Source organism: Muscardinus avellanarius, assembly GCF_963383645.1.
Source record: "Muscardinus avellanarius genome assembly, chromosome: 8".
NCBI lineage: Eukaryota > Metazoa > Chordata > Mammalia > Rodentia > Gliridae > Muscardinus > Muscardinus avellanarius.
In genome coordinates this window covers 1046621-1190799 of record NC_137794.1, presented here as the reverse complement: position 1 = coordinate 1190799, position 144179 = coordinate 1046621, and positions in this window count along the sequence as shown.

Sequence of the window (144179 nt, the reverse complement as noted above, 5' to 3'; positions counted from 1 at the left end):
AGCATCATGCCGGCTCTCTCGGCTGACTTCCCTCTGCTGTCACAGGCCACAGGACTGGCTCCAAATGACCCCAATTGGTCCTGCCTCACCCCTGTGTCCACTTACTGGCTGCCCCTGGGGCCTGGCCTCTGTGCAGCTCGTGGGAGGAGGGCTGCCCAGGGACCCGGAAGAAAGTGAGCGGGGTCTCACTGTGTCCCTGGGAGATACCTGCCTCTAAGTACCTTGAGCCAGAAGAGACTCGCGTGGCCACAGCTCCATCCCTCCCGACTTGACCCTGAGGGAGGCTGGCGGGTGCAGCCTCGACACGCGTTTAAATGACCGAGTGTCACAGGGAACACGGGGCCACTGCATCTGCCGCGGCAGCCCACGCCAAGAGAGGGATGGATGAGCTGCCCAGGGGAGTGGGTGCTGCAGGCTGTGAGCTGGTCCCCAGGGCAGAGGCAAGGCGGGGCGAAGGGCACAACCTTCCTGGGTGGGGGCACGGGGGCCATCTTCGTCATTTACCCGTGGGTCTGACCTTTTCCGGAGTCAGGTCTCAGCCCCCGTGCCTTTGCTTAAGGACAGTGCCGCTGCTGGCTGCTTCAGGGATTCCTCTGGAGGAGAAGAGGCACCGTCTATAATGGATGAGCCCATTTTCTGTGCAAATCAGGCAGGAGCCGGCACAGATTAGCCCTGGTAATGGAGTGAAAGTCGGGCTCATTTGTTTGCAGGATTATTAGGGGCTCGGAGTCTTTCCTGCAGCTCTGTCTGTCAGGAGCAGAGCAGGGGAGGCAGGCGGCAGGAGCAGGAGAAGGCTCTCTTGGTTAAGGATGCGCGTTGCAAGTGTTGGGTCCGGGTTCATTCTTTATGCAAAAATGTCCATGAGCAGGCATGGATTTTTAGGAAGGAGTCAGGAGTGTGGACCCCTTGTTGCAGAGCTGAGAGAAGTCTTGGCCTAGTGGTGCCAGGGCTCTGTGTCTTCCTGCCTCCTGGCCCACCTAGGAGCCAGTTCTGGCCCTAACCACCCCACCTCCCTGCCGCTGCCCTGGTGGCTGGGGATGGGGGCCTCTGCCTCTCTCTCAGTATGAACCAGTAGTTTCTTGTTTCAAATGTCCCTATTCCTGGATTCTCGCATTAAGGTCACAAGAGAACCATGGTCTCCCACTAATCCAGCCTGGACCCTCTAAAGGAGTCACCAGGAAGAAATGCTCATGGGCCAGAGCCCATCACTGTCGCCTGGAGCTCTCCGTGATCACTGCTTCTCCACCTGGCCAGCCTCAGAGCACTGTGACTCCAGGGAGAATAGTTCCCAATAAGCCGGGCTTGGGGTACACGCCTGCAACCCCAGTACTTGGGAGGCCGAGACAAGAGGATCACAGGCTCGAGGCTGTTGTGCGGTAACTTACTGAGAGTGTTTAAAAATAAAATAAAATAGGGCTTGGGGTGTAGCTCAGGGGTAGAAAGCCCCTGCATTCTATCCCCACCGCCAACACCCTTTAAAGGAAAAAAAAATAATTCTTCTCAATTAAGTCAAACATACTTTCATTTCTGCCCAGCTTGGGACAGTTAAACAAGGGTTTATTATAAGGTTAGGAGAACAATAGGAAAAAACACAGGGGTGAGGGTCACCGGCCGAGCGGCCTCCTGGGGCTCCCGTCCTCCTGGGCCCCAGCCCCTCTGTCTCCCGCTGCCTGCTGCCTGGCTGTACTGGTTTGTAGCGCCCAGAGCTCCTGCCTGCAGCAAGCCCTCTCTGGCTGAAATCTAGGAGGATGAGGGCTGGAGAGATGTGCGCCTCCTCAGGCTGCCTAGGAACCAGCTGCCTGTTGCTGTCTGGGGCCCTGACTCTTCTAGAGAAGTCTCAAAAGGAGAGATTTTACCCCTAGTCCATGGAGGTGTGGTCCCAAGAGGCCCAGAGACCTCCAGACTGAACGCAGCAAGACCAAGCAGCTGTGTAAGTGCGGGGCCAGGCCAGGGCTCGGGGATGACCACGCCCAGCTCCTGCCCCAGACCCAGGCCTGCCCCCAGGATGCATCGTCTGGCTCCCCCACCTTCCCCTTCCAGCCCCCTGTCCTGATGGACAGTCTTGCTCCCCCGCTGGGCCCAGGCTTCCTCTCCAAGAGCCCCAACCCACACACAAGTTGTAATAGGAGAAAGCTGTTCCGTGTTTCCAGAACGTTTTGTAGGAATGTGCATGACATCCAGGTCTAGCCTCACGCAGACACACCTTCTGGGCTTGGTATGGACTTGCAAGTTTCTCATCGCTAGCCAGGCCCCGAGAAGGTCCAGATGTCCCATACTTTGAAGCAGCCTCCCTTGTCACAGCACAGGGGCTCTGGCCCCTGCTGCTCCATTCTGGGACAGTCTGGGTTCCAGGTGAGCGCCTGCTGTCTTCACTGGGGAAGTTTCCCTTCGCTTAGACTCTTCCATGGCTCCCAGCGTCTACTTAGATAAAGTCCACAGGGCTTTGCTTTCACTAGGAGCCTGGCCTACTCATTCAGAACCCGCCCCACGCCCCTTCTCTCCCCACAGTACATCTGCTTGGTGAACTCCGACCTGTCCTGTCATGTGTGGCTCAACATGGGGCCCTCCCTGGGTGGGCTGCTCCTCCGTGTCCCCAGCACCCCAGACTCCCCTGTCTCCCCCACAGGACTTCTCACGCCCTTTGGTTATACCTCCTCTACAAGCTAGACTCCCATGGTGGCCGTGGGGCCTCGGGGTGGGGTGTGTTTTCATACATCTTTGCCTCTCCAGTGGCCGCCCAGTAGGGAACACCCAGAAGACAAGATGTGAACTAGCAAGGAGCGGGCTGAGACGCAGCTCAAGCCGTGCCCAGGAAAGCTCGCGGAGCTGCGGGGTGGGGGAAGAATTCGTGTTCCCCAGGAACCCAGCTCCTTACGGTGACAGCCACGTCCCCTGGTGGGCCCCCCTTCACCAGAATACCTTTTTTTTTTTCGCTCCTCAAATACTAAAACAGAAAGCGTGGAGGAGGGCCACGTGCGGAAGCCCACCAGATGACTTTACTCAGTCTCTCTGAGCCAGGCGTCCCTGGGGAGGTCAGGGCCCACTCTCCGCTCCTCCCACTCACCAGCTGGCTACTTGGAGATCTGAAAGTCTAATTATACAGCCAGAGGGAGGCTGAATATGGGGGACACTCCTGCTTGGGCACTTTAGTCCCCTCATTTCTTGTAGGATCAGGGTCCTTCCCAGAGAGCAAGCTCGGACTCCCCATGAAGGACAAACCACACCCGAGACAGCCATGCAGCCAAGAGATTTATTCAAGTGGCAGGGGTCGAGAAGAAAAGCAGTAAGAGAGAGAAAGGAAGAGAGAGAGAGAGAGAGAGAGAGAGAGAGAGAGAGAGAGAGAGAGAGAGAGAGAGAGAGAGAGAGAGAGAGAGAGAGAGAGAGAGAGAGAGAGCGCGCACAGGAAAGAGGGAGGACCCCAGATACCAGCTTGTTTTGGGGCTAGGACTTCAACATACAATTTTGGGTTGGGGGTAGGTGAGCAGTAGGCGCAATTCAGTTCACAGAAAGAACAACGATTTGTAGGAATAAATGAGTGAACCTAAAACTTCTCACTAGAATAATAAGGCAAGCCCCTGTGTTTGCATAGTGTCACAATCCTCATAAGAGGCACGAGTGTATGGTGGCTGAGGGGGTTTTCAGTCACAGCGGAGGCACCGAAGATCTGAAAACTTAGTACTGTTTTATGGCAAACGGCTACAATGCATCTTTTTCTAGGAAAAATAATATATTAGGAGAACTACCCAATGGATGGCAGTAAAACGTCTTAAGGAGAAATTCCTTTTTTTTTCCATCAATGAGAGCAACGTACAAATCCAATGAACCCTTCTGCTGGGTCTCCTTTTGATATTCTATCTCAGGATACTCTATGGTTATGTGCTCTGGGCCCTTTCATTGGTGAGGAATCCGAGATTAAGATTAAGGTAACCGAGGGAGGAAGCGAGGAATGAGTGCCAGTGACACCAGCCCCAGACGAGCTACTTCCCACTGTGTCCCGCCACGTAGACCGCCTGGCTCCATCCTGTCCCATGAGCATGTGTCTGTCAGCTGACTTCCACCCGCTGCTCAGTTTCCCTGGAGACTGCAGTATCTCCTGGCCACAAGAGTGAGCTGCCCAGGAAGGCGTGGTGCCCAGGGCCACATTTCCAACCCCAACTCACCTTGGTGGTCCAGACAGAAAAAGAGGAGGCCCTTTTGGAACTTGGGAGTTCCCTGTTTTGGAATTCGAGCAGTGGGGTGAGGGAACGGGAAGCCCAGAACAGGCTCTCAAGTGTGATGTCACTAAAGCACAAGGATAAATAAATAAAGGCTTCTACTTCAAACCTAGGTAAGGAAGCCTCAGATTCCCTGGTCACATGACACAGGCCTGCCCAATCAGATTATTCCCCTAGTCCTGGTCACATGATGCAGGCCTGCCCAATCAGATTATTCCCCTAGTCCTGGTCACATGACACAGGTCTACCCAATCAGATTATTCCCCTAGTCCTGGTCACATGACACAGGCCTGCCCAATCAGATTATTCCCCTAGTCCTGGTCACATGATGCAGGCCTGGCCAAGCATTTTCCAATATGAGCTCAGAAGAGAGAGTCCTTTCCCTCCTGGGCACAAAGTTTCCAAATAGAGATAAGTTGGAGCTGGTCACTCATCAGTTTCTTCATAACTGTCCACTGCTCTGCCCACATGTGAAGGGAAATGGGCACTTACACAGAGCACAGCTGGGGAGTCAGGGCAGGAGGGTAGAGCTGCTGACCCCGCGGCTCTGGTCCCACGGATTCCTGAGACCAGCTTCCTTGCAGCCTTCAGCATTACTTGGGTTAATGAAACAATACATTTCTCATTGTGTATGAGCTACCTTCAGTTGGATTTCTGTCACTTTGCTATGATAGTTTTGACAAATATATTCTACAGGAAAGGCCCAGTCCAAAGCCCCCCCCCCCTTTTCTCCAGCTATACTGATTTTTCTGTTCTCTTTGTACCCCAAATCCTGAGGTGTGCTCTCTCCTCTGAAGTGAAAGGCAGCTGTGCGCCCAGCCCTGGAGCGGGCTCTGGGTGCGTGGAAGGCGGCTGATGGCTGGCTCCTGACCTGGAGCCTCGCAGCGTCACCGAACGGTTCTCATAATTGCTCTTGGATTTATGACCCGCTCCTTGGCATGGTATTGACAATCGGAAGATGTGCTAGAGCCTCTCCAGGTCATCTATTTAACATGGCCTCAGTTAATGCAAGGAAGAAACAATGTTCGGTTTTTAAGTGCACCAACAGCAGCCACATTTTTTTTTTTTTTATTCAGCAATATGCCCAGAGACCTAAGTGGTCTCTCTGGCCTGGGCTGGGAGCGGATCTGTGGACTGCAGGAGGGTCAGCCCCGCTGCCTGCTGCCTTCCTAGGTGGTCTCTGAGAGCTAGAGCTGGGCTGCAAGCAAGTCTAAGCAGGAGCAGGTGGGCAGGGCAGTGAGGACGGGGAGACCGCTGACTCTGGCAGTAAGGCCCATACAGGACTGAGCAGGGAGGGAGAGAGAGGTGAGTTCTATGCATGTCTGCTCTGGCCCTAAGGGACACTCTGGTGGTGACTATGCCAGCCGCCTGGTGTGCATGCTGCAGAAGACACCTGGCCCCACCTGTGGCTAATTGCCCCTCTTGGTCCAATTCCTTCCCTCTCTCTGGATCCATGCCCTTTGCCATATGGCTTTGCTTTCTGCTCCCACCTGCCAAGAGGATGTGCTCCGCCGTACGAGCCTTGCTGTGTGTACCATACAAGAAGGCTTCCCAACGCTTCCCTGAACCTCTGTTTTCACAGGAGAACATGTCCAGACCAGCCTGTCGGAGGATAAGAGACAGTGGAGCAGAGCCAGGTTGCCCCATCCTCCAAGCCGAGGCTAGCCCATCACCGCCAACATCCACCCACCTCCAAGCATGCGAGCAAATCTAGCAACTGAGGCCAGAGGACGTCCCAGCAGAGCGCCGTGCCGCCCCACCCCACCCCAACACCCAGCCCCCCGGCCCAACACTGAAATGCTGACGGGCCACAGCCAGTGTGTTTGGTGTGGTTTATTAGGACGCACCACTGTAGCAATGGCTGGAAAGTACACCAGCTTCAACGCAGCAGTTAGATCGACAAACCCCACATGTGCAGGTCAAGGAGGCAGGAAGAAGGCTGATGGCGAGAGAGCCCAGAGCGCAGATAGTTCAAGGGAAGGGTTACGTGGAGGATGACGTCTTAGGCTCTGCAGGAACTAAGGCAGGTGTCGAGCTATACCTCCTGCTCTATTTTTTATTCCTTATTTTGAAACAGGGTCTCACTAAGTCGCAGAGGGTCTCAAAAAGTAGCTGAGGCTTTCCTCGAACCGCGATCTTTAGGTCTCAGCCTCCCGAATGCTGGGATGACAAGCGTGTGCCACCACGCCCGGCTAGGAACATCTTTTGTGAAGAAGATAAACTTCACTTATCGTTTGCTTCTGCTATGATGTTGAAAGCTACTAAGTAGTTTAGGGAAAGAACTTTCGTTGTTAGTCTTAGAATCTTTACATATAGCCTAAAATCTGTGTGAAAAGCTCCAGCCGTTCACATTAGTGGGGTCCAGAGAGCATGGAGCCAGGGCCCAGATAGCTGGAAGCAAGGCCCAGAGAGCTTGGAGCCGAGGCCCGGAGGCTGAGGAGCACGGGCACAGAGTGTGGAGCCCAGGCCTGGAAAGCTTGGAGCCCATGTGAGGAGAGTATGGCGCTCAGGCCTGGAGAGCTTGGACTCTGGGCCCAAAAAGCAAAGAGCCTGGGCCCAAAGAGCTTGGAGCCCTGGGCACAGAAAGTGTGGAGCCCAGGCCCGGAGAGCATTGGTGAGGTCACATTGGGGGGGTCCCAAGCAACGGTGGAGCAAAATGCAAGTCTCTTGTGGGGAGCACACCTCGAACGCACACCGAGAAGCATCCTTCAATTAAAATAGTGAAGAAGCCGGGCGTGGGGCACACATTTGTAATTCCAGCATTTGGGAGGCTGAGACAGGAGGATCGCGGTTCGCAGACAGCCTCAGCTACTCAGTGAGGCCCTCTGCAATCCAGTGAGACCCTGTTTCAAAATAAAGAATAAAAAATAGGACTGGGGGTATAGCTCAGAGGTAGAATGCCCCTCCCCCCTTTTTGCGGTCCTGGGGATGGAACCCAAGTACCACACACACAGTGAAGAATCTGAGCTCACAGCCCAAAACTCCCCAAGCCCACAGAGAAACAAACCTCCATGCATAGGAGTCATAAGAAAAAAACAAGCTTAAGGGTCATTTAATGGCAAATAGAAATATTATAACTATGGGGCACCCAGTGCATTAGTCAGGGTTCACTGGGAGACATAACAAATTTATACGGAATTATTGGGAATTGGCTCATAGCTCACAAGGGCCAAGAATTGCCACAAAGTACCCTGAAATCTGGAGAGCTGGCATGGCGGGGTAATTCAGCCCACTTGGTCCCAAGCGGATGAACCTGAGGGAAAGGGAGAAGGAAGGGGCTCTGGGGGCGTCCCGGAGACCACAGGCCCGAGTACCAGGACCCGCAGTGTCTAAGGGCAGAAGATTGAGGCCCGGCCCAGAGAAAGTTTGCCTTTCTGCCAAATAGAGCAAAAGCTCTATGTGGGCCCTCAATGAACTGGCTGCTGCCACCCACAATGGCGAGGGTGGATCTTCTTTACTTAGTGTGATTCAAATGTTAATCTCTTCCGGAAACACCCTCATAGACACACTCGGGAAAAGTGTGTTACCAGCTATCTGAGCATCCTTCAGCCCAGACGAGGTGACACATAAAATCAGCCATCACGCCCAGTGTAGAGAGTTGTATGTTTAATATGTTTAATGAATTAAGAGGAGGCTGAAAACGTGGCAGATCTATGCAGAGCAATCAAAATTGACTGGATCATTTTCAACAGAACTAAATATAACTCCCAAAAGTGAAGGAAAAAAAGTGAAGTTAAAAACTCAATAGAAGGAAGAAATGGCAGGTTTAGACGTTACGGAAGCAAGAATTTGTGACCTAAAAACAGACTGGAGTTGCCCCACTTCCTGGAACGCTGGTTCCTCCACCTTAGGAGGGGGATGTGGGAGGGGCTGTGCCAGGACGGAGGCAGTGGGCTGCAGGCCAGTGTCCCTTACCCACGTAAGGTGGGCGAAGGGAAAGCCACGGCCGCCCTTCAACATTCTCGACGAGCAAGCAGCAGGAGAGAGAAGCTGGGACGGCCTGGCCCTGCGGACAGGACCCAGCAGTTCAACAGACGGCACCAGAGAAGACCACCCAGAGCGGCAAAATATCCCGAAAAACGCACATGGCAGGTGTTTTGAGTATCGATTGCTGTGCGAAGACCAGCCCCAAATCTAAGGCCTCTGAACAACACTGACCATTATTTTGCTCAGAAATCTGTAATCTGGGAGAGCTTCATGGGGACAGATTTCTCTTCCTCCCATAGTATGGTATAGCTGGAGGGCTCCAGATAGCATAGCTGGTGGCTGGAGAGTGGCATTTTCTTTTTCTTTCTTTCTTTTCTTTCTTTCTATTTTTTGCAGTACTGGGAATGGAACCCAGGGGCATTCTAACTCTGAGCGACACTCCCAGCCCTATTTTTTATTCTTTATTTTGAAACAAGGTCTCACTAAGTCGTGGAGGGCTTTACTACGTAGCCGAGGCTGGCTGTGAACTTGTGTTCCTCCTGTCTCAGCCTCCCGAGTAATGGGATTACAAGCGTGCACCACCACGCCCGGCTCTGAAGCGTGCTTTTAAAGTGGCTCCTGGCTGGCCAGTTGGCCCTGGCCATCACTAGGAACCTCGATCTGATCCTCTAGGGGTTATTTTGGCTTCCTCGAAACATGGTGGCCGGTCCCCCAGAGAGAAGGGCAGCAGTGATGGTGCTTGACCCCCAGCCTCGGAAGCTGCACGGTGTTACTTCAGCCGTATCCTGCTGGGAGAGGTGGGGCCAGAAATCTACCTAGATTTAGGGACGAGAGGGAGTGGGAAGGTTCTAGAGACGTTCTCGAGCCTGTCTGGAAATGCCATCTGCTGCGGGTGATGCCACCCATGGTCATGCGATGGAGACCTGGGCAGGTGGCCACTCAAACTGCCCCTGCCAGGCCAGGACTGAGCGGCATGGCCGAGCTGGAAGTCAGGTCTTTAGCACGTGATGTGCGCAGGGCAGTTAAGTGGCACAGGGCAGACTATGGCACTGGGTTGCCCGGACTTAAATCCTGGCTCTGCCTACTAGTGATTAGTAGCTTATGACCTTGGGCAAGAAACCTAGCCCCCCCTGCCTCAGTCTCCCCATCTGTTAAGTGGGATAAAACAGTACCTCCCTCACAATGTTACTGGATGGTGGTTTCCTCAGATTTTGTCTTCCCAGAAGATTTTATTTCAGAGATGCAGATAGCACGAGAGATTTATTTGTGAAAGAGTGGACAGTTTTAAGAGAGGAGTCCATGTTAGAAGGGAAGGAATATGGTCTGGAGAGAGAGCCACGGCGCGTTCTGTTCCGGAGTGGAAGCCTTCTCCCTCTTGTATCTGGGGGCTGGCACTGCTATTTTGTTCCATAGCTTAGTGCATCTGGGCTGTTACTGCTGTATTGAAAACCTTTCCATCGGTGTGTAAGGAGACCGTGGGCTTGGTACGTACTCTGTACTCTGTGCCTGACGAGAGCTGCACAGCTCCTGGGCCGGTGGTACGTGGCTCCTTTTAGACTCGGGAAGGTAGTCCTGAGGAGGTGGTCTATGGTTGTCACCCCCGTGGCGTGAGCCTGACTCTTACAAGTGCTCACATCTGCTGCCCGCCTCACAGTAGAGCTGGTGTGAGGATTCAGAATGGCGTCTGGCTCGTGGGAAGGGGCCGTGAGGGAAGTTAGTTCTGTGAATAAGTAGTTTCACAGAAAAGAACCCGTCGCCAAACAGGGGACCGTGTTGCCAAATGGATGTATCAGGGCCCAGGAGTGGACCCCTCTCCCTGGGCATGAAGCCCCGTCTTCCCGCGCCCTGTCAGCCCGGGTCCTGGACCGTTGTCCATGGCAGCAGGCTGAGCCCCCCCCCCCGGGATGAAGGGGCCACAGGGGCCTGGGGAGGCAGGGCCTGGCGTGGATCTTTGCGAGGCAGGGACAGTGTCCTTGGACTGGGCGCGTTGCCCCACCGTCCTGGCCTGGGGGTCCTGCCGGCTCAGATGCAGCAGCGAGTAGCTCAAGCACTATAAAATCTCCTGCAATGCTGTTCCAGCAGTACAGAGTGAGGAGTCCTGAGGCTACTTAGAACAACTGCTTTCTCCTTACTGAGCAGCCATACACAGCATTTAATTAAAACTGCAGGGACATCCCAAGAATGTGGAGGGTGGGGTGCCATTTATCTGTCAGAGCTGGGGCACCCCTCAGATCCTGGTGCAGCCAGCCCCACACCCCACGCCCCACGGTCATCTCTCCCCATGCGGATTCTGCACCTGCCTGCGGGTCCCAGATGAGCCGTCAAAGGCGTCGACACCTGGGGGAGAGAGATTTGTGGGCAGAATCAGGCAAATGACTGGGCCTCAGTTTCCCCCGTGAGCGATGATGAGGGGGGTTCTTCCCTAGCAGAGCTGCCATGAAGGTCCGATGAGTTAGCTGTTCACCCCCCACCCATGGGTGTTACAGTCGGAGTGATTGAGACGGACTCGGGCGCTCTGAGTGTCAAGCATCACTTTCTGAGCTATGACCTACAGGATGCTCTTTGGAGAAGGGGCACCAACGGCAGAGAAGCTGGGAGATGATGTACTCCTCCACAAACAGGATGGTCAGGGTGGGCAGTTAAAGCCTCTAGGAAGTCCTGCTGTGTCTAAACCCGGCGTTCTCTAAACTTTTCTTGCTGTGGAAACTCCTCTGTTTCACATAGACTTTTCTTTGTTTTATCCGTCAGCATCTTAGAGACAGTCTTTAGAAAACACTGGGCGGGCAAATCACAGCACAAAGTTGCCTAAGTAACTCTTAAGTTACTTCTCATCAGCAAAGTGGGGGTGACTGATACCCAGCTTCCAAGCGGCTGAGGCTTGGGGGTAATGTACGTCAACCCCTACAGGGTGGGCGGTATGTACTGGGTAGTGGGATGCAGGCAGAGATACAGCTGCAGAGACTGGCACTGCCGGGTGCAGGCCCAACGGGCGAGCACCGAGGCACGGCTGCCACAAGGGGCAAGTCTGAGCTGGGCGGAACCAGGGGCGATGAGTCCTTGGGGTCCTAGGTCTGGAAGGGGGATGCGTGTCCTTGCGAGGGCTGGGAGAACTACTGGGCATGGAGCGGGTAACGGAGTCACTTCTGAACACCAGGCATCCTTGGCTCCCAAGAACCCACCAGCAAGTTAAATACCAACCTGCCCGCATGGAGCTGATAGTATCAAAAACAACAAGTGGGGCTGGGTGCGAGTCTGTCTCACTCTGAACTACCCCGTGATGTGAGACTACAATGTACCAATAAAAGTATATAGAAATAAAAACAAACTCATAATATATTGGACGATGGTAAACCCTATAAAAAATTAAGCAGTCAAGCGATCGTGAAGGGTGGTCAGGAAAGCCCCTGTGAGGAGTGGAAGGAGGAAGCGAGGACAAACTCGTTGACCACCACCATAGCGCCATTAGCGATGACATCATCGTCTCTACCCCGCCCTCACCCACTGGGGTCTACTCCTCAGGACCTGCTTTCCCAAGGTACAGTTTCAAGAATGACCACAGGGGGGAGCAGCGACTCTAACCCGTCCAGGGGCTGGGCATTCATTCCAGAACCCAGAAGGCTGCTCCAAAGCCCCCATCCCTAGACTCCCGTGGAACTTGACAGCCACCTTGGCCCTGAGGGGGCAAGAAGGGGCCCAAGGAACTTCTAGGGACCCCTGGTAGGGGAGGAGTGGCAGGGCCATGAGTCCAGGATCCACGGCTCCTGGGCTGGGTTTGGCATGGCCACCAGGAGAGAAATTCCAGGCCTGCCCTCTCTTGAGGCTGGGGACTTAGAGACATCCTTCTGCCTCTCGCTGTGGGAGAGTGTAACAGTTTGGGATGTCGCCGTGGGTTCTTGTTCTTAGCTAGTTTAGCAAGATAGCCAGAACTGCACGGCTGCAAGCTTAAGCCAAGCTTTACTATTACTAAGGTAGGAAGAAGGGACAGACAGTCAAGCACCACGTCAGAGGGGCGCAGTGGGGCGCCTTAAAGTAAGACACGGAGGCCTCTGAGCACTTGACATTCTCATAATAATCCATCATCTCCTTCCTCCCGTCCTGCTGAGCCAATGGTCCCCTTTTCCACCCAGGCAGGTGCAGGCCCGCCAGCCATCTCTGCTGGGTGAGCCTGTTCTGTTGGCCTCCTTTGCCACCCTCACAGGGACACACAGGTCTGACAGCGCTGGTCAAAATGTGTTACTTGGTTAGCAGGGTCAGGGGCGCCAGGGTAGAAGCCTGCTTTGTCTTTGGTTTTATTCTTAAAGTTTAAAGCATGCATTGTCCACCTGTGTCCACATGTGTCCTTGGTGATTTCTCAGTTGTTTTTTTTTAATCTCTGACTGCTAGAAATTACTTGCTATGTTGGAAACTTGTTTGATAATAAAGAAAAAAAGATACAGGAATATACTCTTTTAAAGTGTAGAGGTTTGGGGAGCTATAACTATTACTTATAACCCGATATTAGCAATTAATATCAGGCTAATATAGCTTGCCTTTTATCTTTTAACTTTAGTCTAAACTGTTGTGAGAGTCTATGTAATTCTTTTTCTAAGCGTAGGGGTCCGTGTTTTAACATTCAGCGTGCAGCTGGGCTAACAGCCAACTTTGAGCTGACCGAGGTCAACCCTGGCTGCAGCCCTTGGCTGACAGCTTACGGCCAGAGAAAGGATTTTATTGTTTTGCCTCAGTATGAAAACTTGTTCTTATTAGCAATCAATACAAGCTCAGTCCACACCAAGATGTGATGGCTGAGTCTGCTTGTGCAGCCAGACTGGAGCTGGTAACAGCTTTAGCACACGGCTTGTGGCTGGTCCCTGCACAGGGGCTGTCTCCTCCCTGATACACTCCAACAGGGACTTGACTTCCAGTTTTCCTGGTCTTTTGCTCCCCAGGGGCCTTGACTAGCTGCTGCAGGTCTCTGAGGACCCCCAGGGAGGGAGGCCAGAGTCTCCTGGGCCAAGTTCTTACTTTCATTTGGGAGAAAAAAAAAAAAAAAAAACGCCACATCTAGCTGGGCCTGGTGGGCACGCTCGTAATCCCAGCATTCGGGAGGCTGAGACCTGGAGGACCGCGGTTCACGGACAGCCTCAGCTACTTAGTGAGGCCCTCTGCAACTCAGTGAGACCAGGTTTCAAAATAAAGAATAAAAAATAGGGCAGGGGGTGTGGCTCGGAGGTCAAATGCCCCTGGGTTCCATCCCTAGACCCGCAAAAAAAAAAAAAAAAAAAAAAGAAACAAAAAAAGTCACGTGCCACGGCCCTGTGATTTCACCAGGCTGCCAGCGCGCGGCTGACCATGGAGGGCGAATCCAGCTGCCCTGGCTTTCCTTCTCTGCGAGTGAGCCTGGGGAAATCGGCTGGCAGCCCCCATGATGCTTCTCACAGCCTGGCAGCTGATCCCCAGTGGAGGGCGAGTGCTTCCCCGTGGTGTAGGGGCCGGGCAGCCTGCCTATCTCGGCTTACTTACAGAGGGTCCTGTTTGGTGCACCCCTCTTTCTTTTATTTCATATGAGTGTTCTCAAATAGAATACCTGAAAATATCCTCATAACAGTCAGGCAGGAAGGCAGCAGTATTTAAAGTCAAATGTCTTTACCAGCCCTCAGTGTTCACTCCCCAACATACAATACGATATCCTGGGCTGCCACAGTGGCAGTCTGGTATTTATCTGTCCAGATTGGAGTATATAAAAATATATGTACATATAATTCTTATGTATTTTATGTATTTACTATGAAACAGTTTTATGTAATTATATACATACTCTAATTTACTTATTTTGTGGTACTAGGGATTGAACCCAGGGGCATGCTACCTCTAAACTATGACCCTAGCCCTATTTATATTTATGTATTTATTGTACTGGGGACTGAACCCATGGGCATGCTACCTCTAAGCAGCACTCCCATCACTATTTATTTGTTTTGAAACAGGGTCTCTCTAGGTTGTTGAGAGTCTCACCTAGTTGCTGAGGCTGGCCCCGAACCTGTGATCCTCCTCCCAAGAACTGGGATTCCAGGCGCGGGCCACCACTCTCAGGCGTCGCTATTTTCAAACAGGGTCTTGCCAAGTCGGGGGTGGCATCTTCAGTAACTGCAGGTTTCTAAGCTCAGGGTTTGGCATCAGGTGGCCCTGGTGCCTGGCTGGCCCTCCTGGCCTCCCTCATCCTCTCTGCTGGAGACCTGCACATCCCTCCCTCCCAGACCCCCGCCCCAGCTCCTGGGACAGGTCCAGCCCATGCCTGGTGATGTAAATCAAGTTATATGTTGCTACTGTGGCTCCTTCACGCGATCTTGGCACAACTGAGTAGCCGTGACCGAGACCATCCGGCCTACAAACCCAAAATATTTACACTGGGCCCTTTACAAAGTGTCCAGCCCTGCTCTCTGTGGTCAGCTGTCACGTGCTTCTAAGGGGGAAGAAGTCACCTGTGGCTCTCCTGCCCTTGACCTCAGGACCCATCAGTGCCTGCTCCTGGAGAAGCAGCAGGTGGCCGGACCCCTACCTCCTGGCCATCAGAGGGCCCCAAGTCTTGGGCACGCTGCCCTGAGACCCACTGCTGGGCAGGAGCTTCCTCTGCCTGATGATACCTGATGCCAGACACCAGCCACATCGACCTGCCCGGTGGGAGTGGATAATCCCTCACGCGTGATCTGGAACACTGCATGGATCTCAAACGTCAGAATCCCAAAGGGTCCCCTTCCCTAGGATCTAAAAATGCCGGAAGTCTACAATCTCCCAGCCACTGTCACGAAAGGTTAAGATCCTGAATACCGAAATCCTGAAAGCCAAAACCAAAACAAAACAAAGTAACTTTCACTGAAGAAAAACGAAGGCACAGGGTTGGAGGCAGGACCTGGGGAGGCGCCGGGGCACCCTCGGTTGTGCGCAGGATTTGGAATCGACTTGGGTCAACAAACTCCTAGAAACCTGGTACTGCACGACTCTTGACTTTGGTGTGACTGAGGGTGCTTCAGAGAAGGCTGGTGAGACTCTTGGTGGACCAGCTCGGCGAGATCTGTGACGTAGAGGAGACAGGACGGGCTGCGCTCACCCCGGACCGCTCACCTTGTATTCACAATGCAAGGCTTCACGTCTAGTTCACGACTGGCAGCCAGTCGACACGCTGATGCCCACCTCTGCGCTCTCCGCACGACCTAGCGTCTTCGCTGATGCACTCTTCAGACGTCCCGTTTTCTTCTTACTCTTTAAAGTTCTTTTTTTACGTTTTGGTTTTTCCTTCCAATATTTCAAATTCCAGCATTTTTTATAAATCGCCGTGCTATGGTCCCGTGCATGTCATGTTGGTGTCAGTTCGCTACCTGTGGTATCGATGGCATACGGACGTTTAGGGCGCTCTATTGTATGCGCTATTTCTCCTTGCAGATTTGACTTGGCAGTAGTGCATTATTACAAGGGCGACTGTGTGTGAGCTCTGTGCACGTACGTAGGAACACTGAGCCTCCCCAGTCGACAGAGCCGTCCGTGCCCATCTACATTTGCAAAAGATGAAATTTCTTGAGATTGCAGTTGCTTGGACAGCTGCTTATGTGGTGGTAACCAATCCTGGCTTTGATGGATTCTTCCCAAAGACCTGGGGTGTCCGTCAAAGGGCTTTGGGTGCCCACGGGCCTCGGGCAGGGACACGCGGTTCCCACGCCACCCACAGTGTTACCGTTTGCTTTTTGTTCCCTTCCTGTTTTGTTTTTGTTTTGTTTTGGTTTTGGTGGTACTGGGGGTGGAACCCAGGGGCTTTCTACCTCTGGGCTATACTCCCAGACCTATTTTATACTTTATTTGGAAACAGGGTCTCACTAAGTAGCTGAGAGCCTCACTCAGTAGCTGAGGCTGGCTTCGAACCCGTGCGATCCTCCTGCCTCAGCCTCCCAAGCGCGGGGATGACACACATGCGCCACCACGCCCGCTGTGCTATTTATTTATGAATACTGTTTGCTGCTCCCAGCACTCATACCCATGAGACGGTCAGTATCCTCAAGTGTCTATGCCTGCAAATACTATGACATGACTACTTGTTTATTGGTGGTCATGTTTATATATGTTCCTCAATAAACCCCTCTTTGAAAATATAAATCTCCTTTAAAGAATCTTTTCAATCATATTTTCCGAGATTATACTTTTGATATTGTGACTTTTCAGAATTTTAGGCATCTTTGAGAATATCAGCATTCACTATGTTGGCACTGGAGAATGCCTTTCAGAATCATGACCCCGACCCCGTCCCGTGTTCCCATAGCTGTGCCTACCACCCCCGTGCCGCTACTCCCAGATTGGCGTCCCCAGCCCTGGCTCCTCCACTGGGCTCTGCTCCTGGCAGAGAAGTTCCCACCTGCCCTCGTTGCCTGGATGCTCAGATGCAGTTTGTCTCAGCGCAGAAATCTGAGTTCCCCAACACAAACCTGAAGTCATCCCAAGTTTCCCCTCTCCTTCCCTGCTCACTTGCTTCCTTTCTTTTCTTCCTTCCTTCCTTCCTTTTTTTTTTTTTTTCCCCCAGTACTGGGGATGGAACCTAGGGGCATTCTACTTCCAAGATACACACCAAGCCCTATTTTTAATTTTAAATTTTTTGCAGTACTGGGGATGGACCAGGGGCATTCTACCTCCGAGCTACACCCCAGCCCTGTTTTTTATTCTCTATTTTGAAACAGGGTCTCACTGAGTTGCAGAGGCCTCACTAAGCAGCCGAGGCTGTCCTCAAAGTGTGATCCTCCTCTCAGTCTTCCAAACGCTGGGATTACAAGCGGCCCCCACGCCCGGCTCCCGCTCACTTTCTGGAGGGTCAAAAGCGCTCTGTAGGCGCGTCGTCCAGCACAGGGTGTGCGCATGACCACTGGGCACTTGGCACGGGGCAGTGTGACCACGGGCTGCATTACCCACTCTAGTTCACTGTAATTAATCTCAGTATAAAATGCCACATGTGTCCACCACACTGGATGTTGCTTGGCTCTAAAGCAAACTCCCCCGGGAAGGTGCGGGCCTGGCCGTTCGTCTCGTGGCCCTGGGCTTTCCCTCCCTCTTGGCCCCACTTTCCCGGCTTAGGGCTCCCCTTCTCCCCCGCATCTTTCTCGCACCCCAGCCGGTCCTTCCAGAGGCCCCTCTCCACACTCTTGGCATGCGTACCTCCCCTCCCGGCCAACTTCGCTTTCGCTGCAAATCAGCCTCGATAATCTGCCATCTGGTCCCATCTAGCAGAGAGCACAGCAGGAGCCAGGTGGATTCTGGCCGGAGGTGGCTGGGTAACCAGGCAAGCCAGAGATACTCTATCATGCCCGAAACTGGAGCGGGTCTCGCACTGCGCCCGTGCCAGGGATCTGTGCCAGGCATCTGAGCGGGCCACTGGTCACAGAGGAGCAGGGGGCCGGGAGGGTGCAGAGGGCCGGGAGCTGGTGGCAGCTGCCTGGAGCGGGCAGCAGATGGATGGATCCCGGCAGCAAAGAGGAGCCTCTGGGCAGCATTTGAGAGCACTCTGCTGGCCGCCTTAGGGCCTTGGTGCCCTCCCGGCAGCTGCAGAAAGGGTCTGGTGGAGAAGCAGGAGTGGTGAGTCTGGCGCCAGCCACCCAACCCACACTAGGGCACCATCACAGCCTCCACCACAGGCGAGGGCGGACCACGGGGCCAGGAGCACAGAGAGGACATTGAAGTACATTTTAGAAATAAGTAGACCAGCGAGGACTGAGCCAAAAAAAAACCCCTGAGCTCGGGGCCCAGTCCAACTTCCCACTCCAGCGGTGCATGGGACAAGCCGGTGGCCTTCAGCTAGACGGGAGGGGTCACGGTGGACCAGAAATGTTTAGAAATGCGACAGGCACTTGGGTTTTCGCAGTGACCTGGAGCTGTGCCGGGATGGAGCGAGGGTTCGTCCACGTGAATGCCCCGCCACAGCGCCCTCACCTGCTGAATGCTCCTCCCCAAAGGCTCCTAGGTGGCCGCTGACAGTCTCCACCCAGAGGCTGCTGCTCTTGGCCGGGTCAGTCACTTCCGGCTAAACTGGCCACAGCTGCTTGTCTGAGCCCGAGGCCTTTCTCTGGCCACGGCTGCCAGAATACTGGCAAATGCATGGCCCTGGGACTGGCAGGCCCCACCTTGTAACTGGTGGGACTGGCTGTATGAGTGCCCAGCAACTTCCGGGCACCGCAGGGTGATCCAGAATGTATTTCTCAGGTCTCACAAAGATCCCAGCCGGGTTCGGTTTCAGCTGCCCTCATGGACGATCCCGCAGCCTGCCTCGGTCCCCCGGCAGCCCCCTTTGCAATCCTGATGCACCCCCTGAGCTGCTCAGAGGGGCTGGGAAGACAAGTACTGCTCTCAGGACTCAGGCCCCGCAGGTTGGAGAGAGACTGAACTGAACTGCACCACGCAGGGAGAGAGGTGCATCCCGCTGTGCAGATGGCCACCGGCTTCTCAGCAGCCCAAGCAGGATGGTAGCTGCAGGAGCCATGGGGTCCAGCTGTCCTACCGACTCTCCTCTGGTCACCAGCGAAATCATCCAGTGTCCAGAGGAGGGAAACCGAGACTCCGCTCTTTGTGCCTGGGGCTGTCTCTGATGGAATCCAGCAGAGTGGAGCTATAGTCCTAGGGATGGAGCTGAGGGCACCACGCACAGGGCTCCGTCACGATTCTTTAGTCGCTCTTACTGAGCGCCCAGCGTGCAGAGCACAGCGCCCGATGGTAAGGAAGCCAGGGCGCCCTTCCCTAGTAGAGTTCCTGGTCCAGATGGGAGACAGCCAGGGAGCAGAGTGGGGCAGTCTGCGGGAGGTGCCACTCCACGCCCAGCATCAGTAACGTTTCACAGACTCTATACGTTTGTTCTCTGTAGCAATCAGGGGGACGGGACCATGGTTCCCAACCAAGGGCAAGGAAACTGGTCTCCAGGAAGCAAAACCAGCCTTCTGGGTGGGTCTCCGTGCTGCCCAGAACACTTGGAATAAATAAAAACAAAATGCACGCAGGCCACGTCCAGGCCTGCCCATGTGCCAGGACGCAGGTCAGACGGGAGTCTGCTCCTCCCTGGGCAGCGAGTCATGGGGGGAGGAGTGCTGCTGAGCAGGAGGGGAGGGAGGAGAACTCAGGACCGCGGCTGTCCTGGGTCCTTCCTCTACGGAGACAGTTTCCTGAGGCTTCCGGGGAGGAGTTCTGAAAGCAGTGCCTTCTTTTCACATGATGCTCTTTTCCCATGTCCCATTTGTATCTCCAACACTCAACCAACACCAGAGTCGGTGAACAGTGGGCTGATTCGGAGCAGACGTGTGTGTCCACATTCACCGCCCCCTCCGCGGTTTCCCCAGCACACCGCTGGGCTCAGGTGACATCTTCATAAGACACGAGGCCTGCCCCTGGCGTTTGTACCCTTCTCCTGGCCAACAAGAGACCCACAGCTTACCTCAGGACTGCAATTTCTAATTAGCCTCTGCTCCAGGAAGAGTGTAGTGGTACACAGAGGCCAAGAGTTCATTCCACCAGCTTGGCTGGGTTGGGCCGGGCTGGTGGGCCCCTCGGGCCTCCTTGAAGAGGCTGTGCAAGTAGAAAACAGGACTGGAGCCAGGTGCGGTGCTCATACTGTAACCCGGTACTTGGAGGCCGAGACACGAGGATCACAGGTTCCAGGCCAGCCTCAACAACTTAGCAAGACTCTTGGCTATTTAGAGAGACACAGTTTCAAAATAAATAATTAAAAGGGCTGGGGGTATAGCTCAGACATAGAATGCCCCTGAATTCAATCTCTAGTAAGAAAAAGAAAAGAAAGAGGGAGGAAGGGAGGCAGGCAGGTTAGAAAGGAGCCCGGGCTCTCATTCGAGCCTCTTATTAGCTAACTTGGACACGGCGTGTCCTCTTTCTGGGCCTCGGTGTCCTCCCTGATAAAAGGAGGGTTTGAAGATTTCTCCCATCTCTCATTCCAGGGAGACCACACAGAGATTACAGGCAGGGGCCCAGATACGTAAAACCCGTTGCGTGCCAGGGGTTTTGCCAATGGTCTACTTTTGCACCACAGCCCTGCTATACAACGGTTTCCTCCTGTTTTATAGACAAGTGCGCCAGGCAGGGCTGGGAGAGGTTACACCACCCACCTAATGCCTAAGCCTCAGCAGTGACAGCGGTCGCTCCTTCCTGGAAACAGGACCCTGCATGGTCGCCTCTGGCCGGTGGGAGAGGGAGTGTCTTTGTCCTCTCCCTCAAACTGGCTCAAGGGGTCGCCAAGAGTGAATGTGGGTTGGCAGGTGAGATTGGGTGTGTCTGTGTGCGTGTGCGCACGTATGCGTGTGTTTAGGTGTTTGTGTGTGTGCATTCGTGTTTGTGAACGCTGTCTGTGACTGCGTGTGCACACATGGCTGGCAATAATGAACTCAGAGTCCTCTCTCTTTCCAGTATGTATCTGTGTGTGAGCACAGGAATGTGTGTGAATGTGTGCTTGCTTGTGTGGGGGTGCACACGTGTGTATCTCCTTGATGCCCAGGTGGGTTCCCTTGAGACACCCTGGTGACAGACTCCTGTCCACGGCTCAGCTCTCATCTTGCAGTCTCTCTTCCTTCCTTCCTTCCTTCTCCCTCCCTCCCTCCCTCCCTCTTTCCTTCCCTCCCTCCCTCCCTCCTTTCTTCCTGTCTTTAGGCAGAACCACCTGAATTGGTTTTCTTTTGCAAGGAAAACAAAGCCTGCCTTTTCCAAACTCCGAATGCTTTTACCTGCTGGAAAATCTATAACAATTAACCAGATCTGCCGGGAAAGCAGACCCAGGACCCGCGGAGATGCTCTAGCAGAGGCGGGATGTTCTCTGGCGCTGGTTAAAAATTCAAAAGGAGCATCGGCATATGATATGAGGCGCAGTCTTTTACTAAAGAGATTTAATGGCCCACAATTCAATTTGAACTGAAAGAATCCCCCTGATGACTTCTTATAAAGTCTTCCCTAGCCCCGAGTCGATATCTATGGGGCTGGCGAGGAGCAGGGATCGATTAGCTGTCTCCGCCGATGAGCATACAAGCCAAGGAGGTTGGAGGGGCTTGTGCGTGCCATGACACCGGCACCTAATGAAACCGGCCCGGTCGACTGGCTGCGGTGCCATGCGGGCCAGGACAAAGGAGGGGAGATGCAGGACCCGACTGCTAGCCAAATCTTCTGGGCATCCACGGGGCAAATGAACCAGGGTCCGCTCTCCTCCGAGGGGTACCTTAGCAGGGGGCCCAGAGGTCAAGTTCTCCATCATTTCAAACCAGAAGATCTCAGGGCTGTGAGACTTGATCCTAGAAGACTTGACATTTGATTATTATCTCGCCAGTTTGGTTTGCAGCAGGAGAGAGAGAGAGAGAGAGAGAGAGAGAGAGAGAGAGAGAGAGAGAGAAAGAGATCATGAAGACTGCCCGTGACCCTGACCCACAACTTGACTGCTCAAGGATGTGATGAGGGTCTCGAAGAAATGATTTCTGGGCCCCTAAGAAAGTCCGCACAATAAAGCCCGTGCATGAAAACACATGCCCTGTCCAAAAGACCCCGCTCAGAGCCTCTGAACACTTGCTCCTCCTCACACAGTTCTCCTGAGCTCCCTGAGGGTATCCTTTAAGACTTACATAGGCAGCTACCGAGACAACGGTGAGAGCTGATAGCTGCCGGGAGCTAAGGCAAGGACACTAAAGCCAGAGAGGAGAGCGCTCAAGTCTGGAGCCCTCTGAGAGAACACAAAGGCAGGGGTTGCTGAGCCCCCGGGCCGGGCCGTCGCCTCTGGCTGCCATGACAAGCCGCCGCAGCCCACGGCTCCAAGGACCGGGGAGGCTGGACACCAGCTGGCTTGGCTTCTGGCTGTTTTCTCACATGGTGTTTATTCTTTGGGTGCAGGCATGCACACGAAGCCCTGGCCTCTCTTTTTATGAGGACCAGAAATTATATTAGGTCCGAGCTCACCCTACTGACCTCACGGAGTCTTAATTACCTCCTTAAACACCCATCCCCTAAAGTGGCCACGCTGCGGGGTTAGGGCTTTCCCAGAAGTATTTGAGGTGACCCAGTTCAGCCCACAACAGTCTCGGGGCCTGCAGCCGCCCACAGGGAGCCGCCGATGCCCGTGTTACCAAGAGCGGCTCTTAAATAGGTGTAGTCGCCTTCCTTTAGGATGGAGGGACATAAGGGATGTGTTTTATGAAGATTCTTTTTAAAAGGAAGAGATTGTTTAACAAAATGTTGGTTTTTAGGAGGGAGAGACCCAATTACTTAAAAAGAATGTCACTCAGCCAGGCGTGGTGGCGCATGCTTGTAATCCCAGCATTGGGGAGGCTGAGACGGGAGGATCCAAGTTTGTGGCCAGCCTCAGCTTAGTGAGGCCTTTTGCAACGCTGTTAGACCCTGTTTCAAAATAAAGAATAAAAAATAGGGCTGGGGGTATAGCTCAGAGGTTGAATGCCCCTGGGTTCCATCCCCAGTACCGCAAAAAAAAAAAAAAAAAAAAAAAAGGCGCTCATGTGAAACGGTTCTTTTTAAACTCTCTGTATTAGGGTCCTGCCAGAGCTGTGGAGAGATGTCAGCCTCAAGTAAGAGTCCCTTGAGGCAAGATCATACAGGGGTTTGCAAAGGTGAGAACAGATTGGGGTACGGGCCAGGATGGTGGGGGCTGCACCCCTCAGCCCTCCTCAGCAGAGTCTGTAGAAAGCTCCGTCCAAGGAGATCCCTGGGCTGGCCAGTAAGAACTGGAATCTCAGCCCTCAGGAGGCAGCTCCAGCACAGAGAGCCCTGGGGAAGGGAGCTGGAGGCAGCCACCTAGCACTCTGCCCTCCCACAGTCCCCTGCAGGGCCTTCCCTGCTGAGTGCATCAGACACCAGAAGTCAGAAGCCCTGGGTTAAGGGTGTGGCTCCAGGCCCCAGGGTCCTGGTTGGTGTCCCGGAAGAATGCCCAGCTGCTCCTCCTTTCCCAAGGTGCCCCGGGCCCTGCCGCAGGTCCCCTTGAGCGCCCAGGGTGCTGGGTGCAGGCTCTGAGACCAGCTCTACCCTGCCCCCAGCGTCCCCCTCCCAGCTCTGGCCCTGTTGGAGTCTGAGGTTTTCTTACAGAGGAGAAGGCACCTGAAGTGCTTCCCCAGCTCTAACCTGCCGTGTCCCCCCATCACTCACTCACACACATACACACACACACACACACACACACACACACACACACACACACACACACACCTGTCTTCAAAGAGAAGAGAAACTCCTTTCACACCAGAAAGTGTTTTCTAAGGCCAGCATGGTGGTGCACGCTTGCTTGCAATCCCAGCATTCGGGAGGGCCTTAGCTACTTAGGGAGACCCTGTTTCAAAAATAAAGAAGAAAAAATTAGGGCTAGGGGTGTCACTCAGAGGAAGAATACCCCTGGGTTCCATCCCCAATACCACACACAAAAAAGTGTTTTCTGGTAGAGCCCATCCTGGATTCAGGCTCTGCCCAACACCGAGCCTCCTGAGCTGCTGCAGGCGCCTCCCCACACCTGGGTGATGGATCTGCACCACCCGCTCTAATTAGCACCTCCCTGCTCTGATTAGGCTTCCAAGGAAAGCTTGCCAAATACCATTAATTATGGATGTGATCTTAAATGATTCGCTGGAACGAGTTTTCCTTGATGTGCCCCTTTCAATTCCCACTAAGTCTCTGTCACTTCCAAGAATAGATCCTTGCAAGCCTCAAACAGTGGAAGTTTGTTATGTTCAAGAAAAGGTAAACTGAAAAGCACTCCCCTCCCCCTGGTGTTGGTGCTGATGAGGAAACAGCGGACAGAGGGGAGGAGGGTGGGTTTTCCTCCGCCTCCTCGGTGTGGGGGTCTTGGCGCACCTCGACCCCTGTTCATTTCGGCCGGACCCTACATGATGTCTCAGGCCAGTTCCCCAGGAGTCAGGAGTGCATCCAGAGAGACACGCACGATTACAACAGGAAATGGACTACCGAGTGGGGTTGCGCAATACATGCAGATTCTTGGGCCCTGCGAGGTCTTCTGGTGTTTGCCAAAGTAAGAGGACCGCTGGCCCGGGGTTTCTGATCTTCAGTAACTGTTTTGGCAGGGGGTCTTTACCCTGGGGAAATCTTGCAACTATCAAGGACCCTCCCAGCTTGCCTCTGGGTCTCCAGGAAACAGCCAGGGCCTCCTTGTTATAAGCCAGTAACATCAGAAGAGTCAGAGCTGATTAAAATCCCCCACCAGGCGGCTCAAAATGTGCACCCCGCACACCCAGGCTCCGAGAGCACCCCGAGCGGAGCAGAGGAGGGCGAGGAGCTCCCAAGAGCAAGGCCAGGCCCGTGGGCCGGCCTCCTCCTACCAACTCACCCTCTCCAGCTGGGCCTCATTTTCTCAAAGGCAACCCCAGAGCCAGGCTCCCTGCCCCGCCCACCCATCCCCTCTCCTTCCTCACCCAACGGGCAGGAAAAGCAGGATCAGAAAGGCCGCTGGCCTGCCCATCTTTGGGTGCATGAACCAGTCTCTGTTTTCCCTTTCAACTCACTGTCTAATTCTGGGGCAGACCCATGGCGTCAGGGCTGAGGGAGGGAAGAAGGGTTCCGGCCTCCTCCTCCCATGCCCACCCACCTGGCCTCAGATGCTGGAAACCCCACCATCAATGCAGAACTCCTGTCCCCCTCACCTACGTAGGCACACACACTTCGTTTATTTATTTATGCATCCATCCAATATTTATTTACCGAGCACATTCTGGCTCTGGTATGGTGCAAGGGATTGAAGATGTTTGCAATAGCAGCGACCTGAAAAACGTATCTCAGGCCTTGGCAGGCGAAGCTGGGCCCGCATGGCCTCACCAGAGCTTCCCAGCGCTGGCGGGGAGGCCGTGGAGGCCGCAGAGGCTGTGACTTTGGGAGAGAAAGTGAGTCAGGGCGCTTGAGAAGGGCCTGCCTGCCTAATTTAGCATGTCAATCGAGCAGTTATGTGTCTTAGGGACTTCTCTAGGGACTCAGGAGAGGCAGCGGGAGTCTGACCTACCAATTACAGGGCTGCGGGGGCAGGGTCATTCGGAAGTATTGTAGAGGCGTCGCTGTGTTGGGGCAGAGCTATGGCTTAGCACGCTGACGAGTTGTGTACCTGTCCTGGGATGTCCTCAGACCAACTTTTGGGGAACCATGAGGTTTTCCCCTAAAAGAATATGTCTGACTCAGCTGACTGTCCTTCGCCCAGAGTCAACAAGGTTTGGGGCCATGGAAAGTTCAAAGTAAAAGGTCTGAGAGAAGCTCGGGTGGTGATGGCACGAGGGATTGATTGGCCTGGAGCTGTATAAATAGGACGAGAGAGATAAACCCGGGATCGGCCAGTAGAGATATCGACCCGGGAGTGGACTGGCGATCCTTCCATGATAGAATTAAATATTCTTTGAACCAAATTCTTAGAATTGAATTCTTTCACCCTCACGCCTCTCTTCGGAGCCCGTACTTTTGCCGGCTGGCTCCGGAGCACCAACTGTAACCTTGGGGAAGCCACTTCCTCTTGAAGCATCCACACACATTGTCCTGGGGGAGGGCTTCTCTGAAAGCGGGAACTGTTATCCCTGCTCCGGCGGTGAGGACCCACGAGAGAGCAGTCCTGGGGAGCTGTAAACACTTATGCCACAGAAGGGATTCAGCACCTGTCATGTGCAGCACAGTTCAGCCACTGGGGACCCATGAATACGGGGACAGAAATCCATGCCCTCAGGGAGCTTCCCATCGGAGGCGATGGACAAACACGTTGTATGCCCATGGGTGCTGAGGACATTGGAGGAAAGGAAATGGATGTGGGGACTGGCAAGTGTGGAGCAGCCACGGCGATTCTTACACCAAACAGCCGGAGAAGCTCTTGTAACCAACGGCAGAGTGATACCTGAACAGGAGCTGGTAGACTTGGGGAGCTAGGCAGTGTTCTGGGGTGGAAGCTGCCAGGCAGAGGACCCCACTTGCCAAGGCCCTGCTGTGATCTGGATCTAAAATGGCTCATGTTAAGTCTTGGTCCGAAGCCAGGTAGTGCCACAGGCTTGTGATCCCAGCACTTGGGAGGCTGAGACCAGAGGATCACAGATTCAAAGCCAGCCTCAGCTACTTAGTGAGGCCCTCCACAACGTAGACCCTGTTTCAAAATAAAGAATACAAAATCGGGCTGAGGGTCTAGCTCAGTGGTAGTATCCCCCGGGTTCCACCCCTGAGGGTGCTGTTGAGAGGAGGCAGGGATGGCAAGAGGGCCTTGGCGGAGCCAGCAGGTCCCAGGGGCTGCGCTGGAGGATGTGCTGTCCCTGGCCGCTCCCTTCCTCTCTTCGTCGGCTGTGAAGTGAGCAATTTTGTATCCTGCGCCTTTCAGCTATGATGTTCTGCCTCATCGATGAGAAAAAAAGCCATGACTTCCTCCCTTTTTAGTATTTGGGGTTGAACCCACAGGCATTCTTCCTCCAGCCCGATTTTATTTCTTATTTGGGAGCAAGGTCTCTCTAGGTTTCTGAGAGCCTCACTAAGTTGCTGAGGCTGGCTTCGAACCCGCGCTCCTCCTGTCTCAGCCTCCAAGCACTGGGATCACAGGCGTGCGCCATCTTGCCGGGCTCACTTCCTGCCTCTTTAGCTCCGTGCCCTTCGCTGGCGAGTGTGCAGTGGGGGTGTTACCTGTCGGGTTGCTAGTGAGCTTCTCGTCTCTGCATTGGATGACATCGTGTTGCAGCTTGAAATCACGGGACTTAGCAGGACTCCCAGCTCCGCCTCTCTCCGGGGGCCCCATACTTCTCTGGGGGCTGCCTCTCCTGCACTGTTGCCTCTTGGGTCTCCACTTCCCTAGTGGACAGCAGCCTATTCCTGTTCCCACAATTCCTTTCAGGAGCCAATCTAAGTTCCTTCGAGTGCCCAGCCCTGAGCTCACAGCCCCGAGAGGTAGGGAGAACAAGGAAGATGGACAGCTGTGGCCTTGGAAGGTGCTCTAAGCCACCCTGTCAGGTCCCCTTGGTCAGCATCCTTGTCTCGTGGGATGGGGGCTCTAAAGCGCAGAGAGTGAGGGTGATTCATCAGAAGCTGCCCAGGCAGTGAGTCACAGCGTCAAAGTGAGAGCAGGCCACCGTCTCCAGACCGCAAAGCAGATCTTAGCGAGGAGAGATGAGGCTTTATCGCTGGGGAGCTTCTGCTGGGCCTTGGAGATAGACAGCATTAAGCAGGCACAGAGGAGGTCAGAGGAGGATGTTCCAGGCCGGGATTAGAAATGCAAAGGTCAGGAGGGTGGGAGACTGGGGCGATCAAGGAGGGGCAGGGTGTCCCAACTCTGCTGCTTTCTTTCCCAACCTCACCAGCCCTGGAGAAATCCGTCTGTGGGTGCTTCGAAACGATGACTTCCCAAAAATAATTTCCATTCCGCTTTGGTCTGCCTGGTAGTCCTTTGTTCAGCGATCCACACTTCACTCAGGGTGGTGGTGGAATAAATTAGTTTCCTGAGCGAGCGCAGAGTCTGGAATGGCGTGTGGGGGCTGCGGCGGGAGACCTGGCTGGCTGCAGCTCCCCGCTCCCGGGCCTGCCTCGAGCAAGGCCAGCCTGGCAGCGTGGGCGGCAGAGGGGCTGGTTGCCCTGTAGACTCCGCTGTCCTGGTCACTGTCCTGGGATTAATGGGCCAGTGGACGTCTCTGGGTCACCTGTTACGGTATCGGTATCAAGCATCCTTTATGAGAGTCTATGCAGCAAGCCCTCCCAGAATGACAAATGGCTCATTCTCGATTCTAAGGAGAGATGACCCTCTCTGTTGGAGGATTTTTCGCTCTCCAAGATAAGCTTGTTTGCTTCTGCTTATCTGCATCCAGGACCTGTGCAACCTAACCGTGGACCTCGGGAAGCACGTCCTGCCTTTCCTGGGGATCCCTGCACTGGGTGTCGACAACAGAAAGGCCCCAGTGGACATTCCCATTGAGGTCAGGAGTGATCGTTCTTCCTGGAAAAATGCCCTTGGACAGATGAGGAACTACTTTTGTTTGCCTAGAATCTTAAAGCGAAGACTGCTGTTAGAAGTAGCTCAAGGACTCCAGTGTTTCTAGCAGGTGAGAGATCTTGAGAGCACTCACTCACCCTTCTGGTGAGAAACACAGCACTCAGGAAGGGGGAGCCATGTTTAAGAGACAAGTGGACTCAGGTCTGTGCATGTCTGAGCACCGCAGGAGGGATTGTGTCAGGAGCCCCACCTCCCCGCCTGGATACGTGGCGAAAACCCGGGATGCAGGTCCTGGAGGCTGTCTCCACCAGCATCTCCACAGCCATCATCTAAAGAAGGACCACATAGCTTAAAGGAAAGGAGATTTATTTTCTTAGTTCCAGACTCAGTCCAGACTCAGGGCCCGGTGGCGGCACAGAGGAAGAGCGTGTGGACCGTGTGTACATCATAGAGGCCGGGAGCAAGACGGCGAGCAGGGGGAGGAGGAACCGTATTTACCATCTCCAGGGTCACATTCCCCAAGGACCACCTCCCCCGCCACACCCCGCCTGCCCACTGGGTACCACCCGGGTAAATTAATCACAATGGACTTATCTGCTGCTGGGATTACAACCCTCGTGACTCCACTATAACAACCCTGAGTATTAACTAATGAGCTCTTTAGGGGACATTTTATAGCTAACTAACAGAGGCTGAATGTGGAGGGGTGACCTGGGGGCGAGCCTTGCACACCTGTAGTTATTGGGAGTTATTGGTTCTGGCTCGAAGAGACCAAATTGGAGCCCCTAACTCAATTTATTTTCTCTTCCCTCTGGGTGACGGGCAGTCAGAGGTAAAGTCAGCATTCAGCTGGTGACAGATATCCCAGGTTCCTGACACTCTTTTTCTTGGCAGCTCTTTTTTGATTCTTACTAGATTTTGCTAAGAAAGGAATGAAGGTATCGGGTGTGGCAGTGCATACCCGCCATCCCAGTACTCGGGAGACTGAGATAGGAGGATCACAGGTCTGAGGCCAGCCTCAGCAATTTAGTGAGACCCTGTTGCAAAATCAAAGGCTATAGCTTGGGGCTATAATGTCCTTGGGTTTAATCTGCAGCAACACACACACACCCCACACATGAATGGAGGTGATATATACACCAAATACGTGTGTCTCCAGATCAACCTCGACCTCCAGCTGTGACAGAGGGAAAGACAGATGCCTGGGATGGAGCCCTGGGAGCAGCACAGAGGCCTCCACGCCCCATGCTGGGCTGGCTCCCTCACCTGGAAGCCCTTGCCCCCGCACTCGCTCACACGGTACCTCTAGGAGCCCAAACACTTCTGGCTTCTCCCCAGTTTTCAGGCTCCGTACCTCCAAGTCCACCTGTCTGTCCACCTGTCCTGCCCTCTGCCCCTCCTCCCTCCCTCCGTCTGTCTATCCTGCTCCATTGCCTTAACACACATTAAGCCAGGTCTGGGTAAGGAGTCGGCTCCGCCTCCCTGGCTAGCAGGTAAGTTCGAGGGCTGCTGAGGGAGCGGGGGGACGTCAGAGGCACAGAGACCACGGGCTTTGTGGCCAGGCTGTCCGAGTTCAGAATCCCAGCTCTGCCATCAATAGCCACGTGGCCTCAGTAGGAGATGAACGACCCCAGGTCAATGCGTGTTTGGGAATCACAGGAGAAATGATAAAAATGAGTGAATCATTGCTCTACTAGCTAAGCGCCAGCCGCCCTACCGGAGCGCAGGGTTCTGGGCCAGTCATTCGGGCTGGACAGGCTGGTTGGAGCTCTTCCTCCAGATCACGTGATGATGTTCAGCCGGTCCCGAGGGTCCCAGATGATTTGAAGCCCCCTGGATGAAACGGCCAAAGTCTGGGTCCAGCGGGGGCTGTCAACCAGAATGCTCCTGGTGGCTTCCCTGGCTAGCCAGACCGCTTGCGTGGTGTCCCCGGATTCCCAAAGAGGGAGAGCAGGGCGCGACGTAGACGCTGACAGTCTTGAAGCCCCATCTGGAGGCTCAGCATACTCCCACCGCCCCACTGGTGAGAGCCACGCAGGCCCCGCAGATTCAAGGGGAGGAACACGGGGCCCAGCTCTCCGGGGAACTCTCTCGAAGCCGCCACAGGTTCCCGAAGGCAGTAGCCGGTACAGGAGAAGTAGATAGAGCGGCAACCCTGGAGAGAAGCCCGCGGCTTCATGATACGTGCACACACTCGTGTCTCGAGGGTGATTACTACGAACACAGCCCAGCCGTGCCAGGGCAGTGGGGCAGGTTGTGGACAGGCCAAAGAAAGTGCCCAGAGATGGCATGGGAAACATACTGGCTTGCTGGGGAATGCTCCTGTTGGCTCCACCAGGAGCTCAGGTGACAGGTGGTGCAGCACCCCTGTCCCTCACGGTACTGAGCCACAGTACTGACCCACACAGCACTGACCCTCAGTGCACAGCTGAGTGGATCTGCACAGGGCTGCCTGCCCGGCTCCCCCTCCCAGTGCCCGCAGCCTAATTGGAAAAGGCCATTTCAACATCTTAGCAGAAAATGAAGTTTTTCTTTCTCTGATGTCGTGATTTGACTGGGAGTTAGCAAAGCATCGGTGGAATCCTAAATGTCTACTTAAAAAAAAAAAAAAGAAACCCAAGCCTTCGTCTGGGCCTGGCACCGGGCTCTGCGCTCGCTTTGTGGAGAGAGATAAAACGCTCTCGTGCGTGTCCTCCCGCCTGTGAACAGGCTGGTTAAATATCTCTGGTAATGGCCTCCCTGTGCCAAGGGTGTTATCCCTTCCTGGTAACAGTCTCTGGCTTGAAATGGCTTCCATGGGGATGGGCCACAAGGAGGGGAGGCCCCGGAAGGCTGGAGGCTACGCTGGGCCTTCCCAGCCACCTGCCTAAGCCTCACCGAGCAGAGGGTGATGCTGAGTCTTACCCTCCTTTCCGTGGGAAAACCTGGAGCCCAGAAAGGTTAAGGAAATGGCCACAGGCCCACAGCATGGGCCAGATCTACAGCACCCACGCCAGCGCTTCAGGCAACTGTGCCCTTAACTCGGCCACCTGCCTGCCCTTCCCCTGCACCCCAGCAAGAGTCCTGGGCCATTAAGGCCTCTGCACCAAGAAGGCACAGTGGCCCTGTGTGAGCCAGGTAGAGAGGCGGGGGAGGAAAGGGTATTTAGACGTCCTAGAGGGAGGGAGGGAAAAGCAAGCAGCCCAGTGTCAGTGGTACCTCTGTCCTGAGAAACGCTAATTCCAGCCGGATGTGGGGGCGCACGCTTGTAATCCCCGCGCTTGGGAGGCTGAGACAGGAGGATTGCAGGTTCACGGCCAGCCTCAGCTACTTAGTGAGGCCCTCTGCAACTCAGTGAGACCCTGTTTCAAAATAAAGAATAGAAGCCACGTGTGGTGGTGCACACTGAAGTCCCAGCATTCGGGAGGCTGAGACAGGAGGATCGCGGTTCTCAACCAGTCTCAGCTACTAATTAGTGAGGTTGCAACTCAGTGAGACCCTGTTTCAAAATAAAGACTAAGAAATAGGGCTGGGGGTGTATCTCGGAGGTAGAATGTCCCTGAATTCCATCTTCAGTACTGCAAAAAAAAAAAAAATGTATAAAAAAATAGGGCTGGGGCATAGCTGGGAGGTAGAATGCCCCTGGGTTCCATCTCCAGCACACACACACACACACACACACACACACACACACACACACACACACTCTCTAGAACAATCATATGTGAACAGATAAGGGCCTGAGTCTCAGGTAAAGTGGCCAGTCTGGACTCACCCAGTAGGTTAGAGGAGGGACAAGTGTCTCATTCTTGATACCAACCCCTGCACCACACAGCCCAGTCCAGGATCTGATCCCCCTTTGGGACTGGCAGGGGGCAGTACAGGGAGGTTTGCCCTCAAACACCCCAGAGAAGGGCTCCGTGGTCCCTCTTCCCAGCCTGGGGATGACTCCACCGGCCCCGCTGGAGCTCTGTCCGTGGGGTCTTGTCTTCCAGTCGCCCCACAGCCACCTCCCGAAACGAGAAGGTGCTGATAATTACACTTCCGCCCTCTGCAGCCCGCAATGAATCATTGTGATTAATCTGGAATGCTCAAACAACACAGGGTTTAATTGGTCGCCACGCCTTTCTCCTGATTGAGATGGGGGTTTGCAGCCAGCGTTACTGGGGGAGGGGGGTGCTGCCAGGTGCAGCTCCTGTTCAGTAATCTGCATGCATCTGGGGTGCAAAGGCTAAGGTGGGGGGGCTGTGTGTGGAGGGGCAAGAGTCAGAGTCCTGGGTTGTTTTTATTTATTATTATTATTATTTTTTTGCAGTACTGGGGATTGAACCCACAGGCATTCTACCTCTGAGCTACACCCCCAGCCCTATTTTTTATTGGTTATTTGGAAACAGGGCCTCACTAAGTAGCTGAGGCTGGCCGTAAACCTGCGATCCTCCTGCCTCAGCCCCCTAGTACTGGGATTACAAGTGTGCGCCACCACGCCCGGCTCCTCCTGGGTCTGTTAACCTGGACTCACGCTGAGTGAAACAGCACCTCAGGGGTTGGCTCTGGGCCCTGCTCTGTTTCTGGACTGGATGTGATAGAATGGGGGGGGAGGGTGCCCTTCTTTCCTTGCCCCGAGGGCTGGTTTGTGTCCATGCAGGTTTGTCCTAGACCACCCAGCCCCTAAAAGATCCGAGGGGGGGCATATCAGACTATAAGGGGAGAAAAACTCTTTACTCGTCCAGCAGATGGGTACAAATTAGACTGCCACACCGCAGACGAGCAGGAGAAGAACAAACACGTGTATGGATCTGTGAATCCAGCCTGCACCTGGGAGACAGAAATCAGCGGTCAGTTCTCGGGGTGGTCAGAACCTGGGCTAGTAGAGCATCTTAGCAAGTACTCCTTCCCCTTTCACAGGGGAAGGGGAACTTTGGGCCGCTGGGGTGGCCGACTGTGGGAAGGCGAGTCGGCGACAGGGGCGGGTTAGGGAGGCCTGCTTGCGGATTCCTGCCGGTGCCTTCTTGCGGATACAGTGCGAAGCTCTCGCTTCCTCACTCCTTAGTGAGGCCCTGTTTCTATCCTTCTCTCTCTGGTCCTGGAAGTGTGGTTAGAGGCGCCATCACGGGGAACTTATGACACAGAGTCACAAGGGAAGGGCTGTTTTTCAACTCGGAATTGTCGGGGTCTTTGGCTTATGTGACAGGAACAAATTTTAGCACATGCCAACCCAAGATGTGGAGGTTTATTTAGGAAAGTAGGAAATGCACACTCGGGAGAATGCGGGCCACTTCGGGGGGGGGCACCTCTGGGCTTTCAGGAGGGGTGGGCAGGAAGAGGTGCACCAGGCTTACCTCAATCCACTGGTCCCAAGGCAGTTTCTGGGAATCTGGTTATTTTTAGGGTCCTCCGGCTGATGGACGTCTCCACTATCTGATCAAAAGATAAACTGGAGAGTCCCCTAAATTATAGGTTCCTCAAGAGAGCATATCTGTCTTGTTAACAGTGCACAGGGCAATTATAGTCTCTTTCCGTTAACTCTAGGACCTACAGATTACCCAGGAATTGAGAGAGACAGGCCTGGGAAGGAGAACTGGCTTGGGGGAGTAAAAGTTGAGGTGCTTTAGCACCAGGTTCTTCTATTAAAGTTTTATTTTACTTTTCCTTCCGTTCCTGTCTCCTTTCTACTTATTTCTTTCTTCTCTTCTGCATCAGCAAGGGAAAGGCAGAGAGCGGAGCCAGCGGGTGCCTTCAGCTCGGAATGGTCCTGTGACCTGCACGTTCCTGCAATCCCCATACTTGGGAGGCTGAGTCTGCAGGATCACAGGTTCAACATCGGCATGTGGTAACTTAGTGACATCCTGTCATAAAATAAAAAAATAAAAAGGGTTGGGAAGGTAACTCAGAGGTAGAATGCCCCTGGGTTCAGTCCCTAGTGCCACAGAAAATAAAAAGAAAACAATAAAGAGGTCCTCGTGACAGAGTGGCCACTTGGTAGAGGCCTTTTCTGAACCCCTTCAAGCCTTGCACTCACATCTCTCCCAGAGGATTTATCATCCCCGCCCATAACACTGCGATGTGACCACTGCGGATTCATTTCACGGGGAACGGGCGTTGGTGGAGGAGGGGTCTCCTAATTGCATCAGGTGCGGTCCATTCTGTTGCCAATGACAGACCACTCGCTTGGCCTTTGCCCAGGTTCCTGCAGAAGAAAGGAAGAATTTCTGGAGAAGTTCCCAGGAAGCAGCTCACATCTCGCTGACCCAGATTCAATGATGGGTCCCCAGGCCCAGGTGATAGCTGACCGAGTCCCCTCAGAGCCGACCCTGGGGTCCAGCTGAAGGTCACTGCACCCCAACATCAATGAGGAAGGAGCACATGTCAAAGGGAAGTCTGCTGCTGCTGGCCAGAGGGCAGTGGGGCTGCTGGACAGCCTTTCAGGAAAGCACCAGCAGGCACGCACTCACCCACTGGGAACCAGCTGCCCCTGGCAGCGTCACCCACCATTACAGAGCATGGGAGTCACACGCTGCGGCCCTTGGGTGGAAGCACATGCTTCTGGAGATAGTTTTCTGGGAGCTTAGTTACGCTCATGTCTTTGCATATTGCCCAATGCTGCTTCCACGGACCATAGCAGAGCTGAGCTATTGAGATGGAAGCCCTCATGACATATAATTGTAAGCTATTTACTCTTCAGCCCTTCAGAGAAAGAGTCTGCCAGCCCTTGACATAGACTGTCGGAGCTGGAAGAGGAACCGGACAATACGACCCAGGCCTTTCCTCGCCCAGGTAGACGTCATCCCTGAGCGCACAGCCTGGACCCAGGGGAGGAGGGAGCTGGCTTGCTCTTGAGGCTGGGTGGGGGTTAGAATGCTTACATTCTTTTGTGAGCCAACATCTTAGCTGCCAGGGTTACTCGGGGTGGTTGAGGCCCTGAACTGGGGTTGGGACGTGGCTGAGGGTGTCCAGGAGAGGACAGCGGGCCCCACAGGCACCAAGGGCAGTACTCATCTTTGCTGCCTTCCCCAGAGGGAGTTAGGCCTGGAGCTGGTTAAAATAGGGGGTTTGGCTTCAGTCTCTGAGGCTAGCAGGGTCAGGGCATTCCTGACATCCCAGACCTGACTTTCCAGGTAAGAGATAGCTTCCCCCAGCCCTGACCCCACCAAGCCCACCATGTTACCTTCCTGCGGTGGCCCAGGACAGGGAGCAGCGTTGGCATCCTGCAGCGTGCGCAGGGCAGCCCAAGGGTCTTGTGGCCAGGCCTCTACCCTGCTATGGAATTCCCTGCAACCGCGATCCGCCAGCAAGGCAGGGGCCTTCCGCAATGGTTAGCTTAATTGGTTAGCTTATGCTAAGCACCCACAGAGCCAGGTGCCCTTCCAGCCCTTGACCTGATTCATTTCCTCTGTTTTTCTTAAAATTTTTGGTGCATTGTAGTCATACATCTTGATGGAGTACAAGATGGTGGAGATATACATGCACACATATCGCCCAATCGGCCCTTCCTCAATTCCCACCCGTTCCCTCCCCCTCCCTCCTTCTCATGTTTAGCTTAGTGGCTGACTTTGATGTTTGTGAATGTACAACCTGTACAGTAGGGACTTCACTTCTTCTCCCCTCTCGTCCCCAGTTAAGTCACCGTATTTACTCATCTATAGGATCTCCTTCTTCGTCTAGAGTTCCTCCTGTTACCCATTTTCTCTCTACCTTCTGCATATTAAGGAAAGCATCAATTTCTTATTTTTGTGACTGACTAGTCTCACTTAGCATAATGTCCTCCAGTTCCATCCATTTCCCTGTAAATGGTGTAATCGTGTTTTTCTTTATGGCTGAGTAAAATTCCATGGTGTACATATCCCATAATTTTGTAATCCATTCATCTATTGGCTGGTTCCATAGTTTGGCAGTGGCGAATTGTGCAGCTCTGAACACAGATACACAGATAGGCATGCAATAGTTTGGTAGTTTGGTCTCCATTCTTTTGGGTAGATACCCAGAAGTGGTATTGCTAGATCATATGGTAGGTTTGTTCCCATTCTTCTGAGGATCCTCCATACCGTTTTCTAAAGTGGTTGCACCGATCTGCAGTCCCACCAACAATGTATTAGAGTTCCCAATTCTCCACATCCTTGCCAGCATCTGTTGTTTGTGTTTGAATGAGTGCCATTCTAGTTGGGGTGAGGTGAAATCTCAGGGTAGTACTAAGAGGAAGATTCATCTCCTCTTCAGCACCACCTCTCGGGCAAGTATGTACCGAAGCCCTGGAAAACAAATATGAAGACTAGAGAGGTCAGTAACTGACCCCAGGTTGCAGCCTATGGCAGTTGGGGCCTCTGGGAAGTAGATGTTAAAACTCACTGGGTTTTAATGAAAGTATGCCTGTGGGAAATAGAAAGGGGCAGGGACTGGGATGGGCAGGGAGTGCCTTGGACCGCTGGACAGCTAGGACAGCTTGGCCAGCACCATGGGGTTCCAGGACAAAGAATGTCCATTCAAGGTCTGGTCTGGGCAGATGTGGCCAGGCCCCTGTACCTGCCATACTCTCATTAGCTGAAGTTAACCAGTCGACCAGGAGGAACTGGCCCAGACTCCAGAGCTGAGGTGTACCCTGAACATTGCCCTTCCTACAGGCCAATAGCAAACCTCCCCTAGAATTCACACCACACCTCCACGAGCACCTTGCCGCTAACTACTGACCCAGGACCCAAACTCCAGCCATCTGGGCCACATGGCAGTGTACTAGTAGCTCTCTGCTTCACCCCTTGGTGGCTGTAGGGACTATGAGGAGCAGAGTCAGAGCTAGTGTTGAGTGTCTTGGATCTGTGGCCACCACCAACTATGTCTTTGGGCAAGCCACTCCATCCATCCACCCATCCATCCATCCATCCATCCGTCCATTCTTCATTCATTCACTGAAACACTGAGCAAGCCCCTGCAGGATGTCGACTGCTATGATAAACTCTGAGAATAAAATGCAGGCCAAGTCCTCCGGAGCCTCCCCATGGGGATGGAGGACCACAGTGGCCTGCAGCAATACAATGATGAAGAGGTGGAGGTCCTTCGGGTCACGATGGAGTGCAGAGATGTGAGTGTTACCACGGACTCAACTTCATCTGAAAATGGAACTGACTAGACGCAACGTTCTCAGGGTCCCCTTTCTACTCCATAAAGTCAGCTGTGGGTAAGTTTGGGTAACCACAGGGTTTGCTCCAGCAGGTCAGGAATCTTGGATGAAGGTGCAGCCCCACCAGAAGCAAGCTGGGCCAAGCGAGTGCAGACGCAGGCACACCAGCCCCATCCCGCTCCATCTCTGAGCGGCCTCCCCCGAGGGCATGCAGCGAGTGGTCCTCCTTGGGTGGGGTAGACCCTAGGCAGGTCCTTCATCTTTGTCTTCATCCAGACACCGTGGATGGTTCAGGAGGCCAGGCTGAGGGCCAGGCCAGCAGGGCAGGAACCATCTGTTGAACAATAGACATCCATCAGTTGAGTCCTACAGGAGTCAGCAAACTCATTTAAAAAGCCAATCGCCAGGAGTCCGTTTCCTCATCCTTTTGCCATGTCCAGACCTATGCCTGTGAAGAGGTCCCTTACCTTGCACCAAATTATTGCCAGGAAAATCTACGGCCAATTAAACAAGCAAAGACTCCTCCTGTACCTTTTGCTTTTTCTCTCTTAAATAAGCTCTGGCTTGACCTGCAGGAGAAGACACCGGACGCTCCTGTCCTCATCCCACTAAGCATTTCCCCATGGCACAGACTCCAGGGCTTCGTTATTAAATCAGCAAAGCCCAAATGCTCCCAAGATAAACTCCTGAGATGTGATAATAGCAATTACCTTGGAGAATTCCAGTTGGTGCAAATCACAGGAGAAACAGCAGCAGCAGCAAGCAGGCAGGCTACAATAACCCAGCAGGTAATTTGCTGGTTTATCACCCAGATGCTAAGACGTAATACAGTGGGGCCCGGTGGCCACTGGAAGAGCCTGGGAAGTGGAAAATCCTTTTCTTTGCCTTATCCAGGGAAAGACTCTGAGCATCCCTGGGCTGTAGGTCCTTCCTCTCCCCATCTCTAGCCATTCTGGGTTGGTATAAAACAAGACAGAGGCAGCCCTTTGAGTCTGTGGGGTTCATATCCATGGGTCCACCCAACTGCAGGTTGACAATACTCAGAAAACAATTTCATCTGCTCTGGTCATTAGACAGGTTTTATTTTTCTTATTATTCTCTAAACAATACAGAACAATAACTATTTACATAACATTTGCTGAGGTTCCCGGGCAATGGTCTGAAACCTCTTTGGGTTCATGTCCCCTCCAAAATAATTGTATTAATTTATATGTCTCATATACATAAGACTGAGAGCCAGGGTATTAAGAAATAGAAGAAAAAGTGTTAATAGAGATGAAAATAAAAATTAATAGCACTTACATTTTCTCTCTCCCTTCACAGGCATCACCTCCTTTTGACCCTGTCTCCCCCTGGTCCTCCCCATGCCCTGCTAGCCTGGTCAGCAAAGCTGGCTCTCAGGTGGAGAGCCCTTAGGGTTGGGGGAGACCTCAAGGCATCCGAGTTGGGCAGTTTTTTCAGCAGCTGCGAGGGCATCTTGGAGGAGGAGGGATGCATCTGGCTCTGGGGCTCGGAGGTCTCCACCCCGCCATTTGGCTGGGCTGCTGTGGCCCCGAGGTGAGGCCCACTGTCAGGGTGCAGACGGTGGTGGAGCCAGGCTGCTGCTCTTGTGCTCGGAAGGCCGGGACAAGATGAAGTCCCAAGGAGCTGCCCCTAGGATCTACTCCCTCAGCTATCTCCCACTCCTACTGTTCTCTGACAAGCCCACCCGTCCATGAGTTAACCCACCTGCGACATCAGATCCCTGGCGACCCAAACTCTGCTGCCCTGGGGACCGAGCCCTCACTTGGGCGCTCCAGACCAGCTCTGGCGGCTTCCCTCTCTCCCCCACAATCCCTCGTGGTTCCTGTGCCCCAGAGCTGTGGGTGAGCTCGCCCAGTGTGAGCTGTGGTCCTGCAGCCCCACACACTGCGTGCTTTGCCCTCCGCAGTAGGAGGCTTGGCCGCTTCCTTCTCCAATGCCAGCCGTAGCCAGGACGCTGTGACCCAGGGCTGCTGATGGAGTGGTGTGTCCGATTTCTAGTGACACGCTCCCTCTGGTGTCAGATGAGGGGGTTGGACTGAGCGATTGCTGGGTTCCCTTCCATAAAGCTTGGCAGCATTTCACTTGGGCGAGAGAGTGAGCTGCCGCCCTCCAGAGGGGCAGGGAGAGGAAAGCAGATTAGTGAGCTCGGGCTCCTACTCTACCAGCAAGGCTGGGGTCGCCCAGGGTCCCCCAGGGAAGGGCAGCCTGCCTCGGCTGGGACCCTTCACGTAAGATCCATGGTCATTGATCTGGGGTCTAGTCCACTATTTTTTTTTTTTTTTTTTTTTTTGCGGAACTGGGGACAGGACCCAGGGGCCTTCTACCTTCTAGCTACACCCCCTGCCCTATTTTTTTTACTCTTTATTTTGAAACCGGGTCTCACTGAGTTGCAAAGAGCCTCACTAAGTAGCTGAGGCTGGCCGCAAACCGCGATCCTCCTGTCTCAGCCTCCCGGATGCTGGGATGACAAGCGTGCGCCACCACGCTCAGCCTCCATTATTTCTTTGCATAACTTTTGCATACCATCTCTTTGTGATCCCTGTCGAGCTGCCTGGGGATTGTCTGAAATGTGTGTTTCCTTTTTCCCCTTCCCATTAGGGTCACTTAAAAGTTTCAGTTGTTAGGTGGGGCAGGATAGGCACAGAAGAATAGAAAGTGTTCTTCAAACCTTTCAGGGGCACACAAGCGTGTGTGCATGTGTGTATACATGTGTGCATGTGTGTGCATGTGTATGTGCGTGCATGTGTGTGTATACATGTGTGCGTGTGTGCATGTGTGTGTGTGTGCTGGAGCAGCAGAGATCTACTACCACCTCTCTGCAGAAAGATGTAGGGAATCAACAAATGTGGTAGACACGGCTGCTGGAGAGGAGCAGCAACCTCTCACTGGGGAACAGTCCAGGAAGAACCCCCCACCTCCTTCCTTCGTCTTGTCTCCTGCAGCAGCTCACCTGCAGCCAGGATCCCCCAAAACTGGAGTGCAAGGGACCACAGGTAGAGTGTCTGACAGCAGTGCACGCCAAGGGAAGAGGGATGAGTTTTGGCACAGCAAGATGTAAAATTCATTTCTTACTATAGATGGCAATTAAATGCACAACCCTACATGCGCACGCATGCCAAGAGCCCTGGTCCGTGGGGCCTGGGTGGCATCTGGAGCCAGTGTGGGCCGAGCGAGGCTTGAACCATGGCTCTGCCACCTGCCAGCTCTGTGACCCTGCACAGACTCCCGAGCCCCTCTGAGCCTTCGCCTGCACCATGGAAGGAGATAGTATGCCAACTGGAGGTTTATGCTGGGGATTAGAGGTAGTCATTGAGGATGTCTGGCAACCAGGGGTGCTCAGTAGGGGCCGCTTTAATTGGGCTCTAAGTGTTAAGACAGGAGTTACTTGGTGAGGACGGGCAGGCCCTTCTGTCCCGGCTTGGCCGGAGCCTGCCGGTCTGCATGTCATGACACACGCTTCCCGGCGCATGCTCCCTGATGCATCCCCATGAAGGAGCCTGCACTTCTCTTTCCATCCTCTCTGGCGACTTTGTCCCTTCTGGAGGTAATTATCGATGGAATGGTTTATAAATTACAAGGACTTTATTGCACCTGGAGAAAGTGCAGGCCAGTTGTCAGTGGACATTACTGAGAAATTAAGTGGGAGGGGGCTTCGTGCCAGGGAAGGGGCCGGAGCCAGATGGGAAATAGCCTGTGCAGGAGCCTGAGGTCAGCAGATGCTTCTCACGGGCTGCGGCACTTCTGGAGGCAAGGAGCCTGCTCCGGCTCAGAGGAAGCTCAGCCAGGCGGCTTCCTCTGCACCTGCGGAGGATTAGAAGCTGTGGATGCCATGATGGCTGCCTGCGGGAAGACACTGGTAATTATGCCCGCCTGGCCTTGGAGCAGGCAGGAGGAAGGCTGGGCCCGGGCTCCTTCGCATTACAATCAGTGACTTCTCTCCTTTTGTTCCAGAGCCTGTGGTCTCTGGTGCTTTGCCAGGACACTAGGGTGGCTCAGCGGTCCCCCATACCTGCAGTACCAGTGCCAGCTGGGAAAGGCTCGCAGGACTGGGTTTCTCGGGCTGGGCTCACATTCAGGTTTTCCAGTCTCCAGCTGGATGGCCCCCAGCCAGAAATCTCACCTCTCTGCACCTCGGTCCCTTTAATTAAAGGGAGACGGGACTTGGCCGAGATGAAGCCATCACACAGGCTGGCGGCCACCCCTTCGGCATCTGCAGCAACGCCTTCACCCCGTCCCCATGGCTCTCAGCATCCTATCTCCCCATGTGGCAGGAGGAACCCTGGAGCTGGGTGGCCACATCTCACACCCGTTCATGATGGAGTTTCCACCTGTGCAGTTTCAAACAGGATTTGGGGGAGGTTAGAGGCGTCTTACACCTCCCCAAAATAAACAGAACCAGGTCTCTGGGAAGCTTGAGTGAGGGCAAACCGAGGTGGGCTAAGTGTTTATGATGCTTTTATGTGGCCCTGGGGAGTCTGGGGATGCCTGTTATTCTGGATCTGAGTTCCCTAAAAATACGAAGAGTGTCAAACCTCACCGACCACGGGAAGTCCGTTGCAAAATGGAAGAGGCTCACACGCAGGAGGCTGGACGGGAGGGTGGAGATAGGCATGCATGCTGTGCAGTTCCATCCGTAGTAAGGACACAGCCAGACACAGCTGCTGTGAGTCCTGAGAAGCATCGCCCTTGGGGCCGATGGCTGGGAAGAGGACTCGGAGGGGTCTGGGTGTGGATGGCGCGAGTGTATTCAGATACGGATCGATCAGGCTACGTAGCCATATCTATTCATTAAGCTACACACACATATAATGTGCGTGTGTGTATGTATTGACAATTTCAGAATAAAGCTGAATAAAGGTGGTTGGTTGGTAGAAGCTTCTCAGTCCGCTGAAGTCAGGTCAACACTTACTGCTGATGGCTGGCGCCCACAGCTGATCACCTGTGACTCAGGTCTTCTGCGGACTGCTGGGGGCGCCTCCCTCAGAGCCGCTCTGTGAGGCAGGGCGGTATCCCACTTTTACATATGGGACCGCTGATCCTTAGCGAGGTGTGTCTGTGCCCTCCCCAGCCCACCCCCCACAGCATGGGATCTGGCATGCACAGTACACAGCGTGCACCATGCATCCCAACCTGTTTGTCCCCCTCTGATTCCTCAGACACTCGGTGGCAGCGCCCGAGGGCACTTGATTGCCCCGCATCGCCACATCTACGGCCTTCTGCCTTCGGGCTGGCCTTCCGGCTGGCCTCCAAGATACACAAACATGGCTATCTGGCATGCTCCGGGGATGAAGAGAGACGGGGCTGCTCCACAGGAGGAGGCCTGGGCGAGACGTTAACTAGGTTGTGCGGGGGGAGGGATGCCCCGACCCGGCGCCTGGGCTCTGGCCGGTCCTCTGTGGTGGCCTTTCTCACCTCATTGCATTTCTTGTCACAACAAGTAGCCCCAGTCCTGGCCCGTTCGCCCCAGTCGGTGTTTCCATGTTCCTGCCTCAAAGGCTGCTTCTTGGGGGAGACTGCAGTGGGCGCCCTCAAGGCTCCTGGAGTATGTCACCTTCTTCTGATTCCAGAATCTCTTTACACGCCAGGGACATGGCTTTCCAGCCCTGGGGGACCCAGTCTCCCTGCATGTGTTACACGTGGTCAACAGTCAATGAATAATGAATTATTGTAACAGAAACTTGAGACAATTTATGCCCTAGCATTGACTAGGTCCAAAACATAAAGGGAAAACTCACTGTAAATTACGTCCTGGGACTGGCAAACAACAACACAGGCGTCTTCCCCGGAGACCTCCACAGCAATTCCTTTAAATTAATAAACCCAGCTCTCCTTGGTGCCTAACTGGCTTATTTATGTGGCTTGGCACTGGCCACAATATCCGAGCAAGGGGACAGAACAATCTTAAGTTCCTTCTTTGCAGAGAGAGGGGGGGGGAGAGGGAGGGAGGGAGAGGTCTTGGAGGCACTGACTGTGCTGCCTGACTTTTACTTGGCTGAATGTAGGAAGGGGAAAAAATTAAATCCAACCCAACAAATAGATTGCTTCTGAGCCTACGGGCTGCCAAATAACCAAATTGGCTGTATTTTCCACTTTTCAGTTGATTCTTTCGCCTTTTCTGGGTCCAGACCTAAAACCTTGACACAGACTGAGCTTTCTTAAAATGTCCTGGCAGAGCTCAATACCAGGAAACATGACAGGCCCCTCTGCAGAGACCCTTGGTGCTCAGGGCTGACATTTTGACATACTTAACAAAATAAGAGGCACAGCCCTGAGCCTCTGATGTTCCCACCTAGTTTCTGGGTCTTGGAGTGGTTAGTGTAGGGAGAATCAGAAAGAGAGGTGTTTTGGTTTGGGTCTGAAATGTCCCCCAAAGTCTCAGGTGTTGAAGGCTTGGTTCCCAGCTGGTGGCGTGAGTAGGAAGCGGTGGGGAGTTTAGGGGGCTGAGGAAGCCCGTCAGTGGGGAGGGAGCACACTAGTGGGGCCCTTCCCCCCTCTGTCTGCTTCCGGGGCACTGTGAGGTGAGTTGCTTTGTTTTACCACCATATTCTGCTCAAAGCAATGAGGCTGGCCAACATGAACCAAACCCTCTGGAAGGCAAGAGAAACCTTTGCTTCTTTAAGTGGTTTCTCTCGGGTATTTTGATATAGCAATGAAAAGCTATCACAAGAGGCGGAACAGAGTGCTTGGTGTACAGGAATTGGGGCATCAGCCTTTGCTAATGGGGATGGAATCCATAGTTCAACAGTCCAGATGAGTAAATATCAGGTTTTCCTTCTTCTGCTAGTATCTGAACTGCTGGGTCCAGATGCTGAAGAAGGGGAAAGATTCTGATCTGCTTTCTTTGTGGGTTATTTCTGTTCTCATCTCTGCAGCCGTATTCTTAGATAACCCTCACCTGTCTGTTTTAGTTAGCTTCTCACCGCTGTGGCCAAGATCCCTGACAGAAAATTTAGAGGAGGAAAGGTTTATTTGGTTCTTGGTTTCAGATGTTTCATCCATGGTCAGCCACCGCCAAAGCAGAAACATCACAGTGCAGGGCATGATGGGGAAAGGTGCTTGGAGCAGCCCGGAAGCAGAGAGAGGAAGGGGCCAGGGACAGATATAGCCACGAAGGCCTCACGCTCCATCCCAGTGACCTCCTTCTCTAGCCTAGCCGTGGCTCACTGACCTACAGTTACCACCCAGTACATTCATTCAAATTATACACCCATAAGTGCATTTATCTACCAGTGAGAGGAGGTCCTGACTCGGTTATTTCACCAGTGAACGGTTTTACATGGTCCATACATGAGCTTTGCCAAGGGACATTCTATATTCAAACTATAATATTCAAACCCACCCAGCTCCCATCGAGCGTGGTCCATTTCTCCCAGCTGAGTGCCCAGGGTCAGTGTCCAGCTCATAAGGCTGCCCTCGCTTCACACACCAAGCACAAGATGCAAGGTGCCCAGGCCACCCACACTAGCATCCCACTGCCTACAAATTTGGGGCTCCCAAGACCCTCTCCAGTTCAAAACCTCAGTAAAACAACTCATAGAACTCAAAATATATTAACCATGGCGGTTTTCTTAGGGTACAAGTGAAGACCAGTTAAAAGAAGACACCTTAGGCTTTGGCGCAGTGCGGGAGCTCCCACGGATGAGTCATCTACACTCTCGGGATGTCTAACCCTCCTGGCACGGGTATTTACCTCCAGCCTCGGAAGTGTGTCTGAACCTCACACAGGCTGTGCTGTTGACCGTGATCATGTGCCTGAACTCCAGGAGGCTGGGAGGACATACTCAGCCCTCCAGAGGATCCTGGGGCCCGTCAATTTGAAGAACCGTGGGCCTGGGAGAGAATGGCTGTCCCCTGTATAGTGGGTCCTCGGCCCCCGCCTAAGGAAACAGGTCCGCTGTGGGTTCTTCCTCAGGTCGAATCAATCTCTGTAGGAAAGATGTGTCATTTTTAGACAAAGATAACCTCTTCAGCCCGTACGCCCCAGCTTGAGAGCCCCCGCTCGCCAAAACTAACTGAGCACAGACTGCCCATGTGCAGGGGAAGGTGTCTGTGCACCTGTCTTGTACGTGGGGTGTGCAGGGAAGTGGGGCTGCCCTAACATTTCCCAGGGCACCCTCGTACCTTCTTCCATCTTTCACTGGGAACCTGAATTGCAACGGGAGGGTGTGGTATCTCAAAGGCTCAGCAGTGGGTGGTGTAGGAGAAGAATCCCTGACTTCCTAAAGCACATGATGTACTTAAACAAACATATTGAGGTCAATCACTAAGCCAAGCATGGGAAGGAGGGATGGGGAAGGGATGGATGGGGATTGGGTAGGGCTAATTGGGTGATGTGTGCATGTATGTCCAGGAGCCCCAGTACCACCAAAAATATGTATATATTGTTTATTTGTTTTGTTCTTCTTCCTGAGTTTTTATTTTTATTTTTTGCAGGTCTGGGGATGGAACCCAGGGGGATTTGACCTCCAAGCTACAACCCCTGCCCTATTTTTTATTCTTTATTTTGAAACAGGGTCTCACTAAGTTGTGGAGGGCCTAAGTAGCTGAGGCTGTCTGCGAACCGCGATCCTCTGGTCTCAGCCTCCTGAATGCTGGGATTACAAGCGTGCACCGCCACGCCCGGCTCTGAGTTTTAAATATTGCAGCCTAGCAAGTCCATCCTCATCCCAGTCTTAACCACGATCGCTGAGGTTTTTGTGATGCAGAACATCAAAACCAGGGTGAAGAGTACAGCGAAGGGAGCAGCCAGGCTTCCCCAGAAGGCCTGGACACCTGGGCAGGTGCTCAGTGTCAGTGCCCTGAGAGACACTGTCAGTCTCCCTGCCCGAGTCCTCAGAGAACGAATGATACCATACATCATTCATTCACTGGCTCCCGACTGGTTCTTGGAAGCAGATATCAGACACCAATGGAATGCTGCTCAGTTCCCGGGTGGGGAAGGCAGCTCATCAACAGACGAAGCCTAAGTGCTGCTCACAGGACTGTTCAGAGCCCTGGGGAGCCGCCATCACTTGACGTGATCTGAGAGGACAGACCCCACAGCAGGATTCACGCTCCACCCAAGGGAGAGTTCGTCAACCGCGGGTCATCTGCCAAGTCGGCCTCACTAGCCTGCAGGTGTGGCCATGGTGAGAGGTGAGCGGGACCCACTCTCCTCATGTCTTCCAGTCACTTAAGTGACACACGGGGGGCTCTTCACCTCCACCCTCAAATCGCCGAGGCTCGGTCGGGTGGAAACAATTAATGAAACAATTCCCATGTAACTAGAGGGCTTAATTGATTAAAAAGCTGGAATTTTTTTCCAATGTCTTTTCTCTTGTGTTGTTGAGATTTTCCCCCTTTTTTGGGTGGAGAGGTTCAGCAAATAAATAAATAAATAAAGTCATGGTATGCTGTGCAGGGCTGTACATCCCCATTGGACAGATGGGGAACTGAGGCCCGCAGAGGGCCAGGAACTTGCTCAGGGTGCCAGTCTTGAAAGAGAACATACCCCCTTTTCTCTGGCTGCAAAGAGACATGGGCCGCTCTCTTCAGGAAGAAATTAATTAACAGCGGCAAATGTCTGCAGTGGCCATGAGCGGTTCTGAGAACCGGCACTTGGTCTGCCATAGGAGCTGGGGTCTCTGCTTTCTGGCCCTCCCTGCTCTCTGCTCTGGAAAGAGTGAGACAGGAGCACCTGGGGTTCCACTGTATGGCTGGATAGGGTGGCATTCAGAAATGGCTGCCATTTGCCCAAGGGCCATGTACTAAGCACATTGCCCTGCCAGAGCCTGCTCTGGAGCCAGGGCGTTTTCTGCCCACCCTGGGCTCTGTGGCTCAGCCATGCAGAGGTCCTTCCCCCAACACCGGCCAGAGGGCGTCATCTCCCCGCGGGCTGGGCACCGACACTTCTCTCTAGGACCAGCCAATCTCTGTCGAATGTCCCCAGTTCCCCCTCCCGGCACTACATAACCTCTCTTTGAAATCTTCTGCTAGAAGTTCTTATAACTGCCTTGCCTTGTTAGACACCCCACTCCGCCCCATGTCAGGGACGGTGTCTTTCGTCCTTGGTAGCTCCTGTGCCTGGGTTGGGGAGACTTTGCCTCCCCTGAGCCTGGGACCCTGTAATTACCCACGTTGCGCCTGGGTCTGTATTTAAAGGAAGGCCCTGTAGCCTTGGGCCAGGGGCTTGCGACCCAGTGTGAAGGGGGTTGGTCGGGGCCGGGAGCAAAGGAGCAAAGTCAGTGCGCTGGGCCTTCAGGACCACGCTCACCTACGCGAGCCTCAGCTCCAGCATGGCGCTCCCAGAAGACCGCGGGCCCCGCACTCGAAACCTGGATCTCTGTGGAATTTCGTCCTCATTTGCACTGACTGCATCTTTTAGAGAGGGACCAGGGAATGAAATTGCACAAATTATGAAGGCGTGTGTGCAAATACGTAACGACGAGCGCCACTATCGTGTGTCATCATAATGAGGGAAGAGAGGCACCTTGCCAGTGAGTTCAAACAAGACACGAGCCGGGCCTTGCGAGGCACCCGAGGGCTGAGCTTCTCTGGGGTACGAGGCTGCGAAGGCCCCAGAGAAGAGCAGGCTTGGCTTGGGGGCCGGCCGGGGATGGGGAGACAGGGCTCTGCTGTCTTGCGGGGAAGCCGGGCCGGCCTGGATTTCTGTTTCCTGCAGCCCAGTCCTGTCCCACATGCTCTCTCTGGCCTCTGTCTGCTTGGAGTCTCTACCCCTCTCCACTCTTCCCTGCCTCCTGGGTAAAGGAGGAAAGACCCATGAAGCCCACGCTTCCCACGGCTCCACTGCTCATCTACGGTGTCTTTTCAGCGAATCTCCGTGTTTTCAATTACCTTCTAACACACCTCCAGGGAGCCCAGCCAAGCGGGAGGATTAGTAGAATAATGAGTTTAAATTATTTAGGCTCTTTCCCCCCTGACTTTATTCTGTGGCAATATTGAATCTAATCCCGGTCCAGATGCACTGGATGATACACGACAGGTTATGGCTAATAACCGATCTCGCTTTCAAATTAATATGCAAATTCCCCCTCTGCGCTGAGGAATGAAAGCCGTGGGTTAAGAAAAGCAGGCACCAGAGGATGGGGTGGGGAGGAGCCGGAAGGAGGGCGGACCCAGCAGGGAGGAGCCTCGTGGGAGGGTGGCGGCTACATTGCCTCCTGGAGCCAATTCTGAATTTTTACACGAGAGTCAGGGAAGAGGATATGTGGTCATATGGCACGTCTTTGATGTGCAGAGTCCCCAGGCGTACGACTGTCTCCCTCTGCAGGGTGGCTGCAGGATTTTTGAGCATCAGAGCTGGGGAAAAATCCAGCTCCATTTTACAGATAAGGAAGGGGGCTTCAGGGGCCTGGCGTGTTGGAAGCCAGGGTCACGCACCAGCATACTGGGGTGCCGCGCCTGCTGGCCATCTGTCTTCTCCACGGGCAGTATCAGGGGAGAGGGGGGTCCTCCCCTTCACTCCCGCTTCTGACAGGCCATCCTCTTTGGCTCAAGAAGCGAGCCCTCTACTGTGTGGGGTTCTCCATAGGCCCAGAGTGCTGACCGCTGCTGATGGCCCCTGGTGGGCCGCCCAGCCCATCAGTGAAGCCATGAATGTGTGGCTCTGCGGCGCATCCATCTTGGCGCTAAGCCCTAGAGACAGGCTTTTGTAAGTTAATCATTAACTTTGCATGCCAAGTGGGGAAACTGAGTCCCCAGGAAGTGCAGTAACCTGCCCAGCAGCAGAAACTCTAGAGGCAGGAGGGTCCTGGGCTCCTCCCTGCTCTGTCTGGCTCTCGCTCCGTCTTCCAGGCTAGCCTCTGCGTTCAGCCAGGCGCCCATGGGTGTGGAAGCCAGCCTGTCTGGGAGCAGCTCACAGGAAGATGAGTACGTTTCCCTGGCAAGGTGCAACTCCGAGGTGGGAGGGGCTCCCGCCAGAGATGGCCCAGGGCTGGTGCAGGGGGAGCCGGCCTCTGGATGGGAGCCCTGTTGGCACGGAGACTGACCCCGCCTTGCTCCTTTAGGCAAGCTGGTCTCCGCAGGAGCCTGGCTCTGCTAATCACTTCCTCTTATGTTGGTTTCTTTAATGCCGTTTACACTCTTGTCCGTTCCCTTTTCTGGGCTGTGGTCTTCGCTGCCATTACAGCTGCTTCTTGGATGGGGTGTGTGTGTGTGTGGGGGGGGTCCCTGGGGTGGACGGCAGCCCGGGTAGCAGTGGCTCAGGGAACAGATTGCCAGGGGAAGGCGGGAGGATGGACTGGGTGGGTTTGTGGCTGAGCTGCCCGACGCGATAGCAACCAGCCATATGTGTCTACTTCCACTTCCATTTACATTAATTAGAATTTATTGCGATGAAAGCTTGAGTTCCTCAGCCACGTGCGGGTGCTGGACAGGCGCACGTGGCTGCCGGCTGTCATTAGCCCAGGCAGAGCATTTCAAACATCACCATGGCTGGCTGGGCGGCACCCCTCCCCTCGCAGAGCGCCGTGTGGGTCCTGAGCATCTGATCCCGGTTGGTTCTCAGGAGAGTCTTCCTGGCCCTCCACACTCACATCCGCCTGCAACACCAGGTTCAGGGCTCTGCCTGGGATGACGCTGGGCGCCCGGCACCGAGTGCCTAAATCCAGGCAGGGCAGGGGGAGATCCTGCGTCTTCATCAGAGTCGGCCATCTGTATTCCAGTGCAATTCCATTCCATGCCATGGGCCACTAAAAGCACAAATTCTTCCCTTTGTCGTCTTACAACCAACCCTGGGAGTGGAGGGTGCCTTGACTCCCGGGAGTTCATCAGAAGGAAAACAGCCTAGCAAAGATAAGGGGTGTTGGCCAAGGCCCCCCCACCATTTTGATTTCCAAAGAGCAGGAAACCATGCAGAGAAAAGGAGCACCGAGGAGAGTGGGGCAGGAGGGAGGCCCTGATGCCACAAGGACCTGGCCAGGCCACGGGCAGCTGCGGGAGAGCAGCAAAGGCGTGGGTGCTGTGGGCACCACCTGCAAGGCCGAGGGCAGAGGCATGGGAGGAAGCCCAGCCATGCCTGCCAGTGCATGCGTGCGTCTAGCTGGCAGCCTGAGAGCTGAGCCCTGGGGAGCTGGGTGGCGAGGGCAGGCTGCTGAGACACTCCCAGTAGAAGGGCGTCGTCTGGACAGCTAAGTTAGTCTCCAGGAAGTCTATTTTATTGTAAGTTATGTAACAAGGTGATTATCAATTGTGCCCCCACTCCCAAATTGAGTATTTTCCTTTTTTTTTTTTTTGGTAGGGACATAAGCAGGACGTCTTTGACACTGTGACCCAGTGCCCACACTCTTAGGAATGGAAATGGTAATTTCTCAAAAAAGTACTTGCAGGAAGACGCAGGTTCACGCTCTCTTCTCTTGCCTCCTCGTGTCTGGTTTTTCTTCCCTTTCCCTTTGTTCCATTTCATTAAAACAAAAACAAAAACAAAAAAAGGTCTGGGTGTGGTGGTGCACGTTTGTAACCCCAGCATTCTGGAGGCAGAGACCAGAGGATCACAGTTCGCGGACAGCCTCAGCTACTTAGTGAGGCCCTTGGAAACTCAGTGAAACCCTATTTCAAATAAATAAATAAAAAGACTAAAAATTAGGACTGGGGGTATAGATCGGAGGTAGAATGTCTCTGGGTTTCATCCCCCATACCACAAAAAAAAAAGCTGATCACAACACGGATCCTGCTTCTCACTAACAGGCCTCAGCCTGCAGGTTAAAAGGCACGATCCTGATGGCTGTGTACGGACCTTTGCGGCCCTCCCTTCTGCCCATGCTGCTGGGCGGGCCGTGTCCTGCTCACACTCGTGGCACGGAACACCAGCCCAGGGTCTGTGGAGGTTTCCTCAAAGCACCACAGAGAAAAATATAGCTCATCGCTTTTGCTCCTCAGACACAGTGATGCGCTGATGTTTAGCCCAGATTCTGACTTTGACGGCAGAATCTCTGATCCGGATGTGGAGACAGTCATCGAAGCCCGCGGATGTGTGCCTGGCACTCCAAAGGCATGTTTGCAGGCTCCTCTCATGTATTATTTGCCAGTCCTATGGGGTCAATGCCATTAGCCCTTCTCTGCAGAGGAAGGACACCGAGCTTGGAGATGTAAACCCTCCAGGGCCGTGCAGTGATGGATGGAGCCAGGTTTTAAACCCAGGTCCAAAGCCTCAGCTCTGTTGTCTTGGGAACAGTCGATTGTTGGAGAGTTGTACGCCAGTTTTATTCTAGATACCTAAATTTTAAGTGCCTTGTGTTTTCTCTCTCTCTCTCTCTCTCTCTCTCTCACACACACACACACACACACACACACACACACACACACACACAGAGCATGAAATTATGGAGCCAAATCTGCATCTAAATTACTGCCCAACTGGTGATGGGATGCTCCCCCAGGCACTTAGAATCCAGCCACACTGAGTCAATATGCAGCTCTGAGAGGAAGAGGGGGAGGTGCTAGAAGACGGGCCGCCCCATGGGATGCACACGCCCTGGCGGCCCTTCTGGTGCAGGAGGGCTACGGTGTGGGCGCTTGCCGGAGCCAGCCGGCAAGGGTACGGGTTCTGAAGAGAGGCGTGAGGACGAAGAATTTTTAATTTTAACGTGGGGGAGCCGCCAGCCTACTATCTCTACTGGCCGACCCCTGTTTCTGGGTCAATATTTCCAACTGGTCGACGACTATGCCTGGGTCAGTATTCTCTATAGCGCCGACGCTCCTGGCCGACGCCTACTTCTGGGTCAATCTCATCTTTATTGCGCCGACGCCGGGTTTGTTTTTCCAGAGGTATTTATACACAGCCACAGGTCAATCAATATCCTCGTCCTACCACCACCAGAATACAATACAGACCAATACAAACACATATATCACAGGTAGGTTAATCGGTACCCTCGTGTCATCACCATCTGATCCTCTCCCCAAACCTTGTTGACTCTGGGTGAAGGACCGTCAGCTGAGTCAGAGACACTAATCTAGGGGAAAGCCTTACTGGCTCCCCACAGGCGCTGGGGGTCGGCTTCCTCGCCCTCCACGTTGCCTTCCTTCTAGGGTGTCCTCTTCCTGCAGCGCCAAGGCTGACACTCTAAAATGCCATTCCTCGGACTTCATCCAAGCTGCTACGCGGCATGCAGATTAAGATCTCCAATCAGATGCTCGACAGGAGCAGCAGTGGGGTGGAGGCCGCTCGCCGCTGCTTGGGGAGGACTACAGAGCGGCTTGTCCTTTCCCTGCAGCAGCAGCCCAGCCTCCGCCCTTCCGTCCTAGGGTGCGGAGAAGCCCTTGTGTCTGGCACAAAGCCCTTGCACGACTCCTTCACCAGCCTTCAGAGCAGAGTGATGCAGACAGGTTCAGGGCACGGCCGCAGGACTGGGCTCCTAGTTCTGGGTTCCTGAGCTCCAAATCACGGGGATGCCGTGGTCTGAGCAGCTCTACTGACGGTCCAGTTCCAGGTGTGCCAAGGCTTCCCTGGACCCTGCCTGAAGCCCATATGTCTTCAGTCCCTTTACACGTAAAATACCCAGAGTTAGCTAAGTGTTGGGTCTTCATTGTCTTTAATCCCTTTTCAGTTAAAATACCCAGAGTTGCTTTCCACTGTTTACATGGAAACTCCCGATACATTTCCTTCACTCCTCCAGTTCTAACCCTCTTCTCCACACGTCCAGTAAGGAAACTCCCTCTCCAGCCAGGACTTCTGTTCTATTTTCAGGAGCTGAGGCTTGGACCAAACACCTACTCAATTAATTGCTTTAGTTCCTTGACTTACAAATTTATGAGCACCGATTATTCACTAATAGTGATGTGTTGATTGATTTTGTCAATCAGTCCTGTTCAGCACTGGGCAAACCTCCAATACTTAAACAGGTATTCTCTCTCCTTCTGGAAAGTTCTGAGATCCAGAAGGGTTTCTTTGAAGGCCAGTTCCCTTGTCTTCAAGTCTAATATCCAGCTTTTTGCCCTAGAGATTGTGGTGTGATACCTCAGTCAGTGGGACCATCTGAGTCCTCAGAAGCCAATGGCAGACCCCCACTTCAATGACGACTTTCCCGGGAGTGTTGCGAGTCACTTGGCTGTCCTCAGGACGGGTACAGACAGCAGGGGCCAGGTGGTTGGATTCTGTGTCCAGACTGGTCCTGAGTGGGTGTGTGTGGCTGCCGTGGGGTAGTGCCATTCACACTGGTATCCTGATCTAACCATGGGGAGAGCTTATCAAGCCTGGCAGCCAGCACCAAAGAGATGAAGAGACTGGCCCTGGGTCACAACCTGAGGAGGAAGAGGACAGCCAGCCGCCCAGAACTCCAGGCCCCAGAGCAGTGCTCCTCCCGCCCAGTACAACAAGTACCCTTTATTCAGGAAAGCAGGAAACACACATCTCCTGGAGGCTGGCATCGGGGGCGTGGCTGTTATGGAGGAAATCTGGTGTATACGCTCCCTGGTGGACTGTCTCTGCTTCTACTTTAGGCAATGAGTTGTACCCACCAGGCCCTTATATACAGCAAAACAGATGGCACCCTCAAATCGAGCCACTTGGGAGATTTTAATAAAGAGGCTATATTAGGCAGGGCTCTCCAGAGAAACAGCCAGTGGGATGTGTGTAGATTGATAGAGGGGACTTATCATGGGAATTGGCTGGCATGGTCGGGGATGCTGAGAAGCCCCACAATCTGCTGTCTACAGCTGGAGACAGGAGTGCTGGTGTGTAATTCAGTCAGAGCACGAAGGCTGGAGAACCAGGAGTTCTGCTGTCTGGGGCGGGAGAAGATGGATGTCTCAGCCCAAGAAGAGCGTGAGAGGGAATTCACCCTTCCTTTGTCTTTTGGGCCCATTCAGGCCCTCAATGGATCGGACAGTGGTTGCCCCCCCATTGCTGAGGATGGATTTTCTTTACTGGGTCTGCCAATTCAAATGTTAATTGCTTCCAGAATCACTCTTTCAGACACACCCAGATATAATTTTAACCAGCTATCGCATCCCTTAGCCCAGATAAGCTGACATATAGCAGGAACCATCACAGGCACAGGTTGTGGCATGGAGTGGGCAGTGCTAAGTGATTGCTTGGCGAGGAGGAGGGGGAGGGGACCCCGTTTTCTCTCTGTATGAAGGATTGAGAGAAGGGAGTGGTCCTTGGGTCTCAGACAGACATGGTTGGAATGACCATGTCTGTCTTCCATTGGGGAATGTGGCAAGCCTACAGCAACATCACCGAGGAAGTTGGGGATAAATACTCCAAGGCTTCTCTTCCTACTCTCTAGATCCCTGCTAGTGCCTCCAACAGCTGGATCTCCAGAGTGAGGAGCAAGGAGTGAGCCCATGGACACAGAAAGCAGAAGGTCACCGAGGGGGTGCCTTGGGTCCAGCTTCTTGGGCACCGGGCAGGGTGGGTGCTGGATCTGGAAGACAAAGTTTTATCTAGTCTAAGGGGAACCTTGGGGGAGGGAGAGAGCCAGTTACCCAGAGCCTCTGCGTGCCAGCTGGGTGGGAAGGTAGGCAGCGGGCTCAGAAAACCGGCCCTGCCCTGCCCAGTTAGGAACCTTATTCCCCTGTGGAGACAGCCTTCAGAGAGAAGTTCTTCCCCAAGGACCCGCAGAGAGGTTGAACGGCTCAAGGGCATCTAAAACTGTGTTTTCACCTCCCTGCGCTTCAGTCAACAGAGAGCCCCCAGTGGTGTAAAGAAAAAGGCGTTAAGAGACTGGGATGAACGAGGAGGACCTATGATCCCAAAGGCCCTCTAGGGAGGGGCCACCGAGTGAGCCCCCTGGGGTATTCCTGAAGCCCAGGGCCAGGGAGGCGCCTGCCCATCCCCTACAGGACTGTGAGATGAGCAGGAGTGTGTTCAGCCACTGGCATCTGGAGCGTCCAGGGCACCGACCGTGGAAAGCAGAGATAAGGTAGCAGAAATGTCACCTCTCCCACGGGATGTGCACCAGGTGACGCACTGAATGGCTTCTCTCCTCGTGGCTATTTCCAGGGTCCTCTGGGATTGCTGGCCACTTCTCTCCTCTGTTCTTGGGACTGGCCTCCCACTGCCCTCTTAACAGACTGCCTCCTTCCTGTCTCATGCCAAATAGAATCTCCTTTCTCCCTGGGCACCTCACCCGCCTCTTCAACTTGTCAAAATGGACTTGTCACAGACAATGTGCCAGTCCAGACCCTCTAAAATGCAGACACCATTTTAAATGTGGGATTAAATGTGCAAGGATTTTATTAGGGGAAATGCCTGGGAGCAGAAATGAGCTGGGAGTCAGGAGAAACTACAAGCCATCAGACCACAAATAAAGACTGAGCCCAAATGGAGGGTGGAGAGAAGGCTGGTGGAAATATCCCGGGCCACCATGCAACCTGAAGAAGGTCCAAGAACGCTGCTGGGGAGGTTTCCAGGCAGCCTCCTGGCAGAGGTGTCTGAGCCTCCCGGGAAACAGCCCACCTTGGCGTCTCACCGCTCTCGGTCCCTGGTTGGAGAGCCTGCTGAAAGTGAGGCTTTGGTACAAGAATGATAAAAGATTTCAAAGCAGACAGCTCTCTGTGCTTGAAGGTCTTCAAGATACATCCCCAGGGCTGCCCCAGCCTCCATTTCTGCTTACCCTACCGTCCACCGTGGCACGTCTTCACTGCCTGTCTATTCAGTGCGGAGGACCGCCTCTCATCCTGACCAAGGTGCTCCTGTTTTCCCTCCACTTCTGCCTCCTCTGTGGTGGGTTTAGTTTGTTGGCTTTCTGAGCTGCTGCTTCCACTTTCTCATCGGCTTACCCAGCTCATCTTGTTGGATCCAGTCTTTCCTGGAAACCTCGCAGTTCTTTCTTGAGTTTCCTGTCCATCCTAACAATACCTACTTCACAAGTGCTGGGCAGACCCTCGAGAGATAAACTGCCTTCGTAGTTAGTGTAAACGACTCTGGGCTCAACCTTTGCTTCTGAAGGGACCCTGGATCCTGGAGATGCAGACATTATGGCATTTGGCCGCTGTGGGTGAGACTATGTCTAGCTGGAGCTTTAATCTCTCCCAACAAGTAGAGCCTTAAAAGGACAGAGGATGGTTAACAGAGACCCTCCTGTTTATCACTAGCAGTGACAGTCACAGTTATGAGTGGGGCTGAGAAAGGTTGCATTCTATACTCTGTGTTCGTTGATTTCTATTTTGCATATTGCTTGCCAGTGTAAATTTTGTGTTATACCTGTGCATGTGTCTTTTTCCCCTTAGAATATTGTAGAATAAAGAGTCCTGCTAAAACAGTGTCCAACTCCTTCAATGAAATATTCCAGTCCTTCCCAGAATTCCAAGCATAAGCATGAATGTGGCTTCAGAGATCACCTGGTCCCGTGTTTCCCACGCCTGGCTTCACGTTAGAATCACATAGAAGATTTTAATACTGAGGCACAGGCCCTATCCCAGGTCCTATAAGTGGTTCGGTAAGGCCCAGGAATTCGTATTTTTAAATAGCTGCAATCAGAATTGGGGACAATTGATTTGGTTCAAGCTTAATTTCACAGAAAAACTGAAATGTATTGAAGAACATGGGGCCTGGGATCACCTAACTGGTATTTGCCACATGGAGCTCTGAACACAAGGATCTCAACCACCCATTCTGTTCTCTTTCTCATAGGATAGTTGATTGCCCTCGTCCCATGAAGAGTTGGGCGACTCTAAGAGGGCTATCTCATTAGGCAGGGGGCTGAGATGAGAGTCTTAGGCTGAGGGGAGCCAAGACTGGGGCTAGTAATCCAGGGACCAAGGACCCAGGTGAAGAGAAGCAAGTGAGACCTTTCATGTGAAACACACACTGTAAACTTCGGCCTCACAACCGTGCCAGCCTCTTCTGTGAAATGTGCGATCACAGCTGTGAGCCAGCACTTGGTCATCATGTTGTAGATTTGTAGTTATGTAAAAAATAGGGCTGTCACTCAAGAGGCTTCACTCAACCGGACTCTCCAGAGCCTCCATCTGACTGGGGCCACGCTGTCTTTCCCTTCTGTAGCTAGGTTTGTGTCTGCTACTCAGTTCATACATGCACAGGTAGTGCAGATTTTAAAAAATTATAAAAAGCCTAAAAGGAATAAAACAAAAAGAGTTGGATCTAAGTGTAAGATGGCACATAGTTGGGAGTAACACATAAGAGCTTATTTCATTATTTTCTTAAGAATGAAGAGCCACACTGGTTTGGGACAATCTCTGCAAGCAAAGTAGACCGATGGATTTATCTGAAGTTTTGGAGTCAGGGGCTATTTGGGGATCGTGCTGGTTTTAGAGATGGCAGTAGGCTGCTGTCAGCCTCGGAAGCATGCTTACTTACATGAGACTTTACTAGCATGAGTTGGCTGCTGGCTGACCAACCCTCAGAAGAGATCATCAGTGGACTGGGTTTTTAGAAGTGTATTCAAGGAAGCAAGTTATCATTGGTGGATTAGACTGAGTCAGGTTGTCAATGATTGATCAAACATTTAAAACTGGCTAATAAAAAATTACTCTTTTTTTCTAGAAGAAGAGGCTACATTTTTATTTTATTCTTAGTTAATGGCTCAAAATGATTAGTAAAAGGAGTTATGTTTCCAGATTGAAAAGATCAACCCAGATGCCTGCATAATCAATCTAAATAGATCCAAGGTGGGAGATATTATTGCAAACTTTCAGAATATAGGCTAAGGCAAAAAAAAAAAGTTCCAAAAGCTTCCATGAAGAATACAAATCACAGAATATCAGGGATCAGAATGCCTGTTGACATTTCATTAAGCAATCATAAAACCCCTGAAGGAAAATATCTTCAACATGGACTTCTATGCCCAGCCAAACTATCACTCATAAGTAAGGGCAGGATAAAGCATCCTTAAGTATGCATCCTCTCAAAACACTTATTTACCCTGTACAATTTCTCAGTAATATCCTTGGTGGACGTGCTCTGTCAAAAGAAGAGAAAAAAAAAAAAACAAGAAGAGGTGAATAAAATATATGAGAAAGAAAAAAATCCATCCTTGGAAAGAAACACGTAAGATAAAGGAAGACCCAGACCGCAACTGCACAGCAGCCACTGCGTGTGGACGTGCGTCACTCATGAGATGTGCAAGACGTGTGTGAGCATCCCAGCTGCCTCCCTTCTTTTTGATCTACAGATGGAATTTTCTGGCGGGCTTAAGCCAAGCTCTCACCTGCCACAGATTGTGCTCCCGGTGCTCCCTGGCCGCAGACCATCATCAGAGATTGTTCAGTGCAGTTTCTCCTAACGACTTTCATCTCGCAGGGCCACAGTGCACCTGCTTCTCAGTTTAGGGGTTCGTGCATGGGTGGTAAAAAGTAAAACTAAAGGATAAGCAAAACAATATAACTTTTATCTCAGGGTGTAAGGAATAGGCAACTGGGAAGTGATGTGTATGTGTGTGGGGTGGGGGGCTTCTCAGGTATCGCTGTCCCTCAGCACCTGCAGAGAATTGGTTCCAGGACCTTCTCTGGATATAAAAATCTTTAGATGTTCAAGTCCCTTATATAAAATAGTATGATCTTTCCATACAAGTAGAGAGCATTCTCTCGTATACTTTAAATCACCTCTAGGTTACTTATAACACCAATGCATTGTAAATAGCTATTATACTGTGCTATTTAAAGAATAATGACAAGAAAAAAGTCTCTGCATGTCACTACAGACACAAGTTTTCCCAAATATGTTCAATGCACCATTGGTTGAAATCTACAGAGACAAGATCCATAGATGCAGAGGGCCAATTTTACTGGTATTTCTTGACATTAAATACTCATGATTCTTTAAACCACAACTAGGTTTTCATAACTTGTGTACATATGATGCATTTCATAAACTTAAGAAATCTTTATCATCTGATATAAGTATATCAGCAGAGATACTTATTTATGAAGGTAGATTATTTTCAACACTAAAAGATGCTCAGTGAAAATTCCCAATGGTTAAGATGGATGGCTTCTCTGTTATCTTCTTGCTACAGAAGAGATAGGTTTTTTAAATAAATGAATTTATTTCTGACTGTTTTGAAGCCCACACATGATACAACCCTTTGCAATTTTGTTATCTTCCTTTTTAATGGTGGAACTGGTATCCATTTACACATTCTCATTCATTCTCTCTCTCTCTCTCTCTCTCTCTCATCATATACACAACAGGACTTCCTAATAACTTATACTTAATAAATTATACTGGATAGGGCGGCAGAGTCTCTTACCATTCACATGTGCCTGGAAGTCCCTTTGGGTAGCTGATTCCAAATGGGATCAGGAGGAGGAAGCGAAGGGTGCGCTCAGTGTGAGTGTGTGTTTTCCTGGAGCTGAGAGGATGTGCCCCACTTGAGCACAACTTTCACTGTGATTTGAAGACGCCTGGCAGTCACCAGTGACAAGGCTAGTCCTCACTCAAAACTTCAGCCATCTTGGCAGAAAAATCAGGCCCCAGCTTGTCCACACTGAGAAATGTGCCAGATGCAAAAAGCAGGGACTCTACTAGGATCCATTCGTTATCTTAATGATTCAACAAGAACTATTATTTCTACTTAAAGTCCTTCCTTTTGTTTTCCCAGGTTTCGGTTCCAGTGTTCTCTTGCTAGTTTTGCTTTGTTTTATCCACACGTACACATATTACTGACTTTCAGTGAAAACTGATTATCCTCATGTGAAAATGTGTGGCTTTAATGAGACTTTGATAATAACCAGCCCACCAAGAAGAAGCAGAGATATTTGACACCTCATATGGTCATCTGTTTTGAATGAAAAATGATGCCACTAAATATGGGTTCTTATTGGCAAAAATAAAACTAAACAAGAAAAGATACTAAATTATGTTAGATTCTCTTGTCTTGCTTTATGTATTAAAGTTCAGTTATAGCATTAAAATTTAGGGGGATAATTTTATACCAAGATTATGAACCAATTACATGTGTCAGGTAGAATTTTTTAATGGGTTAAAACACTCAGATCACATTCAAGTTGGAGTTCTTCTTTGCTTTTAATTTTTAACAATAAACACCAGTATGTACTATACTTTTACCTGCTTAAGAAAAACAATTTTCTTTTTGGTGGTGGGGGGCACTTCTGGTAACCTTGGAAAGCTAAGAAGTTTATTTTTAATATTGTGACAGGAAGCAGTAAATTGAGTTCTGTATTGGTTATTTTTACAGTTAAAAAGTTTTCAAAATTAAAAACTGAAAAAGTTAAAAACCTCTCAAAATTAACGCGTTTTTAGTTATTGGTCAGTTTTGAAGCCTGAATTTAACTCCATTGAAACGGTAGGCATCTTGTTTTACACGTGTATTAAAGACAAATTTATTCAAATGAGTTATTTAGCACCCCCCTCCCAAGGAAAAGCGAAAGCAGATGTACTTCCACCGACCCTCAGGGCATGCACCTTGTTTAACCTGTGCCTCCCAAATCACATGGGTTTCTCAGGTAGCCAGCTCTAGCCTGAACCACACATACTAGAAAATACAGATCCTCAAAGACCAGTCACATAGTACAGAGCCACCACAGCCCACCCCTTAAGGCCTTGGCATCCACACGCCTCTCACTCGCTCTCCCTTTCTTTACCAATCGCAAACACACTCGCACATTTATAACATCTTGGGGATGAGCCTCTGGTCTGACTTGTGAATCACAGTGGTGCTTGCAGCCTCAAGAAGCTAGCGTCAGCTCTGAGTCTATTAATCCCCGAGAAGTCTGATTACTCCCCTACCCCAGGGCAGAGTCACATTGACCGTGTGCCTTGGACTGACAGTTTCCTTCTTACCACTGAAAACCTGGCCACTAATGTCTTTAAATTAGTCAAATGCTGGGCTCAGCGATATATGCTTATAATCCCAGTAATTGGAAGGCTGAGACATGAGAATCATAGGTTGGCAGTCTCAGGAATGTTGTGAAACTCTCAGTAACCTATCAGGACCCTGATTCAAAGAAAAAATAAAAAGGACTAGGGAATAGCTTGGAGGTAGAATGTACCTAGGTTTGATCCTCAGTACCATATTAAAAAAAAAAAAAAAAGAAAGAGCTGGGTATGGGGGCACATGCTTGTAATCCCAGTACTTGGGAGGCTGAGTCAAGAGGATTGCAGGTTCAAGGCCAGCCTCAACTACTTAGTGAGGTGCTCAACAATTTAGTGAGACCCTGTTTCCAAATAAAAAATAAAATAGGTTTGGGGATATAGCCCAGAGGTAGAAGGCCTCTGGGTTCCATCCTCGGTACCACATAAAAAGAAAGAAAAAAAGAAAGGAAATCTAGTCAAATCAGAGAACCAATCACAGTCGAGTCAGAACCAATGCAGAGAACCCATCCGTGGTCTCCATTTCCTGGAATCACTTCTGCTATCAAGTTGTGTGTCAGAGATACACTAGGTGTGCCACAGAACACGAGTGATCTGGTTTGAACGCACCTCCAGAATCTGTTGAAATGTCACGACTGTGAGGCTTTGGGAGGTGCCTAGGCCATGGGGCCTCTAACACGTGGATTCTCGCCCTTCTTATGGAGTGGCTAATCACAGGGAGTGGGTTAGTAATGAGAAGAATGAGCTGGGTCCCCTGCTGTCCCGCACACTCACTCCCCTGAAGGGACAGTGGGGTGCTGTCCACCACAGGATGACGCAGTGGATCAGCCCTCTGCAGAAGGGGTCCCTCAACTGTGGTCTTTCCATTCTCCCAATAACCTGTCATTGTTTATGATCTTCCCAGTCCGTAGCATAAGGTTGCAGCAGTAGAATATGGACTAAGACAATAGGGTTTGAGGGATGTGGCATCAGGTGGGAGAGGGGAAAAGTCTAACAGGTGTTTACTGTGCCTAGTCTGAGCCTCAGTCACAGGGCAAGTGTGGGAAAGAGAAGGCGATAAAGCAGGGACCCCAGAGTGGCCGGAGCCCAGAGAGGAAGAAGCTCAAAGCCTGTCTCGGGCTCTCTCCATCAATGGCGTGGGGAGAACGTGGTCCTCTCACTGTGAGCCGACACTCACATCTGGTCTGGGACGTTGCGGAAGCTGCAGGGAGAGGTTTCACCAGAGACGGAGGAGCTGATGGCCCTGCTCTGCCCGTCCCAGTGAAGGACGTCCACAGAATAGAGGGGAGAAAACAAAAGTGTGAGCCACAACAGAGCCTCAACCTCTTCCTTTACGAGGGGAGCAGGACAAGGGCCTCGCTTCTCCCTTTCAAATTCTTCTGGAAATTTCTCTTGAGGCTCTGACCAAAAACATACAGGGAAGGGAATTCTGGGAAATGCATTTCCACTTACTCAAATCCACACACAATCAGGCCACTGCAATATCTCAGGCAGCCAGAAATCCAGGTGCCAAGGGGGAGAGAGGAGACGCAGCGTGGCACCCTGGGTGGCCACTAGACACGAGTGTCTCTGTGAGCCCCTCGAAACGAGCCCAGCCTGTCCCCGCCGCCACCGGAGAGCACACCCTGAGCCGAGTCCTCACCACCCACCCCCATCGCTGGCTTCTCTCCGCTGGCCTCCGCTGCCCCAGGGCACTGGCCCATCTGCTGACGACCTGCTTTTTACTCCATCTTCTCCTTCTGTCCCCCAGGTATTGACCTCAGGCCTCCCTGCAGGACCTAACAGATGGCCAGTTCCTGGAGCATCGTGGACTCTACCGGAACAGGTGCACTGTTCATCACCTTCATCCTGGAGGGGACGGTGGTAGATACTCAGTCATGCAGGTGAGCAGTGGCGGTGGCGTGGCTGAGCGGAAGTCACCTGGCCTGAGGCGTTCGCCTGGGTCAGCGGAATGAATCACGTCCCCTCGAAGCTGCTCAAAGTCCTGCGAGCAAGAGCCCCGCTGTGGGTCGTGGGTGAAGAACACAGGCACTGGAGATGGACTGTGCAAACAGCCCAGCCCCCTCCCTGGGGCTTGACTGGCTTTGCTCACTGTCAGTAATTATACCATAAGCTTGCTTTCATTGGCTGTGTTTAATTGATAGTATGAGTGCCTTAGATGATTTTCCCACCTAAATTCCCTCCAGGTAGCACTTTCTTCTCTTCTCTCTTGATCTCTTACTTTGTGGAATCTGGGTATCAACCTGATGTGTTTTATCAGGTCTTCTTGCATTTTGGATGGTAAATATTTCCGATTATATTTACGAAATATATTTCCCCTTTTCGGTTGCTGTCCTTCTGCTGTTTATTTTATTGCTTTTTATTGTACAAAGTCCTTGGTTTTATGAATTTCAACACATCCATCTTGTTCTGACGATGGCCTCCATTTTTAATATTCATAAATTTCCTCCCAGAGTGAAGATAAATATTTGGTTCTGTTTTTTTCTAGATAATTTTTATGGATTGGATATTTATATTTATCTTTGCTCTGTTGGCATCTGTAGACAGTAATACTAAAGAGTCTGGGCTTTGGTGTAAAAAGATATGAGTTCAAATTCTATTTTTTCTCTTCACCTCCCATGTGACCTTGGAAAGAAATAATTTGCCTTCTCTAGAACTATTTTCTCAGATTAGCCCACCAGATTACATTTTCTCTCTTAATTTTTTGTTTTGTTTTATACTAGGGATTGAACCCAGGGGCATTCTACCTCTGAGCTACCTCCCCCACCACACACACAGTGCTTTTATTTTAATTTTGTTTTGAAACAGGGTCTAAGTTAATGAGGGTCTTGCTAAATTGCTGAAGCTGGCCTCGAACCTGCAATTGCCCTGCCTTAATTACCGGGACTATAGGCATGAGCCACTGCACCCAGCTTCTTAAATATTTTTAAGAATAAAATGTGACACAAAAGAAATGCATAAAACCTACATGCACACCTTATTGTCTTTTCTAAATTTCTTCATCAGCATCCATTCTTCCAGTTGTATTCCACTCAAAGGTGTTTCATGGAATTTTAAATCAAATAGCATTAAATCTCACACTTAGATTCTCCAAATGCAATGGGGGTGCCACTGGCTCAGGGAATACAGCAGGAATAGGTGTTTGAAGAATGTCCAATTATGACAGCAGCCAGGGATGAGTCTGATCACTGGGAGGACTCAAGACGGGGTGCCTCGAAATGAACAAGCAGAAAAAATAAGCCAAGACTTGGGACTTGAAACTCGGTGGCTGGGAGTCAGGACCAGACAGAGGTGGAGATTTGTTGTTGTTGTTGTTATTGTTGTTGTTGTTGTTGTTGTTAAAAGAGCACAGCAGAAAGCTGACAACATTGGTGGCCACGTCCACAATCCCAGGCACCAAGGAGGCTCTTGGAGGCACCAAGGAACAGACGCCGATAGGTGTGAAGGCTGGGGAATGGCAGGTGCGCTCTTACCCCACTGCCTGTGGGATTCCTCACCGCGAAGTCTCTCTCCTCAGTCACTAATGTCCTTTTGCCATTAAATATTTAAAATAGTGTCTGAATAAATCCCTTACGGCTCACGTTGATAGTCACAATTTTTTATTACTATAAGTGGGTTCTTGTTTTCACTTGATTTCCAGCGTGCGGCTGGTGTGTGTAACAATGCAATTGATTTTGGACGCTGCATCTTCTACTCCATAACTCGAGATTTCATTTATTTCCTCTAATAATTTCTTGGTTGATTTCTTTTGATTTTCTAGGTTACCAATAAAAAGGGATATTTGCTTTCTTTTCCTTCATATATTTATATCATGTTGTCTTCCTTCTCCAGCATATATTGTAAGCTATTCTGAAATAATAGTATTAAATAGACATTGTAAAGAGGGCATCTTTATTTTGTTACCATTTTGTGTTGGCTTTTAAAGAAATGAGTCTAACATTTCTCTAACATGTATAATGTGCCTTTCAAGCCTAACCTCAATAAGTGTAAGTTGAAATGAGACTAAATAATAGATTTTAGCCGAGCGTGGTGGCGCACGCTTGTAATCCCTGTGCTTGGGAGGCTGATCCAGGGGGACTGCACAGGTTCAAAGCCAGCCTCAGCTACTTGGTGAGGCTCTCAGCAAATTAGTGAGACCCTGTTTCCAAATAAATTATAGAATAGAGCTGGGGTGTAGCCCGGAGGTAGAAAGCCCCTGGGTTCCACCCCCCATGACCACAAATAAAATAAGTAATTTAAAGAAAGATCTGCCTGTCTAATCATAAAGAATCATAGTCAGGCGTGGTAGCACACGCTTGTAATCCCAACATTTGGGAGGCCGAGAGGAGGTTCGTGGTTTGAGGACAGCCTCAGCTACTTAGTGGGGCCCTTTGCAACTCAGTGAGACCCTGTTTCAAAAATAAAGAATAAAAATAGGGCTGAGGGTGTAGCTTGGAGGTAGAATGCCCCTGGGTTCCATCCCCAGTACTGCAAAAAGTAAAAAATAAAAAATAAAAGAATTGTATACAAAATGAATTTCTCAATTTGAAGATATTTCTTGGGCACATATTAAGATAACATAATGACAGGCTTTTAATTTTTGTTTGATAGCCCTGATCTCTATGATTAAAACTGGCTAAGGTTTAATAAGCAATTCTCTTAAGGACTTATTTTATGTTTTATTTGGAATGTTTAAATCTCTTTTTCCAAAGTGAATTGATTTGGTTTGTCATCATGGTTGGTATCTATCAGCTTTGAGAATTAGCCTATATTTGTTTCAAAAATATTTTTTCTAAAATTCTATATTTTTTGTATTCTCAAAGGCTACATAAAACTCAAGTATTCTTGATTTTTTTTAAAGTTAAGAAGACCACCCCGGGAATTCATTTAGAGTAGGTTCTTTGTGTGATATAAATCTTTAATAACAGTGCTTATCATTTCTTATTTGGTTATTAGTCTAGTCGTGCTCTTTTTCCTTTCACATTAGTTCTTGGAATTTTAAAATATGTATGAGGGATTATATGCTTCCAGTTAGATATAAACTTTATTACCATGTAACAGAGAATAATTCTCCACTAAGTTATAATAAATACCAAAGGAAAATATTTCCATTCTCATTTACTGACTTTATTAATCATATTGTTGTTTATGGTTTTTTTTGCAGAGCCAAGAAAAATGTTATATTGGTCTGGCTTCTGAACTTAATAATATGCCTGAGGCAGTCTACTTTATAAAGAAAAGAGGTCTATTTTGCCTCATCTAAAGTCAAGGGGCTTCTGATTGGCAGAGTTCCAAGGTAGCACGGGGCATCACACAGTGAGATTCAGGGAGCATGCTTGTGTATATGAGTTTCTCTTTTGATCTTTTTCTTATAGACGCACCAGTATTCAGTCTGGGAACCTAGACATCACCGTAACCACCGTAACCATAGTATGTAATCCTCACTAGCTCCCAAAGGCTCCACCTTCACTCGTGTAGACAGGTGACATGTTCGCCCTTAATATCGCACGATGGGGATTAAGTTCAATACATGAAGTCCTGGAGGACACACCTGAACCTCTGAAGTAGCGTCAAGCTTGCTGTCGGCACTCAGCAATGTGTCCAGCCGAGCGCAGTAAAGGGCGCCCCTTTCTGCGTGGCATATCAAGTTAGTTTGCCAAATTCTTCCTCCTCTACCTCACTCCTATTCATCTTGTTATCTTGGGAGTCTGAACAACTTTATGAAATAATATATATTGTCATGATTTATAGATTGCCTACTCTAAAAATAAAAGATTGAATGATTCAGAAGCATAAAGCATCATAATAGTAAAGAGAAAATTTATGTGTGGCAAAATGGATGTATTGAGCACTGATAGATCATGGGTTAGATATTTGGGATGGAATGGTAAAAAAAAAAACACCATTTACATCTTGCAGACTCCCCTGCTGTGTCCATTTCACTGATGCTTATTTTCTGTGTTTGCTGCCCGAGCGCCGCCCTCTCCGGCTCTTCTGGAGCCTCTGTACTTCCTCCTCCTCTTCGTTGTTAAGTGTGTGCCCTTGGTCCTCCCTGCTTCTTGCCAACGTCTTCTCACGTGGACACAGTCTCCTCCTGGCTGCGCTGGCCAGCAGGGGCCAGGGCCTCTGGCTTGCTGTGCTTTCTAGAACTTTCTTCCAAAGTAACACCTTTGCCTCGCGATCTGGGAGAGGCCTAGATTCATTTGAATACTTCCACGTCTATTATGATCTTTCTTTTCTTCTTGTCCACTTTAAAAACCTTGCCTTTGACTTCCAATATTTAAAAAGATGAATAAATTGATCTGGTTTCTGGGGTGAGAGGCGCTTCTGTGAACAAGTCCCTGCTTAAACACACCCCCTGGGGCCACTTTTCCTTCCACGGTACTTTTGCTCGAAGATTATTTCTAATGGGTGTTAGGTATTGACTTTTCTCTGCTTTTCCTGGAAACACATACATTCACAGAGAAGCTGTCTTGATCCCTAGTCCAGTTTCATGCATTTCTCTTTATTATTCATTGAACAGGAAGGTGTGGGTGCCTGCTATTGCACCGATTCCCAGGAGAGCCAGGTTCTGTAACCTGACTGCTCGTACCCCTTTAAAACTCAGCTGGTGAAGCCTAATCATCAATACAAGGGCAGCAGGGCCCCATGAATGGGATTCACACCCTAACAACAGAGCCGCAGAGAGCTGCCTGCCCTTCCTACCGTGGCAAGAAGGTACCATCTATGAACCAGAGGGTAGGCTTCTCTGCCCAGCACACCTGCAGGGCCATCATCTTGGACTTCCCAGCCTCCAAAACCGGGACAAGAGAATGTCTATTCTTCATGAGCCATACAGGTCATGGCATTTGGTCAGAGCAGCCAGAATGGGCTCCCACTGCTTACTAGAGACACGCTGGAGTCGGATCCAGCATACGGTGCGTTTCCAAGTCAGGTTGCTGGAGGGTTGGTTCAGGGTGAGGATATGAGGCACGGGAGAGGGAGGGGAGGTAACCACAGGACACAGGGCACAACTGTGTTTTCCAGAGTCTAGAGAATGAAGTCTGACGCCCGGGGTCAGCAAGGCAGTCCCTGGAACTGAGAAGGCCAAGACTGAAGCTGAGCTTAGTGATGCGTCCATGGTGTGTGGAGAGCTGCTCCTTCGAGGGCTGACACCAGATCACACAGAGGCTGGGGAAGTCGGACGGGGAGCCAGACGTTTGTGTCCTCCAGCGCATACACCAAAATGTGAACCCTGCTGTGGCGATGTTGGGTGGCAAGGAGGTCACAGGATGGTGCCTTCTGGAATGGGTTGGGTGCTCTCCACCACATGGGGACACAAGGCGAGGGAGACAGCTTCTGAACCAGGAAGCGGTCTCCACCCTGCACCTGATCTCGGCCTTCTCAGCCTTCAGAATGGTGAGAAACAAATGCTTTTATGTCACACATGTGGTCCGTGGTGTGGTTTGTTGTAGTGGTCAGAACTAAGACAGGCAAGAAAGGACTACAGAGTCAATGAGCTACAGAGTCAATGTGGCTGTTAAGAGCCACAACACCCACTTCCCCCACCTCCCGTACAGCCCCCAGTGCCCGACGTGTGTGTGTGTGTGTGTGTGTGTGTGTGTGTGTGTGTGCATCCTTGCAGCTATAATCTAAAAGACTGACCATGTAACTTAGAGAACAGAAGACTGATTTTCTTACAGTTTCAGACTCAGTTCATGTGCAGCCAGGGACTGTGGGTTTCAGGTCATGGCGACAAGAGGCGGAGAGGAAGAGCACACGAACCATGCGTACATCATGGAGGTGGAAGCAGGATAGCAGGCAGGGAGGAGAAACCGTGTATACCATCCCCAAGGCTGTACCCTAGGGACCACCTCCACCTCAACACCCAGCCTGCCTACTAGGTACCACCCAGGTAAAGCCGTCACAATGGAGTCATTTGAGCATGACTCCCACTATATCAACCCTGAATATTAATATGTGAGCTCTTTAGGGGACATTATTAAATCAAAACTGTAACAGTGTCTGACACTGACCTCAGGGGCAACCTAACTGTCACGGGACGCACTGAAGGCATCCCTAGCATCCAGGGCAGCACTGAAGGTGGAGTGGATGATACTTGCCAGGGCCCATTATAGGAACTGAGCTAAGGAGTGAAGCCACAGGGTTGAAAGGCTTTGGCTGGCAAAGAGCTCACACTTCACAATGCATTAGGGCCATACAGGAGGACACCAGCCATTATGACACAGCACCATGTTGTGATCACTGAGATGGGCTTCAAGTGTCAACATGGGCGAGTGTGTACGAGCATCTGTGCATGCACGCTCGTGTACTCGCACAGAAAGAACTACTTATAAACTAATTTTGAATGGAGGGAGTGGAGAGGATGGTGAGGGAGGAAAGGCTAATTAATGAATGGAACACTTGCACCGACGTACGCACATATATGAATTACCAGTGCCAATCTCAAGCTCATGTGTGGGGGAAAAGTGGGGATGGGCAGGAGCCAGGGTGAAGTTCACCAAGTACTGTGTGCGTGTATGTCACCACTCTGAATGACACTGCACCCATAAGTAGATTATGTGTATAATAAAATAAAAATTTGAAAACAAGACATTTTAAAATGTTTTTTCTTAAGCCTACATTCCACCATAACCCTTATTATTCTATTTACAAATCTAGCAAATTTTAAATAAGAGAAGTCACTTTCCATGGAGTTTTTGAGTAAGGTTTCATTCAGTCAAGTAGAGTACACCTAATTTTCTCTGAAGAAGCGGTGCAGTTCACACACGTGGGTAAATTTACTAAAATATTAAACTGTATTTATAATTTTAATATTTTATTTTCTTTAAATTAAGGCCTTCAAATGCATAGTAGGGAACACATTGGACTCTAACAAGAAACTTTTTCTAAGTATTTAAACAGCTAGGACAAATTGATTCATTTATAAGTATCAAGCTAACACTAACATCTTTAGTAAACCTAGTCAAGTGATTTTACAACTTTCAACTTTAATATACCAGGCCTAAAATCAATTATGAGTTTGAAACTGGTTTCTTAAACAAATACACCACAAGAAGAAGCTTTTAGAAATATGGACCGGCAACCTGTGGGTTAAAAAACTGAAGGAAGAACTCACAACTATGTAGAGATCTCATTTGCTTCTCTATTCACACACACACACACTTCATGGTATGCATGAGACTCCAGAAATTTAACACTGAGCAGCCAGTAGATGTTATGAAGGAAATCATTGCATCCCTCATTGCTGACTATGCCGTTATAATGGAGGACTTGCTTGCAAATTAAGTGGGAGGGGAGACGCAGATGTGGACAGGAATCGCCCAGACCTCATGTGGTCCACGGGCAGTCAGGTTGGGGCAGGAAGCATCTGGCTGCGGGAAGGGCCCCTGGGTGCGTGGCAGGCACAGCTGGTGCCCCTGTATGTCCGATCCTCTGAGCTCTCTGTTCTGCCACGATGCCCTGAGGATCTGTAGCCATGGCTTCTTAGACGCCAGGACCAAGATAGATTACAGTCTCTGAAGTCTCCCTGTCCATGAGCAAATAAAGCCTTCTTCCTCTAAGCGTCACACTGCCCAGCTTTGGGCTCACAGAGCAAGAACGTTGCCCCAAACAGGGAAGGTTTGTCCAGGAGCTGGTGATTGTTAAAGCTGGGTAATGGGTCTATGAAAACTGATACAATGTGCCATAATTCTTTGTCTTTGTTTGGAATTCTGCACGATACACACATTTCAAAAAATTCAGTGGAAATGTCCCCCTGTATCTCTGTCCTAGGCTGGCTTCTCCCACAAACTGCACGGCAGAGGTGGGCTCACCTGGAGGCCAGGAGGCTAGCCTCATGCGCCCTATGTTGCTCGGCAACTGGCCGAGGTCTGGGAGGTGGGTAGGGAAAGCAGCCTCCTCTGGTCAAGGTCCTCCCGTCTGGCCAGCCTCCGGCGAACAGAGGTGGGGACTGGGGAGCAGACAAGTGATCTCAGGAGCTTAGAGTCCACCAGCCCCTTCGACATGATTCAGATTAAGGACTGAACCTGGTCAAAAGACACCAGGTCCCTGAGACTCAATTCTAACCAGTCACGAAAGAGCAGATAGAGAAGGAACCTCAGTATGGTATGAAAGCTCACTTCCAAGAACATGTAGGGTCACTTCCACTCCATGGTCCCCATACCGTGTGGGAGGAGCGGTCTTTGTCTTTCCACCTTTCCATAACTTAAAACAAGCAAGCATTCATCTCTCTCTACTCTTCCTTAGTCCTTAGGTCCATCAAAATCTACTGGACAAGAACCCAGCGAGACGTGACTCCCCACATCACTGGGACTCCTGACAGACCGCCTCCCGGGAGGCCAAGAGTCGCCGCCCAAGGTTCACCCCATCTGTTGACGTCTTCCACCCCCAGAAACGCTCCCCAGCTGGGGGGACCTCATGCTTGGCGCGAACCCCCCAGCTGGTCATTTTACTTACCCAGGGGGTTGTGCGGCAGCACTTTCCCACCTAGATCAAGAATCCGGGAGAGTAACAAAAAGGTGATATGTTATAGGACCCAACAGCAAAGCGATGGGACAAAGCCAGGCGGGCGGGGCATGCCTGTCATCCTGGCACTTGGGAAGCTGAGACAGAAGGACCACAGATTCAAGAACAGCAACGTAGGGAAATGCTCAGCCACTGAGCAAGCCCCTGTCTCAAAATAATAAAAGGGCTGGGGGCATAGCTCAGAGGTAGAATGGCCCTAAGTTCAATTCCCAGCGCGCGCGCGCACACAGTGTTCTGTTCAGAGGAATGCTTTAAACCCTACAGCCCAACTCTTCGTCTCTCCCTAGGCTCCTTCCGCTCTCAGACAAGGAGAAAGCTAGCCCACAACGGGATTTCTCTGAGGGGTGGTTTGGTCTCCGGGCTCTTCTAATGAGTCCCCCAAATATGTATCAGGCACCATGTTGCAGGGAAAATAAAGAAGCTGCCCTGGCCCCAGGGCACCTGTGAGGACCTGCAGGCCAACATGGCCCGGACCTTTGGGAGCACGCCAGGGTGTGGGAGGGAGGAAGGGCCTCAGGGTGAACCAGGAAGGCCCACTGCTCTTTGTCCTGGCCTCAGGAGCTAGAGATATGTGCTGGTGTGAGCCCAGGCTCGCTCTGAGCACTGAGCAGGCTCAGTGCCACTGGCTGACTCGGGCACCTGAGTAGTTTCATCCTCTATGCCCCTCCCCAGTTGCCCACAATCTGCCTTGCCTCTGCCAAGAAGCACGTGTGGATGGAAGGCAGGGGCAGGGCGCCGCACTGTGATGCAGAGATTCACACCTGCCCATGCTGGAGGCAGGTGTGCTAGCAAGGACAACGAGCCTCCACATGGGGCCTGGTCTCTCCTCACCCCTTCCCTGGGCCCACACGGGTCCCTGGTCTCTCCTCACCCCTTCCCTGGGCCCACACGGGTCCCTGGTCTCTCCTCTCCCCTTCTCCGGGCTCACACAGGGTCCCTGGTCTCTCTTCACCCCTTCCCTGGGCCCACACGGGGGCCTGGTCTCTCCTCGCTCCTTCCCTGGCCCACATGGGTCTCTGGTCTCTCTTCACCCCTTCCCTGGGCTCACACAGGAGCCCTGATCTCTTTTCACTTCTTCCCTGGGCCCACATGGGTCCCTGGTCTCTCTTCACCCCTTCCCTGGGCCCACACGGGGGCCTGGTCTCTCCTTGCCCCTTCCCCAGGCCCACACGGGGGCCTGGTCTCTGCGCCCCTTCCCTGGGCCCACACGGGGGCCTGGTCTCTCTGCGTCCCTTCCCTGGCCCTCTGCAGCACAGCCTGTGCACAGCTGCCGGGTGGCTCCAGCCCAGACACCTCTATCAGCTGCAGACATGGGACGGCCTGCTCTTGGCACCGATTCCGCTGCTCAAACAAGCTGGCCACTAACCACGCAGGAAACAGGTCCAGGAGGCCCCGCTGAAGTCTCCTTGGTCCAGCCTGCTGCTGTCTTCTCTGGAATCAGGTTTCCTTTCAGAGGCCGCGGCCCTCCCACTCTGCTCCCTTCGGCCCCTCTGTGTGGTGGGTCTTCTGTCTTTCAGGACGCAAACTGCTGGGGTCAGGAGGAGCTTGCGATGCCAGGCAGCTACAGGAAGGTGTGAGAGGAGGTGGTCCCGCTTCGCCTGCCCTTGCTCTGTGTTCAGGCCTGGACTCTCAGCCTGGCCCCCTGGCTCCGGGCCCTCTTCTCACCCTAGGGCAGAGCCCCGTCTCTTGTCTGCCTGGCTATGAGGAAGCCTACCACAGTGGGCTCTGCTCCGAGTCCTGCCCTCACATCCATCTGGCCCCTCAGGGTTACTCTCTCACTGTCCCCAGAGGAACGCCTGTTAGACGACTTCTTCCCAGGTCCCGCCTTACCCCAACCTCACATGCCATTCTCTTAACAGCTCCCTCTCTGAATCACATCAAGGTTTCTGACGTTTCCTGAATTCTTTTACAAGGTTTAAAAAGTCAAGGTCCCTGGCTCCTAGCAGAAGGCAAACTCCAGGGGAGATTCCTGGAGGGACTGTCTACCAAGGTGTGTGGGGGGCTGGGGGATACGGAGGTCCTGGCGCTAGCAAGTGTAGGGTGCTATTACCTCCCCTGGCCCAGCGGAGCCCAGGGGTAGTATGGCCGGCCGGCAGGCTGGAGCTGTGGGGAGAGGGCTGGCCCAGAAGCCTCAGCATCCAACCTCCAGCCACAGTGACATGGAGCAGTTGAGTAGTAGCCTGCTGGCGGCTGCCACTCACTGGGCCCAGGGAGAGCCCGAGGGCAACAGTCTAGGGCAGAGAGTGGGTCTGGGGACCCCAGGAAAGGATGCCGGCGGTGCCTTGGCCTCCGGCCCCCTGGAGTGTGGGGTGCTCTCCCTGACTGTTCATTTGGTCTTTTCTGTGGACTGACCATGGAAGCTTGACCGAGGCCTCAGGACATAGATAAGACACCAGTTTTGCTTTCTGAGCGGAGCACATAGCCCATAGCTGTTTTCTCGCCATCATGGGGCGGGGCTTTGGTTGCTGCAGGCTTTGCTAAATGAAGGGTAGCAGGAAAAATTAGCTTACAAACTCAGCCCGGCTCCTCACCACCAGCAGAGGCAGGCCAGCACTCGGCTCCCTCCGCGCGTTTTCATGTTAATTCATTTACTCTTCCCAGCAACCTCATAATTATTTGCATATCCTGCAGAAGACAAGGACGCAGCTCAGAGGGCGTCTTTGTTCACAACCACAGAGCCAGCTCCAGAGCCAAAGGCCGATGCTCTGCGCTGCAGCACCATCTGCGGCTTGGAGCCGGCCTTGCTCTCTCTACCTTACCCCACAGAGGCTGTGCCGGGCCGCACTCTGTGACTGACGCCCTTTCTTGTGCTCAGATGCTGCATGGGACATGCAATCCACTTTAGTTAGCTTTTTTTGTGATGGTAATAAAAATACCTGACGAGCAAAGCAGAGGAGGAAAAGTTTATAGGTTTCCAGCTTTAGAGGGTCGGTCCACGGCTGGCCAGCTCCAAGGCAAAGCCTGCAGGGACCCCCTCCTCCAGACACGTTCTGCCTCTGAACCTCGCCGCATTGGGGACCATATGCTTTCAACAAACATATGGGCTTTTGGGGGGACATTCTAATCCCAAAACACAGTACACACTAACAGAAGGTTTCCACCATGTGGCCCCAAAGACCGCAGATCTTTGCACCCTGGTTTTGCAGATAAGGCAAGGCAGTTCCAAGAGATCCAGCAGGCAGCCTGAGGCCTGGTGTCTAGCGAGCGGCAGACGCAGGGTTTGAACCCCGGATCCTGCACTCCTTTCCAGGCCGCTGGGCCTCCCGCTGGCGGGAGTGCAGCTCTTCCACTGAGGTGAGCAAAGCTTTCTAAGCAATCCTTAGTTGATTCCTTTCGTCTCCACCTGCTGCGTGGTTCCTATATGGGTAGTCTCCAGCGGGCTGTCTTATGGAAGATGAAACCATAGAACACCCCAAAGAAGAAAGGCCAGGAAGGGGTTCTGAAGAGTCCCAGACAATCAAGGCTACCACCCTCCTCCTTTGCCGTCTGCCAGATTCTTCTCCACTATCCTGGATACATAAAAGTTCTCGCAGGAGGCCTGGTGCTCCGCGGAGCCGCCCCAGGGCTGCACACACAGCTGGCTTTCAAAGCCTCTGACATTCTCTGCCTCGTGGGCAAATAAAAACAAGATGTAGCTGCTAAAACAGGTCTGTTTCGCATTTCATTTTACCTGAGACGATGGAAGACGTCAAAGAGATGTTCTGAGGTCACGTTTCCCTGGAGGTTTTGCACAATCTCAGGCACCTGACCCAAGCACCTCTAGCGGCCTTCTGTTTACCGGAGGGTCCCCACTTTCTTCCCCATGTCTGATCCAGAGCACCTATAAATACCTGGCTACATGTTTCTGCACACTGCACTATCTTTACCACATGCCAAAGACAACAGACCACAGCAGACGAATGATCAGCTTGCCAACTCCCTGAGCCTCGGCCTGGCCCCTAGACACCCTTTTCTAGTCACACCCTCGAGTCGGGAGCGAGGTGCTGTGATAAAACCAGAAGGGAACCATTCATTCACACTGTGCCGGCTTTCAATTTTTCTGAGGTTTCTACACAATCATCTTTTATGAGCTATAGTAAAACCACATGTTTATACAGTCTCCCTCCCTAAGTCCCAAACATTTTAGCAACATTATCTGATGTAACACCTGGGGTTTGAGAAACAGAGTCTGAACAGCCCCACTCACTTATGCAAACAGTTTTGAATTTTCCAGATGTATCCATTTCCCTTCAAGTTAGCAAAAAGCTTATCTGGAAGATAGCTCCTCTCCCTGCCCACCACCCCCAATCCCTTCCCTCCACCTGCAAGTAATATTTGCATCTAAAAATGAATTTCTGCCTTGGCAGTAACATGGAAGTAATTTTTCTGATTTGTTTTGCAATTGCTGATGAATATCTTTATCTCCATCTCTGTTGTGGAGCAGCAGGTATTGCCTAAAATTAAATCGCGAAGCTGCTGCTTTTCTTCTTCTGCAGGTTCAGTCCTGGGACCCACTTTAACTCTTCTGTGACTTCTACAGTGTGTTCTCCTAGGCCTGCTCAGCTGCCCGGCCCCTTTACTCTCTACAAAGGGCCTCTGCATCTCCTCTCTTTCCGTTTTCTATTACGATCATCCTACTCCGACTTAGAAATTCACGGATGGGCAGTCTCCTCTGGCCCCACCAGCCTCCTGCTTCTACTCCCTCGCACACTACGGCCACATAAATCTCCTCTGGATGCTCTGCAGCTGTGCACGGCTCCCACAAAATACCACTATTGCTGGGGCTGAGGACCTAAAGCCAAGCTGCCTGGCTTTGCAAACCCTGTGACTGGATCACAGCCACACCATTCACTTTCACAGCGGGAGGGAGGCTCCAGCAGGCTACTGGAGCAGAATTCAAAGCCGCCATTTTTTTTTTTAAAAGCCATCTAGTTCTTTCAGAAGGAATTTGCCAGCCTCTCATGGATGGAGTAGAGCCTGGGCTCCTTAGCCCAGTCTGCAGTCTCTGTACAGCCTGGCTTCCCAGGGCCTCTCCTGCCTGGTTTCTGCGCACACCCTCACAGCCCTAGATGGCTGGCAGCCTCCCTGGGACCCATAGCAGCCTATCTCACTCGGGAGGACTTAACCCTCCAGGTGCTTCTTCCTGGGTCTAGACTTCTCTCCTGGATACCCAAGTTCCCAGCAAGCCTCCGACACTCAGAATCTAGCTGAAGGCAAGACCTTCAGGGCTGCCGCTTCTTAACCACCCCCTCCGCTCCCTCTCTCTGGTCCTCACCTCCGCTCCCTCTCTCCGGCCCTCAGTGAGTGGACGGCTTTCATCTGTGTGCCTTGCCGGGCCTTCTCTGAGGACTGTCAAACAGCTCTGCATCTACCCGTGTTTCTTCCTCTTTAGAACGCATGCTAGGTCTCAATGGTTTCGTCTTCCCAAAGCCCAGTATTGTGTCTGGAATACTGTTAAGTGCAGAAGTCCAGAATATGCACCCAGACGTTCCTCTTTGGCATAGAGACTATCTTGAGCTAGTTGAGAAATGGAAGATAGAACAGAAACTGAAGACAAAGTCAAAGTTACCACTGTGTAAGAGAAGTTCACATTTATATAAAAAGAAATCTCCATTTGCAAGGGTATCTCCCTCTCTCCCCAGAAGAGAAGGAGTTGAAGCCACAGTCTTGTTAGTGGGAAGGTCTGCACTCCCGGCTGGGTCACGTCCGAGACTTGTTCAGGGAGCCTTTCCAGCATCCAGGTCACGCCCCCCAACACCCTTCCTTCTTTCTTTCCCTGGAATCCTACGCCACCCCTTTGGGGTTTCCTGGTAGCTCTGGGTGTCTCCTGTGTACAAGAGGTATGCATTGTAATCAGCTTCCTGTTGTCTTCTCTTGCTAAGCTGTCTTGTGTTATGGAGACCTAATAACTCAGGACAGAGAGAAAGTCACTTTTCCCTCTGTAAGCTCCTACTCACCTGAGTGAATGAATGACTGGGTGACCAACCCTAACTTCCTGGCTTGCACCTCCTTTCCTTTTTTCTGGACACGCAGCCCCAAGCCACCTCCCTGACTCGGGTACGAAGCTTGCCTCGTCCTGGCCTCCGTTCTGGGCTCCAGCCCTTCTCCTTCGGAGGCAGCCCTGCCAGCTCCTGCCTCAAAGCACCTGCATCCCCTTCACCTCTGGCTCCACAACTGAGGTGGGTGCCGCCCTCAGTTACCCTGCCCCCTGCTGGACTGCAGGACTGAACGGGCCCCTGCGGGCCTCTCCTGGCTGGCTACCATAAACTGAGATGCTTAAGATGGCTGCTTCTCTGAAATAAAAGGTTTTCTGAGCCATTACAGATACCAGCCCGAGAAGGACCAGGCCTGGGCCAAGTTCTACCACCACCAGCAGCAGGGCTAGGTGATAAGTGAACATATGCCCTTTGGACCAGAGAGCCAAGACCACTTACTATTATTATTATTATTATTATTATTGTTGCTAGTAGTAGTAGTAGTAGTAGTAGTAGTAGTAGTAGTACTGGGGATAGTTACCTTTGAGCTATACCCCCCCATCCCTATCTTTTATTCTTTATTTTGAAACAGGGTCTCACTAAGTTGCAGAGGACCTCACTAAGTAGCTGAGGCTGGCCAAGAACCTGGGATCCTCCTGTCTCAGCCTCCCAAGTATTGGGATTATATGTGTGCGCCATCATGCCCAGCTAGAGTCTCCCAGGAGTTCCTGTCTAACGCACATGCGCGCGTGTGCGTGTGCACACACATGCATACTTGCTGGAGTTGAATTCAGGGACATTCTACCTCTGAGCTATACCCCTGGCCCTATTTTATTTTTGTTTGGAAACGGGATCTCACTAAGTTGCAGAGGGCCTCACAAAGTAGCTGAGGCTGCCCGTGGACCTGCAATCCTCCTGTGTCAGCCTCCGAAGTACTGGGATTACAAGTATGTACCACGCCCGGCTCCAAGAAAATTTTTTAAATAAACACTCAAGGAAGAGTCCCCCAAACGGTTTATAAAGAGCCACCTTGGCCACTGCTTCTGTCAGCAATTTTGCAGCTATAATCTTAAAGACTGACCATGTAACTTAGAGGAAAGATTTATGGTTTGGGGTTCAGTCTGCGTGAGGCTGGGGGCTGTGGACCTCAGGACATGGTAGGAAGTGGACAGGGGAGAGAACTTGAGCCTCACATCATGGAGACGAAAAGCAAGAGGGGACTGGGGGGAGAGGAGCCATATATAAGATCCCCAGGGTCACACCTCTAGGGACCCACCTCCAGCCACACCCCACTGGCCTCGGCCACCACCCAGATAAATCCATTACAAGGGATACAATCACTACTGTGATTACAACCCTCCTGACTCCACTGTATCAGCCCTGAATATTAATAAGTGAGCTCCTTTGGTGACTTTTTATATCAAACTATAACAGCTATGGGTTACAGGGGTCAAGCAAAGCAGGAAATGTTTGGGGATAGTGTTATTGGAGTTGGAGGGCAGAGGCCAAATGGGGTTCTCAACGAATCAGGTTTGGCTACTCATCTCAAAAACCAAAGGGAAGAAGTAATGGGAAAAACAAGAAAGGAACGTCAACCACCATGGCCCTGCCTTGAAGGCCAAGGGAGACTCAGCATCTCAGCCTGTCTTTGGGTCACTCACATGAGCTTTACGTTTAAACAGAGGAAGTATGGGGTGTGTTAGGAGTAACATGCATTAGCACAAGTATGATGATGGTTAGGACAAGCATGATGATGTTTTTCTCTGAGTGATACCTCCCCCTTTGAGTGGACATGTGAGATGCAGGCTGATGGCTGCTTAGATACATAGGACTGCCCCGGCCGGGGAAACTCCGCCAGAAGGCTATCTGTGTCCGTGCACAACACACCACGTTGGACAGGCATGCTCTCTTACTGGACCACACACACGAGGACAAGCTGTATATAAGCCACGGCCGCAAGCTGTCCAGCGAGACGCTCTGAGCTCCACCCTGCCGGCTGCGAGGCTGAAGGCTGGCTCGGCCAGAGCACGCCCTGGTAGCCGCCGGGCCATTCCTCAAGATGACGGTCAGATGCTCATACATAGAGCTCTCCCGTCGGTGACGGAAGCCTGCGCCACTGTGACATAAGATTTACTTGCTGCCCGGAACGCTCACTTATCAGACCTGTGATCCTGGGAGGGGGCACTTGGGTTCCCACAAGATGAGAGTTCATGTTGAGGGCCGTCTCACGATGGGGTGATCTATCTGTGAGACTCTGCTGTTCCTGGAGGGTGTAGGGTAATAACCAGAGACTTGTAGCCACTCTAGGGATGGAAAGCTGGCAGTGGGAGGTCCCTGCAAATCTTGAAAAGTCAGGCGTGGCGACGCACACTTATAATCCCAGTGCTTGGGAGGCTGAGACAAGAGGATTGCACAGGTTCGAAGCCAGCCTCAACTACTTAGTGAGGCTCTCAGCAACTTAATGAGACCTTGTTTCCAAATAAAATATAAAATAGGTCTGGGAGTATAGAGGTAGAAAAGCCCCTGGGTTCCACCCCCATTACCACATCAAAAAAACAAAATCTTGAAGAGACCTTAGTTATTCTTCATTTTGCTGCCCTTCATCTTGAAGATGAGATGGGCTAGGTGGATGTAGGGCTAGTTAACCTTGTATTGGCAGTTTGTAGACGGACACGCCTTAATTATTAACACACTTCCCTGCAGAGCTGAGCAAGAATGTGAAGACGGATACAAAACGAAGACAGATGCCGAGTTTTATCCTGTTTGTGGTCACCTACTGGGTATCTGGTGCTCCAGGTAAGGGCTGGTGCTTTTAGCATAAGAAGCTATAATTCTGCTATAATAGGAGAAAAAGCCATACAGAGAAGTACTTGTTGCTTCTGGACCAGTCAGGGCTAATAGTCCAGAAAGCTCTTTCCTAAGCGTGATGGACACAGCGGCCCCTGGCGGTCGACTGCCTGGAGTTCCAAGTTGAGGTTTCAACATACCTTCAGGACATGGACGGGCAGCATTAATGGACTGACTTCTCCCATCTCTCCCCTCCTCCATCCTCTTGCCCTAGTAATTAAGTAGAGAGCATCTCAGATTTTCTTTTATCACAGGTGTGAATAGGGGATGCAGTTAGCAGGTCCTCTTGGCACCTGGCTCTGCAGCTTGGTGAGCCAGCCTGGGGGAGGTTAAGTGTTAGAGAAAAGCAGACTTAGTGGACAATTGGTGCCTGAACTTCAGAGTGAGTGTGTGTGTGTGTGTGTGTGTGTGTGTGTGTGTGTGTGTGTGTGTGTGTTGGGGAACTACACTATTATTAGAAGGCAATTTACTTAAAAGGTCCTTAGATCTGATTTTGAAAAAGCCTCCCCAGTCACTTTTTAGAAGTCCCTCCCCAAGTAATTCTTTATGATGTTAGCCATGGGATTCGGGGTTAGTGTTTAATCTTTAAATAAAAGTGCTTGTTGGATGAATAAAGGAAGAAAGGAGGGAAGCAGGCGGGTTCTCTTTATAATTTGTTCAGCAAGTAGTTCCTGAGTGTTTTTAGTACCGGCCAGGGAGGACCTTTCACGCAGACGTTTCTTTGAGGAGGACTGATTTGGCTGCAGTAGCTCTGTGGGCTAGATCAGTGAGGGCAAGACTGAATCTGGAAAGACCTAAAGTTTGGAGGCGCGTCCAAACATCTGGACTTCTTCCGAAAGACAGCTGTGGGGCCCGGAGGGCTCCAGGAGGCCAGCATCTCCTGAGGGCAACTTGGGAACCAAGTCCAAGGCCCTGCAGAAGGTGGATAGGGATTTTTTCTAACCCTCACTTGGCACCACAGTTACAGGGACGATTCTAGACACGGCAGGTGGTGATGAGGGAGGACCATGAAGGGCAGGACCCAGCTTGGACGCTGGACATTTTCCCCACCGATCCCTCCCCTTCCCACCCCACACCCAAGCCCCTCGCTCAGGTGCCTCTGTCCTGACCGCCTGAGTCTCCCTCACCCATCAGTCCACCCCGTGAGCCACAGGACCCAGCCTCACCCTCTCCTTCCTTCCCCCCCAAAAGATAGTTACTAATGATAAGACCTAGTACATGGCTTTGTAGTTCTCCAGGACACATAAAACACAGAAAAGAAAAGGCACACATGTGAATCAGTGGGGCATGACAAAATATTTTTTTCTCCATAAAATGAGAAGAACCAGACAGACCCAAGATCCGATCTCACTTCTAGGATTTCCAGCTCTGTGACCTTGGGCAAAACTTTTCTCCATTTTCTAATTTTTAAAAAGGTAAAGATCGCTCTAACATAAATATACAATGACTGAGTGTCAAAGACAATTCGTCAATTAACAGAGGAACCAGCAAGATGTGCTACCAACTGAAGGGAGAATTCAGATAGCACCCTGACAATTGGGAACACGGAAATAAATGTGCAGGTCTCCGCTAAACGGGCTTGTAACTCCTGGCAGTGCTCAGCCGCTTCTCCTGCAGATAACTGCATTTGCATTCCTAGGGATGAGAATCATTTGTGACACTCTCGGTTCCTAGGATTTAGAGTTGTGACATAGCTCAGAAACAACAGAATGCACAGGCCCGACGGAAGCAGACACCCTGATGGCTGTATCAGCACTCTTACAGTTGCTAGTACCAACACTAAGTCGTACTATGTTTTGCTTTTTCTTTTTGTGGTACTGGGGGTGGAACCTAGGGGCCTTCTACCTCCAGGCTACACTCCCAGACTGATTTTCTATTTTATTTTGAAACAGGGTCTCACTAAGTTGCTGAGAGCCTCACTAAGTAGCCGAGGCTGACTTTGAACCCACACAATCCTCCTGTCTCAGCCTCCCAAGTGCTGGGATTACAAGTGTGTGTCACCATACCCGGCTCTTTCTTTTACTTCAAACTTTTATAAATTTTCTATAGTGCTGAGGATTGAACCCAGGGGCATGCTACCTCTGAGCTACAGCCCCAGCCCTATTTTTTATTTTGAATAAAGGCCCAAGTTGCTGGGGCTGGTTGTGAACCTGCGATCCTCCTGTCTCAGCTTCCCAAGTACTAGGATTACAAGCATGTGCTACCATGTCTGGCTTTTTACAAGTTCTTCTAACATAAATACATGGCTATTTTTTTCAACAGGAGGTAATCTATTTAACATGTCCAGTTTAAGTTTTGGCCTTTCATGGGCACTCAATACAGAAAATGTCCTGTGTTTCAGTCTGATCAAGTCCAAAGAAAGAGATTTTCTTTGAGGCAAATGGTGCTAGAGAGCTAAGTGACCAGACTCCAGGTGAGAGGTGGTCATTTCTATAGTTGGCGCTGTTGTGATTTGGATCTGATGTGACCCCCAAAGGCACATGTGTTGAAGGTTGGTCCCCAATGCAGTCATGCTCAGAGGTGGGGGTTGGGGGGAGTTATTGAAGCAGGAAGTCTCTGACCTCAGTGATGGGTTGATTCATTGATGGCTCATAGTTTAACCCAGTATTCTTGAGAGATGGTAAAGACCGAGAGACATCACGAAGCCACTGTGCGCGACACATCTCTCCATCACTTGGTGGGCGGTGTGCCTCACCCCCTGCGCATCCCACTCGCTCCTCAGATGCACTGAGGTAGATGACACGGGAGTGTGATCGTTCCTGTAACAGAGGGAAGAGACAAGAGGTTCAGAGAGATCAAATAACTTGACGAGAGTCACGCGGCTAGCTAATGGTCCAGTGATATCAGACAGAGTCCCATTTTTTTAGACAGCGTGGGGAAGGGAAAATATTTACAGCCAAGACCCACGCCTCTCAAGGCCTGAGTTTATTGCGCCCCCCCTTCTCTGCTTCTAGAAGTCTGTGAATCAAACCTAGCTTTTTTGAACAGACAGGTTTAAGTAAGCAATAAGTTTTATATTGCAGACCATTAGTCTATTAAATCAACTCATGAAATAACTGTCTATGTAATGTAAATTTTATAGTCCCCTCTTCAGACTCACAAGCACACCACAGATGCTGATGTGCCACAGGGCCAGTGTCAGGGGATGACTCCCTTTGCTGGATGCGGGAAGAACGCGACATCGACACCCCAGGAAAGGATCTAGAAGCCCTGCCCAGCAAAGGGCAAAGCAGGAGCATTCACCCCCAGCCCTGAGACTCCACCCGGCTCTTTGGGCATTCTCTTCCCACGCCAGCCTCTCCGGGTCTGGCTCCTGACGCTAGCCTTTCCTCCAGCCACCAGAGCAGAGCACTCGGACTCCAGCAAAGCCCAGCCCAGCTGCAGCCTCTCACAGGCACCTCTGCTTCCCTTCTCCCCATCGCGGCCTGCTAACGTGCATCATGCCATCACTTTTCTGGTTCAGAAAAATCCAACAGCTTCCTATTGCACAATGAATTTTCTGGAACAGACCATGCAAAGCAAGTTCGTGTGGGGATCTACATGTGGGAGTGCCTTTGGAATCAATGACCCTGGAGAAGAAGGAAGGAAGGAAGGAAGGGAGGAAAGAAGGAAGGAAGGAAGGAAGGGAGGGAGGAAGGAAGGAGGGGGTGTGTGGGTGCGGAGCAGGGCCATCATCCCCAAGAGGACTCTGGACCACTCCCTCCAGGCTGTCCACGTTTCTGTCCCTCCCACAGCCACTTACACCTACACAATCACAGACACAAGGGGCTGCCCTCTCTTGTTGCCCCAGGGCTGTGTCGCACCCACAGACAGGGCCATGTGGCTTTTGTCTCATTAATTCTGATTTCCTGACTCTACATCAATTAGATGTTTCCATATTCCTATCCACCGCTTGAGAAACAATATTAGTTCAATGTATTAAGAGGAAAGTAATTAAATATTTGTTCTGGGGTAATTGTATATAAATTGCATGACAATTGGGCTGGTGATGTGATTAGTGAATTTTAATTGGAGGCCCCTTTTACAATCAATGTTTAATTTACTAATAACTGTTTTGGCTTAAGTGCAAATTAAATGCTTGTCACTAGCCATCCACACCCATGATGCTCAGAACTAGCCCACCTCCTGGCTGGCTGCAGCGGAGACTGCTCTGCACCAGGCGGCTGTGTGATTTCCAGCAAGTCTTGTGTCCTCTGGGAAACGTATCATCCACAAAACCCGAATGTCGGAAAGACTGGTAGTGATAGCTGATACGCACTGAGCATTTACTAGGAATTGGATACTCTTGTAAGCACAAGTAGGTGACTCATTACATGTGGGTAATTCATTTAGTCCCAACAACAACCCTGTAATTAAGTACTGTTTTATTATCCTCATTTTGAAGAATCACAGAGTTACTTGTCCAAGGAAGTAGGAGGAAGGGATCTGTCCAGAACCCATCCTGTCAACAGACAAGACCTATTAACCTCTCACCATTTCTAGCCCCGGTCCTTTGGAGAACACCCGGTCCTTCTATCTCATTGTCTTTATCTATTTCTCCCTGGCTCAGAACACTTTGTGCAGCTGAGTTTCTGCCTCCAACCTTTTATTTGCCACCAAGACCAGTCATGTCTTGTCTCACGAGTTCTCACAGCTATTTTGGTCAGTATGGGATAGGTTATGCTGAGCCAACAAACAGTCCCCAAATATAAACAGAGGTTTATTTACCATCCATGTTCTACATCCAGTGCAGAAATTTAGGGGAATTGTAAACATATGTCTGTCTCTCTTTTCTGTACGTCCAACTGTATACTCGGACCTCTGCTCCGAGCTATCTTTGTTCTAGAAGCCAGGCTGACAGAGAAGGCACGCAGTATCAAACGCGTGATAAAGGGAAATAGAAATGCAAAGAAAGTGCTCATTCCAAAAATGTAAGCTTAGAAGTAATGCAGGAGATGCTGGCTCACATCGAATGGCTTAAAGCAAGCCAACAGGGTGAGCGCCTTTACCCTTCTGCAGGAAGTGGCCCCCAAAGTCACGTAACCCAAGCCTGCCCGTGGGTTGGAGGGTTGTCATCCTCGCACTGTGAGGGCACGGACACCTGAAGCACAGAGTGGACCACGGGCCCCTTTGCTTTGCTGCCGCGTCTTGCTTCCTGAGGCACCCACTTGTCACTGGACTCTGCAGCTCTGCTGCAGGACGTGTAATCCCTTCCTTATTCTTCTAATGCTATCTGGAGGAGAACGGGGAATCGCCATCATAACTCCTGAAGGGCAGAAACACGGCGAGCTGTCCCTTTACAATTCCCAGCATCTATCAACAGGATCCCTCGGGTCCCCCTCCCAGCCCTCAGACCCCGGCTCCACCCTGCGGGGGGCCCGCCTGCTACAGCTGGTTCCATCTCAAAAGGGCTTTCGTCATCGCGTGAGCATGGAAGGGTCTCGGTGGTTCTCACAGTCCCGCTGGGAGCAGACTCAGGACTCTCAGGGGTCTGGAGAGGAGCATCTGTCAGACAAGATGTGTGTCTGTGATAAGGAAGCTCTCAGAGTAGAACTGGCCCGCTTCACAACAGTGGCTGGATCACCTCCATCTCTTCCTGCCAACCAGGACGAGCGTGAGAAGGCCTCTAACCTGCGATCCTCCTGTCTCAGCCTCCCAGGTGCGGGGATTCCAGGTGTGCCCACACGCTTGGCTCCCAGGCAGCTGTAGAGTTTGTTTTGCCCTCTGTTCTGTCTCAGCATCTGGCCTGCCACACAGTAGGTGCCATCTGGCCTGCCACACAGTAGGTGCTGGACCACTGTTTCTTGACTGTCGGAATGAATGTATAAAGTTTCCTCTGATGAGCTCTGACCCTCCTGGCTCTGAGATTTCACAATTCTATGCCATTCTACGAAGTTTCCACTTTTGACTTTCTCTTGGGACTGGCAGGGCAGAGATACCATCTCAAATAGCAGTAAATGTGTAAGTGGTTTTACACCTAATTGACAAACAAAATGCAGATAAGTCACTCGAGCAGACGGCACTCGCCCGAGAGGGGTGCAGGAACTTCAGGGTGAGATTGGGGGATTGTTGGCCAAAGGGAGGCGGCGGAGCCAGAGAGCTGGAGAGGGCGGTGTGCGCCCACAGAGGCCCTGGGCGCTGCTGGCTGGGGACACTGGCTGGGAAGCCAGGAGAGCTGCCCACGTTAAAACAAAAGCATCCAGAAAACACCGCCATCCTCGGAGGGGGCTCCTTAGTTTTGGGGGTCACTCCCACCTCCATCTCATAATTACGTGTGGACACAGGTGCCGTGTATCAGAGGTTCCAGTGGAGGAAGTACATATGCACGGAAATAGTCAAGAAATGCAGATTATCCAAGACCAGTCGTCTTTGAAGAAAGTCTGATTTAACACAGGAAAGTGGCCAGGTGGTATGGTACCCGCCTGTAATTCCAGTACTTGGGAGGCTAAAATAGGAGGATTACAGGTTTGAGGTCAGCCTCTACAATTTAGCAAGACCCTAACATCTTAGCAAGACTGTTTAAAATTTTTAAATTATTTTAAAAAAGGACTGAGAGTGTAGCTCAGAAGCAGAATGCCCTGGGTTCAATTTTCAGTATCAAACACACACACACACACACACACACACACACACACACACCAGAAACTGAACTAGACTGATAATCACAAAGGTTGCTTCAACTTCCTGAGTATGCTTTTGAAAAATTGATCTTTACAATAAGGGTAGAAAGATGTCTTAACTAGGAGATGACAGAGAAAATAAATGGCTTGTCCAGGTCACTAGAGAGCCAATGCAGGTGGTAGAAAGTCTTGAAACCAAAATTCTGGCTTACTGATCCCAAGGTTTACATTCTATACAGTGTCATATACGTTTGTGTATTTGTTTGCTTTTTGGGTACTGGAGACTGAACCCATTCTGCCTCCAAGCCACACCCCCGGCCCTTTTATAGGTTGCTATGTCCCGCTGAGTGGCTGAGGCTGGACTCAAACCTGCAATCCTCCTGTTTCAGCCTCCCAAGTACTGGGATTATTGGTGCCACCATGCCTGGCTATATTACCTTAAACAAGACAACTAAGAGGCTAATCTTCACAGATCACCCTTGGACACAGAAGTGGACGTGCCAGTGAGCCACTGCCACGGTATTGGCATGGAACCAACGACTCCAAGCTGAACAATGGATGTTTCTGTGAAAATGAACGTAGTAGAGAGGGAGCCAGCTGCCAGAGGCTGCTCTGTACATAAGCGACGGTCCAGCTGGACGGCCAGGCTTGAGACGAGGCTCCGCCGGCCCTCGTCGCTGTCTGCAGGTCGCCGGGCGTGCCCTTCTGGTAAGAGTGAGGACACTCTGGAAGCACTTGGCGCCCCGGCTTGGAGCGGGCACCAACTCCCTTCTGCCTCATGCTCCTGGCAAAGGGGACCCCATGGTCAACCCCAAAGCCAAGGATAACCTGCCCCAGGAAGGACCACTACCCTGACGTGGCGCGGCATGAACAGGTGGGTGGTTACCACAGTCCAGTCTGAGCTTGTAAATGATTAAGAGTTTGATGGAAACCACTTGCTAAGCAGACACGTGTGTTCTGCAGGAAGTGTTCACCTGTCTAGATAAGTAGAAAAGGGACAGAAAACTTTAGCAGGGGTCTGTAGGCTTCGTAATCAAACAACCCCAAGGAAGCGGCTGAACAGCTTTCTGGAGGTTGAGTGAGCTCCCCGGGCTGACAGCCATCTCTGCTGCAGGGCGTGTCCGGCTCATTTATCTCCCTGCTCCGCCCTCCCAGGAAGGTAGATTGTTGATACAAAACACCCACATCCCATAATCTTGCTTGACATTCAGAACAGCCAGAGCAGCGAGCAAACGCGGCCTCGCTGCCGTCTGGGCATCCATGGCGAGTGCAGAGGCCTGATTTGTATGCAGGACCCTAGCTGCAAGGGACTCCGTGAAATACAATTTTAGGCTTCCTAGCCTTTTCACAGCAAGAAAACTATGAAGAGCTGAAGACAAATGGGTGAGCTAATTAACCGCGTATACCATACTTTGTAAAAAGAGAGGGGATGCTCCGTAAAGAACAATACTCGCAAAGGATAGGGACATGAAAGAAGTTTGAAGACTGCGGGCGACGTCGCTTTCTCTGCCCCCCTCCGCCTCACCAGCCTTCCTGGGAACGTTAACTCCTCCGCTGGGAAGTGGTGAGCAGGACGGTCAGTCCAGACGTCACGCGATCAGAGGGCTCGTTACTCGTGTCCTGGGAGACCATGGAGAGGACAGAGAGGACTAAGGGGGTGAGGAGGAGCTTCAGCGAGACACCTGATCACCCAGTGGGGCGCTCTGCACCTCAGAGAGGAGCAAATAAATAGACACATACACTGTTAAGTGTAATTACATTGTTACTTATAGGTTCAATTAAATACTCTGGACATTTTTATAACATAATTTGAGGTGTAATGTGTGCAGCGATGGCATTAACCTTTAATCATAGCTCCTTCCCTTCCAAGTGTGGTAACGACCCTATTCATTAGTAATGACACGATTAAGTAGGAATAGAAGTCGTCAGATGACGATTCCTCTCGCTGGGTCTTCTCCTTACCCTTAAAAGTGGCCTTCTGATTTTCCTCCTTCCAAAGACCCACCTGGGCTGTGGGTGTGTGTCTGAGGTGGCCTCTCTTCTCCCAGGGACACAGCTACCAAAAGCCCGTGTCTCACCAGGCTCCCACCTCTGCCTGGACTCATGGGAGCCCAAGAGAATGAGGACCGATATCCTTGCCCTCAGGACCCCTGTTAAATTCTGCCACACTGTGTGAAGTAATGGATTGGTAATCACTACGCCTAGAGAAATGGTGGTCAAGGAGGTTCATGGAGGGCTTCCTGGAGGTGGCAACCAAGTCGAGCCTTTTAGGAAAGGTGAGCTGCCAAGTGAAGACACGGGCAGGACGTAGGATATGTCCTGAGGCTCGAGGCAGCCCCATTGCCCCTGTAGGCTAACCCGTAGAGAGCCCACGTGCCACCACATCATGAAGTGTGCCTGGACCCACGATTCTGCTCGCTCGGCCACCATCGAGTGCCGACTCCTGGGTCGGGCCTGGCCTGAGCACCGCGCCCGTCTGGTTCCTGGAGCCTGTGGTCAGGAAGTCACGGGCCCCTTCAGCCATTCCCACCAGGGTGGTCCTCACCAGCACTCTCCTGGCGGCCTCCTCCAGACCCTGTGCCTCTGAGCTCCTCTCTAGCTGGGCCCGGCTGGCTCTGTCCACTTGGGAGAGATGGCCAGGACCACACCACAGCGTGTATACACACACACACACACACACACACACACACACACACACACCACAGTGCTCCCAGTCTACCTAGCCACAGCTGGGGCACAGTCCCTAGGCCTGCCCCCCCTCTACCTGGGGTTCCCTTCCCCCACCCCTACCTGGGAGGTGGTCCTTGGCCCCCACCCCTCCACCTGAGTCCTCGTGTGCGTCCTTCAGGGCTGGCAGGGTGACAAGACGGCTCTTGTTTCAGTTAAAGTACAAGTGTGACCCTTATCTGAGAGGCTGGATAATAATGGTTTGCACAACAAAGTCTGTTTTCCTCTCACCGGATTCCTTGGCGAGAGCCCGGAGCTGGCAGGTTGACTCCATGACCGCTAGGAAGCCACTAGCTTCCTTTCCTTGTTCTGCGGCTCCGCCTGGCCTAGACGGCTGACCCTGCTGCTGCGGCCCTTTCAGAGTGGGAAGGTCACTCCTTTTCAGAACATAACTGGTAATTTTCTTACAGTGCTGCAGGGCAGCATGTAGTGGTGAGGTGCACCGAGGCCGAGGGTTGCACCGCACATTTTATGACCTTACACCACTCTGGGCACCATCGAGCCTGTGGCCTCCTGGCTCCTCCCTCTTCACGTGTTCATCCAGTGAAAATACAGAGCAGGGACTGGGGGGTAGCTCAGTGGCCAAGCACTTCACTAACACTCACGATGGCCTAGGTTCAATCCCAGCATCGTGAAAACACCAAACAAGATAGAAAACAAAATATATTAAGTGTCTAAGTGCTAGGGCCTGGGATTGGTGATTGATGGACTCGTCCCCTGACATTATTCCTTATTGAAAGAGCTACAGTAAGCTGGGTGCAGTGGTGCACATCTGAAATCCCAGGACTTGGGAGGCCGAGACAAGAGGATCACAAGTTCACGGGCAGCCTCAGCAACAGGGCAAGGCCCTCCACAATTTAGTGAGACCCATCCAGTTTCAAAATAAAAAATAGGGGGGCTGAGATAAGAGGATCACAGTTCGCGGACAGCCTCAGCTACTTAGCAAGGCCCTTCGCAACTCAGGGCTGAGAGTATAGTTCAGAGGTAGCATGCCCCTGGGCTCCATCCCCAGTGCTAGAAAAAAAAAAAAAAAGAAGAAGAAAATGTGCTTTGGGGTGTAGCTCAGAGGTAGAGAGCCCCTGGGTTCAGTCCCCAGTACCACAAAATAAAACAAACAAAATAAGTAAATAAATAAATGCCAAGTTATAGAGATAACTAATAGTCATACTTGTTTTAAAGTGAAAAATCTCATAAAAGGGTACCAGTGACGAGCTACAAGGATTCAGAACATGGAGCGTTCTGGAAGGATGGGAGACTTGTGATGGGAGGTGGTTAGTGGACCTTCCCTGGGTGAGTATGATCTGTAGACTTACACATCGGGTTAAGCAATGCCTCACTTCTTTGTGGTACTGGGAATGGATCCCAGGGGCTTTCCACTTCCGGGCTACACTCCCAGACTTATTTTGTATTTTGTTTGGAAGCAGTGTGTCACTAGGGTTCTGCGAGCCTCGCCTCCTACACCTTGCTCTTGACAGAGCCGTGAGCTGCAGGTAGACAGGGGCTGAGGAGAATCATAGGATGTACACTAACCCTTGTGCTAGGCTCTCTGGGGCCCCAGGAAGAGGCCTGGCCTCGGGGTGGTGATGGTCTCCTTAAGGTCTGGAATGGCAGCTGGTAATGTATGCATAGACAATTCTTAGCTGTCATTATTATTATGGGAAAACAAATAAGAAAAACAAGCACGACTGCAAGCACTTAGAAGGGGCTCCAGCCACCCAGGAAGGGCAGCGAATCCTGTGAACTGGTGTGATCGGGGTGGAGTTTCAGATGGTCTTTGGAGGATGGCGTCTCAGTGGGTTTCCTGCTATAACAACCCAATACCATGGTCCAGGCAAGCTATAAAGACAGTGGCTTACTTTGGCTCACGGTCCTGGCACAAAGGTGGGGCTTACATCTGGTGGCAGCCTTCTTACGGGTAGAGTCCCCAGGTGGCCCAGAGCGTCCATCACACGGTGAGGGACAGGGAGTGCGCAAGAGGCCCAGCCCACCCTCCAGGTCGCCCCTTAGCCCATCAATTTCAGGGAGGGATTTACTCTAGCGTGACAGCAGAGCCCTAATGGTCGCCCTGGTCCCACTTCTTTTTATTTTTCTGGTACCGGGGATGGAACCCTGGGCCCTTCCACCTCCAAGATACACCTCCAGCCCTATGTTTTTATTTTTTATTTTGAGACAGGGTCTCACTGAGTTGCAAAAGGCCTCACTAAGTAGTAGCCAAAGCTGTCCGCGAACTGTGATCCTCCTGTCTTAGCCTCCCAAAGGCTGGGATTGCAAGTGTGCGCCACCACGCCCGGCTCCCACTTCGTAATATATCATTACAGGAATTAAATTTCAACACGAATTTCAGAGGGGCAAGCTCACCCCTCTGTATTCAGACTTTGGCAGGTGAGTAGGATTTGAGAGTTGGAAAGGAGCCCAGGCGGCAGTGGAGGGAAAGAGGAAGGGTGCTGCAGTTCCAGGAGCCCACGAGGCTCGGCATGGATTCCCGAATGTAGAGATGGAGGAAAGATTCGCCTGCAGGTGGTGTAGGTGGGAGGTGATCCCGGCAAGCAGGATCAAAGGACCAGAGGCCGACATTAAGGGTCACACTGCCCGGGTCAAAGGGACCCTACAATGGACAACAGGGGGAGGCCTCAATGCTGCCCCCAGAGGCCAAGGTGTGAACTGCATGGAGCAGGCCAGCTGTGGTGTGAGGGTCCCTGGGTGGGGGCATCAGAACAGGTGCAGGGTAGGAAAGCTAGGCGTGCCATGCGGGCTACGCAGAGCCGAGGTACTGCCAGGTCACACCTGCGGGGAGCTGCTGAGCCTGCGTGGGATGGGTCACCTGGGGAACATAATTAGATCTTTTCTCTCAAAGGAATAGCTTGACTTCAGCTCCATTTTGTAGAATCGCCATTGTGTAACCTTGCGTGGGCTTGTATTTTTTGATAAAGAAAGCATTTCCTGGAAATCGTGAGTGCCAACCCCTCCGCCAGCATCCCCATTAACCAATGGCGTAGAGATTGCGAGGTCCCCTCCCACCCACTGGAGCACAGCACAGAAGCCCCGCTCTGGGAATAAAACCCCAGCAGTTTTCTGCCACGTTGCTCTTGCCCGCCTGACTTTAAGAGTGGCAGGATCCCTTTTTCCAAAAAGCAAAATCTGCCTCGCCAAGCTGCTTGCAAACACGTGTCTTTTCTTACAACACCATGGAAATGTATTTCTGACACCACCGAGGTGGAGGGCTAGAAGGGCAGGGGCCAAGGGGGTGGGAAAGGTGCCCAAGAGGCACCTAAGTCCGGAAGCTGGAGGGATTCTGCTGAAATCAGGCACACGGGCATCTATAGGCCCAGGAAGATACTGGTCCTCAGTCAAGACCTCCAGCGAGGCGTCCATGGGTGTAACTGCGGACAGGGAAAGAGGTGCCAGCAGAGGCAGGGGTCGCGACGGGCCCCTGTTGGGAATCTGCCTGGCCACCAGGCCCAAGGACAGAGGAGGCAGAGCTGGCACTGAACCCGGAGTGAGCCCTGGGAAGTGTGTACTTGAAGGTCCCCCCAGGGCTCAGCCTCCCTGGCTGGGAGGGGCGGGATGCACACTTATCATACTTCAGAACTATCGGCGTGGAGTCCTGGGATTCCTGAAGCCCACAGTCTGGAGGCCCAGGGCTTGGGCTGCTTCCAAGAGGCCGCGTCTTGAGTAGAGCTTTATATGAATTGCCACACTGTGACGTGCAGGGTGGAGGAGAGGCCCCTAGGCAGGAATAATGTGCCCTGGGAAAGCCTGGTGCCGTGGGCTGCGTGTCTGTGGGTGCTGGTGGACCGCACAGGCTGGGCCCAGGTGCCGTCTGCACCCTCTGAGTGGCTCAGTCCACTCAGTCCTCACAATGGCCCACAACGGCCTGAAAGAACACCCCGAAAATCGTGGGGGGCCATTCCCGGAGCGAACTCGGAGAATGGCCGTGTCCACACCTACGGGGGTCTAAGCAAGGGCAGCCTGCAAGTGGCGCTTCTAGACGTGCGCTTAGGAAATCCTGCCCCTGCCGCCGGAAGGGGGCTGGACTCTCTCCTGAGCATCGACACCAACCTATCAGAGCGGCCATCATGGGCACGGGTCCACTGTGGACAGCAGCTTCGCCTCCCACAGAGGACCAGCAGGCGTCTTTTCTTTGGTGGCAATGGGCCTCAGACAAACCCAGGTCTAAATTTCAACTTTGCTGCTAGCCAACCTTGAGCTTTTGGGCGAAGGCAACCCCTCTCACATTCGGATTCCTCAGTATAAGAACAGTTTACCGAGCGCCTAACACATGCCAGATGCTAGCCCATTCTACGGCGTGTTGGCAACCTTTCATACTTAACCTCGTATAACGCACGAGGAAGCAGGCTTGCGGAGCTAAGGAGGATGGGATCCAGGAGCAAGGCCTGGCCTGCTTGATGTCAGAGTCCATTCTCCCTCAGAATCATAGGCTGTGAAGTCTCCTCGGATGTCCAACGTAATTATTTTGATTTTATTTACTTTAAAACAAGGTCTCATTAGGTTGCTGAGAGTGTTGCTACATTGCCAGTCTGTCCTCGAACCTGCAACCCTGCTGTCTCAGCCTGGGATTACAGAAACACATCACTGTGCCTGGCTCAAAGTAATCCTATTACCTTATTTGTAGGCTTGTTGTCACCATGGGAACCGTGCCCAGTACCTGGGGGTGAAAGCAGAATGTGCTAGCCTCTTGTGAGCCGGCTGCTCTGCCTCCCGGTCATCCTTCCTCCTCCCCTCTCTCCTGCTTCCATTCACTCTCCACAAAGATCTCCACTCCTCTGCCCCACATCCCGCCAGCTTCTTTAACTCTCTCTCCTCCCCCACACCTCCCTGCTGGCTGGGCAGACATCTCGTTAAAGTAATTGTTGACCTGAATTCCTATTCCAGTGCATCTATAATTATGCTCCACGGGAGACCCTGGGGGGTTCAAAACAGACTCTTAATCTATTCCACATGAATCAAAAACAACTCCCAAGAAAGCGGTTTAATGGCCACAGTTAGCGGAGCCCCACTCGGCCATCCGTGGGACGCTCAGCCTGGCGCTGCCCACTGCCCTGGCGGCATCAGAGCTCGGAGACATCAAAGCCCCTCTCCAAAGTGCACGTACCTTCAGGGCTTAGTTTTCCTAGTTAATTAATTGAATGAGAGCGGAGCTGGTAAATTTCACGAGGAGGCGTCCCTTATCCTTCCCCTGTCCTCTGGCCTGGTACAAGGTCAGCTCTGCGGGGAACAGCAGGGCCGCCATGCTTGTGTAGGTGGCACAGCCGGAGGCACCCCTTTCTGCACTGACTTTCTCCCTAGCAACCTCAGGAAAGCTCCTGTCCTTCCTCCCTTCAGAATCATGCCTACAGCAAGGCACAAGGATGTCGGGGGCGAGAAGCAGGAAAGCTCCATCATCAGCCTGGGTGACAGATCTGCTCACTCTCTGCAGGGTCCCAGGAAAGGTGTGGGTGCCAGCACCCCTGCCGGCCGCCCCTTGACCAGGCAACCATTGGTGGGGTCCTCTTAAAGGACCACCTGGATGGCCTTGTGGGCAGGTCTGGGCTAGCAGAGTACCGTTTTCTAAAACCTTCAGTCAACACAGCTCATAGGTAGTCTAACAGTACTCCTCAAAGTGGCCCAGGCACCAACATCACCTGGTGTGCTGATGGGAGCAGGTTTCTGAGGCTGAGCTGGGGTCTGGGCATGAGCTCTTCTAGAAAGCTCCCTGGCACTCATGATCACGGTCCAGGCAAGGGCTTGGGCCTTGAGATTCAGTGTGTGCCCAAGCCAGGTGTGTCATCCCAGCACTCGGGAGGCTGAGACAGGAGGATTGCGGTTCGTGGACAGCCTCAGCTACTTAGGGAGGTGCTTTGCAACTCAGTGAGACCCTGTTTCAAAATAAAGAAGAAAAATAAGGCTGGGGGTATAGCTAGGAGGTAGAATGCCCCTGGGTTCCATCCCCAGACCACAAGAAAAAAAAAAAAAAAGTGTGTTCCCCTGGGCCTGGCCTGGAGGCAGGCTGGGAGTAGACTCTCAGACCACCTCTGACTGAGGCAGGGCCTGTGTGTGAAGGAGCCCCTGGGTGATTCAGCCACCCGGGGAAGCTGGGAGTAGCTGGCACTCAAGGTTCCAGGTGAGTGTGGAATTGGGGTCAGGGGGAACACAAATGTCACTGGTTCCATTCTTCCAGGGACAAAACTAGACACCTGTGTCTTCAGAGTAGCCTCTGGCTGCAAGTCTGCAGCCACCTGCCCGACCCCACAGAGCCAAGGTGCTACTCTGCACTGACCCCAGCTCCAGGACCCGGCTTTCCCAGGGAGCCTTGCTGGGAACAGCTCCTGGCTGCTCGTGTGGGACTAGCAGCACTCCATTCCCCAACAGATATGACCTGCCATGCTGCCCCGTGTCCAGAGCTGCCCAGAGGTTCTCCTTGGGGAAGGAGGTGGGCAACCATTATGCCCCCCTAGTTTCTAGAATCTTCTTCTATAACCTAATTCGAGACCAAGAAGATGGCTTAGTCCCACTGGCCTTATGTGCTGTCAAGTCTGTAAGTCTGTCTGCATCAGGATCAGTCATTTGTAACCTAGGCTATTTCTCTGTAAAGGATGTCTCCAGAACACACACAATATACACATCACTGCTTCTGCATCCTGAGCCGCCCAGATCCTCTCGTCTTCAAGACCAGAGCCTGTGGACCAGGCCAGCAGAGCCAAGAGCTCCTCCCACGGGCCAGGAATCTTTACGGTCACCCCCTAGCTTACCAGCAATCCCCAGTATGCCTCTTTGCTTAGGCCTTGGTCTGAATCTGTGTTGACTTTCCAGTCAGGGTTAAAATGAGTACAGCTAAACTTCATTAAGCTATGTATTATATAGCCAAGAATGTTAGTGACAGGTGAGATAACTTAATACTCACTAGGTGTCAATCACTAGCCCAAGTGCTTTTTATTCCAAGTTGTTTTTTTTTATCATTTCAACCTCATAATATTTCTAGGACAGAAGTGCTTTTATAGTCATGACCAGCCCCATTTACTGATTAAGAAACCGACACAAGAAATCGTTACCTAACGTGCACAGGGTGGCACAGGGGCGTGAGGGGTGATCCATAGAACGGTATGAACGCAGACTGCTACTGAAGTGCATTCCCAGCGGCATTAGGCAGGGTTTGCACTCTAAAAGAGGGCAGAAGTAGCTTCTTGCCTGAAATTGTGCGTGTGTATGGTATTGGGGATTGAACCCAGGGCAATTCTACCTCCAAGACACACCCCCAGCCCTATTTTAACTTCTATTTTGGAACAGGGTCTCACTAATTTGTCTAGGCTGGTCACAAACCCATGACCCTCCTGTTTCAGCCTCCCAAATCTTGGGTACACAAGGCTGCATCGCCACGCCTGGCTTGAAATCTCTTTCATCACTATAGTAATCTGATTTTTCCTGATCTTGCAGGCCAGTTTCACCCCTTTCCTCCAACCCAGGTGAGCCCCAGCAGACACTACCACCCTCAAAATTTCTACAACTCCAACAGGGTCTCACTGAGTTGCAAAGGGCCTAAGTAGTTGCGGCTGTCCTCAAACCACAATCCTCCCGTCTCAGCCTTTCAAATGCTGGGATTTCAATCATGTGCCACCATGCCCAACGCGAGAGCCATTTCTACAACCCAAGAAATTCCAGAGCTTTCTCCCCTGACATCATCAGACCCAACTCTGAGGCTCCAGATAAAACCGGAAGGAGGGAGCTTTGGCTTTGTTTTGCAGCCACCAGTTCACCTGCTTAAGAAATTCCTATTACATTCATGCCACACGTGGGTTGCCGTTGAAGTGACTCTACCATCCTTCCAGGAACTTAAAATTTACAAACACGAAAGCACCTAAATGCCAGGCAAACGCAGCAGCCCAGCCGCTCTTCAGGGCGTGAGGACCCTGGGGGAAGACCGGCCGCACCTCGGCCACCTAAGACCCCGAATCCTCGCCACCTCAGGATGCTCCTGCAAGCCCTCGGGGAGCAGGACGCCTCCGTGGGAAGTCAGACAAGGCTCTCGCGGACACTGAGCATCTCAGCTGTCTCAACTCATAGCTAGAATTTCAGGGAGGGGATGAGGGAAAAGACGTTCCTGGTTGGGAAAAGAGCAGGTGTGAAGGAGTCCAGAAGCATGAACTGACCCTTAGTTTAATTAGAAAATGAGTGGCAGAGCCGGGCGTGGTGGCACACGCTTCTGATCTAGCATTTGAGAGGCCGGGTCAGGGAGGATCGTGGTTCGCGGACAGCCTCAGCTACTTAGTGAGGCTCTGAAACTCAGTGAGACCATTTCAAAAGAAAGAATGAAAATAGGCTGGGGGTGTAGCTCAGAGGTAGAATGCCCCTGGGTTTATCTCCAGTACCATAAGAGAGAAAAAAAAAATCAACTTTCCAATTATTACCAAAAACGAACTGAAAAAGCAAGCCCTGAGGTGAAGCTTGGTCCTTTCTTGCAGGCGTCTGATCCCAGGGTGGGCTCTTCTACCAAGTTCACCTGCCCCAGTCTAGTGTGCACAGAAAGCCACCTTCTTGCTCAAAACCTTGTGTGTGCCTCCTGTGTCTGGGCGGCTCACGGCCACCCTCCCAGGTCCCATTCCACACACTGGTTCTCTCCTTTGAAAGGCTCTGACCCTAGGCCGTCACCCCTCGGTCTAGTGGAGGCTAAGCTCAAGCTAGTGCAGGTGAGTTGGCTGATAAAAGGCGTCCCACCCTCACCTGTGGCTCATTCTATACACGAGATGGAGGCCAGGTGGCCCCGGACATCAGAACGAGGCAGCCCCCCTTCTAAACTCTCCAATTTTCTTTCCAGGAAATATTGCTTATTATTTTATTTATTTACTTATCTTGGGGCTCTGCTGGAGAAATCCAGATCCAAAAAAAGAACAGAATATTAGGATAAACAGAACAGGCTAACCGAAACAATGTCTTAGAAGGGGACTCTCGAATATCAACCGTTTAGTATTGACCCAACTTGCTTAAACACACATATCTAACAGGGATGCTTATTAAAACCACAGATTATGGAGTCCTTCACCACATCTGAATCCTAACGTCCCAGGATGAGCCCTGACAACCTGGGGTTTTATAGGTACTTCATGTTGGTTCTTAACAGCAGGGGAAGGCGGGACGGCACAGGAGAATTACTTGTTTTCCAATAGAGGCAAACCCGCCTTTTCCAATTTCAAATAGGCTACTTCTGGGGTTTGTGTTGCGCCACGTTATTTTAAGAGGGGCTGGATACAGCCAGGTGATATTCTCTATGTCCTTTGATGCAGAGGAGGAAATGAATAGACGACACAGGTGCTAGCTACTAATTGAGAAGGAAAGAGCCAATGAGAAGCCAGAGGAGAGCTGCTCACCCAGCAAGCTTTGGGGCAGGGGCGGGCCTAAGCCTCCCAACCTATAAAACGTAGGGAGCAGGCTACAGAGCAGCTCGTTCTTCTCAGGCTGGAGGCTGTCAGAGTTGTAGAAATTCTGAGGGTGGTAGTGTCCGCTGGGGCTCACCTGGGTTGGAGGAAAGGGGTGAAGATTTTTCCTTGAAAGCAAGTGTTCTCTAAAACTGGGGGTGGGGTTCCTAAAAGCTACCCTGATTGTCTTTCCTTAATAATTCAACACGGGTGGCTGTAGCCCCAAAGTGTCCTTCGGGCGTGTCTCTCTAGCTACTGGTGCCCTAGCTGATGGGCCAGCTGACTCGGGAGGCAGGGCCCCTGTTTTCTTGGAGTTCCGTTCCTCTCCTGTCCTCCTATTTCTGCTTCTCTGATGGGGGGGGGCAAGTTTTGTCTCACACCATCCAAAAAGTGCTGGAAATTCCGAAACAAGCCATCAGTCTCTCGTTGGGGAAAGCTGTTCATTCTCTCGGGAGTGATCTTTGAGAGCAGGTTGCCCTAGGAACACCACGGGCCTTGGGTGTGGGGTGCTCTGATAAACTAACTTCCTGCCCAGGACAAAGCGTGCACGCTGAGCCTGAGGTGGAGCCTGCGGGCGGAGGGATGGCTCCGGTTTCCCCAAACTCTTGTGAATCTGTCAGGTGCTGACCTGGCGGCCTTTCTCAAGGGGACCAAGGTTTTCCTTCGTCAGAACTCTGCTGGGAGCAAACACAAGGTCTGGCGTGCGTGACCAGGTCTTGGAGATGAGGGTTCTTTGTTGCTTGTTTCTCTTCTGATCCCTAAAGACTTCTAGCACTCCTCCCTGGGAAGAAGCTATTTCCCCTAACCCCCCCCCCCCAAAGCAGGTGTGTATCCTCACAGCCAAACAGAAACGTGAGCCTGAATTTGAAAGTTCCTTGAAAACTAGTCTCGGGGCTTCCATGAGTCTCTTCTAGCTGAAAGATAATGTATTGAGCTGGGGAGCAGGTGGTGGTTGCCTTGGAGACAAGGGTTTCCCCATAAGCATGTAGTTGAAGTCCTTAAGATCCATCTTGGGGTACTACCCAAGCAGAGCGTAGTAAGTTTCTCTTGTAGAATCATAGGTAAATAACTCCTGGAGGCTCCTTGCTATCCCAGTGCTGAAATGCTAAGTACTTAATCTGCCTCACTAGGGGAGGCCATGCCACAGCTATGACCGCTGAATCCACAGTGCTGGAAAGGAGGCTGGCCCTGCCCCTCTGGGGGCTGCCCTTAGTCAAGGTTCCCAGCAAGTGCACAAGGACCAGCCTCCTCCGTGCAAGCAGAGACAAACTCGGGTCCAGTAAGGCCCCAGCCAGTGTGTCTGGAAGGGCCCAGTATCAAACCAAAAGGAGTCTGGCAAGCTATACAGGCCTGTAACCCCAGTACCTGACAGGCTGAGACGGGAGGAGGATCTTGGGTTCGAGGCCGGCCTCGGCACCTTTAGACCCCTTTTCCAAGTAAACAAAACAGGGCTGGGTGTGTAGCTTGGGGATAGAACGGGCTAGAGTTCAATCCCCAGCAACACACATGGCTGGGCGTGTAGCTGAGAGGTAGAATGTCCCGGTGACGCCCCAGTATCATGGCTTGAGGGTGGCTGGGGAGGGGTCATGCTGAGAGGATCCAGAGCAGCAAAGACATACCCACAGGGGAAGCTCTAGAGAGGTGCTAAACCACTCACACCTGGAGGCGAACCAACAGCCTGGTGATGTCTCCGAGTGGTACATCCCCCTTGTTCAGAAAAATCCCGGGAGGCCCTTGGGTCTGGAGTCTGCCCAGCTGAGCCAGTCCTGAGCCTTAACGATGCGACTTAAGTGAAAACGAAGATGTAAATGCCCCGGGGCTGTGAGCTCTGCTCACAACAGGCAGCTCCCTGGGGTCTGGCTTACTCCTGCAGACCAGGGCGCCGATGTCCGGCTGTCCCCCTGGAAGTGCTCAGTGTGCCGCGTGACGATGCTGGGGGCGTGGCTGGAGCTCATCTGGTGTCGCGCGCAGTGACGACTCTTACACGATCTTCCTCAAGCAGTTTTATTACCCCAGGTTCTTGTACAGTTCCCGCAAATCTTCTTCCCGTAAATCTTCTCTTCTCTCTCCCTTTCCCCAGAAATCTTCCCCTTATATAGAGCCCAACAGCCAATCAGCAGACTGTTCACGTGCACAACTCATGGCAACAGCCAGTCCATTGGCTGTTGCCCTATGGCATGCGGTGTTCCCGTGTATCTCATGCTCTTGTCGTCACTTCCTGAAAGCTGTTTACCACCTAAGTGCTCTGGGGAAGATTTCCGCTCAGCGCCATCTTAGCTCTCGGACTTACTGGCTGATGGGCGGGGCCCGTCACAGTTCCCCCTTTTTTGTTTTTTCAGACAGGAGAGGACAGAGGACTCAACCCCTGTATGTTTGGAAGGGGCTTCTAGGCCCACCACCTTTTGCCAGGGACGGGACAAGAATCAGTGGCAACCCGTATGCAGTTGAGCATGCCCTCCTCGGGATGCACCCTCCCGGGGTCCCGAGTGCAGTCCTAGCTGGCATCCTGTCATTAAGACTTTCCCATCGCCGCAAGCCATATTTGAGGGGATTGTCCCAACTCCATGGCTGCAAATGCCTGAGCTATGAGCACTTGATCTGTAGCGCGCTGACGGATTAGTTTTCTAAGACAGTAGAGACATAAGATACACAGTAAGACCAGACAAAGACCAAGAGCACCCAGTCCAGCCCACTCTTTTAAATGACGAGCTGCTTGTTGGATCCAGGACATCAAGGTGCGGGCCATCACCGGGTCAACTTGAGTAGTATTGGTTTTGATGATCTCCAACCGCAACCGTCTTGTCAAATTGTCAAATTTCGATGACCGGTTATCTGTAGGATATGCAGAAAGCTCGCAAGAAAGATTAGCGGCAATAAACGCATTATCATTAATCATGACAAGGGGAGCTAAATCCGTGCAACTGCCATTTATCCCACAAAGAAGCCACAGATCAAATAGGTTAGAATGAAAGGCCATGGTCAGGCTCTAATAAGTAAAATTATAACCTGCAAAAGTAGAATTTGCTCCTGTGCCAATTTTAAGGGGAAAAGGTAAAAGGATTAAGCGGGGAAGAACTTGAGCAGAATGACTCAAAGGCAATAGAAAAGAAAAAGCAGTCAAAAGCCCCCATTGTGGATCACTTCCTATCCTTGGAATTCCACAGTATCATGGTCCCCAAAAGAATCAGTCGATGGCTCATCATCCTTTTGTTTCACCAGACGAGTCAGCCGCTCTGGAACCCAGACAGGATCGGCGCCGTTCTGTGGAAACACACAAACAGAGCCTCTGGCCCATGTGAGCACTGGGTCAGGTCCCCTCCATTGCCCTGTGAGGGCATCCTTCCAACGCACGAAACCCTGGCTCGTACCCGAGGGGGCAAAATGACGATCGGCAGCAGTCTTGCCATTGACATCTAATTGCAAAAAATTCAAAGTAAAAAGGGCTAAGGATAGGCGCTGCTTCGGTTTCATATTGGTTCCAATTCCCTCTTTTTGTTTTATCAAGCATTCTTTAAGAGTACGATGGGCGCGTTCCACAATACCCTGTCCCTGAGGGTTGTACGGAAGGCCATGCTTTAGAGTTATTCCCATCTGTGAACAAAAGGATGTGAATTTTTGGGAAGTATAAGCCGGGCCATTATCAGTTTTTATTTCTTTAGGCATATTCCATGCTGCCCAGGCCTCAAGGCAATGATTGACGACGTCATGTGCCTTTTCCCCGGCATGAGCAGATGCATGAATAATTCCAGAGACAGTATCTATGGAAACATGGATATATTTCAATTTTCCAAATTCAGATATGTGAGTTACATCCATTTGCCAGAGATGTAGAGGGAGCAAGCCTCGTGGGCAAATGCCCACATGTGAGGGGTGTAAAAAAGGGGCACAGGCATTACAGGTTTTTACAATTTCCCGAGCCTGATGTCGAGGGATTTTAAATCGCTGTTGTAATGTTTTAGAATTTACATGATATTGACGGTGAAATGCCTGTGCCTGTTGCATTTGAGTAAGAGAAAAAATCATATGTATCTTGGTGAGTTTATCTACTAGATCATTTCCATATGTAATAGGGCCAGGTAATCCAGTATGTGCCCTAACGTGCTGGATAAAGAATGGTGTCTTTCTTAAATGTATATAAATCTGGATTTGGCTAGCCATAGAATGAATAGGAGTATGTAAAGAGAGTTGACCCGCGCATTCAAGCGATCTAACCAGATTAACCACATATTGTGAATCTGATAATAAATTGAAAGGAGAAGAAACTCTCTTAAAAATTTCTAAAACAATATTTAATTCAACCAGTTGTGGAGAGGTATGTGAATATTGGATGATAACAGGATCGCTTCCCTCTATTAGGTAGGCCCCCACACCAGTTTTGGATCCATCAGTAAAAATGTTAATTGCATTAGCTACAGGTTTGTTTTTAGTGACCAATGGGAAAATGAGAGGATGTTCCAGAACAAAATGTAACAATGGATCTTTGGGAAGATGATTGTCTATTTCACCACTGAAAGAGCACATAAGTATAGCCCAATCATCAATAGTGGCTACCAGCGTTTGTACTTGCAGAGCAGTGTACGGTACCACCAGCTTATCGGGCGTTCTGCCAAAGTGTTGGATGCACTGCTGAATGGCTTTAAGGGCAAGGCTTGCTACACTGGTGGGATAATATTCAACTACCTTTTGAGGGGAGACTTTGGGGTGAATCCAAAGAAGGGGTCCTTGTTGCCAAAGAACACTAGTAGGCTGTTTTTCAGTGGCCAGGATACAAGCCCATAATGGCTGTCCAGGGGTCACTCGACGGAGAGACGCTTTCGTAAGTGCTTGTTCTACTAATTGTAACGCATGGCGGGCCTCATCGGTAAGGACGCGAGGAGAATCTAATTGAGGATTGCCTACGAGCAGATTATATAAAGGTTTCAAGGCATGGTTAGGAATTTGTAAAAAGGGTCGAACCCAATTAATGTCTCCCAACAGTTTTTGGAAATCATTGAGGGTTTTTAATTGATCAGTGCGGATGATTAATTTTTGAGGCAGGACTGCATGGGGGAGAACAATGTTGCCAAGAAAGTGTATATTTTCTCCTCTTTGTACCTTTTCTGAGGCGATGAATAATTGATGAGTTTCCAAAATCTTTACAAGGTGACAATAAGCCTCCTCAAGTATGGAGGGATTTTTTGTGGTTAACAAAATGTCATCCATGTAATGAATACACCGAATTTCTGGAAATTTGGTTTTTACGGGCTCAAGAGCACTATTTACATATAATTGACAGAGGGTAGGGCTATTGGCCATTCCTTGTGGGAGGACCACCCATTCATATCTACTGTCAATTTCCTCTTGATTAATAGAGGGAACAGTAAAAGCAAAACGAGGAGTATCCGCAGGATTTAAAGGGATGGAGAAAAAACAATCTTTTATATCTATGCTGATAAGTGGCCACTCCTTCGGAATAGCAGAGAGGAGTGGAAGCCCTCGTTGGACTGGCCCCATAATCTGCATTTGGCTATTTATGGCTCGGAGGTCGTGTAATAACCTCCATTTTCCAGATTTTTTCTTTATCACAAAAATCGGGGTATTCCAAGGAGAGGTGGATGGCCGGATATGGCCTAACTGTAATTGCTCTTGTACTAATTTCCTTGTTACTTCAAGCTTTTCACGGGAGAGAGGCCACTGAGGAACCCATACTGGATCTCCCGTCTTCCAGGTAATGGGAATTGCCTCCTCAGTGGCTACTGCACAAAACCCAGTTCCTCGCGACCACTCTTTTCTTTAGTAGGAATTGGGCTTTTACGTCCCTGGAGGTGTTTTCCCAGCCCGTAGGAAGGGTGGTAGCCCTGGCGAAGGAGAATATTATGGGCTTGGGGGAAATAAGATGTATTTTGTAAGGAATATCCCATGTCCACTAATAAATCTCTTCCCCAGAGGGAAACTGGCAGCTCCAGCACATAGGGTTCAAACTGCCCCTTATGTCCCTCCTGATCTTTCCAATGTAAAGCCCTAGCACTGAGGTCAGGGGTTTTAGCATAACCCAAACCTCTAAGTTCTCCGGTAGCCTTTTGAGTGGGCCATGAAGATGACCAATCTTTACAGGCGATGACACTTTTATCTGCCCCAGTATCTAAAAGTCCTAGGATTTGCTTGCCTTCCACGTCCAAGGTTATCAAGGGACGAGTTCCCATATCAAAGGCAAGAGATATTAACTCATTTCCTGAAGAACCGAACCCACCAATACCGCGTCGTCCCTCTGCTGAAGGAAACATACCATGTAGACTGGGAAGCAAAAGTAACTGTGCCACTCTATCCCCAGGGGAAATGGCAACGATACCCCGGGGCGCTGAAACCATCACTTTGATAATACCGGTATAATCCTCATCTATAACCCCCGGATGGACTACAAGTCCTTTCATGGTAGAGGAAGACCTTCCAAAAAGTAAGCCAACAGAATTAGGTGGCAGAGGACCTTGAAAATCTGTTTCAATAATTTGAACCCCCATTTGTGGCGTTAATACCAGCCTGGAGGTGGCACAGAGGTCCAATCCTGCCGAACCTGGAGTGGCTCGCCGGACTGTTCCGGAGGCTGTAAATTGGGCCACTGAGGTGGCTGTGTCTCCATGGCCCCATACACCTGAGGGTTCCCATATTTTTGTGGGCCCTGGGAACGAGGGCCCGCCCTCCCGTTTTTTGTCTGAGTATTTGATGATTGCTTTCCAGTATAGGGCAAGGGGTTGCCATCGATATCTTTAACCGAACGGCACTCAAAAGTAGGATGCCTTCCTTTTCTACATCGACGACAATACTCAGGAGGAGAAGGATAAGATTGGGACGCCCTACACTTAGGACAATCTCGTTTTAAGTGTCCTGTCGCTCCACAGGAAAAACAATTGCCATTTTTGGTACTATTCTTACTTTGTTGTCCGGAGGCCTGTATAATGGCTGCAGCAAGTCCTGAATTGGTTAAGGGTCCTCCGAGTTCCCTGCACACCTTCATCCACACCTCTAGGCCTTTATGTTTGTAAGGAGTGATGGCCTGTCTGCATTCTTTAGTGCATTGCTCATAGACCAATTGTTTAATGAGCGGCATGGCCGCGTCAGAATCCCCAAAAATTCTTCCCGCAGCCTCTACTAGACGGGCAACGAAGTCTGAAAAGGGTTCAGTCAATCCTTGAGTAATCTTTGTAAGGTTACCAGATACCTCTCCTTTGTTAGGGAGGGCCTTCCAGGCCTGGGTAGCGAGTCTGTTGATTTGTTCATACACCTGTTGTGGATACCCAAGCTGTTGATTAGCAAATCGTCCTTGGCCCATCAGCATGTCTATATCCCAGGCTGAATTTCCTGCTGCTCGATTACGTGCAGCTTGTTCAGTGGCATATTCTATATAATAAGCTTTCCAATCCAAATATTGGCCAGGATTTAAGGTGGCCCTAACCAAATTTTGCCAGTCTCCTGGGGTCATGGCATAGCGATGTAAACTCTCTATTATTGCTATAGTGAAAGCAGCTGACGACCCATATGTGCGAACTGACTCTGCGAGATGCTTAACTATTTTAAAGTCCAAAGGCTCATGATAACGATTTCCCCCCTCCTGCAGCTGGAAAACTGGGAAAGCTTGATTTGCTAAAAAAATTCCCGCATCTCTCCACATCTGACTACTAAAAGAGACACCTTCTCCTGCTCTGGGCGCAGAAGGGTTATACGGAGGAGGCGAAATTTCCTCTTTAATCAGTTCAAAAGCTTTCACTTGTTTACAAATGGCCTCTAATTCCTCCTCAGATTCATCCTCCCCCTCTGACTCTGAATCCTCCTCACTGGCCACTTTAGAGGAAGTTGAACGTTCCTCTTTTACACCGTCTAAAGCTGCCTGGCCCTCCTGCACAAATTTTCTAAAGCGCCTTTCTTCCAAACAGGCACGAATCAGCCGACAAAGCGGCCGAGTCCCTCCTGTGACAATACCTTGTTCTTCGGCGCGTTCTACGTCTCTTCCCAATTTATCCCAGCTTGCTAAAGAAAGATTCCCTGATACTGTAAACCATGGCGCTACCCTATCTATTTGTTCGAGAAAATCTTGTATTGTCTTGTCCCTAAGCTTTAGGCCTCTACTTTTCAACAAAGCTTTCAATGCTTTATGCAATGGGTGAGATGGACTATTTCCCATCTTGTCGAATCAGGACCAGCCCGATTCTCTAACTTACTTACACTAAAAAATATCCTCCTTAATGGAGCCCCCTTTGATCGGGGAAAATACAGCGCTGTTCCTCGCTTTTCCGCGAGCCTCGCTTATCCGCGAGCCTTATTTACTAAATATCCTCCTTAATGGAGCCCCCTTTGATCGGGGAAAATAACCCTCCGTAAACGGAGCCTCCTCCTCCCTTTTCGGAGTCAAGGAGTACTTACCAGCCGGCTGCCCTGGACTGCCGAGGTTCTGATCAAAGCGAAGGTCCCCGTACGGGCCAACCACTTGTCGCGCGCAGTGACGACTCTTACACGATCTTCCTCAAGCAGTTTTATTACCCCAGGTTCTTGTACAGTTCCCGCAAATCTTCTTCCCGTAAATCTTCTCTTCTCTCTCCCTTTCCCCAGAAATCTTCCCCTTATATAGAGCCCAACAGCCAATCAGCAGACTGTTCACGTGCACAACTCATGGCAACAGCCAGTCCATTGGCTGTTGCCCTATGGCATGCGGTGTTCCCGTGTATCTCATGCTCTTGTCGTCACTTCCTGAAAGCTGTTTACCACCTAAGTGCTCTGGGGAAGATTTCCGCTCAGCGCCATCTTAGCTCTCGGACTTACTGGCTGATGGGCGGGGCCCGTCACAATCTGGGTCCTGTCTCAGGCTGTCATCCGCTAGCTCTGGACCCGGTTGACTCCCTGAACATGGGGATACAGGTTTACCCCGAGGTGTTGCGGGTGTGTGGGACCGATGCTGGGTGCTCTTGTACAGCAGGGATGGAGAGGAGTCAAGTGGACAAGCATGCAGGCCGGGCTTCACGCTGAGCCTCCCCTCAGGAGGGAATCGGGACATGAGCGCTAACTAGCACTCAAACACATTGGCCCAGGCTAGAGATGAGTTAGTGCAGCTGCTGAACACATGCAGGGTGCCCTGACCTCAAAGACGCGAAGCCGACCCCATGAGGATGGCTCGCACCAGTCTGTTCGGATGACGTCTCTAAAGCCCAGCAGAGCACTTGCTTTTTCCCTGTGAGCCCTGTCTTAACCCTTTCTCAAGCAACTTAAGGGGAAAAAAGTGAACGATATGCCCTACAGGTTCTTCCTGGTGACAAAATGTCTCACAGCTGGGCATGGTGACTCATGTCTGATCTTGGGAGGCCGAGACAGGAAGAACACGGGTTCAAGGCCAGCCTTGGCAACTAGAAAAGACCCTGTTTCAGTCTTTTGCCGCCAGACAAAGTATACAATACACCTACAGGCTTTTTTTTCTCAAAAGCATATACAAATTAACTCCAATGCAGGGAGGCCTTTGCCTTTCACGTGGTATGCCGAGGTCCAGCCTTGGCCAGTCCAGGGGTCCTGAAGGCGTAGGGTTGGCGAAATTGAATGAGATGCCGTGCTTAGTAGCAGGGGGAAGGCATCTCTGCCTGTGCCCTAGAATATACTTGATTTATACATGAATCTGACAAATTACAGCAAGCCACATCATACGTATTTTGCTTCTCATTGTTTTTTAAACCACATTACACATATCTGAATTCCACGAAGCAGGCACACCTCAAAGCCACCTGTTTTTCCTGTTTTTTATATGCTTTTACATGGAAATATCTGATAACAACTCTTGGCAAAACATATCCTTAATACAACTCTTAGTAATACATGTTTTCAATATATCTAGGTACAAGCCGGGTGTGGTGGCACACACTTGTAATCCCAGCATTTGGGAAGCTGAGACCTGGAGGATCGCAGTTCGCGGACAGCCTCAGCTACTTAGTGAGGCCCTCTGCAACTCAGTGAGACCCAGTTTCAAAATAAAAAATAGGGCAGGGGGTGTAGCTCAAAGGTCAAATGCCCCTGGGTTCCATCCCCAGACCCGCAAAATAAATACACAAAAAATCTAGGTACATTTTGCACCTTATTTGGAACAATTCAACCTGCCTCAATGAGCTCATATCCCAATACCCTGATTGACACACCTGAAACTATCCAAATTAACGTCATACAAATTCTGGTTACCTAGCCACAAAGATCAATTTTACTCTAATTATTAACCTAACAATGGAGCTAAGCAAAGCACATTCAAACCTAAAGCTAAACGAAAGTACAGAAAACAAGGGGCATTCTCCATTAAAAGGAATGCAAAGGTCTTAAGATCTTTAAGAGGCACAAAACATCTTATATTTTTAAAAATACTAAATGTACAATTTATTTTCTTAAATTCTTTAACCAAAAACACCAGAAAGGGGAGGCTCTGCTTAGCCGATCCATCACAAATAATAAACTTAAACTTAACCTTAACTAAATGCTAAACTTACTACTAAAATTAGCTACTAATTGTCTTATTTAACATACAATGCCTACATCTAATTTTCTATAATACCTATTAAGTTGTTTACCAGGAGAACTCTGCCCAATCCTGTAGGAACGGCAGAGTCCTGACATCAAGCCATTTTCCAGTAATAACTTTTCCAATGATCATCGCTCCTGTACAGGAAAGTGGAGGATGGCTGGAGGTGGAAAAGTGTTCTGATTAGCACTAGCCCCCTGAGGGGGATAACAGTCAACCCCCTAACTTATAAGCAACATATGGAGGGCCTTGCATAGTAGGTATAATTTGCCTAAAGTTAACCTTTTCATGACTAAAACCTCAAGAGTTAGGTGTAAACAGAGGAGCAAGGAGCCTTTTTCTACATAGCTTCTTGAAAGGTCTCCCATAGTCATATTCTTAGTGCTATTCCTATCAACTTATCACTAACTAAAATCAAGAGGGATAATGGCTTCAGTTTTTCCAGTCTTGAAGCCCTGCAGAATTCTCTTCCCAGCTGCGACCCTGTCATACAGCAGGAATGATGCTGCCTCCGCCAGTGGTATACTTCAGTCACAAAACATTGTCACATAATCAGTGCAGCTCTTTAACACACTCATATACATACTACATGTAAGTAGGTAAAACCTTTCTACTTACACGTAGGCCTTTGGTAGAAAACTAGAAAACTGGACAGTTCCCCGACTTCCAGCCTTGGAAAATACAACCTTCGAACAATCCTTAAATATGCAGAAATGCATAAGCTACATAACCTCCTCTAGACACATACACAAGGCCATGAAAGTGAGTGTTTACACAAAGGGAGTTAATACTCAAATCAAAACACAAAATTGAAAAATAGACCAAAACTGTTATATACATGTTCCATACGAGGCAATCCCCCTCAGCCTTAACTCATGGGGTTTGCAGTTTTAGGAGCATGATCTTAGAGCCAGTGAAGCCCATAATATGTAGGAAATACTTTCTTCCCAGAGATCTCTTGGAAGGAATCGGGCAGAAACTGCTGTAGGCTGGGGATGTAGCTCGGTGGTGGCAGTCGCCTAGCACGCGTAGTCAAGACTGTCCTGAAGTCATGCCCGAGGCTCCTCATACAGGTTTTCTTCCTACGTACTCATCTGTCCGCACCATCTCCTGCCTCTTACCCCAAGAGCTACTGAATGGGATGAAGACCTTCAGCTTTCTTTGCCTTTAGAGTTGTCTACTTAACCTTTCTGTGAGTATTTAAAGCAGATTCCCACACAAACGGAGGCAGCAAAAACTGGAGTTATTTTCCAGATATTCGCAACATCTTTACCCTTAAAGACCACGGGCCATGGTGGGCGCATGCCTGTAACTGCAGCCTGTGGGAAGCTGAGGTGGGAAGATGGCAAGTTTGAGACCAGTCTCAGCAATGTGATGCCCTGTTTCGAAATCCCAGGGCTGGGGTGCGTAGCTCGGAGGTAGAACACTCCTGGCGTCAATCCCCAGTACAAAGAATCAATACAACTACAGCACGATTCCTTTGCATCCCAGTTCCACAGTAAAATGCTAAACACACAGTTAGGAGGTTTAAGCAAGCTAGTCTAAAGCAAGGGGGCAGGATGACATCGTAAAAACCAAGGGCATTCAAAGGCTGGAGAAGGGTGATCACACTAAATGCCATAGTAAAGTTGCCCCACTCCAGTGGACTTAGAGATGCTCAACAGTACACTCTGACGTGACAGCTGGGGAGGTGGCAGGTGAAAACAGGACTGAGCTAACAGCTGACTAGTGACAGGGAAGACACCTGCACACTCGAGCTTGGCTATGGTGAGACTCGGAGCCTGGGAGCTGAAGTAGACTTGGGAAACTGCCCTCCCTTCTCGGAAGTCTTTTCCTGGGAGTTTCTCTGCTGGCAAGGGCTCACGGAGAAGGGAAAGTTGACTTGGACAGTTAGGAAGAAAAGATGAATGAACTACACTGCCCTGGGAAGCCGTGGGGAATGGTGGACGAGGCCATAGGCTGAAGCTCTCTGGAGGAGTAGGGAGGTTCTTGCTGGGTATAAAAACAGCATGGTGGGCATGAGAAGCATGTGTGACCTAATCTTTGCAAGGGCATAGAAGCAGGTGATCACTTGATGCCCTCTTTCAACCTCGGTGCTCATGAGGCATACCATTCAGATCTGATAGACTGAGAAAGGCATGTTAAATCATGAGTGATGGGGTTGGGAGCAGGGGTAGCTGGATTCAGTCCATGCCCATAGCATGTCAGGAGCCCCTAACAAGACCAGATCTCCAATATCTTTGAGCTACTGATGATTCTTGACTTCCAAAATCACCTGGAATTGGTGGAGGTCCCTTCCACATGTCACCCCAAAGTTAAGCTGAAGGCCCCATTAACAACTAAGGCAGTTGTAGCCCCTACTCCCAAATTTGCCCTCCCCTCAGCTACCAGATCTGCTTGGAGAAATAGGCTACCTGTCTTGATAGGTTCTAACTTTAGAACCCCTAGAGCTAAACTCAGCCATCTGTTAAGAGTAAAGGCTTCCGAGTCAGGGAGGCCCAAGGGGGAGAACGTACAGCCTAGTCCAGTTCTAAACTGGTCAGATGCCCTCTGACGCGATTTCTGCAGGGAGGCTTTTGCCTCTTACTGCTTCACAAAGGCTATAAAAGGGTGAGTGAAGCACGTCTACCTGAATTCAGCTTCCAGCCAATATGCTTGTTCTTGACTTTACCAATTAGGTTCTAATAGAGGAACTGGATATTCTGGAACACGAATGAGGGGAGCCAACCTCGCAAGTAAGGGCAGAGTGAGGCTCCTCACCTTGGGTCTGCCAGATCCCTGTGGCTCGATGCTCCTAGCTTAAGCCAAGGTGGTTGAGTCGGGACAGAACAGGCTGATACATGAACAGTAACCTAGTTATACCTACTGAAACCGAGGGTGACCATGGTCCCTCTAATGTCTGATCTGAGTTCCTGGAGCAGCATGAGGGTAGAGCCCCTTCTAGACACTCTAGTGGGGATCCATCTTGGTTACTACGCCGCGCTGAATGGGATGATCGAGGCATTCCCGTGGCCAGAGGCCTTCCCTGTGGGACACTGACTGGGCCCGGGGGTCTTTCGACAATTTCTAAACTTCATGAGCTTTGTGTTCGTGGCTTGTCCATGACTTGCTATAACTATACACGACAGTGGATATACTCCTATGTGCATAGGTCAACCAAATTGTTCTACCTCAGCAAGGGTTGTCTCCTAAAGGTGTCTTTTACTGGTCTCTAATCTATCCTGGTTATTAAACACCTAAAGATCTAATTAACCAGAATAGCAACGAAGTCTGTTCAAATTACTGCGCTTTTGCTAATGTCTGCGGCTGATTAATGAAATCCATGGCTATTGGTGTTTCCCTCCGCTGAGTTAGAATTTATTACATTTCCTACAAGGTGCTGTCAGCCTGTTGAAATATGGATCAACATTGCTACAACTTATGGATCTTGTTTGACTCTTCCTAGGACAGTGCTAAACATCTTAGACTCTTGAGTGACCTCCATTAGGTATCTCAAGGAAAACTCCAGCTGGTTGTAATCTTGTCCCAGAACTAAGCCTCATAGGTCAGGGCTGGCCCATAAAGGAGGGTGGCTGGGCAAAAGGACCGGTGCCCTCAGGAGGTAGCAGTGGTGGAGAGAACGGCAGAGGGAGACTGGGGAATCGGTTCAATCTCCAGCCAGGAGGGGCTTGGGGCTGGGCCATGTGTAGAATAACCTGACAAGAGGGGCCCTAGTACTTCTGTCACCTATTAAATACAGCAAGAGTTCTCTGACCCAGGGAAACTCCAGGAACTTGAGCCCTACTTTCACATGCCAGAGGACTCAAACCCCCTCTTCCACTTAGGCCTCCCAGCAACTTCAGGGGATCAGTGTTGCTTTCCAGTTGGTGGCTTCCAGGGTGATCGGGCTCTAGTGAGAGCCTCACGTCAGGACTCCAGACCCTTCTAAGCACTTCAAAGGCCTCTATACCAGGTGACCTGACTTGAACAGGGACAAAAAAAAGAGAGGCAAGACTGAAGAAAGGATAAGGGGGACCCTGGGTGTGGAAGCTGGAGGCTCAGCCATCAGACTATTTTGAAGAAAAGATTTGGGTGAGCTGGATGTGGTGGCACAAGTCTAATTTCAGCATTTTGGGAGGCTAAAATGAGGGTATCACAGTTTTAGGGCCAGCCTAAACTCAGTGAGATCCTCCCAAAGAATTGGGGTTTATCCTCAATGTTCCTGGGTTTAACCTGTAGTACTTAAATGCAAAATCCAGGCAGCTGCACTGGTCCCTATGTTGGTCTTGCCAACAGTTGCCAAAACTGGTATTATCTCAATGGTAGGACTCAAGTCATGCAAATGTGTAGATGTCGGGAAGGGAAACACAGCTCCAAGACAATGGGCTGTCTGACGTCCTACTGGTTACTTGCAAGAGTGGGAATGCCAGCCAGCATTCGAGTTGGCCATTTTCCCTGCGCTGAACATAGGTAGATGCAGTTCAGGATAAGGTGTACAGGACACCATGAGCTCACCTATGCAAAGCTGGTCTCAGTTGAGGGCGGCTCACAAAGTTCTGGGGTCTGCTGTCGGGCTGTCATCCACGGCCCGGGGTGCCATCTCGGGCTAGGTGCAGAACAGCGCCCCTTTTGGTGTGTAGCTAGCCCCGCTTCCCCTGAGCCTGTCGCGTACCCTGGCCGGCTGCTGCTCCTGGCAATCTGTGGTTCTTTTGTGCTCTGCAACTCATGGCGATGGAAAGGGGTTTTAAGAGCCGGGTCTCATCAGGTGGAAGCCTCTCGGGGAAGAGGAATAAGGAGCCTTCCTATGCCCTGAGGAGCTCGGCATGCAGCGGGTCTCCTCAGTCTGACCCTGATGACAGCCTCTGGGCACTTATTTCCAAACACTTGATTCCCCATGGACCTGAGGGAAACTTCAGACTGGCTTATAGCACATCCAGCTTGATACCCTTGCTCAAAGATGGCCACACCATTGTATCCAAAGTTCTTGATAGTTCAGGGACTTACCTGAAAGTCAAACTAAGATGCAGCCTGGGGGAAGAAGTGGCCCCCAAATTCAAGAAACCTGAGGAGAGGAAACCCATCTACTGGGTTCCTGGTGCTATCCTACCATCTGGATGCCCAGCTGCCCAAGTGACTCCGTGATAGCCCCGCAGGCGGAGCTGACCACTGCTTCCCTGCATCCCGAGAGACCACTAGCCATGAGCACTCCCCTGCACCGACTATCCAGGTACACGCTATCCCAAGTACATCACAACTCGAGGCATCTACTCTCCAAGGAAAGCCTTAACTGGCAAAGGGGAACAAATCTAGCAACCGATCATTCCTGCTGTGACCATCTAGAATCTCAAAAGCTTTGACCGCACAGATCCGCAGATCTGCCCGTGTTGACTTGAGAATGAATTGTATTTTTCTCCCTTGACATCCTCACTTCAAGACGAGTTTCTGACCCTCTTGTCTTGAACACTTTTTCCGAGGAATGTTGCAGGCTTTCTGCCATAGTGACTTCACAACCTTATAAAACCAGGCTTGTCTCATATCCATTATGCTTGTGGCTTTTTTCCTGGATGCTAGAATTTCACTTCAGAAAGGTCTGTCTTCCATCAATCACAGAAGGAAACACAGAACAACTTTAGGCTTCCTTTTTAAATGTATGAGGAATCTGACTTCTGGTGGTTTTTTTGAGATACTTTTAGTCTAAGTTGACCTTCATGCTCCGACACTTGAGAGCTCAGAATGCACTCCTATACTATAGCAAGGAAGCTGAGCAAACCAAAAATCGACAGCTTTAATCTGTCGGAACACTTGGGGTATATGACAAGCCTGTGCCCTGAAAACCAGTCTGAGCCAGAGCCACATCTTGCCAGGAGTAGAAACCAGATCGGCAGCCAGCGGTCAAATCACTTGTGACTCATCCATATGGGAAAGCTGGGTGCAGTTTTGCACCCCATAATCCCATTTGAGGCTAAGGCAGGAAGAGAACCAGTTGAAGGCCAGCCTCGGCAACTGAGGCTGTCTCAAAATCAAGAGCTGAGGGTGAAGCTCAAAGTTCCCCTGGGTTCAATTTCCAGGACCAAAATACAAACCTCTGGGGTACCCAATGATTTAGCAGTATCTCTGCTGCTCTCTACCCTCTGGAATGGGGAACTGGAGAAGACTTTTGCGATAGCTTCTGATGAGAACACTACGGGATTTTTGTTCTAAAATCGCATAAAACTTGGTGCCCTCTGGAGAGAGCTCCCCTTGTTCAGGTAGTCAATCCCGTTTCTGGCATCCGACTGGCAGGGGGGCTTCTTGCTCCTTGACCTCACGCGTGGCCGGCGGAGCTGAGGCTCCACTTTCCCGAGTGCAGTTGCCTTGTGTTGCTAGAGTAATCTCAGGTGTCAACTCGTCAGTTGCACGCATTTGGATAGATGGTAGGTAAGGCATATATCCTGGAAGTCCTTCGGAGAGCTTTTGAGGGCCAGTTCTCCCTGGCGCTCAAAGTGTTTCAAGTCAGCTGGGACAGCTGGGAGCTGTGTGTTACCTGACCTTGTCATTAAGACTTGAGTTGCAAAGATACCTTGCCATAGGCAAGCTTTTACTCACATGTCTTTTAAGAACACAATTTGGCTCACTCCTGCCTGAAAGATTCCAAACTTGCCAAGTTGACCTGAGTCAGACTTTCAGGGTCACTGATCGAATGGGAGGACACTCGAAGCTCACTGTACCATAACGAGCTTGTGTCTGTCTTTCAAGCAGACATCTCCGAAGCTGCCACCTCAACCCTCCATTAGGATCGCTTGGATCTTGGAGAATGCCCCTTCTGGCCAGATAATGCCTCCTTGTTAGCTAGGCAAGGTTTAAGTCATGCAGCTTCCATGCTAACCAAGGAGCCATAAATGGTTCTTATACCTGTCCAATGGCTGTCCCAAAGATAACCTACCATGGTGCCAGACGTTCCTTGAGGCTTTTGAAGGAATGAGAGTTGAAGACTGAGGGCTAAAGCAAAGAGATATTAAAGTAATAAGACTTCTTTCTTATTCTAACAATGCAAGGTTAAATTGTAGGAATATTATGCAAAGACAGAACAGGCCAGGTACAAAATCTGTCTCCAAGCTTTCAGTATAGGAATGGTCTAGGAATCCTGTAGCCTGTAGCCCCCTGTCTGGCCTCTGTATGTCCTGCTTTCTAAACATTCGAGTCAGGATGATTGTGGCCTACCTCCATGGGCCAACTTGTCTCCTGAAGGCTCTGGTGGCTCATATTTGAAGGTGAATTGGAGCAGGGGGTGTGGGAGATATCTGTGCTCCTTATCTGGCACAGGTGGCCTGGATCTCAATGTTCCCGTAGAATCCACTGATTCAATACTTGCCTTCATCAGATGAATCCCTTGACACTCAAGAGTAGGTGTAGTCCTTCACAGAACACTTGGTACATGCCAAGCTTCTGCTTGATCTGTCCACTTCGTGAGCAGCTCTTCTAATTTCTCAAATGTAGCACTAGACACATGTTCAGTTACTATATAAGTAGACACGTGCTATAGGCATTATTTAACTTTATACCTCTCTACTTGTGCTCCTATCATGAACCCGAGATTTCTTAGTTACAGTATGTTTACGAGAGTCTTGGTCAGTTCCAAGCCTGTCTCAAACTCACCCACAAACTTCATGTACACATACTTAAAGGAGAGATTCTGCCTGGCCTCATCTGCCAGGGTCTTGGCATCAAGCCACTAAAGTAACCTAAGACACAAAATACTGTGATTACCCTTGAGAATCTACCTTGATGTTCCCCAAACCAGATGAGGATTCCCATTCTGAGTCATCTTTACTCTGCTAAAGAAAATTGGCTCCATTTTAACAATCTCATTTAATTTGGCTATCCACATCTTCGGCATAACCATTTAGGAATACAGGTGACCTAATTAAGAAAAGCAGCGAATGTTCATTCTGATGGGGAAAAATATAACAAACCCACCTGCTGGGTTCATTGCTTAAGTGGGTGGATTAGTCATATTTGCATATGACAGGAGCCCCCAGGCATGCTTAGGAACAGTACCAGTACCTCATCCTTAAGGAACAGGCTACCTGTGCCCTGATCAAAGGAGTAGGAGACTTCTGTTGCTGGAGACTCCATGAAAGTGACTGTAGAGTTGGAAGGATAGTGGGGAGGGAACCAAAGAGCCTTAGCTACTAAACTCACAGAATGAAGACAGGGCTGGCTGAAGTCATCCAACTCTATCTAACTAGGTACCACCTGTAGACTTGGATAGAGCAGCGGGCAATGTGACCATATAAGCCCTTCAGAGATTAAATGAAAAATCAGAGCTCTTGTGGTCTAGAGGAATATACATCCACGAAGGAAGAGGACTAGGCACTAATGGCAGAGGGAGGACAACTTGTAAGCAAAAGCCTGGGTCAGATCGGAAGCTCAGGACTGGGCAGATTGGACTGTAGCTGAAGGAAAGATGGGGGCAAACACCTCCTGCTATAGCACAAGGGCCCCAGAGGTGCCCAACTGTGGCATTGACATCATTAGAGTGGTAAGAAGATCCTCTTGGGCTGGGCGTGGTGACACACACTTGTAATCCCCGCGCTTGGGAGACGGAGACAGGAGGATCGCGCAGGTTCGAAGCCAGCCACACTGGCGTAAGAGACCCTGTTTCAAAAATATAAAATAGGTCTGGGAGTGTAGCCCTGAGGTAGGGCTTCCAGGAACCCCAGTACCACCAAAACAAAAATCCTCTTAAAAACCACAGGAAAACGCACTAGTAGGAAACCTCTAGAAGCCCAGGCATATTCTCTGTACCTCTATCAACTCTGGGCTGCTCAGAAGTTGGGTTTGAGTAGACAACAACCCAGGCTCCCACTACCCCCTCCATTGTTGGCACACTGTGCTTGGCCAGACTTCTGTCCTGGTGACTCCAGTTCTTAGATTCTTGGCAGAAGCTAGAATCTCCTATCCCAACTGTTTCTCTTAACTGGTCTAGTAGAGAACACTACTTCAAACCTAAGACTACAACAGTGGGCATCCAGACTAGAAAGTAATACCAGCAAGCCATCACACGTCACGATGGCTGGAGACTCCTTGGTGGGAAATCCTGAAGCTAGCTGGATCTGAATACTTAAGATGACCGTTCCCTATGAGCATCCTCAAACCTGACATGCTCTGGCATGCTTTAAGGTGGCTCATGCCCCACAAAGCCAGTCATCTCAGCGTACTCTATGCTACCATGACCACGTATGCACAGGGTCACTCATGAACAGAAGGCTCTTGGCTTTAGAGGTTATGGAGGCAAATAACACAGGACTGGCATCTAGCAAGGGCCTTCTTGACGCATCATCCTCTAGCAGAAGGCAAGGACGAGGAAGCAGTGCTTGAAGATAAACTTGCCACGTATCGGGAACGTGCTTCTGTGATCACAGCACTAATCCCGTTCCTGAGGGTGGGGCCGTTGTGACTCCATCTCCCTAAGGTCCCACCTCAACAGTTGCACTGTGGATTTGTTCTAACAGACTTGGGAAAACTAAACCATAGTACCAACCCTTCTAGAAACTTCACTTATCTGGACTCAGCATTGAAAGCATTCTTGGTGCCCTACCAAAAGGCACATGTGCATTTGAGTGCTCACAGGCCCCAAGCCTCAGGGTAACTAGTGATTCAGATCTATATTAATACCCTCTAGTGTTTGGGGAACAGGATTAAAGATTACCTCAGTGCCTTCAGTTGAAGGCATAGGAGCTAGGAAAACTTGACCTACTAACTGCTCATGCTCATACTTGGCGCTATGCTCCAACGTGATTAAGTGGCTTGGTTGTGCAAGAGCCCCAGATAGAACTGAACTGTTTGGCATTCTGAAATACAGAATATTAAATGGGATGGCAATCTGAGGAACCAGTTGAGGACTGAACAATTTAAAACAACGAGGTGCTGGAGTTACCCACAGTACAACATTTATGACACCAGAAATGTTAGTTCCCCACACGGTTCTCCAGAGGACACCTACTGGGAATCTTCCAACCTAATTAGGCTCGAACACACCTGGAGATGGTGTCAGATACAACAGGCTAAAGGTTCAGTCCCACAAGACCTGTTTCACTTCAGATACAAATCGGTGTAGGCTGTTACCTGTGCTTCCAACTGGCTATAAATCGGGGTTTCCACTAACTTCTTAGGTCTCATTATCTATCTTGGGACATCTTGAGATGAGATACTGTCTTCAGTAGACAAGGATAAGAGCCAGATGAAGAGATGTAAGACAGGTCTAGGTTTGTAGGAAGCTCTCATACCTCCTGGGCACCTCCGTGTTCTCAGCTGCCTGGAAGCCCTCCCAACCCCTTCTGGGCTTTACACAGGGGTCATTTTGTAGGCTTGATGGAATGTATCCCTGTTTAACTTGACCTCTCCCTTACAGAAAGTAGAGTGTAATTCCTGACCTAATCATGCCTTGGTCTTTCTAGTGACCAGTCCCCATCCTGGAAGCTATCTAGGGGCTGCTGGTTTTTTCAATTGCATATAAGGCAATCCTTCAGTTTCTAAGATTTCTTAGGAGCTATTTCAGAAGATGAGGAAGACTAAATATCTTAGTGAAAATACTATTGAGTATGTCTTTTCTCAAAGTAACCAGACAAGCTTAGGGTATATCTCATTCTGGCCCACCAAACGCAACCCCATCCACTTTAAGGCAAATAAGATTAGAATCGCTCTCCTATCCATCTCATTCCTGGTAAGTTCCAGAAAGTTTTCCTAAATAGCTCTTGAAGTGTCTCGATCTATAAAAGATGGTGAGCTACACAGTGGTCTGTAAGGAATGGGAGAAGCTAAAAGACTGGACAGGAATTTTCCTTGAGGGGAGCACTTAAACACACCCTAAACCGTCCATGGTTTGATTCTTAGGCATTCTAGATGACTGACAGAAACAGCTTCCTAGATCTTAAGCTTGAAGTGGTTGGTCCACCAAGTTGCTTTGGTCTGAGCAGTATACCACTGAACCTAAAACAAAGAGCCTGATGTGGAGGTGCATATCAAATGGCTTTATTGAGTCAAACACTTATATTTGAACTGATTCTCAAGCATATCTAAGTTGCTATTTTATTTATAAGCTTATCCAACTCATATTTGGACAAGGAGCTTTTTATATAGTCTGGGTATAAAATGACCCTGTTTTCGTCTGGATCCTTCAAATAGACTGACAAGTGACACAAGGACTTGTGTTTGGGGATCTGTGAATGTGGTTCAGGGAAGCAGGAAGACAGACTTGGGTGAGGATAAAAGGGTGTTATCTTTGTATCAAGGGCTTAATTCTGCCCAAATCTACTAGATGCGCTCAAAACACCTCCAGGCGTTAATCACTTGAAAGGTTCCCTCCCGTCGTCCTCAGCCTTAGTAGTAAGCTCCTACCTACATCCACAGAATTGAGGATCCCTAGAAATAAAAGTAAACCCAGGAGGAGCTTGCTCCAGACAGTGGTATCAAACTGAAGCAAGTTCAGTCCCTGCATTGACACCATCCCCGCCATGGTATAAATAGGAAGCCTGAACATGAATTGGGCCAAGTGTCACTCACACATAAGGCTCAACCTGGAGTATCAACAGCCTGAAGATGGGCTCCTCTACCTTGAATGTAACCCAAGCGAATTCTTTGTCATTGTGCAAAGTATCTCAGACGGGTTAACTATAGTATGTAGCCGTAATTACATGATACTTACATAATGCCCTCTCTAAGTAACTTTATTGAAATGTCTTTGATTCCAACTAATACCCTCGTGCAGCATTAACAAATATCTTCCAAGATGTAAGTGCTATGTTAGATCTATTCTGCACTCTTAAGAACAGAATCCCTAGAACTTTTTCTAAACATCCCGACAAGTTTTCTGATTCTGCTCCCCACCAGGGTAATGCTTCCTTTAATCACCCTCTCCCATGCCCTAAGAGGACAATGCTTCCTTAATCAGGATTGATAAGAGCTGACTTTTCTGAGCTTCCCAAACACTTCTGCCACTTCGCTCTGTACTCCAAGGGGGGGTGGTGGTACACTTTAGAGTACATTCAGTCTCACTTGAAGTACAAGAACTTGGTCACTGGGAGACACTGGATAAAAGTGGAGTGTTGGAAGAGTTTTGAGTCTTCTGATTGCCTCCTGGATGGCAGCCACGTCTATCAGACCCTCCCATCGCTCTAGCTCTTTTGGACTGGGGTAACTTGTATCCTCTGGTCCTGTACTTGGTAGCAGCTTCCCGCCATTGCTAGTCCCTGATACGTGACCTTTTGTCTCAATCTTTCACTTTTCAAAGATTCTCATGAAACTCTTAAACCATGGGAGTTGAACTTAGTTTCCTTAACTGATAGTGGAGAAAGTTCTCAACTTGGAAGATAACAACAAAGCTTCATGACAGATCTCTGCCTCTCCATGTGTGAGAAGTAGTATCCTCTTCCTTGGGTCTAAAGTAAGCTTTGGGAGACATGTCTAGCAGCCCAAGGAGGAGGAGGTTTGGAATTTCCAGCTAGTGTTTCCAGGTAATTCGTTCAGCAGAAAACCTTTGACACCTGACATAAGTGGTAAGAGAAGGACTAGCTTTCATGTTTAAACCATAGGTAATATAGGATGTGGTCACTGTCCACACCCCTGTCCTGTGTAACAATAGATGCAGCTTTGAAGATACAGCCCCAGGGTTACCACTGCCTACAAAGGCCATGTAATATTACGTTTGCTGCTGGCACTTGGGCAAATTGGGGAGATAAAGCTTGACCTAACACGGAATATCTGGTGTAAATCTTCAAATACCTGTCAGTTGCCTTTAGAGACTCCTGTGTTTATCCACAGCCTTTCTCCTTATCTCCAGTTTCTGTAATCTTGCTTTTTGCAGACTTCTGGCCATGTAGCCAAGCCAGTAGTTATCGCCAGGAATCCGAGTGTTCAAGCCTTCTCTGTCCTCACTCAGCAGATGAACTGAAACAGGGCTTGAGTCTCTGCCCATGTGGAGGGCTTTTCTGTCCTTTTTTCAGGCCCATGACTGAGGCTACAGGCCAGCAGGGGTCCATGGGGCAGGGCAGTATCTAGCCAGTCATCTGAAAGCGGACCCCAGTTTGTCCCTTCAGCCTATGGTAAAGACTCCCACCCCCACCTTAAGGTCTGTGTCCATGCAATAGTGTACCATTTTCATCCTGCACTGGACTTAATATTCCATGCACAAGATGGAAGCTTGTTTTATAGTCACATGTTTTATAGTCAAACATTTGGTCTTCATTTGGGACCTAGGAACAGGGTTAGAAGCTGTTGCTTTGGACAGTCGATAGGTCTGAGCTGCAGAACCTGCTAGTTCCAAAATTCCATGGGCTATGTCTGACCACATGTATCCTCAGTAGCACTGGGCTGTGGAGTCAGAGGACACTACAGGGACACCATACTGAACCCTGTACCTCATAGTCCTTTTAATCCAGGCCTCGCTCAAAGCCTTCTGAGTTAAAGGAGTTCAAATACTACCTTGAAGTGGGTGTTCAGACATATGCCAGACCTATCAGCCACTTAACTCAATGGGTTGAACTTTTTTCCACTGATGGGCTGACGGATCCAGCCCGTCAGCGGTGGGGCTGAGAAGGAAGGAGAGTGCCGATGGCCTGAATAGAAGCACATGAGCTAACCTATCAAGCTAAATAAAGGTCACTGTTGGATGTGCAAAGCACATAACTTGTAGCCAATCATTATACAATGCATGAGGGGTTCACGAGCACAGAAGCATATGAGCCAATAAGGCTCAAGGTTACTAAATTGGGCTAGCGGGGGCAAGGGGAGTAGTTACACCCTCCATATCCGCTCAGCGCTACATGTTGGTGATTCATTGGAAGTTGTCAGGTGGTTGTGCAGACCCCAACAATGTGCTAACGTCATAGTCTCAAGAATCTTAAGACCATCGAATGCCGGGCGTGGTGGCACATGCTTGTAATCCCCACACTTGGGAGGTGGAGACAGGAGGATCGCACAGGTTCGAAGCCAGCCACACTGGCTTAAGAGACCCTGTTTCCAAAAGTATAAAAATAGGTCTGGGAGTGTAGCCCGGAGGTAGAAGGGCTTCCAGGAACCCCAGTACCACCAAAAAAAAAAACGAAGTTGGGTTGTGGCAGAGCCAGAAAACCTTACAGTACCCTGAGGATAAATGGCAAATGTACTTAAGTGTTTCTCACACGAATAGTTTTGAAACTGCTAGGGATGGCAGAGTTAACTTGGCCAGTAGTCTGAGCACCTGAGGTAGCTGGTCAGAAGGACATCTCTGGCACAGCATCTATGATAGCCCATGTGGCCAAATTTATTGGTAGTTCTTTATATGCCAAGACTCATTTTTAAACATTCAATTGGTGCATTAGTCAGACATCTTAATGGGGTACAAGATGGCAGAGGCATATGTACACATCACTCATTTAGCCCTTCCCCAATTCCCATCTCATTTTCTCCTCCCCTTGTGTATGTTTAGCTTACTGATTTCTCCCCTCCCATCCCCCCAGGGTGCCTTATAAACTAGTTTCTTCTAGAGTTAGCTCCTATGGCCCGTTTTTCTCCCTAGCTTTCACAAATCAGGGAGAGCATCTGACTTCTTGACTGACTAATCTTAGCATAATCTCCAGTTCCATCCATTTCCCTGTAAATCACATAATCTCTATGGCTGAGTAAAATTCCATTGTGTACATATCCCATAGTTTTTTGTAATCCATTCATCTGTCGATAGACATCTTAGCTGGTTCCATACTCTGGCAATTGTTTGGTAGTTTGGTTTTCATTCTACTGGGTAGATGCCCAGAAGTGGTATTGTTGGATCATAGAGTAGGTTCATTCTCATTCTTCCTAGGATCCTCCCATACTGATTTACAAAGTGGTTGCACTAATTGGAGTTAGGTGAAATCTCAGGATAGCTTCTATCTATATATCTGATTGCTAATGAACACTTTTTATACATCTATTGGCCATTTGAATTTCTTTTGTGAAGTGTCTATTTAAGTTCACTTGCCCACTCTTTGGGTTTTTTGTGCTGAGTTTCTAGAGTTCTCTATACTTTCTAGATACTAGCAAAATCTTTCTCCATTCTGTCAGCTCTTGATAGTTTCCTTTGCTTTACAGAAGCTCTTAAATTTAGTGCAACCCCACATATTGATCCACCTTAGTTTCTTGTACCTTTGGGGTCTTGTTGAAAGTCTTTTCCTGTGGCTACATGTTGAAGTGTTGGACCTATGCCCTCTTCAAGGAGCTCCAAGGTCTCTGGTCTGATTTCCCAGTCTTTGATCCTTCTTGAGTTGACTCTTGTGAAGGGTGAGAAAGGGGGTTTATTTCCACTTTCCTGCATATGATTAAGTACTGCCAGCACAATTTGAAGGTCTTTTCAAGTGTATATTTTTGGCCCCTTTGTCAATTGGCTGTAAGTGTGCAGATCTGAGTCTACTATTCTGCTCCATTGGTCTATGAATCTGTTTTTCTGCCAGTACCATGCTTCTATTTTATTTTTTACTGTGGCCTTGTAGTATAGTTTGAAGTTGGGTATTATTCCTTCTGTGTCTTTTGTTGCTGAGAACTATGGTTATTTTTTGTTATACCAAATTTAAGGACTGACTTTTCTGTTTGAAGAATGACCTTGGTAAATTAATAGGTATTGCACTGAATCTGTAGATCACTTTGGGAAGACTGGCCACTTTAATAATTCTGCCTATCCAAGAACATGGAAGACCTTTCTAAGGTCTTATTTCTTAATGTCTTATTCTTTATGTAGAGGTATTCAACCTGTTTGGTTAAGTTTATTTCTAAGTATCTTGTCTTCTTGTGGGATAGTGTGAGTGGAAGTGTCTTCTAGATTTTTCTTTAGTGGATTTATGGTGGGAATACAGGAAAACAAGTGAAGATGGTAGATGCAGCATGGAGTGACACCCACCATCACTAAAAATGGCAAATGTCAAGATCTGTTATCATGCTGGAGACAGCAAGGCACCTGCCAGTTGATTATACCTCCAGGTGTACTTCTGTTTATGAAGCCATCCTAGTTAATCCAGAAGATAAGGGATCTCCAGTCCTGAAACTACAATTTTCAAGCTAAAATGTAGTATAGTATGACTTCCTCTGGCTATGGCAGGGGAAGGGCAACTCTAGGGGACTTCACTCGGTGTGTCTGACTACGCTAACACCCCTTGTTTACCAAGACCGCTGTCAAGCGCTAGTCTCGGTGAAATCACAAGCACCTTAGAGTGGTTTGAAGATCCTTGCTAAGTCATAGTAAGATACTCATTCTCCATGGCTTAAGAAACCAGCTTGAAGGCTGAGTTTGTATGTCCGTCCTGTGAAGGACTTGGTCAGGGAAGCATTTGCAGGAGCCACTGTGAGGTGGGGATTCCTGGTGGCTTGGGCTGTAGTCATCTTGACGAACATGACCAGCATAATATGCTGGGGTCGTTACCCCAGAGTCCCCAGGCTCACCTGAACACTGAATAGAATGATCTCTTAAAACCCCTGGGTGGCCTACTACAGGATTATTTCTATTCAGGTGGCTAACACCCATCCATTCCACAGTAGCTAGTCCTTCCAGATTCATAGTTCCCCTGGGGTCTCTTGGGTATGTAAGCAAGAAAATGAGAGGTTGCCACATCCTTGATGAGCTTCCTTAATGATTCAGGCCAGCTGGAAAACCCAGTTCCCTGAGTATCCCAGAAACTAAAGCATCAATTTGAGAAAGCCGTGGATTCATGACATCAATTCTAGCTAGATGTCAGAAGCAGAACAGTGACACATGAACAGACTCATATCTCATTGTGGTCCTGATCGCTCTAAAGACTTGGTAGCACACCAGCTTGTCCTAAACACAGCCTACTGACACTTGGAAATTTGACATCTTCTTACTAGGATAGGAAGCAGGATGGAAGACCACCCATGTGTGGCTCGTCCACTTGTATATTTTTACTTAATCTCTTTACACTCATCGTAAAGCAGAAACTATCCCCCTACACAAATGACCTTGTGAGGGCATGGGCGTGTGTGTTCCTGGAGGTGGATTAAATGGAACAAAGCAAAATGTTGACACAGACCACACATCAACTTAGATTGCAGAAATCAAGACAAGAGTTGATGTAGCTCCTCTGGACTGGTTGCCGACGCTATAACCTAAATCAAAGGATGCTAATGGCCCTGAGAATGAGGAATTGTTCTCACTGGTCTTATGTTGTCTCGGGAAAGCTTGCTTGTTGGACAATCGGATGGAGCCCATTGCTGGGACAATATAGTCGTCACCCACGCCTAGGGGTGTGTGTGATCTCAGCTTCAACATTGTCGTCTTTTGGTTTCATAGTTTTTGTCTTGCCTTGGCCTTAGAAGGCCTTATGGCCTTATTTTTGTGCCAGGTCCTATTAAGATATTAGCTTTAACTTCTCAGACTGTCTTGCCTATAGAACCTATGTGTGTAGGGTTCTATTTCCCTTTGACTTGAGGGATAGTTCATGTTCAGTAGTCTCCATCAGGGACTTGGAACACAATTTGGAATAGTTCAGCACAGAAACCTCAGGTGCCTAGGATGGTATTTGGGAATTCCTGACTGGAAATTTCCTGGCTGAAGCTAATTTTAAAGTAGCATGCATACTAAAACATGCTTCCTTCTGTTTCAAAGATACTTTGGTTACTGGTCTTGAAATGGTAATCCTGCGGAGAATGGGGGGAGCAAAGGGAGAATGACCTCATAAGCTTACAAAAAGATGATCTGGTGTCCCACTAAGCTCAAGGCAAACAGGGACAAGCTGGTCACCTTAAAGTCCTTTGGACTGGGTGGCATAAGGTATTACTGAGTACCTCCAGATACACCTGGAGCTGATGTTTTTTCCCAATGGACAGGAAGTCCCATGAACAGTTGCTGTATAAACAGAGCCATAAAACCAGGCATTAGAAAAAGCCCTTAGGGGAAGAATCCAGACTTCTGAAAGGTGAAGAACTTACTAGTATGACCTAGTATTCATAAAAAGCATAAACGGGCAGGTGTCTGGTCCACTGACCTATGCCATAGGTTTGAAACTTGCATGGGTGTTTGGGTTAGAGTGGTTTAAGGTACAATGAGATTAAGGTACTATGAGTAGTATTGATAGCCACGAGGAAAATGCTCCAGCAAAATGGCAGAGTGGAGAGGGTAGGGTTAGAGCACCAGCCACTACTAATACCCTTCAAGGGAGGCAAGAGTCCTATGAACCTTTCTGGTCTGAATGTTGAAGTATCTCCCTCAACTGATGAGAACCCTACAGAAAACCCAGTTTGAGCCTTTGGAGCTGTGTTAGGAAAGTAAAAGTCTTGTACTTAGTTGAAAGATGGAAACGATGTAGCATCCAGCTTTATGGATAGTTGGTCTCAGTCTCTAAAACATGAGAAGTCCACTACTTCAATTTAGAAGACCACTTGTCTTACTAAAAGCTAGTACTGTCAAATTTTAAGAACTATAATTGTGAGCACTATAAAAATCATGGTGTCAGCCAAACACTGCAATGTACATTAATAGGACAGTCCAAATTGGCAGTTCAGCTCAGGACTAGGAGAAACAAGCACTGTATTCATGTTTGATTCACTTCATGTAAGATGAAAATAAGACACTTGGTGTTTTAAGATCAAGTGAAGCCCAGAACATAGTCCTATTACTGATCTTTCATCAAAGAGTATATGTATTCCTAGCTCTGAATTAGTTGTATAGCCTCAATCTAGGTCTTAGGAGCTGAAATAAACACAATAGTTTAACTACTCAGCAATTCTGAGATTATCCTTCACTAGCTTCTGCACTCCATCTTCATACCCTAACACCCCCATCACTGTACATGAAGAACTTGGCATTTGAAATATATACATATGCTATGGATAGTCAGCACTCTATCCTTAGGAAAACATTCAGCCTCCTGTATATATGAACTTGTTTTGGGAATTTGAGGCCATAACTGTGGAAGAATCGATTTCCTTAGTGTCGGAAGTCTCTCTCTAAAAGTAGATCTAGTACTGAGGTCAAGTGGTATCAAAGTGAACTAAAACCCTAAAGTTATCCAAGATCAGTCTTATAGACATACCACTAGCAGGACCAGATTTCCAAAGCTGGCCAGGTGCTGGGGTAAGGAGTCAAAATGACATCAAAGGGAAAAACTAACGCTGGCTGAGATTCACGTAAGAAGCGTGTAGATCTTATGCCGACAGAAGAAACGCTCCTCCAGTTTAATCCCCTGTGGCCTCAGTGTGGTGGCAGAGGGATGCTTAAAGGCTCACTATCAAGAGCCACATCGATGCTACTTTGGAGAAAAGAATGCTATAGTCCTATAAACTGAAGTTCTGCACATTATATTGAGCTAATGAGTCACTCAAGCTTCTTATAGCTTGTGCTATTGTCTTTTTAAAGTTTCCAGGAAATTCTCATAACTTAAACATAGATTTGATTCTACAATCCACTGACACTTCTAAAAGTCACTAATAGTTTTTACCACAGTATAAGGTATATATGGTCTTGTTGCTTTACTCAATTTTTAAACCCCTTTACTAATACATGCCAAGTGTAATCCTATTTCCTTTTCTCATCACTATCAGGCACAGTTCTTTAAAGAAACTGAAGTAAAACCTGGCAGAAACCTGTGTAATAGATGTCTGGCTATTCTGCTAAATCCTTTGTCCCAGGGCATTTAACTTGATGCATGGTATGTGCTGTTGGGAATTAGCTGGGCGCTTATGCTGAAAAGACTGGAAAAAAGGAGTTAACATCTGAGGCCAAACTCAGATGGATGGGAGCTGGGAACCAATGGATAAATGCATCCCTTTCCCCTCCCAAGTCCTGAGGGGTACTTCAGAATGCTGCCCAGGTATCCAAGAGGAGCTACCAGTCACTAGTACTGGGGCCAACATACAGCTTGGTAATGCAGACTCTCACTAGTCCTCTCTGTTCCTACCCTCACTCCTCCTCTGACCATGCCCTCAAATGACTATCATGTAAGCTTTTGCTGACTCCTTTGGAATCAAATCTGAGATGGACAATGGCTTGATAACTGTCTTCACCTTCATTAACTGGAAGTTTCTACTTTCCCTTCTGCTGGGGATATCTTCCCAATCCTTGTAGCTAGACCATTGCCCAACTCGGCCCCATTACACAGAAAGCCAATGTCATAGATGAGAAAGAGCCGTAGGTCAGGTCAGGGACTATGTGCAGAAACCATTCCTAGGAGCTTGAATCGGACATCTGGTGCTGACCCCCAGAGTTGGCCAACTCCTCATGATGGCATATTTTTTTACCCTGGGGCAGGAGTGTACCTGATTTGAGTTCTTGTGGTCAGCAGCTAGATCCTGGGAAATAGCTCAGAACAAGATCACAGGAATGCAAAGCGAATGCTGTAGATGGAGAATGGGAGTAAAGTTGAGATGGAAATGCTGGCAGGAAGGGCCTGTTACAGTAGCTCCCTTAGTGGCTGAAAGTGAAGGGTAAAGTCCTTCCATGAACACTGGGAGGGGTGTCACAGTGCCAGGCACTGCTTAGCATTAAGTTCAAATGCCTTAAGCCGGCATGGCTCTAGGGGGTTCAAATTCTTTTTATTGGTGCATTGTAATCATATATCACATTGGAATTGGAATACAAGACTTGAGAGGTTATACAAGCACACATCATCCAATTAGCCCTCATCCAGCCCCCATCCCATTCCCTCCCCCTCCCTCGATCCCATGCTTGTTTGGTGATTAACTTTGATACATTTGTTCATGTACCTCCTGTGTTTTAAAGAGGCTCCATCCTCCCCTATTCCACACCCTCTGATTGGTCACCTTAGTTGCTTCACTATAGGGCCCTTTCTATAGCTCGACCTCTTCCTGTTGCTCCTTTCCTCCTAGTTTTTGCTGATTAGGGGAAGCATCTGATTTTTATTTTCTGCGATATGTCTGTGCATGCTGCGTTGCAAGTACCGATCCCACTCTTGACAGCCCCAGTAGTGGCCTGGCTACCCAGTGAACCGATCCAGACCTTGCTGGCTAAAGCAGCGGCCTTACCTCATGGGAGGCCCCGATCTGGTCTTGCTGGCCTCGACACCAGCCTGACCCCTCAGCTGGCTCCAATCCCGGCCTCAGATGCCCCAGTAGCGGCCTTGCCTCACAGCAGGCTCCGATGCCAGCCATTGGCCCCGGCACCGGCCTAACCCCTCGGCAGGCTCCGATCCCGGCCTCAGAGGCCTCAACACCAGTCTAGCCTCACAGCAGGCTCCAATCCTGGCCTTGCTGGCCACAGCACCGGCCTAACCCCTCAGTAGGCTCCGATCCCGGCCTCAGAGGCCCCAGCACCGGCCTATAGGGGGTTCAAATTCTTAGTTGATCTGGGGAAACCAGACTTTAAAAGCTTAATCTGATTATTAGTGTCTTTTAAAGACAAGACTCACTACACTAGCTAAGGCTATATGAGTACTTAATGTGAGTGGGATGATACTTCATTCTGATTCAGATTTTTAGGGAGCCTGACACTCAACTTTAAGAGGGTGAAATATAAATGGCGTATCTGGGCTCTTGACCTGCTGAGCCTAACATTTGATAGTATCCTAGTGCTTGGTTGGGTTTCACCTTTGTAAGATTCTGCAGAAGAAATCACTCAAGATCCTTAGGTATCAAAAGGAGTGCCCCCATTACAAATCAGTTACCTGACTTGAGTAGCCCATCACTGCTAGCTCTTGAAGTTACTGTCTGTTTATAAGGAAAGGTCTTGCCCTTAGGTCAGTGAGAGGCTTCTAACTCCTCACTTAAATATCTGTAAGATAAGACTCGTTAGTGCATCCAGTACAGCAATCTAATACAAGGGCAAAAATACTTAGTATCTGAAGAAAGACCAAATTTGTTTTTCTCCTAATGGTCCAAGCAAGAGAATATTAGGCTGATAAATGGTATCTGAGATTAATAATCCAGGGTTTTTCTACTATCAAACTGGGATGAAAAAATTTAAAATCAAAGCATACAACTTTAAAGAAATGGCTCAATTTTCCTTTATTTCTAAACTTATAAAACAATATCTAGTTATGTGCCTGCACTACCCAAGAGGCCGAGTCTAACGATGTATCTTTCTAAGATGAAAGGGGGAGAAACGAGTGAATTCAAGATAAAAATTTGTGTAGAGCCAGCAACTACTAACTAATCTAGGTTGAAATTCAAGAGCAAAGGCTGACTTCTACAAGATACTTGACCTGAACTGCTTGTGATGTTCAAGTTGACAAGGACGCAGAGATTCATTGGATCTCATATCTCCTAGAGCTGTAGTTATCTACCCTAGTACCAGAGACTCAACTAAGGAAATCAAATGAGAAACTCCTATTGAAAGGACTCATAGCTTTAGTTAGCATCCCCTACACATTCTCAACAAATCTAAATGCAAAATCATGCTAAATCATAGTTTCTCCACAGAAAAACTCAACATGAATCAAAAACCAGTTTAAAAATTACATTTTAATTTTCTCATGTAAGTTTTATTGGGCATTAAAATTACATATAAAAATGGCATTCATTGTAACGTACCCATATATGAACATAACAGCTTGGTTTATCTCATTTCCCAGTACTTCCCCTTCTACATATTATAGCTCTTAACCAAACAGACACATAAAACTTAGTTTTAAGTGACCTGGGAAAATCCATAGCTTTACTTCATATTACTATGATGCTCCACTGATCAGACCATGTCCTGTCATATCAGGATAGTTTCTACATTGAGTCCTTGGTATTAAAAGAACTATGAAATTTCAGGCTTACACATTTCTGGAAATCTCCCTTAAGTCATGAACCCACTGACTATTCACAACAGAATGTCTTTGTCAGATAATATTACATCAAGATACTTAAGGCCACTTTAGTGAGCTCCTGGGTAGTGATGCCAAAGTACTATGGGTGGGAGAAGCAAGGTCTTACCATAAACATATTTTTTAATGAGGATAATCACTTAGGATAAAAGAGATCTGGTATTTAACTTTGTTAAGTGGCTAGTCAGTTGTCTCAGTGGTAGCATACATAGAAAACTTAATTCTAGAATATGAGCCTGTGTTGCTTTACAGGTTTAGATAATAAAACAGTAACACAGGTCTTGCTGAGGGACCTGTATCTCTCCTGCCACCATGAATCCAAGGGGCACTTGAAACACTAGGTAACAAAACAGGATAGCCGACTTAGATGGACAAGAGTTGGCATGTTCATATTACCCATTTCATCAATCTTGTTCATTCTGTGAAACTGACCAGCTAGCAAAGCCCTTTGTCTAAGAATTCTCACATGTCCTATATCACTTCTAGCTACAGAAATAAAAACTTTGAAGCTGTCACCTAGGGAAATTTTTCTCATAGTTCTTTGAGGATGCTCCCTAATAGGGCTATAGTGTACCAAGCATTTTCCCTGAGCTAACATGAAACTCCTTTTCTATTGACGATGAGAAACTATTCCCTTTGAGTAATGGTTCAAACTGAATTGGAAGGTAGGGGACATGTGCTCTGGACCATTTATAACTTGTATCCACAAGACTCACTCAGTCCTGAATATTACTCATGTTTTAGTGATTCTACTATGCTCAGAATCACTTCTGACTTTGAGTCAATGCCTAGCTCATGATGTGCTAGGCCCTGAGTCTCTACTAGAAGTATGTCAGAGCTGAATAGTTCCAAGAATACACATGATATGCCTGTGTCTTAGAAATTCTAGGAGTCCTGTGTTGTAGCTTGTTAATCACTGGATTTTCCAGAAAACCTTTGAAAGAACCTGATCAATGTGCTAGAACAATTTGCCAAGTGTGGGAGATCCTGCCTCCGTCCAAACAATCCCAGCAGCTTTAGGACTCCTTTCATGAGAGGCCAAGAGGCAGTATTGCCACCTTACTTTGGCAATGCCCTGAGTGCATCACACTACATCTTAGCTGCACAAATGTAAAACTGTTCAGTGTCTCACAGATGCCTCACTAGGCTAGCCAGAGAACTTGCCACTACCTTCCACCAGATCCAAATAAGACATCACAAAGATTGGAATGGCTATTCTGTGGTAGGTTAGTGATCAAGACCCCTGTGGTCCTTGTACAGGAGTAGGAACATTCATTGACATAAGTCTAAAATTGTACCAATGTCATGTAAACAATCTGCCTTTATCACTGAAAACTGAAAAGAATGTTTTCCAGGTACATATTATATCTAATGCATATCATATTGGTATTAAAGTACATCTAGCAAACCAGCTTCAAGCAGAGATACCACATGCAGTTCAGCTTCAAGAAGTCCCTGGCAATACCACAGGAGACCGGTCATAAAGTGTCTGCATGGAGACTCAGACGTCCCACCACCCATTACACTCCATTTCCAAAGAGCGGGCTCTTAATGCTGGGAAGACTGGCCCCTACACAAATGCTTGGTGTGCCCTGATGGTGACAGGGGAGGCTGCCTGCCAACGTGCCTCATGCAGTTAAGTGGTGAGGCTCTTTCTTAAAGGGCCAAGCCAATAAGCCTTTGTGTCTGAATATCAGTCCCATCATATCCACAGGAATATAGGATCCTGTGTCCCAATGGATAGTCACAGTATTCTGGGTGAGAAGTTCCATGAAGAACAGTATAATGACTTGGCACAAGTCACGGAGGTGGTAAGATGCTTACAACTCAGTCTGAAGTGACACTTATGTTACCTCCAACTTCTAAGCCTTATAGAAGGGTCCTCAGATTCGTGATGGGGCACATGTTAGAAGGCAGAATCCCCTTAGCATGTCTAAAGGATGTTAAACTTGAGACAGCTGTTATATACCCACGCGAAATGTCATATGGACACTTAGAATTGAGACAGAGGCGCAGGGCAGTCAAAGTGAGTATGTATTTGGGGGTCATGTTTAAATGTCCCCCATTTCATACGGGGAAGCTGTCTTAAATCTGAAGACCTCCCAGATACCCAGGAGACACTAACTAGCCACTGCCTCCAATGGTAGTATTTGAGAATAGCAGGTACCAATTAGATGGTTATAAGTGTTTTGAAGGGAGAATAGAAGCACATGTCCATCACTAATTAACTGGATGATGAGCTTGAAGCAAGAAGGGGAATGTTCAGGGTTGAAGGAGCACAGAAATTCACGAGAAGCCTAAGTGTGGAGATGTGTAGACTGAAGTGCCTTCCTTCTTGGATCATCTAGACTTGTGGTTTGATTTAATGACAGGCCAAGGGGCTGGTAATAACAGTAAAGTACAAAGGTGGGTCACATCCATCTTAGTTTTAGAGGCGACTTGGAGGCAGAGGAGGGTTCATAAACCCAATATTAAGTTTCCTATTCAAACAAAGTACACACAAATGCCCCGACGTGCATTGCCTAGGTATAGTCCTTCAAGGAAAAGTGCTTAGAATGGTAATGAAAAGAGCAGGCCTTGGACCAGGACACTGTGCACATAGGCCAGCCTAGAAGGGTGGCCTGTGTCTTGTGAAATGGGTCAGGTGTGCCTCTCCCTTCCCTGTGAAGATAGCCACGTTGATGACATGCCTCCCAGTAATACCCTGTCAACTTCTATGACAGATAGGATGGCTGTGAAGACAGGGGAGAGACTGTCTTTTCAGGTATAAGGATCGGTACCTCAAAGGCTCTCATTCCCAATCTGTAGCAAAGACACTCAGGAGCACACCAGAAATGCCCGTGGCCAGAATTCCCCACTTCTTGGGCCTTGTATACATCAGTTTAGGCTGGCCAGTAGTGGAGTCAGTGGAACAGGTGAAACTAGAGGCTGTAAGAATAAGCATCCATGATACTGATGACTGGAATAACCAAGGATACTTCTCATGAGGTTTCTTGGAGGATCATTGAAGTAGAGATGATGGCCATCGTCATGCCTTGGCTCTTAGCAGTGCAGCTGCTGGCCGCTTGAGTCCTGGCATTCTGGAGAGTGGCCTGAGGGCCAGCCTAATGTAACTAGACATTGTCCCTCATGCTGGGAATTGAAATTGTATTTCACTCTTCTTAAAGGTCACTGGAAAACACTGCTGACTGCTGCTGAAAGCAGGGCTGCATGTAGGTTGTTGTGAGCTGCTTTTGACCTGAGTGTTCTTTGTCAAGGAATACTCATGTTTTGGGGGTACAACTAATTGTTACAACAGACCAGCTTGCTCGTCTTTTTCTAGACGTATTACTTGCTCTTTATAACTAATGGCTCACTTAAAAGGTCTCTTGGGATATAAGGATAAAAGAAAACACAGCTCTCCAGACAAAAGGCTTTTTGGCACTGGGGATGGAACCCAGGCTCTTTAGAGTGAATCCTGGGAGGACAGACCAAGACAGTCTACGAGAGTTAGGAGCCTCCTTCCTTACATATTAGGGAATTATTATGGGGTATTAGCTGGGGGGCATGAGGCACTCATGTTTTTATCCAGTTGGTGGGTTAACAGCAGGCCAGGATATGTAAGTTTATGGGGCTAGGGCCAGGAGAATGGTTACAGAAAGTCCTTTATCCTCAACCTCCTTCAGCCAGGCCTCAGGATCAGATCTCACGGTGCCCGCATTCTAGAAGTCTAGTATTGGGAAATCGGCAGCTGGATTGCCCTAGCTACTTCTTACATGATGGGATAAAGGTAGACTGGACTAGGAGCTGTGTCCAGGCACTGCGAGGATCTTCAGAGGTTCTGTGCATTTGGGAGGATGTACTGGCATTTTATCTGTAAGAACCTCATTAAAGAGCAATCAGTGACTTCTTAAGTTTGAGAAATCCAGTTGATTATGCAGGGCCAAAGAGTAAAACAAGTAGGGCAAGATCCACACTATCCAAGAACTGTATCCAAAGATGCCTTCTGGTTGATGAACAATCTAGTTTTTGCATATAAGATATTAAGCTTCTTTGAATTATCAGTAATAGAACAATGTATCGCAGGAAGTTTCTGACATCCCAAATGATGCAGCAGGCAATCAGTCGTTGCCCTATTGTAAGAGTTGCCTGACTACCTCACCTAGTTCATTGACGGCTGCCAAAGCTAAGGCTGTCATTAACATTTCTGGTGACTAGACAGGAATATAAGTACCATTAATCCAGGGATGTCAATAAAGTGGCTGACAATCTTGCAACAAGAGCTGGAGACCAGAGACTAGGTTGCTACTACAGTAAGAAGGTAGAGACCGCGTTACCTGTGAATGGGTTGATGGTGATGGAGAAGGTACAATCCTAAGTTCTCCAGCATACCAGCAACCCTGACATCCCTTGAATGGTGGAATAAGATGTTAAAACAAGGTGTGCCGCCTGAAGTTGGGCTTATCTTTGTTGGAACTGGGCTGTCTATAGTATGATTAGTCTCTAGGTTATTGAATACCAGATCATTTTCACCAATCTTAAGCTGTCTTGCAGGTGATAGCTATTGTCTCAAAAGCTGGGTGTTGTACTTTTGTTAAACGCTAACAGTTAGTGTTCTATGAAAAACGGGATCTTCAGAAATAAACCAAATTTCATTTGTATCTTTTCACAAAGATGGTCATAATTAGGCCTGTAGATTTCAGGATCTAAAATGTTAATATACAGCAGGAGATATATAAGTTCTTGTAAAACTTTACCAAAGGAAGATTAGTATGTTAAGAAAACCAAATTGTATATATTCCATGTTTAAAATTAACTCACCTATTATAAATCAGCCTTACTATACTTACCTTGCAACTTTTTCTGACCTTCTAAAGGCCTTTTGCAAGCCAGTCCCATTTTGAGTCCTAACATGCAGTTTTCAGGGCTTCTAACTGCCAGCTAGATTTTCTCAAGGCAGCTGCTTTTGTGATATGGTATTTTAGAATTCAATACTCCTGAATTAGTGGGCTTAAAACAATACCTATCCCCACTCAAGCACTGGGACATGTCCACCTGACTAAATAGACAAAGAATCCCAGAAATCTTGCCAATGTATTCATGTGTGTCCAGTTACTTTGAGGCTGTGAAGTAAGGGTTAGATCGGTAAGTGGCAGCTCAGAGACCTGGGTTCCTGGAACCCTACGAGTTATGAGAGAGCACGTTCTCCATAGAATAGGAAAGAATTATTTACACTTGGCAGTGGGCGATGAATACAGAAGTCTGGGATCCTTATGTCTTGGGCAATGCTACATACCTCCTAGGATAAGGGAGAGAAGTACATGGGGGCAGTTCAGCCAAAGCTCTCCTGTGCCTCCTTTTCCTAAAAGATGTCAGAGCAAGCGGCATGTCTCATTTGAATTAAGATTCTTAAGCCCAGCTTAACAGCCATATCAGATTCTTACTGTGTGACCTTTTAAGTTTTGGTTTCTGAGCCTTTCCAACACCTAAGTTGAATTTTACATTATCAAATGACATTAAAACTATATACGTGTTAAGTTAGTTGAAAGGACAAAACCTGTTTTGATGCCATTGTAGAGTTCAGTTTCACAATCACTTGGATGGAGTTGGGCTAGAAATAGCCTCATCTAAATTCACGTAAAGCATTACAGATCAATGGGCGATACAAGGACCAATCAATACATAGCTATAGTCGAGTAACTTGGAAAGGGGGCTTAGCAGCTTTTTCCATACTGCGCTGGAGAATGTTAAAATGAGACTAGACTGGTTATCACTTCCAGAGGTGGAAGCAGTTTCCTTATTACCTGAACTTGAACAAAGATAACTCAGGATCCAGAATACTGATGTTAATCTGTGTATACTAGAGACAGTAGGAAACAGTCATCATGTGGTAGAATAGGCCACGATTTTAGTTATGAATATTCCTAACACCCCAGGAGCTTATCACAAATGTCTTATGTTAGAATGAGGGAGGATAGCGTGCCTCCAAGTAATTATGTCAGTAACCGAGATGGAAGGAGTGTGACTTATCAGAAGCGTCTTTCAAGGTCTGTAAACAGCCAAATGGCCTCTAGGAGGTTTATGGCCAGACATGGGAGTGCAAGATGAGGTGTTAGAACAAAAAGCTGTCAGTTTTGCAGTAGAGAAGTTGTGCCAGAATATAAATCACATGAATTACATGCTCTAGTTCAGCTGGGATTAACTCCTTAGCAAGGCTTTTAGATAGGGAAGAATGTATATTGACCATCAATCTTGAACAAAGATATTGACTATCAACTGATGTCTTCGTAGCTGTGCGCCAGTGTGTGGCTCAGACTTGGTGGCACCAGCCTGCCTGTTTTCCTGGACTCTGACAAGACCCTAGCCATGTTCCAGCTGACAACAGAGCCCAGAAAGCAAGGGTCAGAGACTCCACTGTGTTTCCAAGTCAAACTTAGTTTTGCCCTTTGTGTTCACAAGGCCACAGTGTATCAGCGTTTCTTAGATGTAAGAAATGGTCACCTAAAAGCCACTAAACGGAGTGGCAGAATGACTCCTGGAAATTTTCTATGAAAACTGTCAAAATAGAACTTATAGAACTCGGGCACTAGCCATTCTTGAATGGCTTTTGGGAAAAACACAACCTAGGTAACAACAGCAAGCTTTGTGGTTTTTAAAAATCATAACTTACCACAATCCCACCTACCACCACCCCTAACTCTGGAAGCCTTAAACAAAAATCTTGACATCAACCCAGCAGTTACCAGTGGAAACGGAATGGGGCCAGAGCTCCTGCAGGGCCTCATTCTGCAGAATTGTTATTAATTGACCTGTCTGGTTTCACCAGAAGACCCTTTTCACAAGGAGGCCTCATGACTCAAATCACTTAGTATTAAAAGCCTTTTTCCATAGGATTGTTGCTTAACACTGCAGCTGCCCCAAGTGTTGTGGATAACATTGGGACAAACGGGCTAAAGGAAAAGCTGAAAGTAAATGTCCACAGGGGTCTTAAAGCTAGAATACATTCTTAGAAATACAGAACACCATGCGTATGCTTGGGCTTTGTAAGGAAGACCTGAGAGTACCGCTGTCAACACTAACTTCTGACCTCAAGGCTGTGCACAAGCAGCAGGAAAGGAGGGCTAAGGCAGAGTTCTCAACTGCCCGGCTGGAGATGGAGGCATGCCCCATGCACTCAGAGCCCCTCAGTGAAGGCAGAGATGACTCCCAGGCATTTACAATCATCTGTCCCATCAGCAGCAGACTAAGCCTACAGACAAGACATAAGTGTGTGTTCATGCACAGGAACCAGCCTAGTCTCTAGAAAATTCAGAAGTAAATAGCAAACTCTGGAGAGTCTTGACTTCCAAAATTGCCACATGGTTACTTAATGTTTAATTTCTAATAAGCAGAAAAAGGTCTGAGACATATATGAGAAAGACAGCTATTGACGTGTCAGACAGACTAGACTTTGGAATTTACTATTGAGACTTAAAATAAGCTAATTTAATCAAAAGGTAGCCATGCTCAAAGTGAAAGATTCCTTGCCAAAGAGATTTATCAAGTTGAAAACTCGGATAACTAAAGCAAAACCACACTAGAGATAACAGCATATTCTAATGGACAGAAAAAATCTGAACTTGTAGACAGGGCAGTGGATGGAAAGGTCAACATGCCCTGCAATTAGATGGGTCAAGGCGCTGGCTTCACAACCTGTGACCACACTGCATACGAATATATTGAGCGGTGTAGCTTAAAGGGGTGTTATGGCATGTGATTATAGCTCAATTAATTGAAAGCTATAGGCCTTGGCCAGCATTCTCTACGAAGTACAACAGGAAGTAAATACAGAAAGCCTCAACTACATGAGGGTGGATGTGGAAATTAAAGTGAGGCAGTGCTACTTAAAGGCGTGCATCTTGTGTTGGGGTACACGGTAATCGGCCTCACCACACTTTGTGGCTGTCACCCTGAGTTAAGATGCCTCTGAGGGGCAGTCCAGCAGTATTAACCTGTTAATCATTAGTAGATTTATTTAAGTTGGTGCAGTAAGCTTAGCATTTGAGTCTAAAAAGACAACTTGTGCAGAAAAGCTATTTAAGGCATTCCTAGAAAGCTTTGTAAAATGGCAATATTATTTAACCATGCTTTATCGAATAAACTGAAGTACAATCACTAAGAACTTTATCCAATCTATGTAACCATAGGAAAAGGCTTAGTTGAAAATCATAGGTTCATATGCCAACTATAAGTGAACTTAAAATTAGAATAAAATACACATGCTGACGGATTGAGAGCGGCAACATACATGAAAATCAGCTTTAGCATAATCTAGTGATGGTGTATTACTAACCTCACAACTGGTTCTGCTACCATGAGGCTATTTTGTCATCCCTAAATCGTATCTGAAATATTAAAAGGTCCTAGGGGAGCCTCACTTATGTATGTTCTTATACTGCTGAGATTTCATCAGGAAACCCATACTTGTTTTAAAATAGCTTAGCCACGCGTGGTGGCGCACGCTTGTAATCCCAGCTCTTGGGAGGCTGAGACGGGAGGATCACACAGGTTCGAAGCCAGCCTCAGCTACTTAGTGAGGCTCTCAGCAACTTAGACCCTGTTTCAAATAAGTATAAAACCTGGGAGTATAGCCCAGAGGTAGAAAAGCCCTTGGGTTCCACCCCCAGTACCACAAAAGACAGCTTAAAATGGCCCACACACGATGCCTTAGCCAGTGTTCACTGAAATAGCCTTTCACATGGTAAAAGGGGTCCCTATATGGAGAGTACCACTGAAATCTGAGATGAAGGGACTGGGGGTTGAAGCATGTTCTGCACTCCTCGCAGGTGGGGGAAGGCCTGGCCTTGAAGCTGCTGCAAGATGGCCTAACTGTAGCTATCACTGGTGATTGCCAAGGTCTTGGGTTAGACCCTGAAGCTGGTGTTCTGAGGAGGTGATGTGCTTGAACTTGAGTCTCGGGTGGAAGTCCAGGTGGGTGGTAAATACCGTGTTCTCCTTTGAATCAGGCTATTTATGTTAAAGGCTCTCCTGTATTTTATACTGTGGGTAAACAAGGCTCCAGTATTACCACCGCTTTGTAGATACTGCTAAAAGATCCAGGACTGCCTGGCATAAATAAGCACCTGTGCCTCTGCCCCACTCAACCTTCCCGTCAGAGACCCTGCCTGACCTGTTACACGCTTGGTGTCAAATGGTACTGCTGCTCTTCAAGGTCATTGGGACACACTGGTTTCCCTAAGTGAATACTGACTTTTATACCCTAGATCTGCCACGTCAGAAGAGAAAAACTACTGCTCAAGCCACCAAAACCAAATCCTTTTCCCAGAGGTGAATTGGGGCAGCATCTCCTGCCCCTTGGTAGTTCAGTCTTCACAAAAGAACAGGGAGGTTGGCCATGGGAGGGACATTCTATTGGGAAACAGATCTGACTTCTCAAGCTTAGTGACACTTGGATCTGCTGGAATGGAAAGCAGTGCTAGAGCCTTGGTCTTTGACGTAGACCCAGAGACAAGATAATGAATTGATGCTTTTCAAAGGGCTTCACTTACTCTGGGTCTCTTTAGTGAGTGTTGCTATCTTATTCTCTGGAGAACAGAAAGTAGATAATAAACCTCACATTCTGACTGCTTAAATGCTTTCCAACTAATGTCTGTCTCCTGGGTCTTTTATTTACCACTCAAAGCCAACAGTCTCCTGTCGAATCACCAGCTCTCAGGCAGGTAGAATGGAAGAGACATCCCTTCCTAGTTAACCCATGGGTCAGTTTGGGGGAGCATGAGCCAAGCAGAGACCATAACAGCATCTGACAGGCTGAAGCTCAAGTCATCAGAATGAAGAGAATATACCATACCAACATGACCCACAACAGTCCAAGATCTACTTCTCTATTTATATGGAACAATCTTGCTAAGAACTGCAGGCATCCAGGACTTAAGAACTGCATACGGCATGCTTATGCACTCTGGATGCCCTAACCCCACTGAGACTGGTCGTTAATATGGCCCGAGTTTGTAACAGTCTAGACCTATTCCAGTACTTCCATTTCTCTGGGTCCCATTTGAAACGGACACCTGTTGGGACCTATTCTCTACTCACAGGAAGGGAGAAAAATGTGTGCCTTCTCCCAGATCTAAGTGCTATGCTTTTTAGTTGTAGATTGCCAAAATGTCTTTGAGAGGACATTTTGTCACACGCTGCAGACTATCTAGTGGACAGTAGTCTCCCAAATCTTCATAGGACTTATCACCTCCCTTCTGGCACGCATGTCTCTTAATTGATACTGAGAATTTGCCACTCCTACTCACTGGGTCCAATTAGCATGTCACCAAGAAGATAAACCACAGTAATGTTTTGAAAGATGTTGGTGATTTAAATCCCTCTAGAGTTACTGTAAAATAGCTGGAGAAAAGGCACTGCCTGTTGCAAGATAAACATTTCGGTCTTTACTGATGGGATTCAGAAAGTGTATTTCCAGATGAATGTCTGCATGCTACTAGCAAAACTACGTAGCTGTGGTCCAGTGAAGAAACCGTGGTATAGCAGCTGTGCCAAGGGCTGCCACTTGGTAAGGTTTAAGATGGTTCATTGTCAACAGCCTTATCCATCTATCCTTCAAGGATTAGGCTGGTAAATTGACGGTCTAGGATGGACCACAGCCCCTAAATTGTTTGTGTGTTATACTAATCCCTGTAATTCCTCTAGGGAAGTCATATTGCCTTTGATGCGGTTGCAGGTTTGAAGTAGGATGGTTGTGCAATTTCAGGAGATTCTACTTTGGCCTTACTGCCTTAATCTTCTATTACACAAATCAATGAGCCAATGCGAGTTGAAGTACTACACATATCTCATGGCTCTTCACTCAGGGGTTACAACACAGGTGAATTTGCTGAACCACTGCCTTATGAACTTGAGCCAGCACCCTATGATCTGGCTCTGTCATGAGGTCTGGGATGATCTGGGTTTCCTGGTATAGATGTTGCTTCAGACTATATCCAGAATACCTCAAAACTGAACTGTTCACCTAGAATGCAGTTATCTTAAGATTTGATCTACTTTTGAAAGATTTGGAAAATATTAAGTTAGAGATTCTAACTAGTCACCCATCTAACTCAACCCTTAGAACATCAAGACATGGTGACCTAGACATATCTATAGGGAAGAGTATCCTATAGACCCAGCTGCCTTTAATTACCTCAGGCTTACATGGAGGAAAAATGCTGCCGTAGAATCTCCTAGAGATGTCTACTGTCTCCACTGATAGGAGCCAGTGCTAACCAGCACCTCCCACTATCCAACCTTGCCTCTAAATGAGTCTCACGTCACCACTACCCTTATTAACAAATTCATTATTGCCTTTGTCATAGGTTCAGAATATTTGATTGGGTGGTAGGTGCTCTAGTTTGGGGGGAGTTCACTATAATGTTCTCCCTGCACCTTTTGACCCCTTTCTTTGATACTTGATAGTTCAAGAATTACCACCTAAAGATCAAGACGTTTAAAACTTTGAAAGAGCTTTCTGGGAGTGTCTGGCTTAGAGCACCTCCAGGCATCACAGCCAGGATGTCAGGTCCTAGCCTACAAGGGCTGTACTAATGGCAAACTCTTCCCCATTCAGCTTTGTGTTCTTAGCCACACAAGCCAGTGTCTTCAAGATATAACTTCACACGCGAATCACAAGTAACTGTTTGTATTTACCAGACTGACACTACCATGAGAAATCCACTCCTTTCCAAGGAAAAGATTGAATTCCTGGCTGGAGGCACCTAAACTCAGCTACTCCAGGGATAACAAGCAGGGAAGGGCAGATTTTGAGTAGGACACGTGGTTTTTTTTCATGGTTTCTAGAAAGTATAAAGTTCTTTCTAGAATAGAGAAGGACAACTTTCCCAAACCTTTGTGGGGCTTGGTGGTTTTATTTTTTTGGCATCTACCCAACCATATCCATTCTGAATCTTGGTCCCACTCTCTACCAGGGGTCTGAAG